Raw genomic sequence first — 103,373 nt, forward strand, 5'->3', positions numbered from 1 at the left:
TGACCAAAAGTGGCCCTGGAGAAACCCTCGCAGGCTGCAAAAACATGAGTCATGGGGATCGGAAGGTAGGGGATCTTCAGTAATAAGGCATACAGTCAGGGTTCAAGGGTAAGACCCCAAGGGCTGCTTCCAGGACCCTCTGAAGAGACTCACGTTAAAGCCTGGTCACCCGCCCCATCCCAGAGCCCAGAGTGAGTTGAGCCAGGACTTGAAGGCAGTGAGAAATGGGGAGAACAGCTGCCAGGTTCAGCCCGGATAAGCTCCACCCACATGCAGTTCCCCCTCTGCCCACTTGGGGGCAGGCCTGGCTAAGGGGAGGGGACAGAGGGAGCCACACATCCAAAAGTGGGCAGGAGGGCCAGGTGATGAGGAAGAGACATTTTGTAGACAATAAATTGAATAAAACCATGACTCAATCTAGGCAGTGGCACAGTCCTCCGTCTTTCAAATAGGGACTCGTCGGGGACAGGTAGCCTACACTCTTCCACAGCCAAATCTCTTCCCTTCTCTCCAATACTGTGTCCCAATCCCACTAGTCAAGCAAAGTGCAGGAAAGCAGGGTTTGAATTGACTTTATTATTCTGTAAATGTGAACTTTACAAAGCGTTTTACAATTACTGATGACATCCTTTGCCATGGATTTCCATGTCTGAAACAGCTCTGAGCGCCGGCTCACAGCTCTCGGGTTTCCCTGGTCAGCTTGCAGACATTGCTGTGGGTTGTTTTTTTTTTTCTTTTTTTTTTCTTTTTTTAAATTTTTTGTTGTTTTTGTTGTTATTGATACAATGTTTTCAGCCATGGCTACAAAGTAACAGTCTTGTCACTACAGGGTCACAGCACAGAGAAAGGAGGATGCTGGAGGGTCAAAAAATAAAACAAAACAAAAACAAACAAAAAAAACCCCACAAAACAAAAACAAAGCCTCCTCCTCCCTTAAACAAAAGAAAGCCAAGAAATGGTGTCTGCTCTAGCTCAGTGTGAAGGCCTCCTTAGAGGTAGGGGAGCAACTGACTTTATTATTTTCTAACAGTCATGAGTTATGATGCTACTTTAACCCCTAGACAGTGCCTTCAAAACAACCCTCTTCCTGGGGTCCTTTTCTACAAACATCCCACTGAAGGGATAAATGTTCTCCTTGAACCCAGAGCCACCCAAAATGTTCAAGTCAAAAATATTTACACATTTTATACTGAGTTCTCTTTTTGTCTGCTAAAAATAGTATTGCAAATTTTGGCTTCTTTTGACATAAAAATCACAATCGTGTGCAAAATGCTTGCAATGAGGCGGCCGATGGGACACAAGCAGAGGCTATTCAACCAGAACGTTTTAGATTCCCGCATCCTTTTCCTTCTCTAGGAAAACAGAACAAACGAAAGCGAACACCTTTGCCATTTTGAAACACTTCGTGTTGAGCCCTTCTTCCAACAGCACGGGCTGGGCTGCCTGACATGCAGAACCACACAGCAGCAGCACCATTCCAAGCAGTGGGTAAGGCTGAGATGTCACATGCTTGTCGCCATGCCAATTTGGGATCCACAGCAAGCAGATTCTAACAGGGTCTTTCAAGTTTTCAGCTGACTGACGGGCCACCTGCCCTTCCCACGCCAGCTAAGAATCATCATCTTTAGGGAACCCAAGCAGGGCACAGTGGGGCAGAGCATGACATGGGGTAGCACTGGACTTAGGAAGTTCCTGCTGTTGAACCAGGTAGCACCAGGCACCCCACAGTCGCTTGGAGGGAACTGAACCTGTCAAGCCCTCACAGGCCCTTTCTTCTGCCTTCCTCTAGGTTCTAAATAAACACCACACAGCTAGTTTTCCTCAAGGCCCACACCTTCAGTCACACCATGAAGGACCCCTCAGAGTCTCTCAGTTACCTTTCACACATCCACATTCAAGGGCAAAGTAAGACACCGAATCAGATGTTAGCTGAAGCAACTGGTATAGAAAACAATACAGAATTCAAGTACTGCGACAGCCGGGCAGATAGGCAGCCCCTCCCAGCTCACACTATCAGCCCTGTCTCTGGTCCCTTGTCCTGGACCTGCTGTATTCGTCCCAGCTGCCTCAGGGACTACTGTCTGCTCTGGGAGGACAAAAGAGTAACGGCTGGACCCAGCCTGCCCCAGCAGCTCCAACCTGATCCAGTCCCAACTGTCCTCACGGCAAAGACGCTGATGTAGCAATAGTTTCTACAATCGACTGTACATAGTATGTGCATATTGCTAGTAGTCAAGCTAGGAACAGAGGTGTAGACATCTGACAAATGCTGAGAGGCTCTCCCCTATAGGATCTGGACGAGTCAGGGTCACATGACAGGACAAGACAGCCCCAATTCTGGAATTAGTCATCTTGTAAACAAAGGAGGGGGGGTCTGGTTTTTTAAATTGGTTTTCCTTGGAAAAAAAATAATCAAAAGATGCTAAGGCACTCTGGAAGGCCCCTCGGAGCCCAGGCCTGCCACCTGCCTGCCTCGAAGTACATTCAGGATGCAGAGGGAGTGCCCCCCCCGCCCCCAAGCAGGTACAGTCATTGGCCATGCATGTCTGCAAACGCTCCCCACCACGTCCACCATGGGACACATTAGTGCAAAACGCTCTGCCTGGCCCACCCGGGGCACAGGGAGAGCTCGGAATCCATTCACATTTAATTAATATTATTGAAGTTTTACCTATAGCTCTTGCCTTCCTTACCCAGAACAAAACAGATGGCAATCATAAACACGAAGGGACAGAGGCTGAGGACATTGTGCTAGCCCGAGCAGTGCTCAGGCATTCTGTGCAGCCACCGTCTAATGGCCAGGGGCGCTCTCCCTATGCTGGCCCAGGGTGGGGACCATGCCCATCTTGGAGTGGAGGGATGAGAAAGAGCCCTTCTACCACCAACCAAAACAGGTGGGTTTGTCTCCCAAAGGTCCCCAAGGATGGTCAAATTAAAGTGCAAATTTGGGTGGGGGAAGCAGATGAAGGGATATTCCAGAGGGGAAGGGCACAGCCCTGCCCCAATCCTGCCATACTTTCTACAGTGCTATGGTCTTCACCCAGCACCAGGAGGGTTTGGTCCAAGTCACTAAAGGGCTGGCTCCAACCTACCTAGGGCTAAGATAGAAACGGGAGAGGTGAGAGGTTCATCTCTGGGCAGCTGCTTCCAGAGCTGGATATTGGTAGCCTCGGAACTAACTGGCCCTAGGAATGCAGGCCTTGCGTTACCAAGGAGCAGGGGGAGGGGCTCAGCTCGGTTCCCACAGTGCCCGCCATGATGCCCCTTTCCCTTCCCCACACCACAGGTCTTGCAGAGGAGGGAGAGGGAAGACAGGACTATACATGTATTCATATGTATACATGTATTGACATGTATAGTCAGCACAGTACGGGGTCTACCTGTGAGGCCCCCAAGACAGGGAAGTGCCTGCGAAACGAAGGCAACACAGAGGGAGTCTAGACTGCACCTCAGGTCTCCGATCCTCCAAATGGGGAGGAGACTGCTCAGCCTGTGGGCACACAGGAGGGGTTCAAAGGGAAGCAAACTCAAGATGTGTAGAGGGATGGGGGTTAGACCTTTCAAGTTGGTTAGGGTGTCCCTGGGCACCTCAGCAGCTGCTAGGTTTTGTAGGTGGGCAGGCAGTCCCCGGACAAGAGTTCAAGAGGAGACACTTGGGTAAGTGGCCTCAGGAGCACAGTCCACACTTAATTATAAAATGCCAGCTTCAAGCCCACCGGCTGTCCTCAACCCCTCCCTGCATCCTCATGACAGTCTAAGCTTCTGGTCCCCCAGAGATCCACGCCTGCCAACTTCCCTGGCCCCGGCACGCAGGGCCCATACCTGCCGCCAACCTCACAGGTACCCACAGTGAGCAGTGAGCCCAAGCCAGGAAGCAGTGCCCCGCTAGCCCAGTGTGGCTGTATACAGATAACTGTACTTCCCTGGGCCCCTCTGCCTCCAGTGGGAGGCCAAGGTGGGGCTGTGGGCATGAATTCACCAAATCCGCAGCAGGCTGGGGACAGGGACACTAGTCTCTCAATTTTTTTTTTCTTTCTTTCTTTTTTTTTTTTTCTCTGTTCGGTCTGAAAGTTTCCAAACCACAAACGAAATAGATCTGAACTAAACAAAAACAGCAAACAAGCAAAATCCCAGAGTGGCTGGAGAGGCAGAAGGTGGTGAGGGCAGCCATGGCCAGGGGCAAAGAGACCCTAGGGGGTCAGCAGGCCAGCCGCTGGGGGTCTGGGTGGAGCAGAGTGAGGATGCAGGTATGGAGGGGGAACACCTCATCTTTCCCCCACCCCCAGGTGACCAGCCACAGCTCCTGCAGGGACATCATTGGTCTTCCTGCGAACACACAAGCACACACACTCACTCTCTCTCTCTCTCTCTCTCTCTCACACACACACACACACACACACACACACACACACACACAGGCGGCTTCTAGGGAGGAATGAAAACAAGAGAAGTCTGGCCCCTGGGGGCCCAGCACTCCCCTCACTGTCGCAGTGGGGTCCTTGTGGGTAAAGCATGGAGTGTCATGTTTGCCCCTCCAGCCCCAGGCCACTGCTGCCCCAGCTTCTGCTTTCAGAGCAGGGGGAATAGGAAAGGTGGATGAGGCAGGGTCAGGGCAGGATATCAGGGGCCTGGTGGCCTCTTCTACCTCCCCAAGAAGGGAGAGAGAGCACTACCACGGGAGACTGAGCTGGGGGTATATCAAAAAGTTGCCCTGGGACCGTTGTCTCAGAGCTCGGCCAGTGGCCTAAATGTTTACAGTATAATGAATGCATTTGTTTCCTTCATCCATTTTAAATACAGGCAGGATAAAAATCACATTTTTGTCAGGCAGCAGTAGCAGTTCAGTAGGTAAGTGGCTTGATCACATTTGTTTGTATTAGTAACGCATGCAAGCAGCTTTAGTGCTCGGTCCCTTGTGAGTGGGCCCTGCCGGCCACTTACAAGGTCCCTGCATAGGTGCCCTCTGGCCTCCTTGTTGCTGTGGCCACTGGTGTCTGAGGCCTGCTGGAGCTGGTGTTGCCCTGCTCAAAGGCCTGAGGGGAGCTCTGGCCATCAGCAGGCAGCTGCTCGGGGGCAGCCACCTCCTGGATGACCGAGCCAGCCCCATCCACCTCCTCATTAGCCTCGAAGGCAGGGTTGGCCGAGGTGCTCAGATCGACATTCACAGCATCAGTTCTCAGAGCCACGATGGTGGCTGCATCATTTCGTCGTTCCGCATAGATGCGCTGCTCAAACACCTGGGAGGCAGCAGACGGGAACTCAGGGTCCAGGGGCAGGCTGGCAGCGGACGCACCCATGACGCTACGGTACATCTCCACGCCCTCTGGAAGCATGGACTTGATCTTGGGCAGCCAGCGCTTACGGACACGGCGAGCGTTGGTGCACATGTCGGCGGCGATCACGTTCATCTCGCTCTCTTTGAAGCTGGGGGCGAAGTTCTGACAGTACACTACATGGGAGAGAAAAGAAGAGCGGTAAGGGTAGCCTCTCCCTGCCTGCTGTGGCCTTAGTGTCCACAGAAGTTAAGATACCCAGGGCTGGAGGGTCTGCAATCTTGATTCTCACAGTGTCCCCTCATCTGAGCTGTCAATCCAGAAGTCACTTTTCTTTCCTCCGCCCGGGAGGCCCATGTGACTCTTTGGGGACAGTGTCTATAACAGTAAGGTAAGTCTGCTTAGGTGACCTGTGTCTAACCATCCCACCTCCCCCTGAAAAATGAGACAGGTCTGGTCCTCCCCACACGATCAGTTGGCTTGCCAACACCATCGCTGGTTTTAGACACGGCAGCCAAAAAGGAGCGTGGGTGTCCTCGTCAATGTGACAAAACAAAGCCTCTGCTTCCTAAGGACCTGGAAACCAAAGTCAGGCCTAGATCCCCACAAGCATCGACACAGAGCAGGTCCCTCCGAGCCCAGCTTAACTACCTTCCGGCCTCTCTAGATAACTTCATTCCTCAGGACTGTAACTCCCCTCTTCTATAAAACAGGAATGGTCTCACAAAGGGCATTTCTAAGTAAAAGAACAAGACGTTTCTTGGGCCAGCAGCCCAAGGCAGCTGTGCTCCGGGCCAGTCTGTATGTGTGCTGGGTGGTACAGCTTCTTCTGCATCTGAGGATACAGGGCTGGGCGGTGGCTTGCCACAGAGATGGACTGGGCTCCGCCCTACCACGCAGGAGCGGGAGGCAGAAGCCGGCCGAACAGATGGCAAAGGCTCAAAATAACCTCAACATGTAAATAAGGGGTTTTGTTCAAAAAGGAAAATTAGATCTATTTCACATATTAAAATAGTTTCGCAGCTGAATTCATCACACTTGGAAACCTACCAAGGACGTTAACACCTCGAGATGAGTTCTACTTGCTGCTCTTTTCTCTCTCCTGGTCCCAGCGCTGCAGGCCAAAGCAAGCACACAGGACAGGAACCCGTGGCCCAGAATGACCTGGGGGCCTTAGCCTGCCTCGAGTGAGATCTTATGTCCAGATGGGATTCCTAGAGTTTCCCGGGCCCACCCTGCCCGGCGAGTGATCCTTCACTGCCCACTCACGTTTCACAGCGTTTAGGACTCGGCTGTCCAGTGGCTTTCGGCTTGGGTCACTGGTGGAGGAGCGTATGCCCGTGCCACAGCTATTGGCCAGTGTGTTCCTGGAGGAGGGATGAGGCAGGAGGCAGAGTTGGCCCAGAAGTGACCCAAGGAAAAGGGCTCCCCGTTCACACACCAGGTGAAAGAGCTCAAATTCCCACACCCACCCGTGTCTCCCCTGCACTGTCTTCTGAGCCGTGCACAGTGTTGGAAGAAGGCCCCGTCTTCCTCTAAGGGAACTCCCATGAGTGGGCAACCTGAGTGATGAGACTAGGACTCGACTAACCCAGGCGCTGTCCGTGGGAGACCCTGAGTCAGCTAGGTGACTTGCTCTTCCTTGGGGAAGGGGCTCTCTTTTGACCCATGCACATGGTAGTGTACACATCGCCTTTCGCTTTCCTTGGGGAGGGGTGCACAGCTGGTACTTCTCCAGACTGAGCCCTAACCTACGAGGACCTTTCTGGAGCCTCTGTAGGGCATCTAACCCACATTTGTGGTAGGAAAAAGTGGAAGGCTGTAAAAGCTCAAACCATTCATGACCAAGCTGGCTCGCAGCTGGAGGAGAAACTCCGGAAGCTTCTGCAGCCTTCTAAACACCTACCTGTCGAAGAAGGTGGCCAGCAGCCTTCGCAGCAGGACCTTATGCTTCACTCCCGCACACAGGTGGCAGTTCATGAGCTGGCCACGCGTGATGTAGACCCCGGAGCCTAAAGCCAGCAAACACCAAGGCGTGAGGTCTTTAGCCTTGTGAAGTAAACCAGGGCCCATGACCTCTAAGGGAACGCCTGAGGCCAGGAAAGGCTGCAGGGGAGCCTAAGGAGGGGTGGGAGGTGAAGAGAGGCCTCTAGGACAAAAGCAATCTCAGTTCTCACCTGCGGGAAGACACTAGGCCTGGAGGATGCCAAGGCCAAACCTTTCCCTGTCATAGCCCCATCCTCGCTGATAAGACACCAAGGTTGGGGAAAGATGTGGCAAACCCCTTACCTTCAGCCTCTCTCTTTATTGTGATAAGGCCTGTGGGCAAGATTAGAGTTCCTCAGCCCTCGCCACCTCCTCCTCGGGAACTTTCTGGGGCTAGCTTTGGCTTTGGGTTTGTACCTTGTCCTTTTCCCAGACACCAAAGACCCATGGGCAGGAGTTGGGAGAGATAGACAGCAGTCTGGAGAATCTAACTGAGGTTTTCCCTGGCCCAGCACTGGCCTCTCTACCTCATGTGTTCAAGGAAGCGCTAGCTCAGGTGTGAACACGGAAGCCACTCCCAGCCAGAGGCCCCGAAGAGAATGACAATGTGCCAGGAACCCCTGTATAGTATAGGTGAGCAGAGGACAGAGCCTATGGAGATTAGAACAGCAGGATTCGGGGGTTCGGTTCACGCGGTGCTGCTACAGGTGAAGAGCCCATCACTTGACTGGAGGGAAGCACAGGCAGAAACAATGAGAGGTTCACCCAGACTGTGGCTCTGGCTATGCATTCCCACTTACTTACGTGAGCCCCTTCGTCTGATTTTTTTGTTTTGTTTTTTTTTTTTTTTTTTGTTTTTCAAGACAGAGTTTCCTTTGTGTCACCCTGGCTATCCTGGGCTAGCTCTGTAGGCCAGGCTGTCTTCAAACTCAGAAATCCACCTGCCTTTGCCTCCTGAGTGCTGGGATTAATGGTATGCGCCACCACCACCTGGTTGCTTACCTTGTTTCTGACAGAGCATGGGCTAAACCGTTTTGTTTCAAGACACGCTCTTACTATAGAGTCTAAGCTTGCCTTTAGTTCTCCATCCCCCCGCCTCAGCCTCCTAGGCATAGGTTACAGGTGTGCACACCATGCCTGGTTCTTGGAGCTTCCCATGAGTCCTGTCTATTAGGTTTTAGCAGGAACCTGTTCTTCTTGCCTGAGGAACACGTCTACCCTCTTAGAAGGCATCACAGCAGTCTGAGAGGCTTCCAGAGATTCTATTCTGCCCTAGGACTTGGCTGGAGCAGCCCTACCCCATACCACCCTGGAAACTACACTCCTGCTACCTACCAGAGAGCTGGTTGGTGATGAAGTTTCTAAGGCAGTGGTTTCCAGGAGAGGGGAACAATGGGACAGAATCTGAAGTTGCTGCTCTGTTACGAGAGTGGGCCTCAGGATGCTACCCAGGATGTGCCAGTAGAGGGTATCAAGACAGAAGCAGGAGAGGGTGGCTCAAAGGCAGAGCTAAGGTGCAGGGCTGAGGAACCTGTCCAGCTTGCTTAGAGCTTCCCAAGCAAACAAAAAGAGCAATTAAAGCCCAGGCATGGTGGCCCTTCAATCCAATCACCAAGGAGACAAGGCGATTTCTGTGAGTTAGAGGCCAGCCTGGTCTACATATCAAGTCCCAGGAAATCTAGGGCTGTATAGAGAGACTTCTCTCAAACAGGCAATTAAAGGAAACTGTGGGGGCCAATGAGGCACCACCCACTTGGATCTTGCTCAATACTGCCTTACAAAATGCAAGCATCCCGACACTTAAAGGGATGATGTTTGTGAAAAGGCGCTGGCCCCTACCTAGGGCTTTGGACTCCACTCTGCACTGTGCGCTACCGTTCAGACACTACAACCGAACACTGGGGCAAGAGAGACACTGGTAACTGTGTGACTTGGTTCTATCTGTGACCTAAATTAAAATGCATCATGGATATAGCCCCTGCCAATCAGGAGCCTGGCCAGCTCAAGGGACTCAATTAAAATGCTAAATTAATTCAATTGAATAACTCCTCTTAATGACACATTCTTCTAAAAGGAAATTAGAGGAAATTTAAGATGTTCTTTTTTTTTTCTTTCTTTTTGACTGATTGGTGATGAGTGTATTGTTCACAGGTCGGAAAAATACTGAGTAGGACATTTGCATATAGTGGTGGGTGGGGCCTCCTCACCTGCTACAAGCTCCAGTTTCTCTCCAGGATCGCCTTCTGAGTAGAGCTTGGGGTGGCAGCGGTACCCAATCTGGCTGATGAGGCTGGCTGGAAGTGCCACCAGGTCTCGACGGATGAGGACGCAGGAGCGGCTCTCCAGGGGCACTGGCTCTGGTTTCTCTTGCACTAAGGCAAAAAACTAACCCAATTAGGTTGGAGTCTGTGGGTGAACCCGTGCTGTTCGGTGGCTGTCCACTACATTCCCCAAGGCCCAGGTCAGAAGCATTCCCTATCAGCCTGGACCCATGCGTCTTCCTCCTCCACATCCAGCACTGTCCTGCAAAGATATCTGATAGCATGAATAAGATTGCTATGAGGAATGCCTGCTCATGCCTGGCAACAGGCTGCTGGGGTGAATGGTGCTTCCCAGAGGTGTTGGCCAACAGGCTATGGGTTGGGCGGGAAGTCGAGAGCTGAAGGGAAGGCCAGAGGGTATGTGCTGGAAGCAGGATACAGGAGAGACTGACCAGAGACCTTGAAGCTGCAGGTAGAGCTTAAACTCAGCAGCCTGCGCCTTTCAGAGTGAAGCTGCTGGCTCTGCCGTCAGGAAAACGCATGGAAGGAGGCGGCCAGCAAACAGAACAGGGCCCCAACCAGGGAACTGGGCTCTCCTCAAAGTGGCTTCATGCAAGAGGTAACCAGATGTGACTAGTTCTACTTAGCAGCCAAGGGGATAGGGATCTTAGCACAGTCCAGGATATATCTATCCTTTTGGACTATTTTGACCTGGCACAGGAAGTGTTCTTAAATATTTGTCAGGAGTAAAGCCAGGCAGTCTGGCATCCCTGTCTGGAAATGTTCTGGCAAACCACTTCTAGAACAGGCAGTTGGGCCTAAGAGCTCCTCTGTACCCACATCTCTGAGGCCACACCAGTGACACCCACCTGCCCACAGAGGCAGTCATGGATATGAGTGTGCTCCAGAGTACAAGATGCCAGCATCAACATCCATAAGGCAAGATGAACCGTCTCCTACAAGTCACAGAAGGCCTGGGCCAAGACTCCTTAATAAGGACAACTTGCTGGCCACCCTGTATGCTACAAGACCAAGGAGGACCTGTGGTGCTAACCAATCCTGCACAGTCTTGGTCCTCCATTCTTGCACTGCCCCTCCAGTCTCTCTCCCCAGGAGGCCTTGCAGTTGGGTTAGGCTTTTAGCTAGTCCTTGGTCCGTGCTCCCACAGACCACAGAGACTGGAAGAACCCATAGAGCCACTCTGCTCAGGGACCTCAGGTGACACATCACTCCTTCCTGTGTTCCCAGCCAGCAGTTCCCAGCTGTGTGTGTTTCTATGTATCTGTGTGCCTATGCATGTGTTTGTGTGTGTGCCCTACGTATGTTTATACATGTGTGCTTGTGTATCTAAGTGTCTGTATGTATGAATATGAGTCATGTCTACATTTGTATCTGGGCCTGTGTTTCTGTACGTGTCTGTGTGGTGCAAGTAGGTGTGGTGCAGGTTCTAGGACAGCTGTTGGCCTCACAGGCTTAGTTAGAGCCTGGCAGCTCAAGGCAGGTGGCTCACACTTAGATCTCGCCCTGAGACGGCTCCAAGAGCAGACACAGGTGCACCTGGTTGCTACAGCAGGGCTGGCTTCCGGCCCCTTCTTACAATGACTGCACACTAGGGACTCTCAGCCCTTCTCGGCAGGGGGCCACTGTGCAGGGGCCCCTTAAGGGCAGGTGGCAAGGGAGGGTCCTGCACGGGAAGGACTTGCTAGCCATCTTGACACCCTGCCCCTAAGAGAGGTGTTGGGGTGCCCATTCCCAATGACCAATATCTGGGTTTTGATACCCTAAGAAACAGTGAATCACTACTGGAGAATGCAGGAGGGGTTTCAGCCCGAAAGGTGGAGTGGAGAGCCCCAGTGTCTACAGTCAGAGCAGGGTGCCTCAGCCCCACTATTTTTTGATGCAGTTCAAAATAAGCACAGCTCTACCCGTGTTGGGTGGACGTCTTAGAGGGTTGCTAGACATGCAGAGAGGGCAGAAGCTAGGAAAATAGAAACTGCTGAGGTGAATACCCCTGGTACCAACTGGTGGTCAGACTAGCCAGGTGGCATTTCCCATCCAACAGAGCAATAAAGAATCTTTACAGCCCGGAATTACCCAGAGACTGAGGGAACACATCAAACAATCCGGATGGTATTTTAAAACATAATTATCCGCCCCCCCTCGCCCCGCCTGCTGTGATTACACATGCAAACGAACAGCGCCAACGCTGTGCGCTGTGCGTGGCATTTACATAAAGAGTGTTCACCAACAGAAATAATTCTCCATCCGCAGCCAGCGCTCTCTCGAGATGTTTTTCTCAACAGCAGAAGTTGTTTGTGCTCCACATGCACACCCCTCCCCGCCTGGCTCCCCAAGAGCCAGAGACTGTCAGCCCAGAGCCCCAAAAAACCTCTTCTATTTCTGCCCTGCCAAGTGCTGCATGCTACCGCCGCTAAAAATACACTGATCTGAGTCTTAGCTCATCTGCAAAGGTGCTCTGAGCTCTTCGAGTGCCCCGTCCCTTCCCCAAGTCCCCACATCACAAGCCTGAGTGGCTTCAATCACCACCTAGGCTACAGGGTGGTGTTATATCCGACTCTAGAGAATTACTCCCAGAGGAGACTGGACATTCACACATTCTCTCTGTCTCTCTCTCTCTGTCTCTGTCTCTCTCTGTCTCTGTCTCTCTCTGTCTCTGTCTCTCTCTCTCTCTCTCTCTTTGTCTCGGTCTCTCTCTCTCTCCCTCTCTCTCTTTCTCTCTCTCTCTCTCTCTCTCTCTCTCTCTCTCTCACACACACACACACACACACACACACACACACACACAGACCTCAGTGGGTTCTGATAGTATCAGGGTGTGCTGGAAGTCTTGTCTAGTCATCCCTGTGCCATCCCCCTCCCCCAAGAGGACTGTGAGCTGAGGGGAGATCCTGTGATCACATGAGGTTTCCTGTGTCCCCGTCTCAGTACCAGGAGACTTAAGTCTCCCATCATTCAGGACTGGTCCCAGTGGTATCAATGTCACTTCCACATTTCCCAGGCCAGGTGACAAGGCTCTGGTTTCTAGGACCGAGCACGGTAGGGCGAGGGCACGAGAGACATGGTCAGCTATGAAAAGCTGACTGACCACTGGCTGAAGTGGAGTCACTTCCTAGTCTTGGCAGAAAGCTCTGCTATAGGTGTCCCTAGACACTCAGGCGTCTCCAGGATCGGTGACCTATCTCCCTTGGGTTACACCACGGAAGCAAACTGGATACCTGTGGTCACATGATACCGTGGGTAGCATTCCAGGACCCTTAACGTGGCCACCCAGGAAGGCGGCTAAGTCAGTTATCAAACCCCATAGAATCAAGAAGAAAATGTGGATGTTGTGTAGGGAAGCTGTCAGTTTGGGAAGAGTTCTGTGGATAAGAGCAATGGCTGAACAGTATAAAGATGCCACTGAAAATGACTGCAAATTATCACAGGGTACTATAAGCACATTGAAAAGGAGGAGGCAGTGGCTGGACATGGTGGCTCGAGCTTGTGATCCTGACACTTGGCAGAGACAGGACCATCAGGAACTCAAGGTCATCTTCAGCTACATAGCAAATTAAGGGTCAACTTCATGAGGTCCCGTGTGTGAAAAAGGAAAGGAGCAGCAGCAAAGAAAGTACTTTGGGTGTAGTTTAGTGGTGGAGCATGTTTAGCTGGGATAAGGCCCTGGGTGCCTTTGCCAGCACCAGAAGGCGGCAGAGGAAAGTAGGCGGCATGGAAGGCGGATGGATCCCATTGACTGTTTTCTCCCCACAGGATCTGCCCTGGGGAGGGTACCAGCAGGAGCTTCCCTCTCCCCAGCCTCTCCTACCCCATCCACAAACGCCCTTGGATTCCCTTTCAGAAGCAGCATGACAACCCCACTGCTGGAACCCCATCAGGAAACCAGGCCAATGCAGACGGCTGCCAGTGGGCAGAGCCACTCAGGTCAGAGCTACTGCGCATACTAGATGCACACACCACCCCCTCGAAATTCAGAATCGGAAAACAAACCTTAGTCTTAACTATGAGTGGAGTAAAGGAGCCCGGGGTTAGAGAAAACGGCTGACTCACACCTCAGAAGACTCCCTGTACCTATACAGCTGAGTCATCAAGAGCACGGGGCAGTCAGACAGGCAGCTCATCACAGAGCCCCACAGACCACGCCAGTCAACCAGTCAGCAGAGCAGGCCCAGGCCTCTCACAGCCACCCCAAACCAAGCCAGGGCAGCTCTCAGTCTGTACAAATCCTTAAAAGAAGCAGAAACGTGAGGTTTGCAGAATGGAAACAAAAAACGAAACAAAACCAAATCCTGTGTGAAGAAGCAGGGTGGCTACAGACAGGAGGGAAGAAAGAAAATTTCAACACTTCGAAACAAAAACAAACAGCCGTGTGAGTAGGCAGAGGCAGGTGGATTTCTGAGTTCAAGGCCCGCACAGTCTACAGAGTACAGGTTCCAGGACAGCCAGAGCTACACAGGGAGAACAACACAAACCCTGGAGAGATGGCGCAGGGATTAAAGCACTGGCTGTTCTTCCTGAGGTCCTGAGTTCAGTCCCTAGCACCCACATGGTGGTTCACAACTGGCTATCACCATAACACACAGCTCTAACCATAATCCCATGAATTCCAATATCCCCTCTGGTGTGCCAATGTACACCCACACACATGGATAAATAAACATTTAAAAACAGAACCATGCCCCATGTAGAAGGATTTATGGAAGAGAACCTGCACTGGGAAAGCGCTGGCTTAACATTCCATCAGGAAATGCACATTGAAACCACAATGGAATCCTATCCCGTTCTTTGAAGCCATGAGGCTGTGTGCTGATAAAGGTGGAACCTGGCATCCTTGTGGTGTTGGTGAATTCACACTGGGAGCCACCTGGGAAACCGGTGTCACGGAGGCTCCAAGTGGGAGACCAGGAAAAACGAACATGGTCCACCTCTGCAGGCCTCAGCGTGGCACTAACGGTCATTCCCGTAAAGGACGCCACCTGAACACAGCGGTCTTGGGTCCACGGATTTACAGCGATGAAGAGCAGGCAGCCTGCAGGGGAGGCCTCGGTAACTGATGGCAGGAAGGCAGGGTGTGGGAGATACTGCTTGTGTACCCAGGCAAGGGGGGCCCCTCACATGCCTGATCTTCCACAGAGCACTGTGCCCCCGACTCCTGCCCAACACCAGCCAGGCCTGGATCATCAGCAGTTCCTGGCTCAGGAACTTAAAGGTTGAAAGGTTAAGGATGCCTCGTGTGGCTCTCTTTCCTCTGGGTACCATGTCTTTACCCACTGCAGGCTCTGTGGTTTGGTTGGCTCTGTCTGGGTTGGCTCAGCACAACCTGCTAGATAGTGGCCTGTCATCTTATAAGGGCATAACACACATGGGACTTACCCAGTACAGATGCTTTCTGAAGCAGTGTCCCTTCCCACAGTTTCCAGAGCCCTTCAAAAAGGAAGCCAAGACTCTAATTGCCAAGAGGGACTATGTGACAGGGGTTGGACATGTTACAAACGTTACCTGGATATACCCATTTCACAGATGCCAATATGTAGAACAAATCCATCTCAGAGTCGAGGAAATGTGGCAAACTATATACACAAGACAAGCTGGCTGGGGAGATCCAGAGAGGACAGTGCATATTGGACCAGGGGATGTGCACACATTCATGGCTGATGTGGGCTCCCAGTATAGAACAGAGGGCCATGCGGTCTTAGATTCACCATGCTCAGTTAACAGAAGACTTAGGCAGCAGGGGTACACCTCAACGGCACCCACATGGGGACCAGGAGGGTCCGACGCATGGGCCCATGTCAGACCCAGTGACCAAGCTTCTGGAACTAAGTGGTCCCCTACCCTCTCTTTTCATGGTCTTTACGGCTTCTGTGGGTGGCCTGGTCGGTCCTCCAGGCTTGTTGGCTGGCACAGCCTTCACACTCGTGGTCCTGGCTAATGTCTCTCCCTGAGCCTAGCTTGCCCAGCCTAGCAGGTGAAATGGTTTTATCCCCAAGAGTCTCTGGCACCTGAATCCAGCTAAATCCTCCTACCACCCCCAAGGCTGCCCCCTCTTTCTGTGCTCCATCAGAATGCTCCTCACCATGCTGACCAAGCCTCTTCCTCGCTCTCCATCCTGCCATGAGTCTTTCCAGGTTGTCCAGTGACATCCAAGAGGCACACAGTACAACCCTCACAGGACTGAATGTGGCCCCCTTGACCAGTGGTGCACAGAGAACAGGCCACAGTCACACAAAGGGCATAGGTCAAAGTAAAGAGATCTGTGTGTATAAAGGCCAAGCCAGTACAGGGCTAAACTAACACCTCACACCTATATCCATGTACACACACACACACACACACACACACACGTGCGCGCGCGCGCACCTTGGGCTTGGAAAAGCACCTAAAATATGGTACCTATGGCTGCCACAGGAAACAGACCAGCAAGCGAGCAGTGTTCACTGCACACCCTTTTAATGGTCTCTAAATTAAGCCAGTGCCTAGCTATGAAGACATAAACACATCTAACCAGTAATCCACCCTCCAGAGACCGTGCTGCAGTTATGAAGTCACCAGGGCAAGAGCTTCAATGTGGAGAACAACTGTAGGAGCTGTGCCTAAAAATAAAATAAAGTAAAATATAATAAAATATAATAAAATAAACTGGAGGGTTCCTCAGTGGCCAGGGATAGGGGCTAAGACCCCAAAGACACAAAAGACAGGCAAGATAGGGCACTAAGGGCTGGGTAACAGGAGACTGGGGAGAGGCACAGGACTTGGGGATGGCATTCTGAGCACCATTCCACACCAGCCCTGGCTGTCTTCGTAGAATACTAAAAAGCAAGTATGCAGGACAAGATTCAAAAACAAGATACATGGCTTGGTGGCTCCTGTCCGGGGAGGCAGACAAGGTTTGAGTCTGCCGGGGCAGCTCTGGCTTCCCAGCAGCCATGGTTGAGCCTATGCTGGCCCACCCAGGGCCTTCCCTGAAGCCTAGGACCAGCCACCAGGTCCTGTCGGAACAGCTGCTTAGGCTTCATCAATAGAACAATGCCAGGAAGACCAGAAAGCAGCAACGAGGACATTAAACACAGATCCAATGGTAAAAGAGCAACTTACAAAAAAGACATTCAATCCGATCATTAGCAGGAACTACCCTACATCTGCTGTGATTGTGGAAAGGAAACAAAACTGGGGGGGGGGGGGGGTTCCAAAGAAAACCAGAATCAATAAGGAAATAAAATGCGGCGGTAACTACAACTGTGAGTTCAGAAGGACAATTTGGAGAAGAATCCCACAGAGCAGCTAAGAGTTGTGAACTAGAAAATAATCCAGTAAAATACTGAGATGTCGGCAGAAAAACAAAGAAGAAAATCAGAGCGCAGAAGACAGGGCTGGAGAGTTGGCTCCGTGGTAAAGAGCACTGGTGGCTCACACAGAGGGTGCCAGTTCAATTCCCACACCCATAAGGCAGGGCACAACCCCCTCTAACTCCAGTTCCAGAGACATCTAATGCCCTCTTCTGGTCTCTGCGGGCACTGCATACACATGGTGCACAGACAAACACGGAGGCAAAATACCACTACAAGTTTTTCATTTAAAAAAAAAAAAAAAGGCAAATCCAAATAGTGGAGAACCTGGGCTTTGGCAACTGCAAAGTAAATGTCCCAGAGACTATAAAAGTCCCACTGCACAGATTCTGAAACCATTTGCCTTCAGAGCAAGTACCCTCACCCTTCCGCGACCCTTTCATACAGTTCCTCACATTGTGGTGACCCCAACCACAAAATTATTGTCGTTGCTACTTCCTAACTGTAATTGTACTACTGTTTTTTTTTAAAGATTTATTTATTTTATGTATATGCATACACTGTAACTGTCTTCAGATACACCAGAAGAGGGTATCAGACCCCATTACAGATGGCTGTGAGCCACCATGTGGTTGCTGGGAATTGAACTCAGGACCTCTGGAAGAGCGGTCAGTGCCCTTAACCACTGAGCCATCTCTCCAGCCCAATTGTACTACCGTTATGAGTTGCAATATGAGCATCTGATGTGTAAGATGTTCATAGGCAACCCCTGGGAAAGGATCGTTCAAACCCCAAAAGGGTTGTGACCTCGGAGTTGAGAACCACTGCCTTAGAAGAACAACGTAAAAACTTACAAGCCCTATTCCTAGAAGAAAGGACATTTGTTTAATGTAAAAAGGGACAAGGAAAGGAAGGTGAAGCAATGTTTAGGGTACAGTAGGGATCAAACCTTTTGTTTTAGGAAGTAAGAGTGGGCCACATACGCCAATGACTCCTAGGAGCTGGGGGAGTGATGGGCACTGTGGGTTCCAGCTACCCAGGAGATAGAGGGGAAGGATATCAGGCAGTCAGACCTGCCTGTGAAACACAGTGAGACCCTGTCACAAGATAAAGCAAAAAGCAGAAAAGAAAGTCCAGGTACACTGTACTTAGAAGAGAGCCAGGTACTATACGAACATCAGACCAAGAGAAATTAATGTAAGAAAACACTGCCAGTCTTAATGGGGCTTACTTCGTAATAAGAAAACAAGCCTGAGATTAGCATGCACCCAGTACAGCAGCAATCAGCAGTGGGATTCGAGAGTCAGTCACAGGCTGTCTCTGTGCCCGCCCGAGACCAGGCCAAACTGGAAGAACTCCCAGCTCTGCCTTGAAACCTCGGCACAGCTTATAAGGTGGCCCATGCAACCTCCTCTTGGCACATTTGGGACTAAGTAGGGCACCAAGCAAGACTCCGCAGACTCTAGAGAGAGGAGGAGTCTGAGCCCACTCCAGGACCACACAGGATCCAGTCTGCTAAGATGAGCCCAATTCTGACGGTGCTCGGAAATGAAGCAGATGCCATAAACCCAAGGGCCATGGGGGCAGAGGGGAAGAGTGTCGTACATTAGAAAACTATTTATGGAGACAATAGGACACACCAAAATATGTTGTGGTAACGACCTGGCAACATGTGGAACCCCACCTGGCATTCAAGGTAGAATGGATTCAAAGGAGCACTGGGCTCCATCCCAAAGAAGCATGACTTACAGGCCTAAGTATGGAGTTTATTTTAGTAGAATTACTTACCGTGGGGTTTAATGTCTGGAATTGTTGTGTGTGAGTGTGTGAGTGTGTGTGTGTGTGTGTGTGTGTGTGCGTGTGTGGTTTGTTTGCATCCATGTCAGTACACTATGTACAAGCCTGGATCTCCTGGAACTGGAATTACTGATGGCTGTACGCTACTATGTGGGTGCAGAATTGAACCTGGGTCCTCCGGAAGACCAGGCAGTGCACTTAGCCCCTAGTTTTTGGTTTTGTAAACTGAAACTAAAACATATGTAATGCAGTAAGCCAGGCATAATGGTACATCCCTGTAATCCCAGTAGGCAGATGGACTTTGTGAGTTTCAGGCCAACCTCAGCTACAGAGCGAGTTCCAGACCAGGCAAAGCTATTCAGTGAGACACTATCTTAAAAACAAACAAGCAAGCAGGACCTGAGGCAGCTTAGTGGATAGAGGTGCCCACTGTCAAACCAGACAATCCATGTTGGATCGCCAGGAGAGAACCAAGACGTTATCTTCTGATCTCTATACATGAGCCATGGGACACTGGGACACGCACAAGTCCCCCAACATACTCTCTAAAACAAAGGAACCAAGCAACTAACCACAAGCCAATATAAGAACAGTGGGCTATGCAGGGGGAGGGATCCAGAGGAGCTCAGTAAGAGAAAACCTGAGCCAGGCATGGTGGCACGTGAATTTAACCCCAGCCCTTACGAGGCAGAGGCAGATGAATCTCTGAGAGTTCGAGGCCAGCCTGGTCTACGTAGTAAGTTCAGGTCAGCTAGGGCTAAATAGTGAGACCCTATCTCAAAAACCCAAGGGAATACTGTAATGACAATAATAAATTATTAATTTGTTAATTATTAAATGTATTAACAAAAAAGATGGCATTTGTCCACACAGATCACTCAGTGCTCATTAAGTCATAACAAAATGATTGACGTGACTTTTCAAGAGAAAACCCACTACTTTAGCTCACAAGTTCACAGGGCTCAGTCCATCATGGAGGGAGGGAGGTTTCACATCACAGTAGACAGGCAACCGAGAGAAAGGAGGGGGCTGGGAATTCTTTTTTAAAACTATTTTATGTGTACCAGTGCTCAGCATGCACGGACATCTATCTACATACCATGAGTATGCAGCATCCTTAACAGACAGAGGAGGAATTCAGGTCCCTTTGAACTGGAGTTACAGACAGTGGTGACTGGCTATGTGGCAGCTGAGAATTGAACTCAGGTACTCTGGAAGAACAGCCTGTGCTTTTAACTGCTGAGCCACCCCCAGCTCCATGAGACTTATGCTCCCTAGCTAGGCACTCCCTTGCTTCCATTTCCATAATTTCTCAAGAGCTGGGGACCAAACATTGAAAACATGGCCTGGGGAGCACGTCCCATCCAAACCATGAAGGATGCAAGGCTATTGGACTCAACCATCTGGGCACAGAACCAGGCCTTGAATTTGGACCTCCGCATTCTGGGATCCTGAGGAGCCATGGGCTGTGGGCGTGTCCCATGCAGGCCCAGAGTTGGAAACAACAAAGGCAGAGCCATCTAGCACAGCCTTGGGGATCTGGCTACAGAGGTTGGTTTCTTGGCTCTAGCAACTGCCAGCCATGAGCATCCCACTGAGTTCTCATGCCTGAGGCCCCTTCTGAAAGACGAAACTAGCAAGCTAGATCTCAGCTAGGATGGCTTTATCCTAGAATACCAAGTTCTTTTAAAATAAACAGCACAAGGCCAGGTATGGTGGCATATGCTACCCTCAGCATTGGGGGCATTAGGGGTAGGCAGATCTGAGTTCAAGGCCAGCCTGGCTTAAATAGCCAAACTCCTCCAAGACAGCCAGGGACAACAGTGAGATCCGTCTCAAAATTCAGAAACCAACCCCCAAAGGGAAATAACATTTACAAAGCACAACAGGAAACTCATGTCTCATCCACAGAAGCTACCCACAGGACATGCTCTCTGCCTTCGGTTTGCCCAGTGCAGCCCAGCATTAAGCTCAAGTGGATGAGCACTTCAGGCTTCTATTGGCGACTCTGGTGGTCCTGATGGAGGGCCTCCACCACCGCATGCAGGTATCACCGGATGCAGGCTTGCAGGCTTGCAGGGCCTATAGCTTTCTCCCACTTCCAGCTTGGTCTCTCAGCTTCCTCATGCTTGTGGTTGAAGATGTGAACTCTGCTTCCGTCCCAGGGGCCTGCTGCCTTGCCCACTCTCACCTCTGCTAATATGGAGTCTCCCTCTGGAACTGTAACTCCAAACAAACTGTTCTGAAAGCTACCTTGGTCATGGCATGTTCATCAGAGCTACAGAAAACTAACTAATGCAAGTGGTAACTAATGCAAGTGGTGTGTGGCTATTACTAGGTGGGGGTGGGGCGATATCCTTAGTTTGATAAAAAGAAACAAACAAAAACAAAACAACAACAAAAACCACATCAGAGCAGGCCTAGAGCAGCACTGCAGACTGTGGGACCAAAAGCTTTTCCTGAATTGGGGAATAAAAAGCACACAAGAAATCTTAGCTAATGCCACAAGGCAAGAAAAGGACCTGGAAGGTTAACCTTGGAAATGAGGTCCAGGGCTGGACAGGAGCTGCCATTCACTCGGTAGAATGTAGTTAGCATGTACAGAGCCCTAAGCTCAAGCTCTGCCCACATAAATAAATCCCATGTGAGGAGCCTGAAATACCAGCAGTTGGTGGCTGCGGGAAGATCAGCAGCAGTTCAAGGTCAGCCTCTGCTACATTTGGTCCAAGGCTACACTGTTGCAAAAAAAAAAAAAAAAAAAAAAAAAAAAAGGAAGAAAAGAGACAAAGAGGGGCTGGGGATTTAGCTCAGTGGTAGAGCGCTTACCTAGGAAGCGCAAGGCCCTGGGTTCGGTCCCCAGCTCCCGGAAAAAAAAAAAAAAGAAAAGAGACAAAGAGAAAAGAACAAGCTAAAAGTAGTATCTTAAGCCTGTAATTACCATATCTGGGAGGCTGAGACAGAAGAGTCACAGAGTCAAGGCTAGCCTGATACAACTAAACTAAATCTGGTCCTGTGAAGGCTCGGTTCCCCAGTATAGGGGAATGCAGGGCGGTGAGGTGGGAGTTGGTGGATGGGAGGGGGAGCATCCTCATAGAAGGGGGGGGGGGCAAAGGGGAAAACATTTGTAATATAAAGACATAAAATATCCAATTTAAAAAAAAATAAAAGCTGGGTTCGGTCCCCAGCTCCGAGAAAAAAAAAAAAATAAAAATAAAAAAATAAAAGAAGCTCACTGTGATGGTGCCCACATTTAGTCCTAGCACCGGGGACACAGCTGCAGGCAGATCTGAGTTCAAGGCCAGCCTGGTCTACAAAAAGAGTTTCAGGACAGCCAGGGCTGCAGAGACAAACCCTGTATCAAACGAAAATAAATATATAAACAAATCAAGTTGAGTGGAGGTGGGCTGGAAGGAAGGAGGAAGGAGGGATGAGTCACTGCTAGCAGAGTGTACCATTGTGTACACAGACATCTCAGAAGACACGGCAGGTAAATCATTAGATAAGGCAGAAACCCCGTCAACCAGTTTGTTTCTACATGTTATCAAGAGCAGCACGCAACTACCAGAAAGAAATTTAAACACGGAATTAAAATGAGAAATGGATTTCCAGGAATAAATGTAATGAAAGATTTCGGAGTACGGTGAGAAAATCTGGGACATCAGGTGGCCATGGCTGAATCTCAGAGTCCATGCCATGTCTGGTTACACTTGTAAGAAGGAGTGGGTACCCTGATTCTCAACAATAACTGAAAATGAGTCCAAGGTCAGGCCAAGGTCAAGGATGGCGGGAATAAAAAATCTGAACAGTTCCAAGGCAGAGAAAAGAAGCCCCTCCCAGGCTCCGAATTAACAAGTCAACAGGACAGCGAGGCCTGAACTAAGGGCGCTGGTATGGGGTGGCGTGTAAGATGTCCCTTTCAATAAAAATAAAAAGTGCCAAAGTGGCAGGGAGTATGATCCCAGAACCTGCGGCCAGGCCATTCTCAGAGAGGAGCATACCTTTAAGAGGTAACTGGAAGCCAGGCAGTGTGGTAGGGAGAACCTTTAATCCCAGCATGTGGTGGTGGTGGTGGGGTATCAGGGATGAGGGGGAGAGGCAGGTGGAGCTCTAGGTTCCAGGCCAGCCATAGTGATCTGAGGACAGCCAGGGCTACAGAGAAACCCTGTCTCCAAGGGGTGGGGGTTGGGGGAGTAACTTGGTGACCAGGCTTGTTGACCTTTAAATCCCAGGACTCAGGAGGCAGAGGCAGGTAGATTTCTGTAAAATTGAGGCCATCCTGATCTACGGAATGAGTTCCAGGAGAAGGGGGTAGGGAGAGGGAGCGAGTGAGCAGATATCATCATCAGATGAGGACATGACAGACGGTCAGTGTTGGAGACAACTGCTCCAATTCGCCATTTGGTGGTTCTTCTCCGACCCCTCCACCAGGGTCTCACTATATTCCCAGGCTGCTCTGATTGCTCTCAAGGCTACATGGTACATGGTGAGACCCTGCCGAGAGAGAAAGAGAGAGAGAGAGGGGGGGGGTGGGGAGGATTCAGTAATAAATAAACCCAGCCCTGAGATCAGCTTCCCTAAACATCCCTGAGCACGGCTCAGTGGCATACCACCTGTTACAAGAAGGAAAGACTGGGGGAAGGGAGAGGGTAGAGAAGAAAAGAGGAAGGGAAGAGGGGAGAGGAAAGGAAAACTAAAATAGACAGGAGGTCCCCACTGAAAATTAAAAACAACTTATTCGGGCTGGGGATTTAGCTCAGTGGTAGAGCGCTTACCTAGGAAGCGCAAGGCCCTGGGTTCGGTCCCCAGCTCCGAAAAAAAGAACCAAAAAAAAAAAAAAAAAAAAAAAAACTTATTCAGGAGTAGCCAACAGGAAGGGTGGGGGAACCTGGATTGCTTTTGCTGATTAAGCCAGTAGGGGAAAGCTCTTTAAAAAACAAGGTAAATGCATCACAGCAACAGCTGAAGGATGAGAATAAATCAGCGGGCAATGTCGGTGGGACGATGGATGACGGGGCACTCCTGCAACACTGAGAGGCATCCATCTCCAGCACTGCCACAGAGAGGGAGGAGCCTACACAGGACGGCCATGCCCTCAAGGGGGCGGTGACCTCACGGAGGGGGCGGGGCGGGGGCGGGCCGGGGGCGGTGACCTCACGGGGGGGGGTGGGGGGGCTCGCCAGAGAGCAGCTCCAAACCCACCCTTGGCAGCGGCACCTGTACTGAGCCAAATATGTACTGGAATCCTTGTCTCACTACAACAGAAGTGAAGGCAGGCACCCAGAGCAGGGACCCTTCTGGAGGATGCTCTACCAAAGGAACCGAGCTCGGCAGACAGTGAAGCCTGGACGAAAGTACCCGCCATGAGTAACTGGAAATGAGAATGTCGGAGGGCTGCAGATCAGATCAGAGCTGGGGGCTGGAACACTGGGTGGATGTGGTGACTGTAAGAGCATGTGGGGTGTGAGGCATGGCATCCGCAGCTTTGGGAAACTACAGGTGAAGCTAAAAGGACAAGCTACATACGTGGCAAGCCGTGGCCGAGACCACGAGACACACTAGGGATGCAGCTTTGAACTCTGCTTAGCAACTTTTAGGTGAGTTTAAAATGACTTCAAATTAAAGTGGTTTCATTCTTTACAATCATGAGAGGATGGGAGAGAGCTCTTCAAATAGTGTGTAGAAGCTGTGATTTTGAAATTAACTAACTTTGAGTACACCTCGATGGAAAAGTGCTTGCTTAGCATGTGTGAGATCCCAACACTGGAAACGAAGAAGAAAAGAGAGTGAGAAAAAGGAGGAGGGAGAACTTGAAGAGCAGAGATTTGTAACATGTGTCTGAAGAGCTGGGATGGTGGTGCATGCCTGCAATTCCAAGCACTTAGGAGGTGAAGGCTGGACGCTCGCCTGCATAGAAAGTTTGGGGCTAGCCTGAGCTACATAGTGAGTCCCAGGATGATGCTCTGTACAACAACAAAAAGTGGGACAAAACATTTAAATATGTCTAAGGAGGATGCCTGAGTGTGGGAAAAATGACAGCCCTGGAGAGACTCAGCAGACAGCAGACACTCTGCACTGGCAACGCCAGAATCTACTTCCCAAGTAAAAGATGTGGAGAAGCACAGAAAGAAGAAAAATCAACTACTGAGAGCTGACCCAGGAGCGGCAGGATGCTGACACTCTCAGACACGGGTTTAACTGCCCACGATAAGCATGACCAGCACTAGAAACAGAAGACAAGATGGAGCTGCAGAAGGGACTCCGGGGGCATGAGTAAGTTAGCTTACCTAAAGGCTAGAGAAGGAAAAAAAAATCCAAAGAGTTCATAAATAAACAAGCAGAGACTGTGGGACCAGCGCAGTGCACTGGAGTGCATTCGAGAAGCGGACAGCGGCCAAGAGAGAGGAGCGGGCAGCATGGCTAAGACTTACCACACTGTACAAGACAAGAAGTACCAAAGCCAGGTACAGCCAGGCTGGCATACACCTCCAGCGAAAGCAGCTTTCAAAAGCAAAGGCACGACAGCTACACATAGAAAACACATCTGAAGACTATAAATGGGTGGCATATAATTCTTACTTTTCTTATTTATCTCTTTATTGACAGGGTCTCTGTACAGAGCCCTGCCTATTCTGGAACTCACTATGTAGACCTGGCTAGCCTCAAACTCACAGAGATCCTCCTACCGTCGCCCCCAAGTGCTGGGATTAAATGCATGCACTGCTATGCTCAGCAAGGTAGAAGCTTTGAAGAAGCAGGCTACGGGTAATTGTCTGATTTTCCAGGACTCATCACTGGCTGAACTCTGAGAACCATCGAGAGCAATTCTCCAGCAGAAGGGAAGTGGTGTTACAGCCCAAGGACGAGGATAAGAGGAAACACCTGGGCAAACACGCCGATATCCACTTGCCCAAAACTGAGATGCCATTTACCGGGCAGTGTACTCACCAATGAGGGTCTAGTGCAATGGGAGGTGATTGGCTTGGCCATAAAAAGAACAAACGTCTAACACGCAGCACGTGACTGAACCTCGACCATGCACGGTTCTAACGGCACAAGCTGAACCGCAAGAGACACCACTTGACTGAGCCTCAGCTGTGTGAGGCTCTAAAGGCACAGGCTGCTTAGGATCCCCATTTATATGACACAAAACAGGCCACGGTTGCCAAGAGACGAAAGGAAAGAGATGCCCTTGAGGGGGCTGGTGGAGAAGGGGTATCAGGCTGCATCTCCACTGCGAGTTTCCACTGTGGATGGGTTTCCTGGACTCCTGATATCGGCTTATCTTTAGAGAGCTGTATCCCAAGAAGTAGCTCTTACTCATGCAAACGCCAAAAGTTAGCAAAGAGGGGGAGGACAAATGATAACCAGCCATTTAAGGTAAAAATAATAGCCTATCTCATGACTTACTGCTCAGAGAAAGGAGAGAAAGGCTGCGACCACAGCAGCACGTGGAGGATGCAGGGAGGACGGGAGTGTGCAGAAGGGCAGAGCACACAGATGCCAGCCTGGAGCTGCACACACACGCTGAGCCAACAGCAGCAAGAACCGTCCAGCTAAGGGGGGAAAAGCAAGGAGCACAAGAAACAAGACCTAGCGGCTGCAGCATGACGGTGGCCTGGGGCCCGTACTTCAGCCACAGAAGGCTGGGTCAGCCAGCCGCCATGTACAGAAGTGCGCTTCAGATGGGAGCGTTGACGTGGGTGAGGGGCCATCAGGCTGCTACTGTTCAGACAGCTGGAGCTGTGGTGGGGGAGCACTGCCTTCCCTGAGTGACTGAGGCCTTGGGGAGGAGAGGGAGGGGCTGCATTGGGCCTATTACCATCAAATTAGACTTCAGAGATGGTAAGTTCCATGAAGTACACAAATTACCATGACAGAAGCAAAATGAGAGGGGGGGATCTCGACGGTGCCACATCTAAGGGAATTAAAGGAAATTGTAATTGGTAGTAATATTGGCAGTTAAAATAAACCGAGAATTTAAAGTCTTCCCACAATTAAGAGCAACAAACAGGAGGCTCGAGTGACACACTCCCATCCAGACTTTAAGCAGGAAATATCGCCAAACTGATAAAAACTTTCTCAAAACAACAGAGGAGGAGGCTGGAGGGACATCTTCGTGGTCAAGAGTGCTTATTCTCTTTCAGAGTACCTGAGTCTAGTTCCCAGCACCCACATCACTTACAGGATCACGGCCACCTCTAACTCCAGCTCCAGGGGACACGACAGCTCAGTGCACTCAGATCCATGCTTGTGGGTATGCGCGTGCATGCTCTTGCGGATGTGCGAGAACAGGAAACGAACACACACACACACACACACACACACACACACACACACACACACACACAAATAAAGTAAATCAATATGGCTGGTGTGGTGATCCAGCACTCAGGAAGCACATGTAGGAGGAGCTCTGTGACTTCATAGCCTGCCTGGTTTATTTGGGGAATTCTAGGATAGCCAGAGCTACACAAGTAAGTCCCCATATCTCAATAAAAAAAATACAAGGAAACAAAAAACAAACAAAAAAGAACAAAACTAAAAAGCAGTGGGGGTAAGAAACACAGGGCCAGCATTTCCCTGCTGCTGAATCAGGCAGGTGACACTTCTTTAGCTCCAGCAGTGGGATCTTTGTGAGTATGAGGCCAGCCTGGTCTACATCGTGAGTTACAGGCTAGGCAGGGCTACAAAAGGAGACTCTGTCTCAGACAATCAGACACTCGGCCTAATGGACAAACAGATGAAAACACAAGGACACAGATCTTTCGTGAACGCACGAGCTTTCTCTAGAGAACTGCAAACAATGGCACTTGGAAGGTGCAGTCATGTCACAACAAATCAGGGACAGTTCAAGATAAGAACGGCTACTAATAGAAAACCCTGTCTGGGGCTGAGGGAAGGTGGGATGATCCCCGAAGTTGGAAGGAGGCAGTGAAATGCTGCTCCCATATGGCAGGCAGGGGGAAGCAACATTCCAGAGAACTCTGGAGGGCCCAGGACTTGAAGCACAAGGTGGTAGGTTCGAGCCAACAAACAAGACTGCATAGTAATGAAAATAAGATCACAAGCAGTATAACACGAAAACAGTGACTCGAACCAACCCCTAGGTCTGTGCCGAACACAGGAGGACAAGAGCCTGCTTGGGCGGGCAGACACACTTCCTGCTCACAGCCTCTGTGAGCTGGCACCAAGCACCCGTGAGCTCCGGACTTCCAGAGAAAGGGTGACACCGCCTCAGAATCTTACTCGGCAAGAAAAAAATAAAGCATCTATCCGTTCTTTGGTAATAATGATTCTTACTGTCAAATGCTGGTCACTGAAGTCTGGACACTAGACTGGGCGGGAGCTGCCAGGGCTGGCGAGGCCTGGTGGGCAGCGAGAACCACATTCTGAAGTTGACGGGGTGATGGCTACCTGATTGGGAATGATCCCAAACCACTGAGCTGCAATGCTCTCAGGAGCAATGGATACAGTCCACTGGTTCCACCTCAGTAGAACTGCCACGTGCGTGGCACGGTGAGCAGAAGCCACGCTGGAAGGAGCTCCAGTGGCTCAGAGATTGGCCCTGCCCACTGTGCTCTATGGCTGAGTCCTACGGACACCAATAATGGTTAGGGTGGCAAAAACATGTTTGAATTGGAAAACAGAAAGGGCTTCACACCCCTGAGGTGGTGACTTATTTAAAAGTACAGTTACTCGGCCAGTGGGGAATTTGACAGAAACAGAACTCCTGAACAGGCCCCCTCTCAGGTGTGAATTCAGTACAATTTCAAACATCCACACCAAAAAAACAAACTCTTCCCTCAGGCCTCCCCCAAGGGGGACCGGTGATCTGAATATGAAGAATAAATTCATACCAAGCTCTGCGTCAGGCAGACAGAATCTCATCAAGCCCGACTCGGGCCTGAAACCCTAGCACAGGGGAGGCTGAGGCAAGACTACAATAAACCCAAGGCCAACCGTGGACTGAGAGGCCCTGTCTCAAAAACAAGTCAAACATTGGTATTCAACAAAACATTTTACTCTTTGTCTTTGCAATATACACCATGATAGCAGAGACACTGAATGAGCTAGAGAAAGCATTTTTATACGTATATCCAAAAAGAACTTGTTTATAAATTAGAGCAGGAACTCTTCAGCACTCTTTAAAATAAAAAAAACAAAACAAACAAACAAACAAAAAAAAACTGGATGAGAGGCTGAGAGATGGCTCTGCAGTTAAGATCCCAGGTCCAAGTCCACATGGTGGCTCACAACCATCTTTACCTCTACCTCCAGGGGATCCAGTGCTCTGTTCTGATTTCTGTGGGTACTAGGTACGCAGGTGGTTCATACACACATGTGCACACTCACATACACACTCACAATACACACACGTGCACACACACATGTACACACACGTGCACACACGCACACACACTCTCACACACACACTCGTGCACACACACACATGCACACACACATGCACACTCACAATACACACACGTGCACACACGCACACACACTCACACATACACACTCGTGCACACACACACATACACACACATGCACACACGTGCACACACATACACACATGTACACACACGTGCACACACGCACACACACTCACACATACACACTCGTGCACACACACACATACACACACATGCACACACGTGCACACACATACACACATGTACACACACGTGCACACATGCACACACTCACACATACACACACTCGTGCACACACACATACACACACATGCACACACGTGCACACACATACACACATGTGCATACACGCACACACACTCACACATACACACACATGCACACACATGTGCACGCACACACACACATACACACACACACACACACACACACGGGCGTGCGCTGGATACTGACTGAATGCCTCTGGCCTCTTTGGGCTAATGTGCACAGACCCACACAGAAAAACACACAGATGGATGCACGTCGTTTTTTAACAATTAAAATAATAAAAATGAAAATAAAAGCCTGGCTTAAGATGATGAACACGGTGGTTTACATCTATAGCCCCCTAGGCCAGAAGCCTAGGCCAGCCACTGCCTGGAGTGGAAATCTTAGGGTTCAAGAGTAAACTGGGAACCAAGGCCAGGGCTTGTATAACCTACGAGGCCAGCACTGCCTTCCCGTTAGTCCCGACTGCAACACATTGCCCTTTAGAAGGAAGAAGGTCCGACTGCAGCAGCCAGCAGCGCCCCACCAACACTGACTTCTTCTCGGGGTCTACACAGGGGTAAAAACCAGGGGTAAAAAACACTCCTGTTGGGCCGCTCTATGAGACAAGCTGGGTTCTGACTATATGTCCCCTGCCCAGGCTAAGAGTGGCACATGACTGGGGTGCTGGGGGAGGGGATTATCCTACAGACTCGGCGCCCTAATCCAGCCCCTCTCTCTACTCATGGGGAGATGTGGCAGGAATACCCTCTAAGGAGCACCATGCCAGCCATACAGGAGAGTCTTACCATAAACTGCACTGTGCTAGGAAAACCGGGAGGCTGGGAGCAGGACTAGCTACAGACAGGAGCCTCCCTGGCTACACTGGCTCTGGGCAAGCCTAGGCAGCCCAGTGAGCTCAGGTATGGCATGGCTGAAGGACCAAATGACCACACAGGTCTCAGTGCCCCACACAGGACTCAGTGCCCCACACAACTACAGTAGCAATCTTCTACCCCTCCCCCTTGCAAACACCAAGGACCACCTTGGGGATCTCTTTTGGAAGGTGGAGTCAGGACAGTCAGTCATGCCACTATGTGCTGGTACAACTCCCAAATGGCATACATCCACGTCAAGTGGAGATAGCGGGTGAGTGCTCTGGGAGTAACCCCACTTCCCCTAAATTTGGGCAGCCCTCACACGGTGGCCCGCAGAAATGGATACCAGTTCTCCTGTCTCAAAGAACAGAGTCAGGAGAATGGGCAGAACCCAGTAGTGGGTACCTTAGAGGGGAGATGGCATAAAGCAGGCAGGGTTAACTCAGACGTACAGGGGGTGGGAGCTGACAGAACAACTAAGGGTCTTCCCGGGGAAAGAAGAGCTGGGCTTGCCATCAACGCTGAAGCATCGGGAAAGGCAGAACACGGTGAGCTCCATGGCCTGGGTCAGGTTCTTGTGGGACAGGACAGGGAGGCCTCCTGGTATTGGTCACTTCCATGCCCTTTTGGGTTTACAACCTAAGCCCCAGCCTGTCCTACCAGAGGAACCTACTTAAGGTGGCATGACCTCCCTTGACACCAACCACAGCTCAGTAACTACTCATGATCCCCAGAAAGTGAAGCAGCAACGTGTCTGCCTCTAAGGGACTGGGAGGCCAGATTTGCCTGGGGAACAGAACCAGAGAGAGGTCCTTGGTCTCTGTAGCCCAGATCCCACACTACACCACTGGGCCTGCTGCTGGGACCAAGGCAGCTCCCGGCTCCTGAGTGCTAGCTGTGTGGACACAACACAACCCAGCCAGGAGCTCTGAGAGCTCAGATAAGCTTCCTGGGCCAGTGAAGGATGGGGTCGGGGTAAGGGAGGAGAGGGGAAGAGGCTTGGGATCCAGGACTGGGGCACCATCCTCCTGCTCTTGAAGTGTTGGACACTGACAATCTCTCTGGCTTGGGGAACAGTGGCTCCAGAATATGTATGTGTGTGCTTCACTCCTGGAGAGGGCTCACCAGCAGCCCAAAGGGAGTGACGCTGGACACCTGCCTGTCCTCCCTCAGAGTTCTCTATGACAACATGTAGTTCCCAGGTTGGCAGCACCTCAGGGTAGGAGCCCATCTCTGCCTGTTACCGTGCTGCAGAGTCTTGGGCACTAGAAGGGCTACCCGGTGTAGGCTGAGATAGATGGGGTGGGCAGGAAGTGGAGATGGGCATCCTGTTGTGTAAACTGAGCTGGTCAAGCCTCCGGAAGGCGGGGCTGTGTCCCGCCACAGAGCTCAAGGGCCTTGCTTCTAACAGCAATGCCTGACATCTAAGCTCAGAGCAGCAGCCAGAGGGAGGGGACTAAAATGGCTCGAGACACAGAGGGCTGGGTTACAAGGGTGCCGCATTATTTAGGGAGGAGGTTAAGATGGGGTCTAGTGTGTCCCAGGCTGGCCTCCAATTCCCTATGTAGCCAATGACCTTGAAGTTCTGAACCTTCGGCCTTCACCTCCCGAGTGCTAGAATTACAGGGCAGATCAGCACGCCTGCTTTCAGAGAGGTACAGCAAAGCACCCTGGAAACAGTTCCTACAGGTGAGGGGGATCCTAGCCACCATTACACCTCAGGACACACAGCAGACAGTCAGTCCCTGAGTGGCACTCGGGGTGGGAAACTGAAGCCAGAGGGAGGCACCTGAGAATGATCCAGAGTCCATCGGTTCAGACTTAGACATCTTGTCTGAGCAATGGGCCACCTGCCCAGGTGGTAGGTGTTAGGCTATCCCCCCAGTCAAAGCCAGACACAGGGAGCCTGCAGCTCCAGGGTCAGGGCCATCCCTCTACCTGCTCATCCCATGACTCCCATCCCAAGCACAGCCAGCGTCGCCACCAAATAACCTAGATTTTAACCAAGAAATTGTGCACCCCCTTCTCTGCCCCACTTACAGGCGTGCTGAAGAGAAAGACAAGTAAAGCTAGACTGTGCACAGGGGCCAACAGAGCAGGGCCAGCCCCATAGCCTGTCCGTGCTCCAGTACACCTCACCACCACAAAATGGGTCAAACCGGATTCCCTCCTGACACCCAAGGCTCCACAGAACACCCCTGGAAAGGTCCCTGTCCCACAGCCCCTAAAACTCAGAACCATCTATGAACCAAGAGAGCTGAAGTACTCAACTAGCCTGACCAAGAGTGGGTGAGAGCTGCCTGGCCTCCTGTTCCCACCCTATACATGCCAACCCTGCAAAACCTTCCGAAGCCACTGGCTCGGACGGGCTCCTCAGGAAACCTGTTGAAGCAGCTGGGCTGTCCCTGTGTCGGCAAGGCTAGGGAGACAGACTACCCAAGCACCGACAGTGAGCGGGCAAGTTCAACACACATAGTACTGGGTACACGTTGCCCTGCTCCCACTCTTCCACCCAGGGAGCCAGAGCCAAGGGCACTGGGGGCGTAGGGGATGTGCAAGGATGGTCTTGAGGGATGAGTAGAGATTGGATCCCTTCCTGGCTCTGTGGAATTCCGGCGACCATCCCCTGCCCTCAGCTCACACGGACTCTGCCCCAACCTCGTATCAGAGCTGTGCACAGCCATCAACATAGTAGGAAAGGACACTATTAATAGGCTCTGTATTACAGAAACCTCCAAGCCTTGGGGTCCCAGGAACAAAGGGGTCTTGGGTCCTTCCCTGGCCTCTTAACTGGTGGTCAGCAGGAGTAGGCCATATACCCTGATGGGTTCACTGTAGTGGGTCTGCTCACCCTGCCCAATGTAGCGGCTAGCACTGTATCTTGCTATCAGGAGAAAACCAGCTCCAGTTCTCCTCATGAAAAGGAAACAGAAGCTATCTACCCAGACCCAGGAGGCCCTGAGCCCCATTCGGAAATACTTATACAAAAGTGTAAGAGTCATTAAACGCTAAAGGGCCTCCTGGGCCACTAGAGCCCCCAGCTTCTTCATTTGTTCGCTGTCAGGCAGAAACTCTGCACCATCCTGTTACAACTCTGACAGACTAGTGTCGGACCCCACTCGCAGGGTCTGGGCTCCTGCCCAACTCCTCCAGACCACACGCCTTGCCTGCAGCACAGTGACTGACCTTCCACACCAGGCTGCAATCATCATAAAGTCCCACTCTGCACATGTTCTCTGAATGCTGTCTGCAAGGCTGGCGTGTGCCAAGCCCTGCCGTGTGTTACCTGCATAGTTTCCTGTGGCTTTAATGTACATCTGGCCATACTGCTCCTCCACCATGGTATCGTAGGCTTCATCGTCATCCTCATCCTCGTTGTGGTAGGAGGTGGGGCTGTCAGTGGTGGGCAGGCTGCTGGCCCCAGGACTGGTCCGCTCCCCCTGGGGATAGGGTACCTGCTGGATGCTGGGGATGAGAGTGGCCAGGCTCGGAACACCATAGTAGGAGACTCGAGGCAGCTTCAGAGGGGCTGTGCCGGGTGTCCCTGCAGCACCTGTAGCTACCGCCACACCATCTCGAGGGCCCGTATCCAGTGGGCGTTTGGAAGCCAGGCCTGGGCCAGTGGCCGGTGGCATCTCCATAGCTTCGTGCTTTACACGGGTCAGAAGCGGGATGGGCACAGAAGGAGAGGTGGCATAGGCAGCAGTGGCCGGTTGCAGTTGGTTGCAGGGACTTTGGGGCTCTGAGCTGGCATCTTCGATCATGGCGGTCTGCGAGTCACAATGGGGTGAGCTCACTTTGAACATGAGATCTGTGCCCCGCTCCACGATATGCTGGATCTGCAGGAAGCCGGCTGTGTACATGACCACGAGCTGCTCACTGGCCGCCATGGTAAGCTTACCTGTGTAGCAGAAGGACAGAATCTGCTGGAAGCAGGCGGGCGGCACCGTGCCCGGCAGCTCAAACGCACTCTTGCTATTACCACTGAAGAGGTCTCGGAAATACAGGCTGCTGGCGGCCAGGACTGCACGGTGGGCCTTGAAGGCCTGGCCTTTGACCACGATGGACACATCACAGTAGAGGCCTAACAGGCGCTGTTCATTGAGGCAGCCGAGCACTGTGTTCCCAAAGTTGGGGATCTCGATGTGCAGCATCTGAGACATGGTGGGTGCTGTGGTGGGTGGGTCTTAGACTCAACGTGGGGCAGCCTGGATGAGGCACATCTGTTGGGGGAACACTGTGGTCAATTAAATGCCAGATGCCACCTCACCCCTGTCTAGCAACCTGCTCCCAGCCTCGGACAAGGGAAGGGAAGGGCAGTACCCTGCTTAAGACACTCTCCTTAGCTAGAACATTCCTCCCAGAAGGACTTGGGGTAGGGAGGTGTCTCCGGATTCGGATCCTGGTTTGGAGGTAGGGCAGAGTGATCCTAACCCTAGCCGGGCATGAGAACCCCTGTCACCTACTCGGTCCACAGAACCCATGGACTACTCCCAACAATTCTGAGGGTAGGGCTTTGTTCTCCACATCCGTACAGAGGACACAGGACAGAGGCTTGAACCCTCCAGAAAACAAGACAGGAGTGAATTGGACAGAGAAGTCACCCACTGATTGGGGTGGGAGGTGTAGAGGCTGAGCCCAGGCAGGAGTAATCTCAGGGACTCCTCCTCTAGAGGGAAAAAGTTCCCTTAGCCCAAAAGCCCCTCACTGTGCAGCCTTCCCCGAGAAGGATGTCCCAGAGCAGGGAGGGCTTTTCAGTTTCAGGTCTGTTTTTCTTCTTTGCCCGCTGAGCAGCCTGCGGAGGGCACTCTGAGGAACTGCAGAGCAGCTGTCCCCTCTCATAGCCCTTACTCAGCTTCAAGCTTCCTCTGTCAGATGAGGAGGAACAAGGAAGGTGGACTAAGGGAGAACTCAGTGGGCTCCCTCCTCTGCTCTTTCCTTGGGGACAGACCTCTACTTGCCGGGTGGAAGGACTCTGGGTACACTCTGTACTTCCTGGCAGCTCCCGGCGGCGCCCTAAACCCGGACCCTGGTCCTGAGCACCCTCAGGGATGCAAAAGGAGTTGGTGCTTGTCGCAGAGCAGCCTCCCGCCTGTGCGCCCTCCCTCCGCCCCACTTCCAAAACCGGCCAATCCCAGCTGGCTTGGTCCCAGCCCAGGTAAGCAGAAGGGTCTTAGGACGAAGCCCGCCAGGGGGCAGGGGTAGAGGGCAGGCCGCCACTGTTTATCAGCACAGGACTCTGCCGGTGGCGGGGGGCGGAGGGGGGTGACCGGAGAAGGCGCAGGCCCTGGCCCAACTCTGCAGAGCCGCACAAAGGGCCGCTGTGTCCCGCGGGAGGAAAGTGCGGGCGGCCGCAGAGGCGCCGGGTGGCTGTAGAGGAGGGCGGAGCCACCCTGCGCCAGGAGTTGGGCAGGTGGGCGCAGCGCCGGGGTGTCCCGCAGTGCCCCCGCTACAGAGAAGTTGCTGGGCTGGCCGGCAGGCACAAGCCGGAGAGGAAAGACCTACCTTTAGCGGCTGTGGCCGGCGGCAGACACTGCCCACTCAGCCTGGCAGCAGGCTCCCGTACACCGGCCCGCCAGCTGCTCGGGGAATGCAGCAAGGAACCCTGAGGTGGGGAGGGCGTGAGGAGCCCTGCAGGAGGGGTGGGGGTGGCAGAGAGCTGGGCGCTGGGCTCGGCGGCCGCAGCTCAGCTGCACCCAGGCCGGCTCTCCCGGGCAGCGCGCAGCATCTCAATGAAGCAGCCGGATGCAGACGAACATCCAGGCAGCTCTCGGGAATGAATAGCCGCCTTTGATTTGGGAGCTGAAGTAAATGCCAGCTCCCAGCCCCAGCTTTAAAAACAGTGGCGCGTTGGTGCCAGAGGAATGCACGGCTCCGGGTGTTGGTGCAAGACAGACTTTTGATGACTCACTGCAATGCAAACAAAGATGGCAGAAATACTGTACTGTACGTGGAGAAATGCTTCGTGGTGCCACGGCAACTGAGACAGCTTGGAAATTTATAGTGCAGTTTTGCATATGAATTACCCAGTAAACTGCCTCCCTGCCATCCTGTACAGACCCAGTGTCAAAGCATTTAAACTATTCCAAACAGTCTGCAGAGCTGGCAGAGCATCGGAACTTTTAACTCTTCCTGGGTAGCAAGAGACTGGGCAGGAGGCAGGGCAGGGAATGGGGATGGGGTGCAAGCACAACCAGGAGATGGGGAGTGAGGAGCTGGAAGGAGAATGCCAAAGGGGTCCTAAAGAGGCACAGACTGGGAAGAGATTAGGACCCCGGAGCTCTCTCCCCCACTTTTCCCCAGGGCCTCAGAGCCAAGCACTCTGCTGGGCCACAGGCTCCCTAACAGTAGAACCCTACCTCACTCTCATCTCCTCATATCTGACTGGCTCTTTAAGAAAGGAGGAACTTTATGGCCCAGCAGACCCCTGTAAGATTAAGGGTGCCTGCTCCTTCAGCTCCCTGAAACACTTGCGAATAAAGACCAGCTAGCTGTGCAGCTTAGTAAGGTGTCTCCCATGATCTTTATGGGATCTTTTTCTGGGAGGGGCCAGTCATGTCCTGCTTGGGGAAAGAAAGGGTAGGTCTCCTTCGGGGCTTACAGCATTTGCTTAATTACAAGGGCTTTAGGGAGAGCTACTGGACAGCCTGCCTCAGTTTCTCTCACTGTCACTAACAGTGCTTCCAGAAAGAACATATCCTACCTGCAAGACAGGAAAGGGTCGAGGCTGGCAATGGTGGTATCAAGGTGACACAGGCTCAGAGAGAGTGGTAGTATTAATGGCCCTTCCTTCCCAGTGTACCCTCTAAGACACCAAGAGAACAACAAAAAAGAGCCATCTGGCACCTCCTTACTTACACACCCTGAGCTCCAGACAAGAAGCCCCTGAAGAGGGATGAAGGGAAGGGAGTCCTGGAGTGGAAGCTGCCAGCAAGCCCAGCCTGCAGCGCCCTCCAAGCCTTTGTCCTCTTTGCCTCTTTAAAGGAGGTGATGAGAACCCTCAGGGTGGCTGGCTGAGAGAGTTGCTCTGGGACCTGAAAACTACAAACTAGTGTTTGGTCCCGCTGAAGGGAGGGTCTCCACAAGGCCAGGAGACCCAGGGCTTGGCAGAATCACCTCTGGGCCATACCCTACCCAGAACAGTCCTCTACCTTCCCACCCCTTAGTGGCTGCTTCTTTCCAGAAATCTTACAGGTAGGCCTCACAAGCCCACCTTGGGCAAGACTAGGTGTGCTCAGGGCTGTATGTGCTGCTGCCTAACAGCTGAGCCTGGCTAGAGAGAGACACATGAAGAGGCCCCATTCCCTAATGGACAGCACCCACCACAGAGATGCTTTCTGCTCAGAGAGCCACAGCTTCTGCCACAGGCAACCCCAACCAAACAGGCTCTCCGGAAGCCTGGCCAGCGGACGGAAGCCAGCAAAGCTGTCCCAGCTCCAGAAGGGTCCTAATTCTCAGGGCTAAGCGGATCAGTAACCAGGTACAGAGTCAGAGGCTAGAGTAAAGCCATGGGACCAGCCCCTTCCAACAGAGGGGCCCTGGCTTGTGGACCAAGTTAAACTCTCAGAACTGTCAGCACCAGCCATTTCCTATGACCTATCTCCCCAGTCAGTCATGTAGTGGGGTCAGGGTGGACCCTGGGGAAGTTACAGAGCACAAATCAAGACAGAAACCCATAAAGCTTGCAGCTTGGCCCTGCTACCCTGTAGGCTGATGTCTCTGATTTGCTTTGACCTGAGCAGGTGAGGCATTTATGTGCATGCCTCAGGGGCTGGCGCCCAGGACCCGGGCCAGCCCAGGGCCTGCAGAGAAGGGGCCATTATACTCCCAGAAGGTGACGAGGCCTGACCAGGTCCCCAGGGACTGAGGACAACTGGCTCATTTGCTACCTTGTCCTCAGGCCACCTGTGCTGGCAAGGCTGATGCCTGCACCCGGCCTGCAAGAACCAGACCAGAGCTGGTTTTAGGTTGCTTTCTTAGAAGCCTTGGCTGGGGCAAAGACAAAGCTGAACTTTAGGAGAAAAGAATCAAACAGAGGCTTGGCTTACGCCCCATGACAGTAAGACTAGCCAGGGCCGACCCTGGGGCTACGGCTGGGGAACCAAGGAGCCTCGCATCTAAATGGGCCAAAGTGTGGCTGCCTGCTCCGTGGGAAGGGCAGAGCCTGACTCCAGCATCAAGGCCTCCTCATGACTGTCTGTACCAGCCCTATATAGTGGTGTCCTGTACCACTGCACCCTCCTGGCTCTTCTGTAACTCAATTCCCTTGTTTCCCCTCCTGGCCCAGCATGGCTTCTCTCCATATTGAGCTATGCTATATTTGTTTGCTTGTGGAAGTTTCTAGAGTCAAGTAGTAAACTGGTAGTCTCTGCCTTTGCTTAACCCCATCCATCTTCACAGTGTCTACACTAGGAAATTGTTTCTTCATAAAAATCTTCAGGGCGTACTCTACTTTGGGAAATCTATGACAACACCCCAAGGCCAAACACAAGCCTGCTGCCGTGCTCACCTTTCCTGTCCTTGTCCCACACAGGAGACTCCTGGGAATTCCCAGATGTCTCCAGGATAAGAGATGGCTGAGGTTTTTGTAGAAAATCCCTCAAGGGGGGCTAGGGTCCTACAGTCCCTTGAAAGCCAACGGGTAGATGTGGAAAGAAAACTGACGAGGGGCACTGGGGACCGAGGTGAAGGCCCTAGAACTATATCCAGACACACGTGCACACAGGGACCAGAGTTCAGTCCCCAAGCAGAAGGGAGAGCCTGCCAGAGTTAACTTCCCAGGAAAGATTCAAATGAGGGCACAGATTGCAGCCACATGGCCCTCCAAGGTGTACCTGGATCTTAGAGCCACACCCCTGGGAAGCAAAGGCACAAAACCACTCCAAGGATAACTCCAAGGACCTCCAAGCAGGATCACCAAAAGCAGAGGCCAACTTCCCCAGCATCTCCAAACCAGTCTCAGCTCCAGGGCCTGTATGTCCTGACTGGAATCTGACAGAAGCCGTTCCATCCCATCAAAGACTAGGAACTTGTTAGCCAGTGGAAAGGGTGGTGTTTGGTGTCTACATGGTGACCACCAGCAAGGAAAACAAGGAGAAATTAAATTATTTTGCAGGATTTAATTCTGTCAAATTAATAATGCTTAGACCTCAGCACACATGGGTAGGAAGAGGGCACTGCAACAGAGCCCTCCCCAGGAATTCTCACCCACCCCAGGGCAGGGAAGAAGCACAAGGAGGTCTGTGCAAGGCAGCAACCCCAGGAGGGACTGCAGATGGAAAATGCCAGAGCACACAGCATGTGGGGTTTCAGGATCATGGCCTGGCAGGAGCTCAGTGAAGAGCAAAGAAACCCCTTTCTACCACAGTGTAGGGTAGAAAGGGAGGCCTGCACCTTCTTTATTGAGTCCTTCCCAACAGCTGACCAGACATGTCATCACCAAGGAAGGGGGAGGGGCACCAGGGCCCTGGCTTAACCCGCCCAGCGTCCTGACTGCTAGCTTGGGTGCGCTCAGGACTCCAAGAGCTGGGTGAGGCACCAGGTTGGCCCTGAGATTTGCATTAAACTTTTAAAATACCATCAGGCAGAGCTAGGCTGCCTCAGGCCTTGCCGCTAATGGAATCTTTAGCATCTCACACAAGGACCCAAGCCAATGCTCCTTCCCACAGTGCTCACAGGAACTGCATGTGCTGCTTGGTTCTGCCCACTCGAACCCCTCTACATGGTACAGATGAGAAGACCAGGACCACAGACCTGGGAGCTGCAGGCCCAGGGATGCCTTAGTCAAGGACATCTGATAATCAAATCTGATAATCTAGCTTCCTAATTTTGACATCCAGAGCATAACCGAGTCCTTGGTCATCAAATGACAAGAACAAGAAGGGGAAGACTGGCCCTGTTCAACTGACTGGACCAGAGGTAGCACTGTGTAGGGTCCCCCAATATGATAGGTTTCCTTGGAGAAGCAGGGAGGGACCACATAAACCCGAGTAGATGATGCTCTTTCCTTCCAGACCACAGGCCTGGGCCAGCAGCAGCCACAAAATCCTGTTCTAACTGTATAACACAGTGCTTGCCTGTAAGCTGTTTTCTTTTTTTTTTTTTTCCCCAGGAGGAAAAGGGAGGCACACCAATTCAAAAAATTGACTTGTCAATCTTTGCCCCGTGGCTGCTCTTTGCTGGTCCTTTGAGAGACCAGCAAACCAATGCACGTGGGGTGTGTGTGTGTGTGTGTGTGACAGATGGACGGACAGACGGACATGACCTATGACCGCCCAGCATGAATCTTCTATGGACCACAACCACCACATCCAAGCATCACAAAGACAGATTTTGCTACTTCTCCTCATGGTGGTCTGTCAATCTTGCATCTAGTAACTTTGTGGATTGGTATGGCCCAGTAGAACCTTATGTCCACAGGGAACAGCTAATGCAGGTAACAATTCTGATATCTACAGTTTACCTGAGACATAAACACCCATCTATGTGTTCTAAGCCAGCGGTTCTCAACCTGGGAGGCCTTGACCCTTGTGGTGTCAGATCAGATACCCTGCATATCAGATAGTTACATTATAATTCATAATAGCAGAATCACAGTTATAAAGTAGCAACAAAGTAATTTTATGGTGGGGGGGAGGTGTCACCACAACATGAGGAACTGTGTTAAAGGAACTCCATTAGGAAGGTTGAGAGCTACTGGTCTAAGCACTAGGAATGTCCCTCCACAAACCCATCTCCCTCTCTGACCCCTGGCTCCCCAGCCCTGCAGACCCACTATTCAGAACTCTCCTGAGCTACAGATTGCTTCCAGAAGGTTTCCAAAGAATTAAGTAGTGTTTTGAGAAGAGCCAACAATCTTCCCTACTCGTATTTGTAATTTAAATAACGTAAGCTTGAAGAGTGTCTCCCTCGGGCATAGTTTAATAACTTAAAAAGCCAGTGCAGCTCCATGCGCACATGCACCTGCCCCTCAGCTTTCCCTAAGAAGCAGAAGCAGATCCCTGCTCCAGGCCCACCAGGGGGTACTCCACAGCCAACAGCAGGAGCAGCTGTCTCTGCTGACCCTTTTCACTTGTGGACTTGCCACAGGTCCCATAGCAGTCTGCGACCTTGACCCTCCCCACCAGGGCGCCAGGGGAGGGTCACCTGGATCCCAGGTGCTGTGAGGGAGCTGAGCATGGGCGAGCGGCATAGATGCATGCTGGGCTATGGGTCACCCAACTCAGTACAGACAGCCACTTCCCAGAACACCCCATTTTTAATATTCATAGATCTCCTCATCTGCATATCATGCCATAAATAGTCAGAGGCAAGGTAAGACACAAAGAGCCCCTGCATTTCTAATTATGCTTAAAAAGCTAATGTAAATCAGAGACACAGAGGAGCACTAAATCATCAGGGAGGACACAGCCTGGGAGCCCCCCATTTCCATGCCCTAGCAATGTAGCTGTTAGTGACAGGCCCAAAGGACCCAAGTATGACCTTGGGGAAGTCAGCCTCACCTGGGTGTGTCCCTTAAAATAGGACCAAGGCATCTTCCCACTTGCTCTCCTATCCCAATACAGTTCCTACCCACAACAGATGCCCAGCCCCCACTTCATTGAGGGTAGCAGCACTAGGCAGAAGAAAAGCTCTCAGAGGCCATATCTAGCTGGGGGGGTGGGGGGGGACACACACCCATCAGTACTACCTATAGTCTTATCTGGGAATGGATTTCTGGGGGGAATCAGATGTTCCCCTTCCTCTGGCCATTCCTGACTATAGAACCAGGGTCAATAAAGGGTCCCAGGGCTTTAACCCATCCCCACCTTGAATGACAGCACTGTCCCTTGAAGATTCCATTCCTGCAGAGGTGATGAGGCCCACCTCCCCTACCTTGAGGGAGAAGAGCATGGGGACCTACAGAATGGGGAAATTCTGGGCCAGAGGTGGAGGCAGAGCCCAGGGGCTGTGGGACAAGTTGGGAATCCACACTGCTGCATGTGGCACTAACCTGAGGGTGGCTTTAAACAGATCACAGAACTCTAAGGGAAGGGATACCGCTGAGACTCCGTCAAGGGTACCCCGAAGAGTCCTGGACCTAGACATCAGACAAAGGACAGCCCTCAGTGCTTAGCCATTCCCAGGCTCAGACTGAACCAGGGTCCTAGACAAGGGCCGGCTCCCTGTGCTGAGGACGGAGACATGCTCAGGACACTTCTGGCCACCAGGAAAGAGCAATACAAGGACCAGAAGTGCTGAGTGGGAAGCCAAGGGCTAAATGAGGGGCACTCCAAGTCTCCAGACACCAGTTCAGGCAGGCCTGTCTCACACAGGACATGCCAAGTCAGTGCCACAGAAGACCAGGGGCTGAGCAAGAGGCTGAGAAAACTGAGCAGAGAGCAGTATCTTGACCCAAGCACAGGGTTCAGGTACCCCGCCCTTACTTATTATAGCTCAGAGATACTAGTGCAGAAGAGTGCTGGGCTGTTAGACACTGGGCAGTAAACACCTCTGCCTTTCAGTGAAGTGTTAGGGGCCGGCAGTCCCAGCTACCAACCCAACCAGACAGAACTGGTTCTCAGCCGGCAGAATGGGCCTCTCTGTGCAGGGGGTCCAGGGTGGTGCATGGGTATCTACCCATGCTTGTGAGTCATGTGTGCATGTGTGCGCGTGTGTGTGAGTGTGCATGTGTGTGAGTGTATGTGTGCATGAGTGCGTGTGTGTGTGTCTGTGTGTGTATGTGTGTGTGAGTGTATGTGTGCGTGTGTATGTGCATGTGTGCGTGACTGTGTGTATGTGTGTGTGTGCGTGTGAATGTGCGTGTGAGTGTGTGTGTGCGTGAGTGCTTGTGTGCGTGTGTGTGCGTGTGCATGTGTGCGTGAGTGTGTCTGTGCATGTGTGAGTGTGTGTGTGTGTCACACGTCCCCAGCCCTCAGTCAAGACCAAGCTGACTTCCTACCCAGAGGTGGCATGCTGTACCTTTCCCCTCTAGGAGTGCCAACTTGGAGGACCTGCTGGAGGCACGGGCCCAAAAGACACAAGGGTTACCCCCATCGCTGTTGGTGAAATGACTGCCGCCCGCATCTGCCCTGGCAATCGGCCCAGAACTATTTTTAAGCCCATTTACTAGAAATCCCACAAATTAAAGGAAATATGGATAATGTGGCAGGAATCCTGGGGGGGGGGGGCAAATTAGGGACGCACAGAGCTGTGTTCACGTTCTACGCCATAGTTTAACCGAGAAACCCATTCGCCAAACTCCTGCACAGCACCCATTGAGTCCCGTAAGGAGGGCTGTGGACTTGCACTGGGCTCAAGGACTACAAAAACCGTCTGAGTGCCCAGGCTGCTGTACCGCAGGCCATAAAAGGTAATTGCTGATCTGAAAACCCGAAGTGCCCAGCTCCAGGAGTTCTCAGTCAGGGACTCCAACAGCAAACAGTGGCGGTCACTCTTTCCAGAAACTGAGGTATCTCTCACAGCTCCAAGACTCACCACCCGTCCATCCCCGCTAAGGAGGCCCAGGAGCCACCACAGTCACAGCCTACTTCAGAAAACAAAGCCATTTGGGAAGGCTGAGCATGATGGCCTCATCAGCTACTCCATGTGGGTCTCACAAGCCAGGGGGCCAAGCTGGTACCTCCAGACTCTACTGCCCAGCCTCAGTGGTGAGCGCCCAGGTTATCAGGACAAACATCTGCTGGGTTGTGAAAAGACTTGGGGGAGTGGTTCCTTAAGAGCCAGGCCCAAGCTAGGTGTGGTGGTGCACCCGGTATTGTGATCCCAGTGCTTGAGAGGCAAAGGCAGGTGGATCTTTGAGTTCAAGGCTAGTACAGGCTACATAGTGAATTCCAGGACAGCCAGGGCTGCATAGTGAGTTCCAGGACAGCTAGGGCTATGTCTCAAACAAAGAACAAAACAAGAACCAGGCCCAAGCCTGATAACCTCCAGAGACAGTCGCCAGGGGCCTTGTTCTGTCAACCACTGCTAGGTCCTTCCAGATCTAAGGCATGCAATGAGGCCAAGACTGAAAGGACAACCCAGGAGGTGAGGCTAGCCTGCCCTTCTCAAGCACTGGACCCACAGAAGGGTAAACTTTCTGGTTTGAGGTTAAGACTGAAGAACGGGAGGATGAACAGGTCTGGGCTGATGGGTGTTGACCTCAAGAGACCACTCCACACCTGCATCCTGGATCCAGGCAGACAGCATTGGTGATGATAAAATGGGTCGGCTGGACTTCAGACAAGCAAGAACAGAGAAGGAGCCTGAGCCGGGTAGGATTGTTCCCAGACGTTAACAGGCTGAGAACTATCAAATACTGGGGCTCACCAGGCAGAGCTGCATACACCTGTATCCCAGATTAGCAGGAGGGACAAGGAAGATTCAAAATAAACCTAGGCCACTTAATGAGACCCTGTCACAAACAAAAACCCCAGGGACAAGTGGTGAGGGAAGGGACCATCCAGGAATCAACCTGGTCCAGAGAGTCCTCTGGCCTAGGGCAGCTGTTTCCAGAATTCCTTCCTTGGAAAACCATAACCACCTATCACATCGCCACCCCATAAAGCCCCAAACCCCACTGCTAAACCTGCAGCTCTCTCAGACCCAACTTAAACAGCCCTCTCCCATCTCATTCCTCTGGCCCAGATTATAGCTTGCCTGCCTTTGTTAGTTTTCTCTTCGATAAAGCCATCCTCAAGCTTCCTTCTTAATCCATTTGTAAAGTCTTTTATTATCAAGACTAAGAACTTCAAAAAGGGACCAAGCATGGCGATGCACACCTCTAATTGTAGCCCTTGGGAGGCAGAGGCAGGTGTGTCAGAGTTCAAGGTCATCCACAGCTAATATGGGCTTTGCGAACATGCCTCAAAGCAAAACAGGCAAGACAGAGCCAGGCCCTATAGGCTCACAGATTGAACAATCACAGGCTGAACAAATGGTTTTTTAAACCTATGACCTCATGCCTGGGTGTGGGAGTGCACTCCTTTAACCCCAGCACTTAAGAAGCAAAGATAGGTGAGTCTGAGGTTGTCCTGGTCTACGTAGTGAGTTCTGGGACAGCCAGAGACCATCTACAGACAAGTGACAACACACACTCCTACTCTACTCTAAGCTACAGTAGTTCTGACTCTGGTACTGATAAAAAAACAAAACAAAACAAAACAAAACAAAAACACCACCACCACCAACAAGTGTAGATCACTGGGGTAGAAATGTCTTAAAATGAATTCACATGTGCATAGCCAACTGATTTAATAAAGATGCCAAGGCCTTCCCTTCCACAGGATAAGCACGTGTGAGAGGCAGACCCTGACCTCAAACCACAGAGAAACATGAATTCAAAGGCAGCAAGGAGTTAAATAAGGGCTGGGCGGTGGCTCAGTGGTTACCACCTGCACCAGTGTGAGGACCTACGTAAGCCAGAGGAGCCTTGCTACAGTGTCATGTACCAGTGACCTGGCACTGGGAGGAAGGGACACAGGTGGATTCCAGGGGCTCTCTGGCCAGCCAGTCTAGCCAAAACAGAGCCCTAGGTTCAGTGAGAGACATTGTTTCAAAAAATATTATGGGCAGTGATTGACTGTGGAAGAAGCATACACATAGCTGTGTACACACACATGCACACACATAGCTGTGCACACACACACATGCACACATTTCTCACCCACCCCACCCCCAAGCGCACAGTAGGGGGAAATCTATTAAGGAACACCTGCTAATCATATTTCTGATGTGACTTATACCCAGAATGTTAACAAAAAATGTGCAAAGCATCTAAAAATACTTTCCACCAAGAATAGGCACAAATGTCCAATATGCACATAAGACACTCAGTATCATTAGCCAGCAGGAACACCGGAGTCAAACCACGGTGAGGGGCAGATGCAGCTAGGGCTGGATCAGGACTTGGCTTTAACATGTAACCCAGCCCCTGGCTTCCATCCCCAGCACCCAAAACAAAAGCGAGCACCAGAGACAGAAAGAGAAAGAAGTGAGAAAAAAAAGGAGAGAGAGAGAGAAAGAGACAGACAGACAGACAGACAGACAGACAGACAGACTAGAAAGCAGACGATAACCAATAGTGGGACATGAAATGCAGACTCCTCTAAAGGTCAAACAGTATTTCTGCATGACCTAGAAATTCCACTTCTAGGCGTGTAGGCAAGAGGAATGAAAACACATTATCTACACAAAAGTTTGCAAAGCACAGATTACTAGAAGCACTGGTTACAATAGGCAAGGGGTGAAAATAACCCAAGCATCAGGCAAGGAAGGATAAATAAATTTGGAAAATCACATGGTAGAATGCTATTTGCAATAAAGGGGAAGGAGTGTGATAGCCATGTCGCAGGAGGGAAAAGCCTTTCCCTCAAGGCCACGCCGTCTGTACAAAATGTCTAGGACAGGTGATTGGTAGATAAGGGAGATTAGAGGTTGCCCAGGGCTGGGGCTGGACAGGGCCTGCTAAAGTTGTGGCTGTTTGTTTTTTTTTGTTTGTTTGTTTTGTTTTGTTTAGTTTTAGTTTTTCAAGGCAAGGTTTCTTCTGGGTAGCATCCCTGGCTGTCCCAGAACTTGCTTTTGCAGACCTTGAACTCAGAGATCTGCCAGTTTCTGCCTTCCAGGTGCTAGGATTAAAGGCTGTGCCACTAAGCCTAGCCTACTTTTGTTTGTTTGTTGAGTGATGAAAATGCTCTCATGAACCAGGTCTGAATCATTGCGACCACATGGGTAAACCGCAGTACATAAATAAAGATGTCTCAAATGGAAAACACATGGAGCCTGGTGGTGCAGGCCTGTGATCCCAGTACCTGGAGGCAGAGGCAGGCAGTTCTGAGTTTGAGACTGGCCTGGTTTACACAGCAAGTTCTAGGCCAGCCAGGCAGGGCTACATACTTAAGCTCCATGTATGTTGGGAGTTGAGCAGGGTGGAATAAAGAAAATAAAAAAGGTACTGAGAGGTTGAGGCATGAAGACCACAAGTTCAAGGCAAGCCTAGGTTACTTTGTGAGTTCAAGGCCAATTTGGGCTACAGAGCATGATCCTAGTACGGCTAAGTGGGTAAAGGTGTCTGCCATGAAGCCTGATGACCTCCAACCCAAATGGTAGGAGAAACCAATTCCCACAGTCTGTCCTCTAATCTCCACAAAAGCACTGTGGCTTGTGAACCTTCACCCCCCACAAACAAACACACAAATACATAAATGCAGTTAATTCACTTTTTAAATGTATGAACCAGTTCTATGTCCTGCATAAGAAAGCCTCAAGCCAGGCAGTGGTGACACATGACTTTAATGCCAGGTCTTGGAGGCAGAGACAGGAGGATCTCTGTCAGTTCAAGGCCAGCCTGGTCTATAGAGGGAGCGCCAGGACAGCTAAGGCTAGACAGAAAACTCCATCATGAAAAACAAAACAAAACTAACAAACCAAAAAAGAAAGAAATCCTCAAACATGGCATTAAAGGGACGGCTTGGCAGTTAAGAGCGTGCACTGCTCTTGTAGAGGACCTGCGTCAGGTTCCCAGAAGCACACGGAGCTGCCTGTAACTTCTGATGCCTCTGGCTCCAGGAGCATCCTCACCAACAGGCATATACCTACCCCACTGACAATTACATAGATATCATTTTAAGAATTGAAATCATCAAATATAACAATATAGGCAGGCAGGCTGGAGAGATGGCTCAGTGGTTAAGAGCACTGACTGCTCTTCTAAAGGTTCTGAGATCAATTCCCAGCAACCACTTGGTGGCTCGCAACCATCTGTAATGGGATCTGGATACCCCTGTCTAGTGTGTCTGTGTAGTGAAGTATACTCATATAAGTAAAATAAATCTAATAACAATAATAAAAATATAATAATAATAACAATAATAATAATGATAATATACTATCGGCAGGCTAAAGTGAAACAGAAAAAGATAAGTCATGTGAACATAATCAGAAGAAGGCAGGGTTACTTCGTAATTAAAATGCATAAAGCAAATGAGAGACACTGTAGGACAGAAGTCTGCCTGCGAGGACCACTCAGCTCCACGCTGTGGACAGCTGACAGCAGTACTTCTAAGCATGAAACAGAAAGTGGCAGAGCCAAAGGCTCATGGGAGTCCTTCCAACCCTCTAATGACTGGCATAACAACCAAACAGAAAACCAGCAACAGGAGAACTAAACTCCACCAAGTATCCAGACCACTTGCAGACCACCCCACCCAGCAGCAGCTTCAAGACTTCACTGTCCCAGAGACTTCGGAGCACTACACAGGATAGAGAGCAGTTCAACCAAACAACAACAACAACAACAAAAACAACAAACAAACAAAAATGAGGAACTTAAGACTTGAAATTAAGCCTCACATACCATGGGATCAATCCTGCCATGGTGACCTACCCCTGGAATTCTGGCACTTGAGAGGTGGAAGCAAGAAGGTCAGGAGCTCAAGATCAGAACTGCACATCAGCAAGTTGGAGACCAGCTGTGCCATATTAAACTCTGCCTCCAATAATTGAACACTGACACACACGAACACACACACACACACACACACACACACACACACACACACACACACACAAATAAGCAATATGACAAGCATGGTGGCTCAGACTTACAAGCCCAACACTCAGAAGGCTGAAGCAGAAGGACATCATCAGGAGTTTGATGCCAACCTGGGAGATACAATGAGTCAGTTCTAGTTCAGTCAGAGTAAGGTCATATCTTGAACGAATGAATGAATGGAAGAAAGAAAGAAACATAAATGATAGGTAGACAGACAGACAGAAAGACACCCTGAGACCCAGCACAGGAGGAGGAGAAGAGAGGGAAAGAGGAATTATAATAATAATCTCTGACCACCAGCACAAAGGAATAAAGTTGAAACTCAACAAAGGAAGCAACAAAGTATCAGCACTCGAAACTGAACAGCACATTTCTGAATACACAAGACAAGTAAGTGCAAACGATATTTTTAAAAGGAAATATACAAATTAACTATGAGTCTGAAAAAGAAAGCAGAGGCCTTTACTATAGACCAATACCAGAGCCTGCCGTGAAGGGAACACGTGGACCACCCACCTTGACGGCCGGCCACCAGTGAACCAGCTCTTCAGCAAACACCTACTCTACTATGCGTGATCCACACGCAGTGAAAGAGCATGCTCAAACAAACTTCTTAAAAATACTCAAATTTTAATCTGGAAATTTCAAAATTTCAAAAGGAAATCTCAAAATTCAAAGAGCCCTCCTGGGGCTTCAGTAGCAGACAGTTCTGCACACAATCCCTCGAGGAATGGAGGGATTTTCCAGTCTGCTATTTTCTTTTTCTCTGTACAGTGGATGTACCCAGGGACTCGGTCACTCCAGGTGCCCAGAGAGTTACATACCAGTCCCCAGCTCATTTCCTAAAGCGTCTCAGGGTTCCATTGCTGTGGAGAACACCATGACCACTGCAACTCTTATAAAGAGAAACATTAATTTGGGGGTGGCTTATGGTTCAGAGGTTCATGAAATCCATTGTCATCAGAGTGGGAAGCATGGCATTGTGCAGGCAGACCTGGTACTACAGGAGCCAAGAGGTCTACAGAAGGCAGCCAAGAGGAAGGTCTAAACCAGCCAGACTTGAGCATATATATGAGGCCTCAAAGCCCTGCCTCCACAGTGATGCACTTCCTCTAACAAGACCCACCTCCTCCAAGTTGGCCCCCTAATAGTGCCACTTCCGTGGGCCAAGCATATTCAAAGCACCACACAGGGTAAATCGAGTTCAGTCCTGGAACCCATGTGAAGGCGGAAGCTGAGAACCGACTATACAAAGTTGTCCTTGGACTCCCACATCCTGTGCACTACCCCCAAACACATACACACAATGATACATATTTTTAAATAAAGCCAAAATATTTAAACAATGAAAAGTAGGGTTCCATATCTCTTCTGAATATAGACATCAATTAACAAATGTAAATCAGTAACATTTACACTCGAACAAACCACACACCCTCTCTTTCTCATACACATACACATTTTTTTTATTCTTTTTTTTCTTGAGACAGGGTCTTACCATGTAACCGTAATTGACCAGAGCTGTCTGCCTCTTGAGTGCTGGGATTAGACATTGCCACGACACCTGGTCTCATACTTTTTTATTCTAATAATGGAGTTGAACCCAGAGTCTCACCCTGGCTTCCATCCTGAGCACCACGAAAAAAAGCAGTGGTGGGAGGCAGGCGCCAGGCATCCCCTAGGCACTCAGCCCGGAGCCCAGAAGCAGCCCCACCTTGTAGCATGTCCTGTGCCCAGCCCTGTCACCCTACATTCCTGAGACTCCAGATTTCCAAAATCCATGTTCTCTAAACCCAGGGCCTACGAAGGGGACAGCACATGTGGGCTCTGTCCCATTCAGGTGACTAAAGGCCAAAGCCTCTCAACGATTCAGAAACGATCAAGAGAGGTGCAGCAGCCCACTCTCCCAAGGCACATCTGAGGCGGGATCATGCTTCTACGCCCTGGACTGCCCTTGACTACAGTGAACTGAAGCTGCCAGCGTGCAAACACCTGAGACTCGTGGGAAGGCGGGGAGATGGGAACTTAGTTATTTTTTAATTGCTATATTAAGACACCGTGACCAAAGCGACTTATAAAACTGTTTAATGTAGGGGTAGACGTTCCAGGGGGTGACTCCCTCACTGCCATGGAAGGAAGCAGAGGACCAGGCAACACATGTGGCACTACAGAAGCACCTGAGAGCTGATGCGCTCTACAGAGGAGGCAGGGAGGGGCAGCTGGGAATGTCGAGGGATCTTTGAAACCTCACAGCCCACCTGTAGTGACTCTAGTGACCCCCGCAACTTTAACTTTTTCAAGGCCTACTTTTTTTTTTAATTATTAACTTATTTTATTTATATGAGTACACTGTAGCTGTCTTCAGACACACCAGAAGAGGGCATTGGATTCCATTCCAGATGGTTGTGAGCCACCATGTGGTTGCTGGGATTTGAACTCAGGACCTCTGGAAGAGCAGTCAGTGCTCTTAACCACTGAGCCATCTCTCCAGCCCCTAATGATGGTTCTTAAATGTTTTAACCTCCCTTCTAGCCTACCACCTACCAAAGGTAGTGGGAAAGAAAGGACATTGGGGGGTGGAGGGGGGGTGGAGAAATGTGAAATGTAAGGCGGATCAATAGATGCATGTTCTTAGTGAAGAACTTTCCTCGTGTGTCCTTTCGCATGCTTGCTTTCGCAGAACATTCTTCCACTGTGTCTGCTTCAGCTAAACATTCCTTTGTGCCCCGGCAGAACACCACCCAACCGACTTTCCAAAGACTTTACACATAAGGACACAACTCCTAAGTCTTTGCAAACAGCCTTTACCAACTGAGGACCAAACATTCGAATACGTGAGCCTAGGGGCCATTCTCATTCAAACTGCCACACTGGGTCTGGCCCTAGTGGGGCAGACATACAAGGTTGAGCAGGCCAGGCTGAGCCAAGCGGCCCTCAGGAGACTATGGTAGGTCTCAGAAATCACCTCATAGCCTCAGCTGGAATCACATGTATACGTCTCTCACCTCATCTAGGGAACATTACAAGCAGCCAGGAAGCCATGGGGAGGCTCAGGCACCTGTCCCCTAGGAGCTAACATCCACGTCACTGTCACTAGTGCAATGCAGCCGCCGCACCTCTTAGATTCTCTAACGGTTCCCACGGGAGCGCTGAAGGTAAATATGTTAATTTGACTTCAATCATGGCTTTAAAAAAAACCCATGCTATATTAGCTTAGGGCTCAGATCCTAAGAACCGCTTAGACATGTGTGTGCACTGCACGTCCTCAGTAACTGGAGGCTTATGCCCCCATTTCAGGCACCAGGAGGCAGGATGCTCCCCCAGAGCAAGCAACAGCACCTCTTGGGTGGGTGTGGAGACCAGTGAGAAGCAGGGTGTTTACCCAAAGTGCCACAGTACGGCCGGGTCCGGTGGGATTCTTACTTGGTCTGTCTGGCACACAACCACCCCCTCCCTCCCCGCTGGCCAGAGCAGTGGGTGCCATCCTGGATTCCAAGCTAGGGACATTTTCTCTAAGCACAAGGCATCAACCACTGAATCTGCTGTGCCAACTCTGGGAGCCATCCAGGCCAAAGTTCCTGGAAGTCCTCTGCAGGCAACAGTCAGACGCCTAGCTCTCAACTAGATAACAGGGACATTGTGACAGTACAGTCTAAAAGCAGGACTCCTGGCCAGCCTCTCCTTTCTTCCAGCCGAGGGGATCATATGTTCCAGGAGAAAGGACATGGAGGTGCAGATCCCCTCAAAAGGAATGGCAAAGCTCTCCGGGTGGGAAGGTGGGGCCGGAACTGAGGGCACCTGGAGCTAAAGACCCTCTATCTCCTTCCATGGATCTCAGGAGCCCCAATCCCAGCTCATGTTGGATGTCAATGTGTTCACCGAGGCCTGGAGCTGGCTACACCTGAAAACAGGAGGCTGTGAGGCCTCCCTCGGTGGTCTATCCCTCGGTGGTCTATTCTGTGTCTAGGGACAGGAAGTTTCCAAAATCCCAGGAAGTCTCAAAAAAGCAGCAAAATCCCAAAATTCACACTGTGCGTTGAGCAGTCAGACCCATGTGCCCTCATTCCTGTGGGAATGGCCTGCAAGCCACTCACTGCAGTCGCTGTGGAAAGAGGAGCCCCGGATGACAATGGCTGCAAACAAGTGCTCCCTGCTACCAAGCTAGGGAGGCCCTCTGAGTCTGAACTGCTAAAGGCTGCCAAGACCTGCAGTGCCCACCGGGCACAGAGATGCATACCCCTCAGGAATGACTACTGTACTCTACAGAGACCCAAAAAGTAGAGTATGACCACCCCCCTTCCCCTTCCCAGAGCAGCCTCTCTTACACACACTCCTCTCTGAGCCTGGACCCCTTGCTGCTCCACCTGGGGTGCCCCCCCAAAGGCATCCAGAATTCAGTCTAGGTTCTCTGAACCACGAGATGGGGTGTGCACTGCCAAGCAGAGTAGGAAGTTTGGCTGCATCCCATAGCATCAATCTTTCCAGCCGTGCAGACAGCACAATGTAGCCCACAGGGGTTCTTCACCAATTTGCGAGTGTTACTGTGTAGACCAGGTAGGAGCCTGAGTAACAAAAGAGGCATCACAGAAGGGGCAGAAGGAGAAATGGAACCACCTTAGAGCTGGCCTGGCAAAACCATGTATGTGTAGGAGGTACATGTCCAGGACAGTTGTCCCCTCCTGTCCCAGATATCCCAAGTGCACTGGAAGCTTTGTCATAATCACCTGGGCCTGTGACTAAGGAGGCAAACAGCCCTAGAGAAAAATAACAGGGTGTTCCCGTCTCCCAGAATCAAAGAAGACATAGGAAACGATCCCTGGAGGAGGAATCCCTGGCCAAATGGGATCCTTGAGGCCAGTTTGGAACTCTCCATCCCTCAGGCTGCTGGAAACCCAAGCAGCCACCTGGGCCTCTAGGGCAGGGAGACAGTGGTGTGGGACTGCTTGCCTGAGCTTGGCTGGCAGAGGTAATGAACTTATTCTCTCCCCTCCCCAAGTAGAGCTAAGGCAAACCCAGGGACAGGCCACTGCCTAGGGGCTCAGGACACTCCGTACCAGTTGGCCTCAGTCAGGATCACAGGGAGGGGCACCTGAAGCCTTAGGGAAGCTCTGGACCCACAGAAGGTGAAGGCTGCCTACTCCTCAAGTCAGGACACAGACCCTGCCCTGCCTTAGCTGGTGTGGGGACAGGCCTTGCGTAGGTCCCTTTGCCCTGTTGCAGAGTGGAGGGCCTTGAACCCCCAAGCCTAGCTCTGCCTATCTGTTTGGTTTCCTTGAGTCAGAAGCTTAGCCCCTGAAGGCTCAGGTTTACCTGTGTCCTCCCTGAAGAGGAGGGGCTAGTGTGATTATGCCCTGGGCAGACCAACTAGCGTGCCTAGGAGGTCTGTGGCCCATAGCACTGGGGCAGCTGAGTCCTACCAAACAACGCCTTCCTACTAGCACCTCTCCACAAATCCCTCCTGTGGCCCCCTTGGGGGACTCAGCTTGCATGGATCCTGAAGCAGCAAGGCCACCATCCAACCACGTCACTGCACAGTCAGCACAACTCCTGGGTTCACTTTCTTCTCCTCTCAGGAAAAATCAGACACTGTCTTTTGTAGGCAACCAAACTGGCTTTTTTACTCATTTCCCATCTCACACAGTTTACCTCAAACCACAGTTACCCACTAGCCTTCTCAGGCCCGTCTAATTATAGAGCTCAGGGGAACACACAGGTTGTCTCAGAACTGTTCCGCCAGTGTAGACCTGTGCTGAGGACACGGTCTATTCGGTTTTCTCCTAGTAGGACTGAGAAGTTTGAAAAGAGCCCTCCTGACACTGTGCTGGTCCTCAATTCCAGAAACATCACTACCTCTGCTCTGAAGGTCAATGTGTCCTCCCCTCAGCCCCTCAGGTCCCAGGGAGGAAAATCGGCTGGAGAGGGCAGGGGCTGCTGGCAACTGTTCTTTGAGGGTCAGGACTGGGTTTCTGTTGTTGATTATTTGGGTGTTTAAAGGCACAACCTCAGGGCTGGAGAGATGGCTCAGTGGTTAAGAGGTTTCAGAGGTCCTGAGTTCAATTCCCGGGAACCACATGGTGGCTCACATCCATCTGTAATGGGATCTGATGCCCTCTTCTGGCTTGCAGGTTTCGTGCAGCACTCATATACATCACTCATATATATAAAGGCACGACCTCACTCTGTAGCCCCAGCTGACCTGGAACTCACTCTGGAACCCAGGTTGGCCTGGAAATCTTGGCAAACTTCCTGCCTTAGCCTCTCAGGTGCTAGGATTCTAGGATGAGCTGCCATACCGGTAGCATTTCACTTGTTTTGTGTTTTTTGAGATAAAGACTCACTATATTATCCTGGCTGGTTTTAAACTCCTAGACCCAAACAATGCCCTGTCCCAGGCTCAAGCAGCTGGTACCACAGGTGCATGCCACCTCACCATTTGGTAAAGAAGTAAGGGCCACCTGGGCATGGTGCACATGTCTTTAATCCCAGCATTTGGGAACCAGAAAGAAGTGGACCTCTGAGTTTAAGGCTGGCACCGAGAAAGACTAGATGGGGGGGAAGGGGGACAAAGTGAGAGGGAACGAGAGAAAGAATTAATTAATTCAGGGTACCCTCATCAGTCTGTCCACAACTGGGGAAGCTACTTGGCAGTCAGCAGAACTGGCACTGGGGTATGAAGGAAGGGCTCAGAGAGAAAAGGAAACAACAGGTAACTATCACATAATCCCAGAAGCTCAGAAACCAGGGCCTCTGTGGATGTAAGGAACCAAACCAAGATGAGACCAGCATACCAGGCAGTGTTGGTGCTCTCCTCTAATCCCAGCATTCCAGAGGCAGAGGCAGACAGACCAGCCTGCTCTACTGAGTGAGTTCCAGGTCAGCCAGGGGTACACAGGAAAACCCTGCCGAGAGAGAGAGAGAGAGAGAGAGAGAGAGAGAGAGAGAGAGAGAGAGAGAGAGAGACAGACAGAGAGAGAGAGAGAGACAGAGACAGAGACAGAGACAGAGACAGAGACAGAGACAGAGACAGAATGAGAACGGGTAGATCCTAACTCACAGGGCAGTGACCCTGGAGAAGGTGCTCGAGTTGTAACTTCAAATATGGATTTCCTGTGGTTGGAGAAATGGTGTAGCAGTTAAGAACTATTTTTGAAAAGGACCGAATGGCAGCTCACAATTGTCTCAAACTCCAACTCCAGGGGCTCTGCTGCCTTCTTCTGTCATCAAGGGGCACTGTACTCATGTAGTATACATGCATATGCAGTCACATACCATAAAAAAAAAAAACAAAAAACAACTAAACCACAGCACTCAGGAGGCAGAGGCAGGAGTCTCTGTGAGTTCAAGACCAGCCTGGGCTACAAAGAGTTCTAGGACAGCCAGGGCTACACAGAGAAATCCTGTCACAAACAAACAAACAAAAAAACCAGAAAAATAAACAGGTTGGCTATAGGAGGGGGGTCACAAAGCAACCTGAGGTTCAAATCCACTTGTCCATCTACTTCCCTTGTGAGTTGGGGCGACATCAGCCCCCCATCCAGGAGCTGTGAAGGGCAGGTACGGTACCATACTCTACATCCCAGCATCCAGGCCTGTGGACCCAAATGAACCTCTAGTCTTCCTAATTGTCCAGTCTCAGGTATTCTACTCCAACAACAGGATGCAGACAGAGACACAGGCCGAGAGACAATAGAAGCCCAAACTGTGAACCTGAGCCCAAGCCAGGGGCTGCTGGTACTCCTGCAGGCTGGCCAGGGCAAGAGAAACTCCCCACGGCCTGTACAAGACGAGTGCCACTTAGCAGGACCTCAAGTAAACATTCTGCCCTTCAGAAAGGTTTATGTTTCCAGCTCCTAATCCTTCCCAATGGCGGTCCCATTCACAAGGCTGTCCTGACCACACTGTCTGCTGCAGCTCTGAAGGGACCCTGCTAGTATCAAACAAGAAGACCCAAGCACCTCAGGGTCAGGAGAGAGACAGCTTCCGATCATGAGGTATGGGGATGCCAGGCTTGGACACATCACCACCTCTTCCCCACAGTTCCACAATCTAAAGAACAGGAGACGGACAGCAGCAGGGCCAGCCTGGCACCAGCTCTGAGCTTCTCTATGTGGGCACATCAGGCACCCGTAGGCTCCAAGGATCCCCAAGAACATGCTGCTCGCATCCAGGATGAGACCTGCCTCTGGCCTCTCGGGAGAACTCTGAGTTCAAGGCCAGACTGTTCTAAACATGGAGTTCCAAGCTTGACAGGGCTACATAGTGGGACTGTGTCTCAAAAAGCAGGAAGGGGTTAGGGGGAACCTGCCTCTCTAGAAACAGTTGTCGGCCATAACATGCCTCTAGCATCCCTAGATTCCATAACTCTACAGCTTCCTGCTTCTACCAAAGACACACACACTCAGGATCCCATGCCTGACACTTCTCCACTGTAGCCACACAGTCCTCAACCAAGGCCAGCCTGAGAGACTCTGGCAACGAGCCAAGTGTGGCAACTCATGCCTATAATCCCAGGACACAAGAGGCTGAAGCAGGAGGATTGCCATATGTTAAGGCCAGTCTGAGCTACACTGCTAGTTTTAGGACATGGGGTACCAGTGAGAGACTGTCCCAAAACCAGAAAGAGAACCCTCAAACAACAGACAGACAAGCTCTCCAAGTGATGAGGTGTACGCCATAGAGCACGCCATGGAGCACGCCGCCAACTCCAGCTGTAGAGGGGACACCAGAGGACACAGTGGTGCATGTGTGATGACAAGTATGAATCAGGGAAGCCACAGGGCAGACCCAACTGGGGATGTCCTTCCACCTGGCCTGGCCTCTGGGTCAAGACCACAAGAACTGAGAAGAGACAGTGGACCATCCCAGGTCAGCAGGGGCAAGGATGGAGGGTCACCATCGTATCAGTGGAGGCCAGTAGGGACAGTGCTTATTAACTGCATTCCTAGCAGCAGCACGTTCACCAGGCACACCGAGCGCTCCAGACGTCACACACAGCAAGGTATACCTCAGCACATGCCAGCGCGTGCCACAAGGCAGATGAGCTTGGAAGATGTTAGAGAAGCCGGCCACCTACAGAAGGAAAGTCCTCATCAGAGCAGACGATCCCACAGCTGACCTCAAGGGATGGGTCAGGACTCTACCCCGGGGGACCAGGCTTGCAGTATACACCTGTAATCCTAGGACTGGAGAGGTTGGGGGAGGAGGATCAGGACTCGGAGGCCAGCCTGATCTACACAGTGGGGGCTGTTCTCAAGAAAACAAACAAGCAAACAGAACCCCCAATACTCCAATACAAACAGGGCTAGTGAGATAGCTTGGTGGGGTAAAGCAGTTTGCCACAAGCCTGACTACCTACATTTGATGCTTAAAAGCCACATGGTAGAGATGTGGGGGAGGTGGGGGGAATTCTCTTCTACAATTTGCCCTTTGACCTCCACACTGTGCATACATGAGAACACACACAGACACACACACACAGACACACAGACACACACACACACACACACACACACGGTAGGGGAGAAAGGGGGTTAATGTTAAAAAAATTAAACCAAACAACACTGGAATCCGAATTCTAGTTACCACCCAGCCAGCCACTGATACTATTGCAGTGTAGCCAATAAACTGTTCTTTGAAAAAAGATAAATAAATAAAATAATAAATCCCACAGATTCACTAAAAACATAAAGTTACCTTCTGGCCACACAAGTAGCCAGAAGTGGCCTCTGCACCAGATGTCTCGCTATGAAGGATGTCCCCAAGTAAGAGCTGCTGAGCATGCCAGGGGGTCACAGCCTGCACTGGCACTGGTAGGTAGCAGGTGGCTCTTGTTTGAACAAGATACACTAAAGTATGCAGGGTAACTTACTCCTAAGAGGCCTGGGAAGAGTTCTTTAAACAGCACACGCAGTCTCTAAGTTTCATTATTGCTAATCTTTCCCTCAAGGATCTGAACTACAATGTCACCTGTCAATACCAGGTAGCCAGTGGATCAGTGAAGGTGGTGGTCAGCGGGGCAAGGATAGAGGGTAGACAGAATCACTTCAGAGTGCTCAGAAGGGCAGGGCTACCCTTCCACAACCCTTGGCCTCAGGCTGGAGGAGATCATGTCACCCCATCGGAGCCCAAAGAATGGATCATAGACTTTTGGTCTATGGGTTATAGGTTCTGTCACCCCTCAGAAGCACACAGAAGATACCCAAGGTCTTCCCAGCAAGAAAGGTAATGGTTGGCCTTCCTAGAGGCCCCTGCCGGTAGGGACAGAGGTGTCTCCAAACCCTGAGGTGTCCCATACAATGTTTGGGGGGGGGGTGGAGCGGGGATTCTCAAGGACATCATGACATAACTTCCTATGCCATGAACAACCTCCCGAGTGGTCTAGAGCCAAACCTCAGGGCAGCTTCCCGTGACGCCGGGGTCCATGGGCTCTATCCTCCACACACTTGGTCACCTGGGAGCTTGCTGTGTGACAGGAGAGAAACCAAGGCTATCATTTTGCACAAGTTAACCCCACTGACACTGACATCAGAGACATCAGACTGACGAGGCCACTGCTGGTCCAGACAGTGCCTGGCCTGACGCTCAGTCCCAGGTACAAATGGGGCTGAGGTGAGCTCACCTGCAGTTAGAGAGAAGAGGCGGGACAAGGAGACAGAGCACTGGTGCAGGCAGGGTCAAGGGTGCCTAGGCCTGTGGAGCAATACTTCCCTGCAATACGGTGTGGTTAGAACCCCAAGGATATCTCATTCTTTCAGCCTCCCCGACAGCTTCGGCTGGAATGCACCCCACACTGTTCCTGTGTCAGCCATGTCACCCCTGGGCTTCACTGTGACCCACGCGCTTCAGTTTCCAGGCCACTTCATGTGACACAGACTCACTGCTAAACTGGGTTACAATAATTAACACAGTGTCTGTCTCTCCTATCCCACAGCTTATATAAGCCTTGGCCCCATTTCCCGCCTTCGGTCCCCTCTGCTCTGTTCTTTCAAAGAGCTCTAGCTGGACTGCCACTCACATAGCCTCCGCTAGGTTTTGAGAAGCAGCAGATACTGCCTAAGCCCACCCTGCTGGCACGTACGGCAGGAGCCACTAGCACTAAGGTTTTCTGTCCTGGACCAGAACCTCCAACAGGACCTTATTCACAAACAGGGCATTGGTGGGTTAAGAAGCTGAGGTGAACTCCTCCAGAGTTAAAGGGAAGAGGCAGAGATAAGGAGAGAGCAGGGAGAATGGTACAGGTAAGGTCAAGTGTGCATAGCACCCAAAGTCCTCCAGAGGCCATCCTAAGTGGGCAGAGTAGCAGCACACAGGAGAGGGACTGGCTAAGTCAGGAAGAAGGTAGCTTGGTGTGATACAAGGTGGCCTTCCCAGAGCTCACCATGGATCAGCCCTGGCCAGAGACCCTGTTGACTAAAGTCGGGTGCTGGATGCAGTTCAGAGGTCATGATCCACTTCCCTCATTCCACACACAGAGAACCTAGGCCCTGGATCAGGACCCAACTGCAGTAAGGGTTGGGGCCCACGCTCCAAGAGGACCCTGGGTATGAAAACCGGGCATTATGGGTAGAACCACTTGGAATAAGCATCAATATGATCCTTGAGGATGCCTCTATCTATTCCTGGCCTTTGCAAGCGCCCCTGCCTGCTCTGAGGAGAGCATACCTCTCTACCAGATGCCAGAGGTCACACACCCCCGCCCCCAGCTCTGGGAACACTCAGGCAGGTACCTACTTCCCACGCAGACCTTGGCACTGCATCCGGAGTTAGGGATACAGCAAGATTCAGTGACACCCAGTGGGTATCTTTAAGGAAGCGACTACTGGGCTTTCACTAGCAGCAGGTACACACTGTTTCTAGAACCCCAAAACAGGCCTTTCCGCTGTTTAAAGTCAGGGGCATTGCTCTGTGGAGCTCTGTTACAGTGGAACAAAAATGTTCTCCTAGCCAGACTGTGCCACGCCCATTAGGATGAACTGGGAAGGTAGATACTTGAGAACACTTCCTTCCTATGATGGTGTAGCTCAGAGTAACCCCTTTCCCAGGTGCTGCCCTATACTCTAGAAGCAGCCCAAACCCAGCAGTCCTACAACCAGTGGGACAACTGCCTCCCCTGGTTCTGTCCATTCCTCAGGGGCTGTTGACTCATAGGAGCTTGAGTGCTGTGTCAAGGCCCAGCCACAATCATCATCACAGTACTGTCACCCCAGATAAATGCTACCCCCACATCACAGCAAGCCTGCCAAAGGCTTCTAGTTTCCTATCACTGTAGCAAAGTGGAGTCAAGGATGTGGGTGGGGCCCCCACAGACCTAAGGCTCAGGGCCACTGCTAGGACATGAGGACCTTGAGGGCAGAGGCTGGTGTGTGCGAGGGGAGAAGAAAAGAAGAAAAAGCCTCAGCCCCAAGGACAAGGGCCCAAGCTCTAGGGAAGCCAGACCAGCCCTGCCTGCCAGGATTCCCAAGTCACAGGCAATTTGCATAATATTCTTTGCAAGTTAATATCAGACTGATAATGATCTCCCTCACAGCAGAGCGGCTGGGGCTCTGTTACAACACTAAGTAATCATATTTTAAATTATGTTTCCCTTTATAGAAAGGTGTTGCAGAAACATAGACATGAAATCTGTCTGTTGCAGCCCACTGCCAACCACCTGACCAGCTCCAGCACTGCCAGGTGCCCACAGAGCTGTCCCAGGAAAGCCAGTCCCAGGGACAGAGAGGAGCTGCTGGCCATGGGCCACACGAGCACGAAACTGCATATGTGCATACATATGCGTACCTATGCACACAAATCCCACCTGCCTGCCCGGAAGTCACACAGTCCTGCCCTGAACTCTCAACTGTCCTGGGAAGACTTGGGGAATCCCCCTTTATAGCCTAAAGCCCTAGCCAGAAACACCAGTGTGCCCTTAAATAGTCACAGGTAAAGGAGAGCGATGGGGGGTGGGGGGGGTCTCCTATCACACACACTCCAGCATCTTGGCTCTTCCCTGAGGAATGAGTATACCCAATACCCCAACCTGGCCCACATGCTCATCCCTCTAGCCTCTCCATCTTGCAAAGCCACACCCCAAATACACATCTTAAGGCCAAGGAGGGAGATGGGCTCTGAGCCTGCCCAGTGAGGGAGCGAGCTTTCCCATTTTCTCCTCTCTTCATTTCAGGACCAGGACCGGCCATTCAACCTCTATTTTCTTAAAAGCTTCCCCCCCCTTCCCCTTTTTTTATTTAAGAAAAAAAAATCCAATTATAGCACAAATCTCTCAGCAGGGGTCAGTGTGGAATAAGAATAGCCAAAGTTAATGGACATGACACAGGCAAGATAAATGCCTGAAGGGTTTCGAAAGTTGCATGATGCAGATTTCATTAACATTTTAATTGTAATGTATCTTTTTAATCTTCTCTCACCCTAATGGCTTTATATCTTAAAAAGAAAGAAAGAAAAAAACTGCTGACAACAACAAAAAGTATCAATATACAAAATTTAACAAAGGCGCTTAGCAGCACAATAGTAACTAGATTGAATGACCAAAAACTGTGTTAACATTGTGACTTTTAAAAGTAGAGTCAAGTGTAGCAAAGAGTGAATGGGCAGAGAAGAGGCAGGCTAAGGAAGAAGCCCCAGGCTCCGGTAGGGACGGGATGACCCACACACAGGTAGCAGCCCACATCCCCAACAACCCCACCATCCAAATCCCCCAACTAGCAACATAGGAACCGGAAGAGAAAGACTCAGGAACCACGAGGATGGGCAAGCACGCCCCTCTCTTCCAAATAGGGTTGTGAGTGAGAACAGACACCCAGTGGTCCCATAAAAGGGGCTTCAGCATCTCATGGTGGAAAGATGGCCTCACCATCAGGTACCAGACCCTCCTATTCATCCCACCAGGGGCTGCAAACCACTCTTGACTATGGACATAGTATTACCTCTGACTCTTAAAAATGGAAGTTTTCAAAGTGTTCTTGGATCTGTCTACAGAGGAATCGGGACATTTTATTTTCAATCAACAAACACTTCTTGGGGGCTGGCTTTGCTGGACCCAGTGTACTTTACTGTAGATCCTCCTGCCTTTCAGAAGGCAATCCCTCCCCACTGGAATGCCAGGGGGCAATGGCTACCCCAGGATCAGACAGCTCACAGGCCTGACTCCCTGCTCACCCCCAGTGACTATATATGGGCACTTTTAGGCCCCAAGTTGTTCCCGCCCCACCCCACCCCTGCCTGCTTCCCAGACACCAGCAAGGGGCGGGCCTGGAGCTGGAGGCCCATCTGTGGCTGGATGCCCTCCTGGATGCCAGGCCTGGTGCAGGGAGGAGGGGCATGATTCCTAAGAGCCCCAGCCAGCCCTTCCCTGGGGACCTGGAAACAACTCTAGAGAAAAAGCCTCCTTCTCCCTGAGACTGAACCAGCCTCCCCTTAAAGGGCCAGCAACATTCTCACCAAGGGTCTCATCACCCCAAGGGCATTAGGCCAGGCAGAGCCAGCTTGGAGACCTAGGGTGGATCCCAGGGAGGGTGGGTCACACAGCCTTGAGAGAGAGCAAAATCTCTAGTAATCTGGCCTCAAATTCCTAATCCGGCAGCTTCCCAGAACCCAGGCCTGGCATTGCAGACTCCAGGGCAGGCAGAGCCTGGGTCAGAGTCCGTTCTCTGTCTGCTCATTCTCTGCTCGGCTCAGACTCCTCTCTGGGCAAGAGACAATGTGAGCTCCAAATTGAGGACACAGAGACTCCTCTATGTTCACAGGCTTGTAGTCTGGGAGAACCAGACACAGAGGGCTCTGCTTCTAAAACCCAAACTTCTAATGTCAACGACAGGCCCGGCCACCTGCAGCAGAGAGAGCAGCCTGGCTCTAGGAACTCTAGGCTCAGGAGGCCAACGGGAGGCAGCCTAGGAAAAGTGAAAATCTGCTCAAGCAGCAACACAGCTTGCCAGGATCCTTGCATTGGAGAGCAGGCCAGAGCGGCCACCTCAGCCAGATCACATGCTGCTTTCACAGTAGTAGGGGCCCAGCTAGGGGTGGGGGTGGGGATGGTGTAAGGCTGAAAGAAAGAAAAAAACAGAAGGAGGCAACGGTGGGCAAGGCTCTGAGCAGGGCTACTCACATCTGAGAAACTTGGTAGAGACTGCTAGGTGCTAACTAAGCTTCCCCAACCACTTCATGATAACTCAGGGCCAGGCTGCTCACACTGCCTGAGCAGAGAGAGCGGTAGCACCCCTTCATCACCTGAAGCACAGCAGGCTTTAACACTTCCCACCGGCCAGTGCAGGAAGCTACACCTGCCAGGAACAGCGAAAGCCCAGTGTCCCAGGGGCTGGCGGTAACTGCCCCTTGCATTGAAAACGTATCTCTTGCATTACCACATGGCTCTGCTCCCTTCTCCAAAGGGCCAGGCCTGGAGAATGTGTAAGGACACATACTTGTAATCCCGGGTCTTAGAAGGCTGCAGGATCAAGGGTTCAAGGTCATCCTCGGTTTACATATTAGGTTCAAGGCCAGCCTGAACTATGGAAGATTCTGACTCAAAAAAAAAAAAAAAAAGAAAGAAAGAAAGAAAGAAAGGAAAAAGCAAAGCAAAAACAGGTCTCAAAGTCCACGCAGGTTTCCTCAGATCAGGGTGACCCCTAGAACATCACCACGCATCCAACTCCATTCCCATTAGCCACAACTCTTCAGAGCTGGAAGGCAGCCTATGTCAGCCTGAGAACTCAGGTCCAGCAGGAGGTCAGCATGGACCAGACACACATAAGCAGCTATCAAGGCAAGGGTGGGGACCTGCAGAGACAGCAGCACATACTGGGCCAGGGATGTGCGCATAAGTCCCTTTCTCTGACCCTTACACTGAGGGTGTGTGGCTTTGTGGCAGAGGAAGGGAAGGGACTGAGGTCTGACAGTGGTTCATGGTCACTGGACCAACAATCAGCACACACACCCTCAGCAGGCAGGGAGGCCTGGTGGTTCACCTCACCCCTACACCCAAGGAGACTTCGATCCACTGTAAGCTCTCCAGAGAACTCCCTGGAAGTCACCAGGTGGGAGGAAGATAGGAGATGGGGTGACTTCATGGGCTATGGCATGCAGAGAATACGTCTGGGGCATCAAGTACAGAAAACATGGACAGCCAGGGTTGGCAGGCACTGGGTGCCACACACCTTCTAGGATCAAGGATGTCAAAGGCATGGATCTAAGAGGGACTCACATTCTGTTAAGGCAACCACAGCCTCAGTTTCTGCCCCATCAGTGCTGGACCCCATGCCAAGACCTGCCTAGATCACACTGGCCACCATGTAAATCAGGCATAAAGGACCTCTATGGCAAACAGGACTCTGCGGCACCCCAGCTCTCCACCTCAAACCACTATTCTGATAGGACAGTGCAGAACTAGTCTGAAGAAAGAGGTTTGGGAAGGTTGTCCAATTCACACGCAAGCCCACTCCTAGGAAGCACACTCTGGGCACCCACACATAATGCCGTCAGTCCACAGAGCAGACCGATGGTGGAGGGTGAGCAGCTCAGAAGCAGCCTGGCGCTCAACTCTTGCAGCACAAGCGTTTCTCTCTGATAGTGTTTCCCAGCATTCTAAATGGCTTCCAGCTCCCGGAATCACCCAGCACCATCCTGCCGTGGGCATGACTGCTGAGGAAAGATCCGGGCCACTGTGAAGTGACAGGAGATACCTTGTTCTACTGTGCTAATTCCAGCCAGCTGGCCCAAAGAACAGTGGCCAACCGCCCTGGGTCTCACCCAATGAGGAAGTGTCACAGAGCATCCTTGAGGGAAGGAAGGGTAAAGGACCCTGGTGGAAGAGTGGCTGGCTCCACGGGCCTGGAGAAAATAGTTGGAGGGTGAGACAGGAATGTTGGCTGTCCACCCCGTAGCTGAACGCGCTTTGTCCCCTCAACTGTGCAATGAAAAGTCACAGCTAACCCTCCCAGGACATCGTCTTTAAAGACCACAGTGTGCAGGGCACCATGGAACATCCTGCTCTCACCCTTCATCAAGACAGAAACAAAAGGGAGTAGCAGTCAAGAATTTCTAGACTAGGACAGAAAAGGAAACCAGAGGCAGAAGAGCAGGACCAGAGGGCTGCACCAGGGAGGACCAGAACATGAACGCGCACACACGAATATGCACATGAATTGCTTAGAAGGAAGGGCTTTACTGGACCAAGAACCCAGCCAGGCCAGCCAGGATCATGGCCCAGCCCCCTCCACCTTAGACGGACTCAGCCGCAACACTCCTCAGAGCTACACCTGAAAGCTAATATAGGGCCCAACAAACACCTCCATCCAGAATCTCCAAGGAGAGGGAGTAGGGCACAGTGGGTGTGCCGGTGAGGTCAGCTCCCGGGAGCAAAATGGGGGGGGGGCACAAACCCTAGGGTTCAAGAAGCACCAGGAGGAGATCAGCAATAAGCAGCGCGGAACAGATCTGCCCATGAAATGCAGGGCTGAGGCGACCCCAAAGGCTCCTGTAACATATGCACAAGAGAAGCGGGAACCGAGTCCCAGCCTCGAGCGAAAAAACCGTGAAGACTGCCAATCTCACCTCCCTCAGCCCACACACCCTTGAGTTTTCTTGGAGAAGAGTCCGGAGACATGAACAACTTTGAGATATAGAAAAAGGGACAAGCCAAGAGCCCCCTCCCACTGCAGCGAAACCCAGTGTCTCTCAAAGTTGGAGTTGGCACCGGAGAAAGGGAGGCAGTGACGACCACTGGCACCAAACGGCCCACCTAGCTAGGGAAGACGGTCGCGGGCCGAATCTGATGCGCAGACGCGCTGCCTCTGACCTGGCCGGCCAGGAGGGGTGTGTCCCCTGCGCCCTGGCCAGAGGCCAGTGTCATCGGGGCTTCCCCTCCTGTGCGGGACGAACCGGGGTCTCCCGTGGCCAGACGACCCCAACGGGAAAGGAAGGCGCTAGCGCGCCCGGAGTGCCAGCTTTCGCCGAGCTCGGGCCCGGCTTTGGGCCGGGACACCTCGGCGAGCCGGCCTCTCCGCCCTGGGGCCAGCGCGCAGCTTCAGCGCGGCCCGCGCCCCACTCGGCCGCACCCCGGGCGCGCGGCGGGCACTGCGGCAGGCGGCGGGTGCGCAAGTTGGGCGGCCGCGCCGCGGAGTTTGCGGGAAGTGCGGGCGGGACGACTGGCCCGCGGCGGAAACGGCGCGACGCGCGCCAAGTTGGCCGTACCTGCGGGCACCCGGCCCAGTCCGGCCTGGGCAGCTGCGGCGCCGCCCGCGGCAGGAAGTGCTCCGGCGTCCCCGAGCTCCGGCGCCCGCGGACTTTCTCCGACCTCGCCCAGCACCGGCGGCCGCACCGCGGCGGGGGCGGGGCGCGGGGGAGGCGCCCGCGGGCTGTTTAAAGGGACAGAGCGCCGACCGCGCGCGCGCGCACTCGTCGCCAGGTGGGCGCGGGAGTGGGAATCCAAGAAGGGTCGGGTGGGAGATCTGGAGAGTTGCTGCGCCGTGCCTTCAGGTCGCTTAGCGTCCGAGACTGCACCGGGCACCGAAGGGGATGGGATCAGTGGCCGAACAGGAATAGGACCTGGGGCACCGAGCCTCAACCTTTTAATTTCCCGTGGCCGCATTTGCACCCACCGGCCTTGGATGGGAAATTGCGTGACTGAGCAGCCTTGGAATAAGTACCACCGGGCCCTGGTGCCTGCTGCCCACCGACTTACAGCCATGTAGAGGAGGCTCTGGCAGTACTTCAGGCCCAGTGGGATTCAGGCTTCAGGCGTGTCAGTGTCTCCAGACATGGTCAACTGTGCTCTCTGTTTGCTCGAGGCCACGTTCTCATGGACAGAGATCTGGTTTTAAGTCAAGTGCTTAGAAATAAAACCGGCCACGCACCTCAACCTCAAAGTAACCAGGAGCCCCCTTGATTGCCCTCCCAGCCTGAGTCCTTGTGAGTGCTCAGGCACTAGCACCTTGCAAGGGTCGCAGCCATTTTGACCTTATGCTCACACAAGGGTGCTTGCAGAAAGAATGGCAGCAGGAAAGAGGTCATGAGCAAGGTCACTAGGGAGGAAGGGCATTAAGTGAATAAAAGTTGGCCCATCCCTCCCAAGACCTTAACTGCTGGCTAAGGTCATTATTAGGCATTTGCTTGGCAGAGCATCTCAGACCCTGGCTTCAATCTTTGTCCATGCTTTGTGGTCATAACTGACTCGTAGCCTAAACTTGGCTTCAGCTCTGCTTCTAGAAAACACTTCCTACACCCCAAACCCTACCCTGACCACACAGACACACACACACACTCACAAAGACACACACACACACACACACACACACACACACACACACACAGTAGCTCAGCCCACCAGGAAAAAGTATATGGAACCTTATAACTTTCCCCAGAACCCCACTTAAATCTAAATTTGGTCCCAGGTCCAAACCCCGACCCCCACACTGTCAGCCTATTGATGGCTGTCTGCTATATTCAGGGAAACTGAGGAAAAGGAGCAAGAGTCTACATGCTGGAGACCCTCTACCACACGTGGCTGAGCTAGAAGTAACTTGGCTAAGCAAGCCGGCAGGAAGCACCAGCGATGATGCTTTCCTGCTACCTACTCCACACAGGTGAGTGGGAGCAAGGCTTTACCAAGCCTGAGCCAGGCTGGAGACGGTAACCACAGAGGATTCCTTCAGGCTCCTAACTTTAAATACCAGCTCCAGTGCCTTTATTCCCAGCACTTGGGAGGCAGAGGTAGGAGGAGTTCGAGACCAACCTGGTCTACACGGTGAGCTCCAGGAAACCAGAGGCTGTCCGTGAGACACAGCGACCAGGGCTAAGCCACTATGTACAGAAGGGACCCATAGACGGAGATGGTGCCAGGAACCTCTCCCATACCGTCTACTGAGCCATTTAGTACCTTTCAGTGCACAACTGGTTCTTCCTTTACCTCTGTAAAAGTTAATGTTAATGAAATATGTAGCAAGAACTTCCTCTTATGCTGAATGGGAGCACTGCTCCCTGCCCAAAAAACTATTTTTTGGCTTGTTTGTTTGTTTTTTCAAGACAGAGTTTCTCTGTGTAACCCTGGCTGTCCTGGAACTCACTCCATAGACCAGGCTGGCCTCGAACTTTCAGAACTGCCTGCCTCTGCCTCCAGAGTGCTGAGATGAAAGGTGTGCGCTATCACCACCTGGCTCGAACCCAGGGCCTTGCGCCTGCTAGGCAAGCGCTCTACTGCTGAGCTAAATCCCCCAACCCCTCATAAACACTTTCTTTAATGAGTGTGAGATTTCAAACTTGGGACAAACAGCTGAGGGGCCTATTTAGTAGGTGAACCTGGCTGTCAGCTTCTTCCAGCGCCCACAGTCCTGGTTACAGGGCCCTCCTAGTTGGCATGCCCTGCCCTATACCCTGAACTGTCCCACCCAGGGCACTGGGTTGCTTTTCCTTTTATAATCCGACCATTTTGGTTATCTGATCTTTGTAACTTTGGGCCTCCTGGCTGCTGCACCTGGTTCCCTTCACCCCTCTTCCCCCCTTTTTCTTTCCCCTCTTCCCCTCCCCACATGGCCCGGCTCAGTCTAGTCATGTCTACTCTGCACTCTTCTAGAAGTCCCTGCCTCTGACTACACTCTCCCACAGATCTACAATAAACCTTTTCTCCTACCATACCTAGGACCAGTCCCCTTCTTTCTTTTTCTTTCCTTTTCTTTTTTTCATTCAATGATATATTAAGAAAATACCAGATGTCTCTGTGGATAAAGCCCTTGCTGTGCAAACTCGAGGACCAAGGTTCAGATTGCCTAGACTCACATAAGGGCCAATCGGACATGACTGGTGACTGTGGGTTTAGGTCAAAAGCCTACCTCAGTAAATAAAGGGGAGAGGAGCATCATCCTTTGCTTCCACATGTATGTGCAGATGCGTGCCCACACATGCCCACAAACAACTGTACCTGTGCAGAAGAAGGCAACAGGTAGCAGTTATTTCTCACGCGCACGCAAGCATTTGCTTGTCTCCTTGTATGTTTTCTTTTGCGAGCATGGAATAGTTACAAATTCTGGCCTGTGCCTGGGCTCATACTGAGAACATTGCCTAACACAGTATTGACGACAAACCTGAGGTCAGCCCTCCTAATTCCTGTTTTATACATGAGAAGAATTCGGTTGAGGAGGAAGACGTGGGAAGCTCAGGCTCACCTATTTGATGTTCTGTAGTAGAGAGTCTGCAGACTGAGGGCCTGTGCAGTGCATTCCCTGCACTTGGTCAGTGTGCAATAAGACTAGCATGTGGCCGCAGGACATAGCTTGGTGGCAGAGTGCTTGTCTGTCCTGCATGAGGCTTTGCTGACCATCAGCCTTGCTAACAACAAAGACTGTGAAGGGCAGGCTCACCTCCATCTCAGCCCTCAGGGTCTTCCCCCTTTCATCTGGAAAACACCAGACTGGGGGTAGCCATAAAAGCGGGGCCCTAAGCACCCACGTGCTAGAAACTTTACCACACAAAACTCTTGTTTTCTTGGGAATTCTGAAAGCTTAGGAGCTTTTGCCCTGAGGACTGAAGTCCCCAGAGGCCTCTGAGGCCACACTCCAAGGTGTGGGTCTGAATGCCTAGGACGAGGATGAGACCTGCTTCCTTCAATTCAAGGCCTGTGCTTCTTCTACCCATGATGTTACTCAATAAATACCCACAAACCACCTTCAGCACTATAACAAGTGATGGCTTCATTGGCTGGACTTCCTGTCACCCTTCTTACACCCCAGATGCAAGCTGCCTCCCCCACCCCAGTTCTAGGACTCTCCTGCCCCAGTGCCTTTGTCCCTGCTGTCATGAGAATTAGCTATGCCTAGCTACCCATTTCCAAATACGACAAAGAGACGAGTAGTGGGCCTGGTTGCCAGCATGCCTAGGTCTTCAGCTCGTGGAATTAGGAGAATCAGAACGCCAAGGTCCTCTTCAGCTACATAGCAAATTCAAGGCAAGTCTGGGCCATTGTGGCACATGCCTTTAGTCCTAGCACTTGTGGGGCAGAGACAAGTGAGTTCAAGGTCAGTCTAGTTTACATAGTGAGTTCAGATCAGCCAGGGCAAATATAGTAAGCTCCTGTCTCCAAACATGCACACAAGCATGCACACAAGTGTGCAGAATACAAGAAAAACAAAGGAATCTTATCCAATATGTCTACATTAGGAAGAGGGGCAAGCAAAGGGGCCAGTGAGTCCAAAGAATGTCTACAGGGTTCTGACAGGTTCAGGATTAAACAGAGGGGAAAAAAAAAAAAAGAGTTCAGCATCCCTGACCAACTTGTGGTCCTGCTCACCACTGGCCCATCATGGTTTCTGCTCTGGTCTGTCCTGTAGGTCGGACTGATAAGCTATTACACTGTTAACATGTCCAATGCCTTTTGAACCTAGGGTTTTACACAGGCTATGCAAAAACTCTTCCACTGACCTAGGGCTCTGTTCCCAGCCCTAATATGTTCGTTTTGAGGGTTTGTATCTTTACCTAGGAGGAAAGTCTATCCCGTGGGCCTTGGGAAGCCAAGAGGGATCTACAGGGCAAGATTAAGGATGACAATTTATATCTGTCGCCTTCAGCCAAAGAAAGGAGACAGTTGAAGGCAGATACGCCTTCGTCCTGCTTTCGGTTACTTTGTGGGCCCAAGTGAGGTTTTTAGCACAAATTCACCTCCTCCTCATCTTGTTTTAAATCGTCTCGAGTAACACAGTATGGCCTTGAACCCACCGTGTAGTTTAAGATGCCCTTGAACTTCTGGCCCTGCTCCCTCTCTTCACGTGTCACAGGTCAGGTGTGTATTACCGTACCGGGGTTATTTTGGTGCTGGAGGTCAAACCCAGTCTTTGTACTTTGTACATGCCAGACAAGCATTCTATTGACTGAGTCACATCCTTAGCTCCCCGAATGTCTTATAAATGCCCATTTCCCCTCTGCATGAAAGAGTCCCATGGGCTACCTGGCACTCCTGTCCATGCTTGACCTACATATACAGGTACAGGCCCTGTTTCTCCACACTGTCTGGGCTCTGGCTGTAGCAACCCACAGATGTCTGCAGCCCGAGAGCCTGAGGCTGTCTGTCTCCCTGTCCTGGGAACTGCCCGGGGACGTGATGGGAGGTTCACAGGCTGGTAAGGGACAGATACCTTCACCATCACCTGAGTGCTGGCATCTCTAACTGGACTAGGTACCCAGGATGCCTAGTGACTAAGACCAGACCCTTCCACAGGCCTTTGCCTGAAGTGCTAGACTCAGAAGACTGTGTCCTCCCCATAGGAAAGCTGTGCTCCCCAATAGAAACCCAGCAAAGTAAACCTCCCAGGAATGCAAATGGGCAAAGGCTGTTCCAAGCAAGACTAGTCTAGAACACAGTCAGGGTTTCATTCCACCACCGAGCAGGGGCTACAAACTGAACTCTTGCCAGAACACAGTCCTGTTGGTCAGCTTTGGACAGCAGACCATAATTATCTTTTTTTTTCTTTTTTCTTTTTTTTTTTTTTTTTTGGTTCTTTTTTTCGGAGCTGGGGACCGAACCCAGGGCCTTGCGCTTCCTAGGTAAGCGCTCTACCACTGAGCTAAATCCCCAGCCCCTGACCATAATTATCTTAACTCCAGACACAGAGGCTGGATATCTAGCTTACCTGGCACAGTACCAGACTTGAGCCACCAAGGCTGAAGGAAGTTGGGGTGTATGAGCGGCGTCCCCCATGCAGCGCATCCCACACAGGTTCTTCCCTTGTATCCCACCCCTAGCCTTGAATCTAGTCTCTTAGTATTACCCATCCTGTGAATGGGTATGGACCACCCATTCCCTGTTTGGGGCCACAGGCCATGTCAATAGTCCCTGCACAGGGTCTACCTCATACCAGGAGTCACCCTGAGCTTCAGGGACCTGTACCCTTTCTAGTTCTTTCTGAGCTCTGGCTGGCCCAACTCAGCTGTCCTGGCTCCAACACCTCTCCAAGAGGTTGATTCAATCCGGCTTCTCTCTCAGCCTAAGTTGCTCTGCTTGGCCTCAAACTAACTCTGGCCTCAAACTAACTCTGGCAGCCTCTCTCTCTCTCTCTCTCTCTCTCTCTCTCTCTCTCTCTCTCTCAAGATTTATGTATATGAGTAAACCGTTGCTGTCTTCAGACACACCAGAAGAGGGTACCAGATCTCATTACAGATGGTCGTGAGCCGCCCGTGTGGTTGCTGGGAATTGAACTCAGGACCTCTGGAAGCGCAGTCCGTGCTCCTAACCGCTGAGCCGTCTCTCCAGCCCCTGGCAATCTGTTCTAATCTTCTGGCTTCATCTCAGTCTCTGGCTCATTCTCTCTTCAACCTGTAAAACTCCCCCAGTACAACCGCCTCCTTTCTTCTCTCTGCACTACTCCTCGAGTGACTTCCTCTTCCCCTCTCTTCTTGTGAGAGTTGGACATATCCTATTCTGTCAAATCTTCCTCTGATTTGTCACTTTATCTGCCACACAATTAGACATCACTTTCAAATATGGGTACTTCTTTCTACAAATTAACTTTGTCTTCATTGCTTGGGGTTAAATGTGTGTAGTAAGGCCAGATGTATCTGTGCATTGCAACCAGAGATTGAGGTGCAAAGGGCTGGGCCACAGCACGACTAGAAATTGTTTTTTCTTTTTAATAATAAAAAAAAAACAATCTCAAGGTTCACAGTATGATCAGATATCTTGCAACAAGCTTCTTATGGTCTTCTGTCTCAGCAGGGAAGGTAGACCCCGTGAATAGACTGTATCAGCAAGTTTTGGGTACTGGGTACAGGTTAGCACAGTGTTTTCCCAACATGCACATACCCCTGTATTCTGTCTTCAGCACTGCATCAACTAGGTGTGGTACGCACCCTTAATACCATCATTTGAGAGATGGAGATAGGAGGACCGGGAGTTCAAGGTCATCTTCCGTGTCATAGTAAGTTCAAGGCCTGAGACGGGCTGCTAGTCCTGGAAACCTCCAGCCTCCACACAGTCTTATCTAGGCCTAGACTGATCTCAGCCTCTGAGACTGACTGCTGAGTAAGTAAGGAGGACAAAGCGAGGTTCCACATCACCCTCAATGCGGCAGCTGATGTGGAAAATATGAAACAATCGGGGCTGATGAGGATATGGGGAATTTAGCATCCTGTGCATGGCTGGAGAAATGCGGCCAGGCGGGGGCCTGGAGAAGTCACACGGCAGGGCTGGAGAGATGGCTCAGCGGTTAAGAACACGCTATGCTTGCAGAGGACTTGGTTCAGTTCCCAGCACCCACGTGGTAACTCACAGCCAGCCTTAACTCTGGTGCCAGTTCTGGTGCTCTCTTCCTGCCTCTGAGGGCACTGTGTTATGTACACACTTATACACATAAGATAAAAACAACACACCATTTTAAAAAGGAAAATAAAAAAATCCCTGGCAGACCCCCCACCCCCATCCCACTCAGCACACCTCCTCTGAGTGAGTACCCCAAAACAGGTGAAAGCAGAGGTGTGTGGTGGGTAGCAGTGGTTGAAGCTTATCTAGCACGTATATGGCTCTGGGGTCTATATCCAGCATCACCGATACAAATAATTAGATAAAATAATTTTAAATAAATTCAATCAATCGATCAATAATCAATGCAAGCCGGTATGAGCGAGATTAGCTGCACACTGGTGTGTATGATGGCATTCCAGTCAACGGTGGAGGCAACGGCAATGAAGGACCCATCCACACTGCAGCAGCCCCGGCCTCTGCAGGGAAGAAGTTTGACACCACAGGGATGGCTCTGAGAATGGTGGCCCACTCTCAAAAGGAACCTCTGCTCCAGCGAGCTCTCTGGAATCCTCGGGTCCTGGAGACAAAAGGCAGAAGGTGGCCTTGGGGGAGGGTTTAAGTAGAGATAGTTTCTACCGGGATGGGCTCTGGTGACAGTTGCCCATTTTGTACTCTGAAACCTTTGAGATGGTGCGGTCTATGATGAATCCTTAAAGTGCCCTGAAGGTACCAGGAGGGAAGGACTGAACCACTTCTGGCCCCCACTGCTGAGGTGGCCCTGGAGAGAACACTGAGAGCCACCCTGTGTTGTGGCCTGTCCCAACAAGCCAAACTGTTCCTACATTGTATGAGCAAGAACCCTAGAGCTGCTCATGGCAACTGTCCCCTGTCCCCAAGGCAGAGGTTTCTCTTGTACTTCTATTTATTTCACTTTAATTGGTTTTTTTTTTCTTTAGACAACGTCTCTGTATGTAGCCCTGGCTATTTTGGAACTTGCTATGTAGTTCAGGCTGCCACAGACTCACAGAGATCCACCTACCTCTGCCTCCAGAATACGGGATTAAAGGTGTGAGCCACCATACCCAGCCTGGTGTCTCTTGACTATAGGTTGAAGGATGGATGGGTCATGCACATCCAGGTTTCCTGGGCAGTACACACTCTTTTCCCCCCTGTTTCACTTCTCAGACCAGAGCAGAGTCTCCCTCAATTCCTGCCTCATTGGCTTAGGTTTGTAAATTTGCTTCAGAAAACCAGAAATGCCAGAGTCTCTGAGACAGTAATGCTAGAGTTGGCTGGCCAACCCTGCCTGTTGTTTCATCTCATGGATTTGGTGCCGTTCCATGGACCCCTCAGCCCTACTGGGGGATGAGCCAGGGTGGGCATGATGGGCCTGGCCCCCCAGTGTTTGCAAGCTTGGCAGCCAAGAGGCCCCTGGCTGCCTGTGATCTGGCTGCATGGTTGAGCAGGTGAAGAGCGGAATATGCCCACTGCTCACTTTCCTGCTTGTAGAACAGCCCCACTCACTTCACTGGTGAAATTCTGAGAGCAGAGTCAGGTTCAGCTAGCCTCAGCTTCTCCATCTCTGTTTTCTGCAATAAAACTATAGAGGATGATCCTTTGCTTAGCAGTTGGATGCCGCTGGAGGCTGAAATAAAAATGTCCACCTAGACTGGTCTCCTAAGAAGGCCTCACGTGGGCAGCCTCTGTGTTCCTGTGGCCACCACTGGACTCAAGTTGAATTCACAAGCCTGAGTCGTAGCATCAGCCAGCCACTGGAGTTGAATTGCACCTCTGTGTTGGTCCAGGTCCAAGCATTGAGGGTTGTGGTGAAAGCTAGCAAGATTCATTAGTCTCTGACAGGCTGATGTGGGGACTGGGCCTGAATGCTGGAGTCTTGCTCTGAGGTGATTTGAATAAGAGTGGCCCCGATAGGTTCATATATTTGAATGCTTAGTCAGCAGGGAGTGGCACTGCTTAGAAGGATTAGGAGGTGTGGCCTTGTTGGAGGAATGTGTCACTGGGGGTTGACTTTGAGGTATCAGAAGCTCAAGCCAGGACCAGTGGCTGTCTCTTCCTGCTGCCTGCAGGTCGGATGCAGAGGCCATGTCTCCAGCAGCCTATCAGTCTGCCATGCTCCCTGCCGTGATGACAATGACATAAACTTCTAAAGCCGTAAGCGGTTCTCAATGAAATCCTTTCTGTTTATAAGAGTTGCTGTGCCCTTGGTGTCTCTTCACAGCACTAGAACACTGCCTAAGGAGCCTTCTGTTCACCACAGGTGCACCTCTCCGCACCCCTGGGCCCTTCGTGCAGATGCTCACTGATTCCCTGTCAAACAAAGAACAGGACCCACATCCCTGTCCAGACCCTGAAAGGGTGTGACCAGGAGACACCGGTGGGCTCTTCATTCATCACCACCACCACCATCACCATCACCATCACCGCCGCCGCCGCCGCCACCGCCACCACCACCACCACCACCACCACCACCACCACCACCACCACCACCACCACCACCATCACCATCATCGTCAGAGTGTGGATCTCTCTTTAGGACAGGGACATATGTGGGCTCCTAGCCAAGAGCACTTGGATTCCTTCTGCAGGAGAAAACTGGGTGAGTATTTTGGTTTCTTGTTGCTGCAGAGCCCGTGACTCCCTCTGCTCAGGAATTAGGGCAGGACGGTTTTGGTTTCTGAATGCCTCCCCTCCATTTAAATTGGATGCTCTAATCTCCTTCCTCTTTTGTCCTAAATTTCCCTTGGTGCAGCTGCTTCACAGCTGTTGCCTCCTGCTCTGGAGAAGGCTGAGGGTCGAGCTGGCTGCAGGGATTCATCTCCCAGGAGGGACAAGAGCCCCAGCTATATCCCACCCCGTGAGGATGGCAACGGGGTCAACTGTGCCCTTTGCTGGCCATCGTACGTAAGAGCTGGGCATGTTGTTTACAGAAAGAGGTCCAGGCTAGGCCAGCAGCTAGGCTGTACTGAGTCATTCAGAAAGTGGACACTGATGGCCGCCATGTGCCAGGCCTGGGCATGTGAGAAACAGCAGTCCATTCATTTGCTTGTTCATTCACTCTCTTAACAATTGGCCACTGAGTTCAAGGCCAGTGTTCAGAGGTCAGGTCTGACTCCTCCGTTGGCAGAAGATTCTCCCAACGCTGTTTCCCTTCACCACAGGAGAGATGCATCCTGAGGCCTTGGTCCTGCCTCCTGCTCCTTACCCTTATTCCACGGCTCCTGGAGGACGTGGCGGCTAAGTGTGGTATAGCACGAGAACACCTGTCTGCCATCTTGTCTCCGGCAGGACTGTCCAGGACAGAGACAGCCATCTGGGCTTCTAGCCACGGAAACATCTAGAAGGACCTGCACACTCACGGCTCACACTGACACACCTCTGCACTAACAAACACTAACAGATACATGCCTGGCTGCTGGGAGGCATGGGGGTGGGCTAGAAGTGTCAGCCTAGGCTGCAGCTGCTGTGGCCGGGGCTACCAGAGAGAATGGCGTCCAGGGACGGACGCCCTGTGTATTACAGAGCCAGGAAAACAGACAGGCTTATCACAGCACAATTCAAAAAACACACAAATAATTCATCTTGCTATGATGTCATAGTGCTGTAAATAATGAATTTTCACTAATGCCGGACTTCCTCACCCCACAGGCAGGCAGTGGGGGCAGAGCAAAGCCTGGAACAGCGGGGACTGGAAGAAACAAACTTGGAACTTCCACACTGGTGTCATTTAAGTAACAACCACGTTGCTCAGGAGCTCCGAGGCCTCTCTTATCTCCCTGGGGTCCATCCTTGGCTGTACCCAAGTGTATGAGCACAGCAAGCTCACCACTCACTCACCACAGCACCCACCTGAAGCCTAGCAGACTGCTTCAGCCTGGTCCCCACAGGGCAGGATGCATAACCACGCCCCTGATGGCATCCCTCCAAACAGCACCAGCTACCTGGCAGGTCCCACCTCTTGGTGCCACTACCAGAGCCTGGACTTGATTGATCTCCGTATGAATATTCATGCAGCATCCAGCAGTCTGTCATCAATATTCCAGGAAAGGGAAAACTCCTCATGTAAGGAGTTGGGGGAGGTCAACCTGTAGCTTGTGACTACTGCATCTACCTATGGGCTTCCAAGCTTGACAAGATGTCCACTCTGTCCCCACTCCCACCCCCATCCCATTCTCTGACAGATGACCCCTCAACGTTCCTGCCTACCTTACAGGCCATGCCCTCCTCACCAATCCTGTTCTCTCCTTCAGCTTTGGGCCTGCCTCACCCCACCCTGCCCGAAATATTTACCTACAGCCACGGTCCCATCGTAACAAGATACCAAGGGCTGTGTACCAACTCAGCAAGCTTGTTTACAGGCCCCACATTCTCAAGTAACTCACACAGCCTGCCCCTGGTCAGTGGTTTCCACAGACTCCCCTGTCCTGCCCAGGGTCCACAGTTAGATACACCCCAAGCCTGGAGTAACATCAACTCTAAGCCAGACCTCCAAGGAAGAGGGTATCTGCTTCATTCCCTGCTGTCCCTGTTGCTGTAGGAGCCCCCCAGGCCCCAGGCTCCAGGCTCCAGAGGTCGTGGGCTGGCTCAGGGTGGGATGCAGCTTAGTTATAACCCGTCCTGGGAGATGGTCACAGCTGGCCCCACCAGAGAGAGATGAGAACTCTGCCTCAGACCTTGGCTTCTGGAAGAATGGTTGTATCTGGGGGAGTCAGCTGTTTTGGGATGAGATTTCCTAGGGCTGACACAGTACCAGAGTCCTCAAAACACAGCTCAGCAGCACCACACTCGGTGCTTCCCCACTGAGTCCACCGGCACCCTCCTATGGCTGCTCTTCCGCAGGAGACTACCCAAGCAGTGCAGGGGTGGGGATGGGGTGGAGTAGCGGGCCTGGCAGGGAAGGGTCACCTGGCAGCCTGTGCCCTTCAGTCTGCCACCCCACCCCCAGGCGCAGTGCGGGCCACACAACTCTGCCTGAGGCCCCATGTGACACAGCTGCCAACAGGCCTGGGCAAGCAGCCTGGCGGGGTGGGGGAGGGGCACTGGGCTCCAGATCGCTGAATCAGCTGCTCTGGACCGTCCCTCCCTGGGCTAGGCTGCTGCCTGGGGGGCAGCTCCCTCTTTTGGGAACTGTTGGGGAGGCAAGCCTGAATGCTGGGATTTCCGGAAAATCTCCCTTGCTTGCTTCAGCCTGGGACTGCTGCTTCCTGGGAGCCAGTGTCTCTAGGGGAGGGAAGGCTTCCTAAGAGGGCCAGGCAGAAGGGGACCCTTCTTTCTAAACAAGACCAAAGACGGAGAAGAGAAAGGCACCCTGCTGCTGTGAATCTAGCACTCCCCCCCCCCCCCGAAAACGCTGAATCAGCATGTGAAGGCGCCGGCTCCCTCCCCTCCCCCTCACACGCTGGCAGGGACTGGGCCTTCCCAAGGTCAGGGGACATCAATAACCGCAGCTGAGTCTGTGGCTGCACAGGTCTGTGCTCTGGGTTGCCCCTGCCATCCTCGGGAGTAGGGACCATCTGGCTCTCTTCCTCACACTACCCTGGGAAGGTCACAGGTACTATGTTTGTTTGGGTCTTCACCAGGGACTGCAGAAGCTGCTACTTGGTACAGGGGCAGCAAATGGGTGTTCAGAGCCATGAGTTCATCCCAAGCCTGGGGCCCTGCAGCACCTGCCCTTTCCCCCAGGGTTGTAGGTAGCAGTGACCCGGTCCCTGTACCTCACATGGGCCAGGGAGAACCTGAGTCATGGCCAGACAGCACTGCTTCAGACTTTCCGTCTGTGCTGCCCACACCTGGCGGCCTGCTCACCTCCACTCCTTCCTTCCTGGTCCTAGCTCCTAACCATCTTGCCTAGGGAGTAGTGCCAAGTCTTCATGGGCACAGTCCCCTCTCTTCAGATGCCCCTTTCTTGTGGTGATGGTGAGGTGTAGGCCCTTCCTCCAGGAAGACCCAGAACCCAGCTCTGGTCTCTCAAGTTAACATCTAGCCCCTGACACTGCACCCTAAGCACTCTACTGGGTCCCCTGAGCCAGCTCTGCAAACCTCAGAACAGTGCCAGCCGGCGGCCAGATTCCTGGTCCTCCTTCCTGCCTCCCTCCCACCCGCTGGGTCACAGGCAGCCCCCTGACTACTCTTCTTCGAAGTCAGTTCACAAGGCTAGCCTGAAAGCTGTCTGTTGCCTTTTCTACCTCATGAACGTCAGGGGCCTAGGGCTCAGCAGCTGACCAGATGGGTGGCTTTATCACTGTGGATCCTGTTTCGTATCCAGCCACCGAGGCCTTCTGTCCACAGGTACATCCTGTCTGTGCCAGGTCTGGTCCCCTGCCCTGCCCTTCAGCAGTGAGCTCAGTCCCATTTTTATACTCCTATGTGCTGCCTTAATAAACAAACAAAAATGCTTGAAACAAGGCATTTTAGCAGAATGCCCCTGCCTGGGGAGTAGTTCTAAAGCGTTTCTCTACCCTGTGGAGATGCAGTTACTACTGGTGTTTCTTGAGCTATTCGAATGAATGGCTTCAAAATGGTGCTTTATCCAGGACCTGGCTTACATGTCTGCCACCAAGGGCAATCACCAGACTTCCTCAGACAGGTGATAGCCCCAGGTACAACTGTACAACTCAAAATGTTACCTAGAGCCACAAGGTCCACACACTCAAAAATGGCGCCAATGTCTAGGTAATGTGGCCCACAAACCCAGGCCTGCTGATCAGAGAAGCCAGGAATTGCTTCATAACCCCTGAGTCCAGGAAGGGCTCTTGGTTTTCAGGAGGAGCTGGTGCAACCGGGGTCTTCCAAGGCCTGTGACACATAGGCCATAGCTTCCAGCGCGTGGAACAGGTCAGTTCCCTTAGTGCACCAACTCCTGGCCCTCAGCTACCTTGGGTCTGAGCAGCTTGTTCTCAGCAGTCACGTTCCTTGTGCTCAGTGGCCTCTCAGCCTGGAGGTCCCAGCAGACGGTGGCATCTACTCAAACAGGGGTTAAAACTTGATTTCTTATTCTTCCCAGCAAAGGGACAATGGGAAATACTTCAGGTCTTTGGAAGCCAATGGGTTCCATCCCCAGCACTATAAAATGAACCAATTAACCACTTCAGACCATAGGACACAGAACACGTCTAGGGAAGTTCCTGGAAAGCACATGCTGTCTGTCCCATCAGGTGCACTGAGTGGCTTAGAGTGCATGGGCTACTGTCACTGCCACAGCCACACTATCTGCTATTGAGCCCAGCTTTGGATTCTCAGATTAGTGTGCCTTAGCAGCCATCCCAGGACTGTCCCTAGCATGGCTTTTCCTGGGCCGGGGCCCATCTCTACCAACCCCCAGCCCTGGTCTGTGAAGCTAAGCTCCCCCCGAACCCCTTCTCTGACTTTGCAGTTTACTCTTACCAAAAAACTCAAACTTGGGTGGGAGCCAGTTGGTACATTCCTTTAATTTCGGGAGGCAGAGGCAGGTGGATTGCTATGAATTTGAGGCCAGCCTGGTCTGTACAACCTAGGTGCATAGTGAAACCCTATCTCAAAACCAAAACACACTCAGGGCTGGAGGGATGGCTCATTAATTAAGGGCACTGACTATTCTCCCAGAGGACCTGGGGTTGGTTCCTAGCACCCCCTGGTAGCTTATAACACCATCTAGAACTCCAGCTCTAAAGTGACCCATTGCCTTCTGACCTTTGTGGGCACCAAGTCACACATGGCACACATACATGCAGGAAAAACACACATTCGAAACAAAAATAATCTTTTTAAATACACACAGACAGAGGCCTGACAAACCTCACTGGATATGGCGACTTATGCCGGTAATCATAACATTTGAGAGTTTGAAGCCAGCCTGAACAAGTTCGTGAGACCCTACTCCTACCTCAAAATCCCTGTAACAGAGCTGGAGAGATGGTTCAAGAGCACTGGCTGTTCTTGCAGAGGATCTCGGTTTTAATGGTGGCTCACAAATGTGTAACCCAGTCCCACAGACTCCAATACTTTTTCTGGCCTCCATGGGTACCAGGCATGCAAGCAAAAGGTGCACAGACATACAAGCAGGCAAAACGCCCATACATGTGGAATAGAATTAGGAAAGAAAGAAAGAAAGAAAGAAAGAAAGAAAGGAAGGAAGGAAGGAAGGAAGGAAGGAAGGAAGGAAGGAAGGAATCCCCCAGTAACAACCACAAATGCACCTGACAGAGAAACCCGGCTTCCTGTTCCTCCCAGCCTCTGGACGTTGCATCTTCAAGTGTGCGCAGCACCTACATGCTGCTCCCATCCTTCCTGGAAAGCACCAGAAATCCAGCCCTCACTTTTACTGACCAACTCCACTCTACGTCCTGGGCAGCCCACGTGACTGTGGAACCACTGGTTTTGAGGCTTCGGCACTTAGCATTAAAATCAACTGCTTTCAAAACGCAGTTCTGTAGCGAATGGTTTCTGTGGCTGTAAAATTATAAAAGATGGCTGTCTTTTACCCCACTAGGTCCAGCGCTGCAGTGCCCCAAGATATCTGGTAAACATCTTGCCAGAAACACACATCCCAATTCCGTGGTGACCCAGTGTCTCTGCCGGCACACACTCTCCCAAAGTCAAATCACCACAAGAAAGCACACACAACCCAGTAACCTCTGATCCAATTGATAAGATAGAATTGCCCACCTAAACAAAGCCCTGCACACATCCATCCCTTAAGAACATTCATAACAACCTGTAAAGGTACAGCGGGGAATCTTAACATCAGCCTCCATGGGAGAGTGTGTGGCGGCAGAGACACTGGTCCACCACGGAATCCGGATGTGTGCTTCTGGCAAGTTATCTAGCAGATATCTTGGGGCACTGCAGGGCCAGATCTAGAGGGGGTAAAAGACAGCCCTATTTTATAATTTTACAACAACAGGCTTCTGTGACATTCAGATGCTGTCCTTTGACAAGGACGAGATTTCTGGCTTTACAGAGATACCAGCGACTGTCCCGGCGTACTTGTCGGACATGTGTCAGGCTCTAGCACAGCAAACTTAAGCGATCACTCCATCAGCACACTTAAAAAAATAGGTTTAATGCAGGTGATTCATCTCATAAAGAATTTAACAGGCACTCAGGACACTGGGCAGCTGGGTGTGCAATGAGTGACAAGGTCCCATCATTCGCTCCCACCACCAGCCCTGACACACCCACTATCACCCAGCAAAATGGGGCTTCGGGCCACTCTGAGAAACATGAGCTAATTAACAAAGAACAATGCTGCTTTGGGGGGAGAGTGGGAGTTAGTGCAAACAATTCTTTGCAGCAAGCAAGCAGCAGCAGGGTCCCCGGGGAAGGCACCTCATTGCTATCCTGGGAGGCAGGCAGACTTCCTCCAAGAGCCCTCTTGCTAGACCAATGGCAATGGCTGGCTACAAGTTAAAGAGCTAGACCAATAGTCCTACACTTTTGCTTTCCCAGTTTGGGTTTCTTAAGTGGAATACAACTGGTTTTCTTGGCAGGGTAGGGTCAAAGGGGCCACCCCCATGCCCAGGGTGTGGGGTGACAATCTGGAGTGAAGCATGTGTTAGCACGATATGCTCAATATCCTGCCCCTGGAGTTGCTACCAAAGCACTTCACTGGCCACCCAGGCCCTTGTCACCAGTGAGAGTCATAATCCAACCCTAACAGAGGCCAAAGATGGTCAGGTACTCCATCTTTTATCTCATGAACCAGGCCTAACAGCATGTGAGAAAGGTACAGCTAGCCCACCCAGGCTGCCCATCCAGGGCTGGTAAATACCACTTAGCGGGTAGTCAGTTGCTCCTGTTTTCCACAGGTCTGGCCAAGACTGGGAGGCTGCTGGAGGCCTCATCCCTCAGAGATAGCGAAAACTCCTCCCAGTGTCAAGCAGAAGTGGTTTTCTAGGCTCTCTCAGTTTGCAGAGCTCTAGCATGGCCTGACACACAGACCTGCCCAGGGCATGGACCAGTCCCTGCTCTGGAGTCCAAGTTGGTGCCTGTGTCCCCTTGTATCAGAGACTAGCCAATCCCACATATGCTGTCCTGCTAGACTGTACCTATGCAAACCAAGATCACTCTGAGGCCTGACTCAGGGTTCAAGACTGACACGGCCACAGTGACAGCAGAGTGGTCCATGGGCTTAGGATTCAAGCAGCTCAGAGTAGGTGCAAGTAGTGGCAGCAGTGTGTCTGCCTGTGTAGCCAGATGGGTCCCTGAGGCTAGAGCCAGGAACAGGGCACAGAAAGGGGCCGTGCAGCCCAAAGGCACCCCTTTGTGTCCCACTGGTTGGGCCTGATGTTGGTAAGAATGTCACACAGAAAGTCTCAAGGTGCAGAGAAGACAGATGGGCCACCCACTGGACAACCTGAAAACACACAGGCAACCCAAGGCAAGAGGCTGAGAGGGACAGTACGTCTGGGAAAGTGCACAGGAAGGGTAGCGCAGAAGCCAACGGGGAAGACTGTGTGGTGTCCCCATTACAGAGTAGTCTCAGCCCTTGTCTCCCTCCCCTCAGTGGGAGTGTGTGCTTCAGGCCTTACCTCTGGGATGGGGCAAGCAAAAGCCCCACCAGCCCCACCCTCCAAGGAAAGCGGCTTGATAGGACCAATCAAGAGCCCCATGGAGGCTGGACCTTCACATGTCCACAAAGACCATGAAGCACCAGCCCAGTCCCCCGACCAGCAGCATAGTCACGTGGATCCCGTAGATGAGCAGCTCGTTCATGAAGCGGAAGTCCACGCGCCTGCGCCCCAGCAGCAGCAGCAGCACTGACAGTTTGAGCTGGAAGCGCAGCAGCACGCGCACGCCCAGGTACTGCAGGCAGAAGAGCGCGGCCAGCGCGCCCCAGAGGGCCGCTGTGAAGAGGCTGCAGCTGAAGTAGAGCAGAAAGCGGATAAAGCCGTAGAGCCAGCGGGTCTTGACATACACGTCGAAGTTGTTGTACTTGGTGCGGGCCAGGTGAGAGGTTCTCACTGGTCCGCAGGCTGCGTGTAGGCAGGTGGTGTGCGGGCCGTGGAAGGAGCGCACCCGCCGCGGGATGGGCATGACCGGCATTGGGCCCGGGCGGCAGTGCTATTTTGCAGTGGTGGTGCAGTGTCCAGATGGCTGGCATAGGTGTCATCAGCATCTAGGAGCCCTCAGCTAAGCCTTGGGGGAGGTGTTGGCCTGCAGGGAGAGATACAAGGAGAGTGCCAGGTGAGACTTCCTCAAGGGCGCCCCTGCAGTAAATCAGTTGCACCCCAAGGTTGCACTTATGATTCTCTTCATAAGTCCACAACCTGTGCAGGCCAAAGGTTAACATTCTACCTCACAGTGCTAAGAAAGGAAAGTGCCCTTCTCTCAGCAGCAGCCAGGGGAGAGTCCCCTCTAAGGGCTACCAGTGATAGTGCGGGGACAGTAGTGCCCTAGCTAAGCCCACTCCTTACGACTTCTAGAAGACCCCATGCACTCTGTCACTGGTTGCTTTCTATAGACCCATTACTCCCCAGTACTTCCATAGCGACTTATCTAATGACACCCTACAAGGACACTCCATGAGAATCACAAAAGGATTGGGATGAAGACAGGGTGTCCACATTGTGAGACCCTAAGGTCACCTGCTGGGCCGGAACTCTGGCATTATTTTGGCAGGTTACTGCCTCACCTCCCATTGCTCTTTCTCTGTAAATGGAGGCACCAAGACCTCTTCCCTCGGAGTTGCCTGTACACAGAAGCATCGCTGGCTTGTCTAGGCTGGGCATAGTGCCAGAGTTCTCCAAACTGGGACACAAAGAGAGGAGAAATGGCATGTGGTTCCCTGTTTCACCAAGCAAATGTCATTTGCAGCTGCCTATGTTAATTTGCAGATGGAAAGAAAAAACTAAATTTCAAACTATACAATAGAGACCAAAAAGTTGGTAACAGGACAGGGCAATACTGCCAACAGGCTTTTGCGACTTCCTCTCCATCAGCTGCCTTCACGCCGCAGGTCCTGAGCAAATGGCCGCCAGTGTAGCTGCGGCCGAGGCGCAGAGGGAGGAAACCTGTCCCGAGCCGGGGAGGTTTAGCTCTGTTTTACCCAGCTAGACAGGGCAATGGCCCTCATTCAGGCGTGTCACTGGACACAGCACGGAGGAGTTTGCATTCTGCAGCAGGTGTACTCGGGTGGAGGTGCACGCCATGGGGGCGGCCCGGCACCAGGTCACGCGTCTCTGCGCACGGGACTCCAGAGTAGGAGGTCCGGCTCTCCAGGGCCCGCTAACCCGGCATGTGGAGACACGGCCCTCACAACCCGGTAGGCGACGCGCGACCCCGGCCCTCAGCCCGCGTTCTCTGCGGGCGCCACTTCCGGTGTCGGGGCGCCGTTGCCGTGGAGACGGCCCTTAGGTCCTCGGCCGGTCCCCGCCCGTCCTCGGCCGCTCACCCGGTGCCCTCTCCGTGGCGGTGCCGGTGTCCGGAACCGTGCGGCAGGCCGACGGCGCTGGGGACCGGGCCTGCGGTTGAACCTGTGCCCCGGGGGTGCGTCGCCAGGGCGGGCACATGCCGCCGTAGATGGGTCGCTTCGCGCGGCCCTTCAGTTGGCCCCGGCTGATTCTGGCCCGGAGGGGAGGGCGCGCCCGGGCCGGGCCGAAGGCGTTTGTCCCAGCGTGGGAGCCGTAGTGTCGTCCCTCGGCGGCCACCGTAGCGCGGTCTCACGCCCCCTCCGCCCGCGCCAACACGGTGAAGCCTCGCAGCATCGGCCGCGGGCCCGCGCGAAACATCCAGGAATTCAACATTATCCGAGCACGCGCGCTCACGTGCGCGCGCCGCGAGCCGTCAATGACGTCAGGGTCCGCGGTCTCAGCCGAAGGCTTGACCTATTCTGCGCAGGCGCAAATGGGGGACTCTAAGGGAGCTGAGGGGTGTTCTTCTCCAAGTCAGTGCGCGTGCGCGAGTGTGGGAGGGGCTTTCTCGCTCTGGTGTGAGCGAGGTGTTGTCTTTCTGGTGGTGCGGTAGAGCTCAACTTTCCTGTGTGCCAACGGGCGCCGCTGGCACCCAGAGAACAGAGACGGTTGCAGATGAAGCGATCTCGGACTTTCGGGGCACTCACTGTGGAGCACAAGGATCCTGGAAGCGCCAAAAGAAAGTGTTAAGCTGGTGTGTCACCGGCCTAAATGTCCTTGCCTGCTTCCTAAGAGCAGGTGTCGTGGGTTTCAGCTAAAAGTTGATGTGTGTGCTTGTTGTTAGGGCGTGGAGGGAAGGTAGGTCCATCCCATGATGGACCAGAAAGTAGCTTTACAGGGTTATCCTACATTGACCGCCCTGATTACTGAAGCCCAGGCGTCAGATGCAGGCTCCCCAGGGAAGGGGAACAGACCCTTGACAGGAAAGGGGAATCTGGAGCTGGCTGCAACGCACCTTTGCACTCTATAGGGAACTCTTGGAGGCCCCAGCCCACTTGAGACCAAAAGCACCTGCAGGCTGTGGCATGTGCACATCCTGCCTGTACCGCCCACGAATAGATGTAAAAATAAGTGAGTGTGCCTTATGTTATTATATACCGTTTTAATCCAAGCACTCAGGAGGCAGAGGCAGGCAGATCTTGGTAGTTCTATGCCAGTCAGGTCTACTTAGTGAGAGGATGTCAAACATCTTGGTTCAGTGAGATGGCTTTGTAGGTGAAGGCACTTGCCACGAAATTAACAATCTGAGTTCCATCCTTGGTACCCAGATAACAAAGATGAAAATCGATGCCCTTGTGTGTTGCCCTCTGACTTCCATGTTTACACACACACCATGCGTATGCACACCGAACTAATGCTTACAGTAAATCTTCTGTAGCTGGTTGGGAAGTCAGCTGGAGCCCCTGGACTATGTAATCCTATCTCAAAACAAAAGGAAACATTCTCTCCCCTGGCCTGAGTTTCCATCACCCTGGAGTAATGATGACCTTCTGTTTTCTAAACACACACCCCTCCTTTAGCTCTCTCCTTGGCTCAGTGACACATTCCAGGGCAAAGTCGAGTTTCTCTACTTTTTCTGTCCCTCTGTCTCCTTCCACTTGTTCAGCTCTGTACCTCCTGTAAGACCCCTTCACCTCTGACTTTGTGGCTCTCTCCCTGCTGACTGCTCTTGGCCCCCCGTGGCTGAGAGCCCTCTAACCTCAGACCACTGTACACAGACTGAAAGCACTCAGATCGTCTCACTAAAGGATGCTTCCTGTCACCTCCACTCTCTTGCTTTCTGTTGCTTCTTGGAAGTGTTGGGTACCACCACTGAAGTGATTCTGGAACCCCCTCAGGACCCGAAGCCTGACCACAGCAGGGTCATCCCCAAGGACAGGACCGAATCCCAATTGTTCTGCTTGCCACAGGCCAGTCCTGCTATAAAAAATCTGCCTCGAGTCTCTCTGTCGCCTTCCACTCTGCTATCTGCCCTGGACTTCTCTGTGGTCAAGCGCTGGACAGTGGCCTGGCGCCACCTGCTGGGACTGCGCACCTGGTAGCCCAGACTCTAGGCCTACAGAGGTTGGAGGGAGGTAAACATTATAGTCCAAGCCCAGGTGTGGGGCCCGGGGGACCGAGGCCAGCTCATTTGTGTCTATAGCTGCTTTGGTGCCAGCTTGACAGGGCAGTAAAAGCTGGGTGGTGTCAGGGACCCAGTGGCCTTCTGCTGTCTGCGCTGCCTGAAAGTGGATGCAACCCTCACTTGAAATAATGTTTTCCTCACTTTGAGCTTCTGTCTTTTGTGATCTGAGTGAGGAAACAGGCCATTTGAATCCATATGAAGCACTTCAAGGACAACAGCTCAGCTGCCATTTTACTGACAAGGCAAGAATTTTTTAAGTTGGGCTTGACTCCAAAATCCAGATAATGACTGGACATTTGCTATGTGGCATGTGTGTCCTTCCACATCATCCTCACCTCAGACAACAGTTGTTGTAACATATTGTAGCAGGTGTCACTGGTAAACTGTACACTATATCCCCTTCCTCCCTGGACCTTGGTGACAGAATTTCAACCTCTGATCTCTTATATCCGTAACACAGTTACTCCTTTACCTCAGGAGTCCAAGAAAGGTGGCCTTCTTGTGGTCACGGTAGAAATGACAGGTGTTTCCCAGGTGGTGGTGGCACACACCTTTAATCTCAGCGCTCCAGAGGCAGAGGCCATCCTGGTCTACAGGGTAAGTTCTAAGACAGCCAGAGTTACATAGAGAAACAAACAAACTAACAGGAATGGTGAGTCCCACTCTGTGTCCCAGGAATGGCCACTCTGTGTCCCAGCCACCACTTCTGGCCAGGGGTGAAGTCTCAGCCTCCTGGGTCTCAGTTCCCTTGTCTGTAAAGTGAGGAAGCAATACACAAGCCCTCACAGAAAGTTGGGGACTTAGCTTTGCTCATCTCTTGCTGCCGCTCCAGAGGCAGCATTTGGGTGGCCCTCTAGTCCCCTCTGTGAGGACCACTCTTCCATACTGCCCAGAGCTGACTGAGTCTAGGTCACAGGGCTCATTGTGGTACCCTCCCTGCCCTCACAGGTCTCCCAGGAACTGAAGGGATAGCATAACAGCTGACAGTTGCCACCTCGAGCCCTGTAGGCAGGAACTGAAGGCCTCTGGCCAGCGGCCAGTGCCAGCTTGCTGTCTTCAGTGAGATGACCCAGAAACACTACCAACCTGGAAACACTGCGAGTCCTTTTGTCAGCAGACAGCCCAAACACCCTTTCTGTAGCCTGCAGAAGAAACTCCAGAACAGATTTCAGTCCCACCTTGCCCCAGCTCCTGGCTCGTAGAACTGGGAGGGTCAGAGTACCTTAGAGCTGAATTGTGCTCTGCACTTCTGTATGTTGAAACCCTAACCCTTAGGGCCTCAGCACGAAACTACTTGGAGACTGGGGCTTGAAAGAGGTTAGTACTGTAAAGTGGAGTCTCTATGCTGATAGGTCCTAATCCAGGACGACTAGAGACCATGACACAGACCAACACACATGCACATGCACGTGTGCACGCACACACGAGGGATGAGAGGATGAAATGAAGATAGGGATTCGAGGCCATGGATGCCTGTTGTGTGAGCTGCCAATCACTAAGCTTTTATAGCAGGAGGTGCAGATTAGTCCGTTCCCACCCTCCTCCTCTTCCTCTTCTTTTTTTAAAAATTTATTTCGGTGGTGCTAAGGGTTCAACCAGAATTGAGCATAGTAGGCCAGTACTCTGCAGTGTTGTATTTCAGGGAAGTCTACCACACTCTGTGTGATGTCATTGACCTCAGGCAAGGAACATCCTGAGTGTATAGGCCACACAGGCCAATACACTCCACATACTCTTCCTAGGGACACGCTAGCCACCCTTGTTTCCTCAGGTCAAGGGAGGGTGTGGTCGCTCAGTGCCGTTGCTTCTCAAGTCCCTCATCATTCTGAGTCCTTCCACACTGTTCGAGCCACCGCCCTGCACCTTAGTCACCCGTGAGCTATTGCTTCTGCCTGCCCAGAGTCTCAATCGAGAGGCTTCTGGGCCAAGGCCACCTCTGTTTTCTGCTCTGCCCTGGTGTGAACATGCATGGAACAAGTTCATTCCCGTCTGTGGCCGGTTGGTGCCATCACAACAGAGCATTCGGGGCTGGGGAGCTGTGTCAGATACCCAGTGGCCCTCTTGCTGTCTGCATCATCTGAGAACAGACACAGCTGTCCTTTAAAACAAGAGTTGTTCTCACTTTGAGCTGCTCTTTTTTGTGACTTGAGCGAGGAAACAGGCCGCATTGATCTTTATAAACTACTTCAAGGACAGCAGCTGAGCCTCCATTTTACTGACATGGGGAGGTCTTGACTCCAAAATGCAGGTGGACCCACCTCTGGTGGCTGTTTGCTTTATACCACGTGTACACTTTTACACGTTTGCCTCAGGAAGGGCATTCATGTTAGAGCTAGAGGGTAATAAGCCCCAGAGTTGCAAGGCTCAGGGGCCTCAAGACGCATTAACCCACCCAGGTCTACACAGGAGGACAGAGGCTGCCTTGGACGCTGAGGAAGCACCCAGATGTGCCTCTGGATGCTTTGAGAGAGGCATGAGGAACCACTAGGACCACACTCACAGAGCCATGCTGATCTGAAATACCCCCTACCCTCTCACAGGTACAGTGTTTCACTTTCCTGAATCTGAGTTGGCAGCCCGTGTAGTAAATCAATGATTTAATGACAGAGAAACCCTTAGTCAAGGCCCAAGGCAGAATAAACACTCAGTAAACATTGCCACCAGAACAGGGGGAAATGCTCCTTGGGCTGTGGAGGTAGGAGACCTCAGGACAGGAAGACAGGCACCATGGCTTCCTCAAGGCCAGAGGCTCTTAGCTGGTGGTGGGCATGCCCTTTGAACCACCTAGCCCTTGACCCCAACAGATCAAAGAAGCTGGGCTCAGGCTTGGTCTTTTCTGGGTTCCAGTCTTGTACTAATTTCAGCAGACTTAACTGGACCACTGTTGATTGAACAGTTTCTTGTCAACAGCAGTAAGGATTTGTGACCAATCTTATCTTTGCTCTGGAGCATGGGTGATCTGCGCAGCTCCCAGGGTATGTCACTAAGATATAGTTTATGGCACGCAAAAGACAAACAGAGGCATTTATATGTCACGTGTTACAATATAAATACTAACTTGTACTTCTTTCAAAACTTTTAATGACTTGTATCCAGTCCGGAAGATTTATAGGGCAAAGGGGATGGCTCAAAATGTCACTTTAAACATATTTGTCACTTTGGCAACTGCACCAAGAAACCCCCCCCAAAAAACCTGGAAGATACTGCACTCAGAAATAAATCACAAATGGACGCATCTTAAAAGAGGTTTATTTTGGTCGTTAATGGTTGATGGGCCCCCCAGCGCAGGATCTAAAGTTAAATTATGCAAAATCAAAAACAAACCTTATAATACTTAATCAACCATGCATAAAACTGTCAGGCCCAAATAAATTCTCTCAATTAACTCGCTTCAGCTTGTGATTGCATTCGCTAATTTAATCAGCTCCAGAGTGATGTGGAGGCTAGGAAAGATGAATTCCTGTGAACACACCCTAAGGGGGCCAGGCAGGGCCAACCCGAGGCAGTAGCCCCGTGGTCATGGGGACTGCGGAGAACAACATGATATCCATCTATCTATCTATCTATCTATCTATCTATCTATCTATCTATCTATCTATCTATCTATCTATCTGCCATACTGGGGATGGAACCCAGGACCTCGTGTGTGATAAGCAAGCCCTCTAGTGTTTTTGCTTGGGAGACCGCTCTACCTGCACCTCCTATGAAGACTCCAGCCTGGGGAATGACCACCTGCACTGCCTGGGGTGGGCAAAGTGAAGAGTGGGTGTCCTCCATTCTGACATCTGTCCTCTTGCTTGACTCTGAGGTCCTGGCTCTCTCCTGGCCTTCTCCTTTAAGGTCTCACTGGAAGCACCCACCTCTACCACGCATCCCTCATGAGAACTGAAGTATGCTTGGAGAAAGGGTTCATTTCCCCAGTGCAGCTCATGTCTCTGTGGGGTGGGCAGTATCACTGCAGAGATGGCCCCTGTGCCCTGTAACTGGCCTGAGGGAGGATTTGGCAAGTACACTTAGGGAACAGAACCAACAGAGAGGCATACCTTGTCCATACCGAACTCTAACCATCTGGGGCTGCAGACTGTGGCCACATCTGAGACGTCTCTGAACCCAAGCAGTCTGCAGGGACACTGCAGACCTATACAGACCTGTACAGTGTTGCTGTCTGTGTGTATTCCACAAACATGGCCACTGTTACGCAGACATTGTGTTGCTTTCTGTAAAATATAGTGAACTGATTTAATCAGAAGCAAGTGATAAAGAAGGGAGACATAGCTCATCTGCTGCCTGAGCCTGGGCTCCCACCTGTCCCCTCCCCCTACATTTCAGTGTGAGGTATTTGGGTCCCTCAGAAGGTACCCATTGTTCTTGTTTCTCCACCCACCCTGGGGCCCCAGAGTAGATGAAGCCTCAGCCCCTGCCTGGGTATGGATGCTTTCTTCTTTTTATTTAGCAGAATGGGGAAGATGCCAAGGACCCGGGTCTGCATTCTGCTGTATTCCCTGCCTGGCCATATAGAGTGAACATTTCTTCTTCTTTTGTTTTGTTTTTAAAGATTTTTATTTATATGAGCACACTGTAGCTGTCTTCAGACACACCAGAAGAGGGTATCAGATCTCATTACAGATGGTTGCGAGCCACCGTTGTGGGTGCTGGGAATTGAACTCAGGACCTCTGGAAGAGCAGCCAGTGATCATAACCGCTGAGCCATCTGTCCAGCCCAGAATGAACACGTCTTGTGTCTGTGAATCCCCTTCACAAATCTAATGTTCAACGGCGATGTCACATCCAGCGTGCTCCACCCCCTCACTCCCATCCTTCTTCTGCAGTGAAACACGTGAGCCCCTGCCAAGCTTTTGTAATTATAAATAATGGCGCAATGAACATCCTCCTAATAGATCTGTGGGCATTCACGCTTCCAACAAGTCCCGCGGGATGGACTGGCCGTGACTAACATTTCAAGAGTCTGGACACCAGACACCACACAGGCATTCTGCTTCCTTGGCTGCACGGACAGACGCCTGCCCACTTTCCAGCACGGACTGACTCCAAGCGTGAGTCCTCTGGAATACCTGTGATTTCCCTGGGATCAGACTTACTCTCTGGCAAACCAACCAGCTGCTTGAGGGAACTGGCCCCAACCAGTCATCTTCACAGCAAGAGCAAACAGTGCTGTTTGAGGAGCACCCCAGTGAGGTCCTAAGTGCTGGTCATCTGAGGGCTCAAGACTCTCTGGGACAGGACCTGAGGCCGCTTGGAAGCTGCCAAACACAAATGGGTTGAGGTGGAGTAGGCTGTGGAGTCAGTGTGCACTAGGGAGTCGGGAAGATGGGAGCTCTGCGGCTGGATGGCCTTGAAAGCTACAGGATACCATGAATGCAAGGGGCTGGTACAGGGGCATGCAGACTGGTGCAGGCTGGTGCAGGCTGGTGCAGGTGCGTGCAGACTGGTGCAGGTGCGTGCAGGCTGGTGCAGGTGCGTGCAGGCTGGTGCAGGTGTGTGCAGGCTAGTGCAGGTGCGTGCAGACTGGTGCAGGTGCGTGCACACTGGTGCAGGTGTGTCCAGGCTGGTGCAGGTGTGTGCGGGCTGGTGAAGGGGCATGCAGGCTGGTGCAGGTGTGTGCAGACTGGTGCAGGTACGTGCAGGCTGGTGCAGGTACGTGCAGGCTAGTGCAGGTGTGTGCAGACTGGTGAAAGGGCATGCAGGCTGGTGCAGGTGTGTGCGGGCTGGTGCAGGTGAGTGCGGGCTGGTGCAGGTGTGTGCGGGCTGGTGCAGGTGTGTGCAGGCTAGTGCAGGTGTGTGCGGGCTGGTGCAGATGTGTGCGGGCTGGTGCAGGTGTGTCCAGACTGGTGCAGGTGCGTGCAGGCTGGTGCAGGTGTGTCCAGGCTGGTGCAGGTGCGTGCAGGCTGGTGCAGGTGCGTGCAGGCTGGTGCAGGTGTGTCCAGGCTGGTGCAGGTGCATGCAGGCTGGTGCAGGTGTGTGCAGGCTGGTGCAGGTACGTGAAGGCTAGTGCAGGTGTGTGCAGACTGGTGAAGGGGCATGCAGGCTGGTGCAGGTGAGTGCGGGCTGGTGCAGGTGTGTGCGGGCTGGTGCAGGTGTGTGCGGGCTGGTGCAGGTGAGTGCGGGCTGGTGCAGGTGTGTGCGGGCTAGTGCAGGTGTGTGCGGGCTGGTGCAGATGTGTGCGGGCTGGTGCAGGTGTGTCCAGACTGGTGCAGGTGCATGCAGGCTGGTGCAGGTGCGTGCAGGCTGGTGCAGGTGCGTGCAGGCTGGTGCAGGCTGGTGCAGGCTGGTGCAGGTGCGTGCAGACTGGTGCAGATGTGTGCAGACTGGTGCAGGTGCGTGCAGGCTGGTGCAGGTGCGTGCAGGCTGGTGCAGGTGCGTGCAGGCTGGTGCAGGTGTGTGCGGGCTGGTGCAGGTGTGTGCAGGCTGGTGCAGGTGTGTGCGGGCTGGTGCAGGTGTGTGCGGGCTGGTGCAGGTGTGTCCAGACTGGTGCAGGTGTGTGCAGGCTCGTGCAGGTGTGTGCAGACTGGTGCAGGTGTGTGCAGGCTGGTGCAGGTGTGTGCGGGCTGGTGCAGGTGAGTGCGGGCTGGTGCAGGTGTGTTCGGGCTGGTGCAGGTGTGTGCGGGCTGGTGCAGGGGCGTGCAGGCTGGTCTAGGTGTGTGCAGGCTAGTGCAGGTGTGTGCAGACTGGCGAAGGGGCATGCTGGCTGGTGCAGGTGTGTGCGGGCTGGTGCAGGTGTGTGCAGGAATGGGGGAATCCTGGCTAGTCCTGTTGGAACCAGGCACTCCCAACCCCTAGAATTCCTGGACAAATTCGTTTGAAACAAACTGGAAGGAGAGCGCTTGCCTAGCAAGCGCAAGGCCCTGGGTTCAGTCCTCAGCTCCGGGAGGGAAAAAAAACAAAAAACAAAACAAAACAAAACAAAACAAAACAAAACAAAACAAAACAAAACAAAAAACTGGAAGGAGAGCCTGCCTGGAGAACAGGGTTTCAAGTGAGGTTCCCAAACCCTGGAGCAAGTGGAGATGGAGGGGGCATTCTGGAGACCATGCTGGTGTCCTACTCTTGGGGTCCTTGGCTGGACGCTCAGAGCAGATTTGGCACATGCATCAGGTGGAACTGACAGGCAGAACCAGGCTAGTTTCAGCATTTCCAACGCTGACGTTCTTTCTCTTTCAGAGGTCAGTGGATGGCTGTGCCCAGTGCCCAGTGCCCTGGCGTCTGTCTGTGCTCCCCCGGAAGATTCTTGTCTGCCTACTCCCACCGATACCAGAGCCGAGGCCTCCAGCTCCTCACAGTCACCTCATCCAGCCAGTCTTGCCTCATTATCTTTTTTATAATTATCCGTGTGTGTCTGTGAACCAATGTGATACTTGGCTGTGTATATGCAGGCACCCCCTCCCCAGGGCCAGAAAAGGATGTCAGATCCCTAGAGCTGGAGGAAGTTCTGAGGCATCTGATATACGTGCTGAGAACTGAACTCTGGTCCTCTGGAAGAGAAATAAGTACTTTTTTAAAAAATATATTTATTTATTTTATTTATATGAGTACCCTGTAGCTGTCTTCAGACACACCAGAGGAGGACATAGGATCTCATTACAGATGGTTGTGAGCCACCATGTGGTTGCTGAGAATTGAACTCAGGACCTCTGGAAGAGCAGTCAGTGCTCTTACCACTGAGCCATCTCTCCAGGCTGTTTTTTTTTGTTTTTTTTCTTTTTTCTTTTTTTCGGAGCTGGGGACCGAACAGGCTCTGTTTTATGTTTTCTTTGGTTTTTTTGTTTTGTTTTGCTTTGTTTTTCTGTGTAGCCCTGGCTGTCCTGGAACTCACTCTGTAGACCAGGCTGGCTTTGAACTCACCTGCCTCTGCCTCCAGAATGCTGGAATTAAAGGCATGTGTCACTAAGCCTGGCATAACATCATCAATCATCAATCGTTACCATCATCACCATCATCATCATCACCACCACCACCAACACTGCCAAGATTTTTATTAAATAGGACATGCCTACAGTGGAAGACCAAATGATGCAGACCTGAGGGGTCTGATTGGCTGTGGTCAGGAATGCTTGCTTCTCCTCTCCCTCCCTTTTGCAGTCTCTCTCTAGTAGGTCACATACACAGCCTAAAATGTACCATTTTGCCTGTCCATTTGTAAGCACACAGTGAACCTGTTGTGGCACAGAATCACTGCCATCAAGGAGACAAAAAAAAAAAAAAAAAAAAAAAGTCTCCCCGTTACAGGATTCCAAGACAGCCCCACCAAGGCCCAACCTGTGGAACCAGAGTTCACTGTGGAGGGGCTGCTCATGGGGCCTGGGCGTCGCCTGAGCAGCACATCACAGGAAACTCCCACCCCAACATGGGTACAATGTCCCCTAACTGCAGAGGTGGGACAATACAATCCCCTTCACTTAACCTTCTACAGCCTATACACCCTAGCTACCGCCGTATACACCATAGCTACCACCGTAATCACCATCACTAGGCCACGTGCAATTAGGGGTGACACAGGAGGTGTGGGAGGAGTGGAAGAGATATCAGGTGGAAGTCCAGGGACCTTCCTTGTACTCTCCTTGAGAGAAGCAGCAGTCTCTCGGCCTGACCCCAGTGACTTACAAGTGGTCACTGTTGAAAATGAGGACTGTCCAACTTGAAGGATGGCATTCTGTAACAGCCACCACCCACAGGTTACACTCGTCCTCCCAACCTGACAGTCTGTTCCATGAACTCCAGTGCCTACCTCCGTAGGTCTGCCTGCTCTAGACCCCTCCTTTGAGCGGTCCTACAGGACCCACGCACACACCTAGGTGCCTTAACCCCAGCGCTCCTTCTGCACCGAGCAGGGACATCCTCACCAGTCTGCACAGCTGTATGGCCTTCCTACGGTAGGCACTCAGGGTAGGTCTGCTGTCTGCGAGGACACACCGTCAGGTCTGGATACCAACTTACATAGAAGCCATGTGACCTGGTCCTTTCTGGCAAACACATCCTTGGGTTCTGCGGCATTTATGCCTGTCCAGCTGTGATGCACACAGCTCCTTCCAGTTGATTCCTTAAGATCCTGGAGCTTCTCTGACAGGAGGGGAGCTTCTTACAGACAAACCAGACCCACAGGTGGAGCTCCTGCTCCTGCTTCAACCACAGAAGATATCTCTTGGCCTGCCACTTCTTTTTTTTTTTTCGGAGCTGGGGACCGAACCCAGGGCCTTGTGCTTCCTAGGCAAGCGCTCTACCACTGAGCCAAATCCCCAACCCCGGCCTGCCACTTCTTAGGGAAACCAAGCTCCCTATGGCTATGGTTCAAATCCTATGGTTTGAGGTCTCTGGGCCTTGCCTATGATTTCCTCCTCCTCCTGGCCCCTTCCCTAGCTCTTTTTACCCCTCCAAATTTTTCCTTTCTGACCAGTTGTGGTTCAGGTCAAGCCTCCTTTTCCATCGTTTTGACTAGCTTTATGTTGATTTGATACGAGATAGGGTCACTGGGGAATGAATAATTTTTAAGTTAATAATTCACATAATCTATCTTTACCCCATTTACTTCCCAGTCCTCCCAGACCTACTCCCCACCCTATGACCTTCCCCAGAACAGAAGAAGAAGAGGGAGGAGGAGGGAGAGGAGGAGGATGGGAAGGAGAGGAGAAGAGAGGAAGAGGAGGAAGAAGAGAGAAGGGGAGGAGGAGAATGGAGAGGAGGGGAGGGGGAAGGAGGGGGAGGAGGAAAAGAAGAAGAAGGGGGAAGAAAGAAGGAGGAGGGAAGAGGAGGAAAGGGAGGAGGAGGAAGAGGAAGAGGAGGAGAAGGAGGAGAAAAAGAAGAAGAGGAAGAAGAAGAAAAAGAACAACAACAACAACAACAACAAGAAACGCAACTCAATTTGTGTTGCTCCTATGCTCACGGGAGAGCAGGGTCAACCTCCCAGAGGCCAGCCCCTTAAAGATAACTGAATCCTTCCCTTCCCCACCCGTGCGGAAGCCAACCGTGAGGAGCTACACTATAGCATTATCACCACAACACTTAAAGAGTTCTCTTCAATGGCTTCCCATTTAAACTGCTTCTTAATGGGGAATTGAAGAGAGAGGTTGTCCCAGAAGCCTTCTAATCTCTCATTCTTAACTGTGAGTCTGCAGTCATCCACACCCCTGCAAAAGAAGCTTCCTTGCCCTGCGTCGTCAGTGGCTGCACAGATCAAGGACTCCACGTGGAAGTCTGACTACAACATGGACCACAGCATTGTGGGTCCAAGAAGGAATATTACTTGGGAAAATGCTTCTATGGGATTGTTCTACAGGACATTCTATCTTTTTTTTTAAAAGGTTTATTCATTTATTATATATAAGTACACTATAGTTGTCCTCAGATACACCAGAAGAGGGCATCAGATCCTATTACAGATGGTTGCGAGCCACCATGTGGTTGCTGGGAATTGAACTCAGGACCTCTGGAAGAGCAGTCGGTGCTCTTAACCACTGAGCCATCTCTCCAGCCCAGGACATTCTCTTGATTGATAATTGATGTGTGAGGTCCCAGTCCACCATGAATGGGGCCATCCGTGGGCTGGTGGGCCTGGGTGCAGTAAGAAGCACAGCGAATTACTGGCAGTGGTGGCGCTTGGGAGCCAGCACTTGGGAGGCAGAGGCAGGCAGAGCTCTGAGTTCAAGGCCTAGCTGGTCTACAGAGTGAGTTCCAGGACAGCCAGGGCTATGCACAGAAACCCTATCTCAAACAAACAAACAAACAAACAAACAAACAAACAAACAAAAACGAAAACAAAAAACAAATGAGAGAGAGAGAGAGAGAGAGAGAGAGAGAGAGAGAGAGAGAGAGAGAGAGAGAACGGGAAGCACCAAAGCACCAAGCTTGTTGTTGGTTTTCATTATAGAGGCTCTCTAGGGGTCCAGGGCAGGAGGCTATATCCTGAGGCTGATCTTAAAACCTGTTCATAGTGCCTCAGAGTCATATTTTACCTGAAGTGGAGGGGAACGCAGGCCTACCTATTGAACGAACATCACCTGCGATTCTAGTCACTCCCTGGCCTGCTTCTTAGCCACCTGAAGGTAAATCTGCCTTCTGGCAAGGTTCCGAGTTGTATTCTAAGAAATGAGCCTGCAGTCAGTGTGGGAGTGGTACAGCACCTGACCTGCCAGGGACCAATGCGAGGAGGGCAACTCAGGGGACTTGCCCCAAGGTCTGGCCAGAGGTCCAGGCTCAGCCACCAGAGGGCGCATCTGGTCTGAGCTGTGGTTAGCCCGAGGCTTCAGTGTCTGCTGGGTCGGGGCTGGTGGAGATCTGAGCTCTGGCCATAGCGGTGTCTGGACTGTGTTATGAGGTCAACTCATGAACTTCAGCCCCGTTCGTCTCACCTTGGGTCTCTCTGCACATCCCAGCATACTGCCTCATGTCACCCCAGAATAAAGTTCATCTCCATTTACCTCACTTCACGTAGTTTCATCTTTGAGTACCTCAGTTCACTCTGATCACCTAGCTCTTTGTGCTTCAGTTTACTCCCGATCTAGCAAGGAGGGATACGGGACCTTCAGTAAGTTGCAGCCAGGCTGGACTCTGACTTGGGGACCTCAGCAAGATGGTGTGCTCTGACTGCAGAAGCACGGACTTCCTTGGAGCACCCAGGGGATGTTTCCAGGGGAAGGCGGTGATGATGAACTCCAAGACTAAAAAGGCTTATACACCTGTCACAGATGACTTAGGGAGGAGCCAGTTAGTCGGCAGGGGTGTGGGAGTACTGAGCAACACCACACTGCCCTTGTTCTCCTGGCGGTTCTCCATTTCAGGTCGCCACACTTCCAGAGTGCTCTGACTCAGTGGGCTGGGTCACCATTTGACCTCTAGAGGGCCTATTTCCCGGAGAGCCCTGTGAGAGGGTCTCCCAACTCAGGCGCTCAGACGGAACTTGCTACTTTTGGAGGAACCAGTGGAGACTGGAGCAGTTTGTGCTGTGGACACTAGGGGGCAGTCTTGTGCTTTCTTTCCACTTCTCGTCCTGTCTACAGAGGTGCAGTCGGAGCAATGATGGAGGAGTGGGGGTGGTAGTGACAATGGGGGTGACAGCTCCTCTGTGCAGCACCACAGTTGTGCAGGGGAGCATCCCACGCTGCTGTATTATGAAAGGAGGAGCTGTCCTGTGGGCGGCTTCAGGCTTTCTTGCACACCTGCAAAGACCACTCCCAGGCTCCTAAGTTTCATTCTCCTGTCACACACACACACACACAACACACACACACAACACACACACACAACACACACACACACAACACACACACACAACACACACACACAACACACACACACAACACACACACACACAACACACACACACACACACACACACACACACACACTCCTACATTTCCCAGGTGAGGAGATGGAGGACACAGATGTGGAGAAGCTGGTGGCTGGAATGCAGGGCTTATACTCAGTTATCTGTGGTAGAAACAAGGCAGGGTCACGTTCCTCCAGGATGCTCCTAGTGTTTCTCCATCCTCACGGTGGACACAGAGGACACAAGCATTAGACCATCCATCTGTCCAATGAGGTGAGTGTACCTGGCTCACATAGGCTGCTGGGCTCAGAGGGCCAGGAGCAGCTGTTAGTGGAACTGGTAAAGCCTGTGGTTATGACAGTAAGAAAACTGCTACATTCTGAGTGCCCCAGCACTTGTGCAAGGAGACTTCCTGGCTCCTGGCCACTGTTGGTGCAATTGTCACAGGCAGGTGTGGAAATCAATGTCACAATCCTATGACAGGCTCGACTCGTTCTCACCTGGAACTGTTGGCTGTGGGTTGGACCCAGGTACTCATACCTGACACATTTCTGTCACCAGCTAACTCAGTAAACATCTGTTAGACAGAGAGGCCTTCGGGACAGAGGAGGTCTTGGCAGGCCCCAGGTCCTCCAAGGGTTCTGAACAGTTCTATTAGGACTGAACAATCAGAATAACCTCTTTCACGGAGATAATGGGCCATTAAAGGGGTTGAAGTGGGGCTAAGGCTATAGCCCAGTTGGTAGAGAGCTGGCTTGGCATACGTGAGACCCTGAGTTCAATCCTCAGCGATGCTTAAACTGATGTGGTGGCGCATGGCTAAAATCCTAGCACTCCAGATGTTGAGGCAGGAGAATCAGGAGTTTGAGGCCATCCTCACCAACATACTGAGTTCAAAGCAAGCCTGGGCTATGTGTGTCTCTTTTTTTAAAAAAAAAAAAAGCAGAAAAATGGAAACTGAACTGTATCCTTAAAATGCAGAGGGGTTTGCTTGTTGGAGCAGTTTTAGGACTACTTTTCCACAGCTCCACAAGGGTCCTTTTAATGTATAGTCTGAGAGTTGGTGGGTTTGACAGAGGTGTGCGATATCCGTCTGTCACAGGGCTCCACAAACTCTGTGTCTATCGCTCACCTCTGCGGCCTTTGCTCCAGGTTTTCCTCTTTTAAGTCATCTTTATTTTATTTTATGTTACTTTATGTTGAGACAGGGTTTCTCTGTGTAGCCCTGGATGATCTAGAATTAGCTCTATAGTCCAGGCTGGCCTCGGACTCAGAGAGTTTCCTGCCTCTTTAAGTTGCCAGGTTGGGAGGGGCCCACACGGTCCATACAGAAAGACACAGAGCAGGAATTAAAGGACTTACACCTGTGAATCCAGGCAAGTCAAGAGCAGACCATCCCATGACTTAGCCATGTCCCATCTGTGACCTGGTGGGAAGTTGTATGTGGCGGGCACTCAGCCGATGGCTCCAGCTTTTGGGAAGTAGTTATTTCGCTCTTGAAGAGTGGGAGATTCCCAAGATCACAGGAATGGTTTGGCTATAGCCAGCTTTCGGTGCTTGGAGAACATCTAGCAGGGACTGGCTGCACGTCAAGTGGTCAGGTCCCCGGTGACCCAGCACATCTTACCATCAGCCAGTGTGACAGGTGACTGCTCTGCGGGAAGTGACCGCCACTTCAGGTGTCCTTCTGCAGTAGTCCTTGCTGACCCTCACATGCGTGGTGTCTGGTTGGCATGGGGCCAAGTGAACTGGTGACCTCCTGAGTGAGAGATGCTTTCGTGTGAATTGTCCTGTTTTCATGACAGCAGGACAGGAGGCTGAGCACCTACCTGTCTGAGCAGTTGGGCAGTAAGAGGGCTGGGAGGGGTGTCTCATGGTCCCCTGCCCTTCCTATTCTCAATGGCCATTTATCTCCAGATCTGCTCCCTCTGTAGGACAGCATCGCAACAAAAGCTCTTCCTCGACAGCTTACTTGCATGGCACGCTTCGGGAAATCTTCATCCTAAAATGACACTTGTGACACAAGCTCGTGACCTGCCCCCAGATATGGGTGCGCAGAGACTGGGGTGAGAGACGAGCCTTAGAGAGGGGTCCTTCGATTGTTGCTATCAGCACTTTGGCATTATTTATGAATTCATCTATTCGCCGGGCCAAGCTTCTGTGCATTCCGTTGCCATGGCAACCCCAAACCCGGTATCTTATTAATTCTACATGTTATGAAATAAATATAGATCAGACAATTGCAGTCAAGGTTCTATTTTTTTTTATTATGCGTTTGGTTCCCGCGCCCGGGGTGGGATGCTCTTGGCTCACGGCTTCCCTCGACAGACATCCATCAGAGTGGGGCGCCCGGGCTGGCCGGGAAGACGCACCTGCTCACATGCGGCAGTGGGGGAGGGGCATAACGCAGCTGCACGTGGAGGTGAGACTGGCAGGCCTTAGAGGCATTGTGGAGTCCCCACGAGAACTGAGCAGCCTTACATCCCAGGGGCTTCGGTGAGGACCACAGAGCACAGTGGACTGGAATGCGAGACCAAAAAGTCTGTGAGCCTCAAACGCCAGGATGGGGCTGCTCTGCTGCCTCTGGCAGTGCCGGAGCCCCGGAACCCCTCGCACCCAGGGGCTCATGTGCCCAGGC

The 103,373-nt window shown here is 51.8% G+C and overlaps 2 protein-coding genes and 2 long non-coding RNA genes across 12 annotated transcripts; 2 read left to right on the forward strand and 2 right to left on the reverse strand.

Annotated features, from left to right (window-relative positions):
- Positions 1 to 556: 556 nt before the first annotated feature.
- Positions 557 to 66,996, reverse strand: Nacc2 (NACC family member 2). Of its 4 annotated transcripts, none has more exons than XM_087651282.1 (8): positions 66,445 to 66,996; positions 36,882 to 36,983; positions 35,684 to 36,088; positions 33,465 to 34,401; positions 9,467 to 9,631; positions 7,180 to 7,285; positions 6,543 to 6,640; positions 557 to 5,449 (listed from the first exon to the last, which is right to left on the reverse strand). In XM_087651282.1, exons 4-8 carry the CDS (start codon positions 34,339 to 34,341, stop codon positions 4,938 to 4,940), a joined length of 1,758 nt encoding a protein of 585 aa, XP_087507408.1. In that variant the 5' UTR covers positions 34,342 to 34,401; positions 35,684 to 36,088; positions 36,882 to 36,983; positions 66,445 to 66,996; the 3' UTR covers positions 557 to 4,937.
- Positions 35,052 to 44,869, forward strand: LOC147995390 (uncharacterized). Its single transcript, XR_015684199.1, has 3 exons — positions 35,052 to 35,336; positions 40,290 to 40,613; positions 43,152 to 44,869. It is a non-coding gene; the product is annotated as an uncharacterized LOC147995390 (long non-coding RNA).
- LOC103691752 (uncharacterized) lies at positions 66,914 to 80,363 on the forward strand. 3 transcript variants are annotated; one of them, XR_015684196.1, is made up of 5 exons: positions 66,914 to 67,110; positions 68,152 to 68,287; positions 76,205 to 76,543; positions 76,697 to 76,844; positions 77,593 to 80,363. It is a non-coding gene; the product is annotated as an uncharacterized LOC103691752 (long non-coding RNA). The 3 variants fall into 3 exon arrangements; XR_015684198.1 differs by lacking the exon at positions 68,152 to 68,287 and adding an exon at positions 76,014 to 76,098; XR_015684197.1 differs by lacking the exon at positions 68,152 to 68,287.
- Positions 80,364 to 82,963: 2,600 nt separating this feature from the next.
- Positions 82,964 to 86,653, reverse strand: Tmem250 (transmembrane protein 250). 4 transcript variants are annotated; one of them, NM_001126295.1, is given in 2 exon segments: positions 82,964 to 85,077; positions 86,315 to 86,653. In NM_001126295.1, a coding segment is annotated over 1 exon segment (420 nt). In that variant the 5' UTR covers positions 84,967 to 85,077; positions 86,315 to 86,653; the 3' UTR covers positions 82,964 to 84,546.
- Between the last annotated feature and the right edge of the window lie 16,720 nt (positions 86,654 to 103,373).

This window comes from Rattus norvegicus, chromosome 3 (assembly GCF_021556685.1).
Source record: "Rattus norvegicus strain SHRSP/BbbUtx chromosome 3, alternate assembly SHRSP_T2T, whole genome shotgun sequence".
NCBI lineage: Eukaryota > Metazoa > Chordata > Mammalia > Rodentia > Muridae > Rattus > Rattus norvegicus.

What these genes read in the sequence shown, in the direction of transcription:
- Nacc2 (XM_087651281.1), bottom strand. Translation starts at nt 34,341, where the DNA reads ATGTCTCAGATGCTGCACATCGAGATCCCCAACTTTGGGAACACAGTG. An exon ending in AGCCACAGGAAACTATGCAG is followed by an intron (nt 9,632 to 33,464) that starts GTAACACACGGC and finishes TTTTTGCCTTAG; the next exon opens with TGCAAGAGAAACCAGAGCCA. An exon ending in AGTCCTAAACGCTGTGAAAC is followed by an intron (nt 5,450 to 6,542) that starts GTGAGTGGGCAG and finishes TCTCCCATGTAG; the next exon opens with TGTACTGTCAGAACTTCGCC.
- Tmem250 (XM_087653765.1), bottom strand. Translation starts at nt 84,966, where the DNA reads ATGCCGGTCATGCCCATCCCGCGGCGGGTGCGCTCCTTCCACGGCCCG.